At 47.1% G+C, this 144,179-nt stretch overlaps 1 protein-coding gene across 1 annotated transcript; it reads right to left on the reverse strand.

Moving 5' to 3' along the window:
- Positions 1-54,254: 54,254 nt before the first annotated feature.
- LOC147701263 (uncharacterized) lies at positions 54,255-96,418 on the reverse strand. The gene is made up of 3 exons (XM_086929329.1): positions 95,914-96,418; positions 95,204-95,638; positions 54,255-54,307 (listed from the first exon to the last, which is right to left on the reverse strand). The coding sequence occupies exons 1-3, from the start codon at positions 96,332-96,334 to the stop codon at positions 54,255-54,257; spliced, it is 909 nt and encodes a 302-aa protein (XP_086785455.1). The 5' UTR covers positions 96,335-96,418.
- Positions 96,419-144,179: the final 47,761 nt, after the last annotated feature.

The following is a 144,179-nucleotide window of genomic DNA, read 5'->3' on the forward strand; positions in this document are numbered from 1 at the left end:
CGCAAAATTCGTCCATTTGCAAATGCAAATCCCGGTTTTGGGATGCTTTTTGCTATTTTCGCAATTTAAGAAATCGCAATTTTTTTGCGATTTCTCAAATTGCGATTGCATTAAAGAAATCACATTTTTGCAATTTCTTAAATGCAATGCATGATTTTGAAAAAATTGCGAATTCGCAAATTAGAAGTGGTAAATTACCATGAAGCTCACCTTTATGGTAATTTTAGAAAACTTTCAAAAATGCACTAAAGTGCATTTTTGAAAGTTTCATTTTAAACACACACATGCCCTTTGGGCATGTGTGTGTGAAAAAAGCACTTTCAGGTACATTTCAGGGGTGCAGGGGGGGGGTCCTTTGGACCCCCCCCCTGCACCTTTGAAATTGCATTCTCATTTTGCGATTCCTTAATTGCGAATCGCAAAATGAGAATGCCTTCCAATTGATTCCTATGTGCCTCTAGGCCCATAGGAATCAATGTAAAGGGATTCCTTATTTGCGATTCGCAAAATTGGGAATCGCAAATAAGGAAAAATATGGAATCGCAAATAACAATGCAAATTTTTAATGAATAGGTATTTGCGATTTCTAAATTGCGATTCCTTAATTTTCGCAATTTAGGAATCGCAAATACCAACAATGATGCATGTGGCCGCTACTTTCTAAAAGTGTTATTTTCAAATACAGAATGTTAAAACCAATTTCACTAAAAGATGTATTTTATCATTCTGAGTTCAGGCGTACTAAACTCGAATTTCTACCATGTTCCCTGAGTCAGTTAGGATTATAAAATGTAATAATCTAACTGCCCATTCTGGCCTGTGGAGAACAGTTAGCCTTGCAATAGTGAAACACGAAAATGGCTGTAATTTACTAATAGGACATGCTACACACATCAGGGCATGTCCTACCTTATTCTTACAATGCACCCTGTCCTTGGGCCTACCATAGGGGTGTCTGATATGAAGAAAATTGAAGATTTAGGGACTGGCAAGTGGGTGCACTTGCTCAGTCTACATTACAGTACCAGACTGCACACAGGCTCTACAATGGCAGGCCTTAGACACACTTTTACAGGCTGCTTCTGTGGGTACAAAAGGGGGTGGTGATGGACTGAGCATCTGAACCAATCAAATACTGACACACAGTCAACAGATCTGGGTTTAATCCATCACCGTTCTTTAGCCCACTCCGCCACCCCATCCATCGCCACCCACCTTTTGTACCGCTTTGTTCGCCATAACTTGGCAGGGTATGCTCAGACGTGAGTCCCTTGCTCACTTTGCCACTGGATTCAAGCAAGCCTGGCTGAAGACGGCTGTAATGCCAGAAACCGGTCCTAGGAAGCTTGAGTCCGGTCAAGGGAAGACATGGCTTGGCGGTTCGGGCTGGACTGTTCCCATGAGACACAGGGTCAGACTGATTTGCATATGGCCATGTCTGAACTGGGGTGGCAGAGTGGGATAAAGAACGGTGATGGGTTAAACCCAGATCTGTTGACTGGGTGTGAGTGTTGATTGGTTCAGATGTTCCGTCCATCACCACCCCCTTTTGTACCGCTTTGCTTCTGTCGGTGGCACAACCAGTGCTGCAAGCCCACTAGCAGCATTTGGTTCACAAGCCCTGGGCACACTCAGTGCACTATACTAGGGTCTGATAAGTAAACCAAACCAGCCAATCATGGAATCACTAATCCATACAACAATTTACAATAGGGAGAGCATATGCACTTTAGCACTGATCAGCAGTGGTAAAGTGCCCAGAGTCATAACATAAATCCTACAAACACAGGTCAGACAAAATACAGGAGGAAGGCAAAAAAGTTCAGGGATGGAACTGCAAAAAGGGCCAAGTCCAACAGTCCGCTATATGGGGCAAATGGAATGGCTATTGGGGAAATATTTGTGTTGCACCTGCTCTGCCCCCCATGATAAACCAACATCACCTTAAATAATGTAACTTGCCTTGTCTCTTTGAAAGGTGCTCTGTAACAAACTGTTGTCAGCTCTTTGTTGTCATACAACTCTATTATTTGTAATACTCAATGGCAAACTCATTAATGGTTAATAAAAATGTATATTTTTTAAATGATAATATGCAGCAAAAGACTAACCAGTATTCTGCAAGATGGAAGTGAAGGATAGCGTGCTTCAGCCCAGGAAAGTGAAAGCTGATGTACATTGGGAGCAAGGAATGTTGTGCATTTAGGAGCACAGGGTGATTGATGACAGTAAGGGGCACAGACTGGTATACATTGCAGACATAGCGTGATGTGGAGAAGTGAGCACAGGCTGATGTGCATATGCTTATGCTTAATGTCCATTGGTAGATGTGCACATGGTGATATCAGAGCCTTCTGCAGAACAAAATAGTATATATGTTGGCCTCTGTACATGGAGCCTGTGTGCCTGCATGCTTGTGAGCATGAGTGTCTACATATTTGTTCAGCAGCAAGCATAAATACCTTATCTCATTGACAGAAAAGACTGCACCCCCCATCCATGACATTTATTAGATTTTAACAAAGAAGATATTTCAGCTCTAGGGGCCCGATTCACAGAACTAACTTAAGACAAAATCCTAAACTTACTACTTTTGGTATTCACAGAAGTTAGGATTTTGTCTTAAGACAAACTTAAGACAGACTTAAGTTAGGATTTTGTCTTAAGTTTGTCTTAAGTCTGTCTTAAGTCTGTCTTAAGTGTGTCTTAAGACAACATCCTAACTTCTGTGAATACCAAAAGCAGTAATTTTAGGATTTTGTCTTAAGTTAGTTCTGTGAATCGGGCCCTAGGTGTTTGTAAGATCGAAATGTATAGACGGAAAGACGGACCTCTACCTTTAAACCAACACTCCCAGTAGTGCATTCTTTCAAAACAATGGCTCCATCCTTTAGAAACAGTAACTATTGAAGGTTTTTAAATACCACTTCCAGTTCCACAAGAAATTGCTACCAGAGGCACTCTACATAGCCACATGATCACACATTTATCAGACTGTTGGGAGGTGTGCATAGGGCCTGCATCTGTTAGTCCATCTTCATGGATGGTATTTGTGACTATATATACTGCATGTTGGTCTGTGTGATCGGATACCTTTATATTTGTGGTTCTCTTCTCTCTACACAGGTGGCTTTATGTATGTATGTATGGCTGTTCATATTTTTCTGTGTAAGTGTCTATATCTGATGTCTCTAGAGAAAGTTGTACTGAGGTTCTGTGCGAGACAGGTAAGTAAATTTAAAAGATGTCAAGCGTGGCTCTTGGTCAAGCTGGTATAACAAATTGAGCTGAGGCTCAGACCCCAACCAACCAGCCTGACTGGGATCCTACTGCTGTCAAAGTTGCGTGCCTAACTGTTTTATTGCAGAGTTGGTTGAAGTATACTATTTATGTGAGATCAGCAGAGTGAGTGAGGGTTTCATAAGGCAAGTGTACAAGTACATGTACACTGTTCTTCCACTACAGTCTTGTAGTTCTGGCTGATTAATGAGCCAGTCTACAGACTGAAACACACCTTTAATAGAAATATAGTGCACATACGCAGCCCAACATGTTAACCCTTACAATGGCTTTACAACAGAGGGTCCGTGACAGAATTTTATTTTTTTCTGTTTTGTTTTAAATGTGCGTTTAAAAAAACACAGCTGTTACATAGAAAACTAATGCCATGGGTCTGTACCGACCACATATCAATTGCCCATTTTGACCATGCTTTAAAACATGATGACTCCTCTACCATCTTTGCTGGATGGATAAGGGAGGCCGCCCAGAATCAGTGTGTTCATGCTGCATGTCAACCTGCTGCCTGCATGCAGTGCCCTCACTGATGGTAGTGAAGCTTCAGGAGAGGCATTTCTTATGATTCATAAATCATATTAGTATCATTCAGTGCACCAGGGTGTGCATGACAGCCTTTACTCAGCCCCCCCTTCCCTCTGTCTGTCTCCTTACCTCACTCTTACTCTGGAGACAGCAACGGTTCTTTCAGTTTTAGTATTATTAATGCAGGCAGTATTGAGGCCGCAGATCATGTGCTCTGTCTCAAATGTCAAGCGTAACAAAACTATTATCAAATAACAGATACAGAAAGGTGTGGGTTATCAGTTGGGGGGCAAGAGCACATCATAGTCTGGCCAGGCCCTGCTCGTAATCCCATCCGTGGCTATGACTCTGAAGCGTCATTTTGGATCCTGCACACCCATGCAAAACTGACGCTGCCTGCACTGAAGCCATGCAAATGAGCCCACAGCAGTACACTTATTGCTGCTGACATCAAACCCTGCAACCTCAACCACTCATGCACTGGGGCAGAATCCAAGGCCAGCAGACAACCCAGGTCCCTCCTCAAGGTAGCCCTCCACACGGCCGGCAAAAACACCAGCCCCTTGACCATGTCCAGGTGACCCCTAATAAACACTAACTCCTGGGTGGGAACCAGATGCAACTCTTTGTGGTTGATCAGAAAGCTGTGCCTTTCCAGAATCTCACAGACACTCTGGACTTGAAGAGTCCAATTGGAAAAAGAAGAGGCAGAAATCAGCCAGTCATCAAGGTACGGGAATACCCAAATTCCCTCCCTGTGTATGAGCCCAACCAAGGGAGCAGGACTTTAATGAAGACCAGCAAGGCAGAAGACAAACCAAATGGCAATGCCTGCAATTGGAAATGCTCTGGCCCCACACAAATCCTGAGGAACTGCTGGAATGCAGGGTGAATGGGCACTTGGAGGTAGGCATCAAGCAGATCCAAGGACGATACAATGTTTTGTATCGATTTAGATTCCGTATGAATTTCCCGATTCATTCCCTTATATAGCTAAATTTCACATTGCCCTTATATAGGCATCGAAATCCAGTCCTTATTTAGGCATAGTCCATCGTACCCAAATACAGGCATGGCTACTTACATCCGTTCATCTTCGTCGCCAGACTCTTAAGCTTTAGGGACTTCCCCTTGCCTGGGTATTGATTTCTCCAAGAACTCATTTATTATGCATGAACATCTATTTCTTAGGAGTTCATTTATGACGTTCATATGCCCGACTTTCACGTCAATGGCAGCATTCCTAAAAACCTTCAAGGTATAAATATACCTTCACTTGCTATGGCAAAGCACAGTGTGGTTCGGTGCAGTTCGACTACCTACTTGCACGACGCAGCTCGCCACAGCAAGTATCGAAGGAAGCCAACTCCTTAGCTGACGCACTGACTAGACGCTGCCATCCTCCTGCCGAGAATCCAGCTCCATTGTTTTTGACTCCCCTTGCGGGGTGTTGGGAAATCGAGTCCCAGGAAAGAGATACCAACCTCTCTCATTCTAAGGTATGGAGCTGATTAGAATCAAGAGAAGCCTTTGGCAATTCTTGCCAAAACTAAACCTATGCTAAACCAGCTCCTACTTCTTCCCCCGTACTGGACCTGGGTTGGGTACAATGTTGTAGGCGTATTTTAGAAGCAGTAGTTCAGAGTTTTAGCCTGTGTTATTTATATATGCATTTTTATATATGTCATAGCAACAGACAATGCTATTATAGTATTATTTTCTATTACTGTTTACGCTGTACGCATTATACTTCGCACTTTGTCTAACGATTGTAGCAGTTCATATCTCTTGCATGAGAAATAAGACTGTTCAATAAAACCCTTTCAGTGAAACGCCTGTCTCTCTATTTCTATGCAACTCTTTAGGAACTAAGCATGCCCGATTGACTTAGTGAAATAGTCATCTATTGTTTCCACGACTCTGGAGATATTGTTCCGGCTCTAAGGGAAACAAAGTTGTCATGTTTGCCGAACTACATTGGCTCCCTTTGAAGCAGCGAATAGCTTTTAAAGCACTATGCCTTGTCTTCAAGGCACTACACGGAACGGGCCCCAGATCCCTACAAAAAATGTTTTCCTGGTACACCCCCACCAGAACTCTCCGATCCACCTCAGCCTGCCTTGTGTTGGTACCCAGATTTAACAAGGTAAGGACCGGGGGAAGATCCTTCAAAGTGGCCGCCGCCAAACTTTGGAACAGTTTGCCGGTCGACATTCGCCAAATTCCAAAACTCCTGCCTTTCAGAAAGCGAATTAAAACTTGGCTCTTCCCCAATCCCGTTCACTGCTAAACTCCCTAATTAGCCTCCTGTCTTTTTCCATCCTAAGGAGTGAGCTTCAGCGCCAGGATACCTGTCAGGTGACAGTCGCGCTCTACAAGTGTTTTAAATAAATAAAAATAAATAAATAAATTTAAATAAATAAATGTTTATGCGGTTGTCAGAGATCAATCTCTTCTTGTTCATTCAAGAAAGTTTCTAGTGACCTCTGAGTTAGCTGGCATACACAATTAAGTTGACTGTAATCGATAGAGACACACTGACCTCAGATCTATGTCAAATCTCAAGTGTATATTATTCCAATGAGCAGAGCCTATTAGGGATTTTGGAACTACACTACAACCACATCCCCCTGAACCAGTAAGGGAAGGATCTCCTGCACAGACAGCATCTTAAACTTAACATGAAGGACAAACAAGTTCATCCTTTTCAAATCCAGCACAGGACGGAAGTCCCTGGAAACCTTCCTTACCAGAAAAAGAATGGAGTGGACCCCTTGACCCCTTTTACTGGCTGGAGCAGGACGAATAGCCACTTTCTCAAGAAGATCCCCAACACCCACCAAAAGTGCCTCCCGCTTTGGTGGAGGGGATGGTGAGAGAGTGTGGACAAAGAATACTGGGGGTGGAGAGTTGAAGACAATCGAGTAACCCTCCCTGACAATACGCAGGATCCAGTGGTCAGAGACAGACCTTTCCCAAGTCTCCACAAAGTCAGCAATTGCAGGTCCCCTAGGATAGTCTGGAATTTTCTATGAAAAAATGGGGCAGGTTTTGGAGCAGTGCCACAACCACCGACTGCGGTGCATGGCCCACACACCCCAGATTTAGCCCGCTGTAGCAGGGCTTCCAACCTCCACAGTGAGCATGCTCTGCCGAGCCTTCACCGGAAACCCAGTAGAATAAGGTAAAAAAAAAGGGGCACAACAAGAGCCCGCTTCGCAGGGCCTCCACCCCAGGGCGTTAGGGCCAGCTAAGGCGTAACCTCACACCAATTGCCTGAAAATCGTGCTCAGAGAGTCTGCAGGCCAGAACAAAAAAAACAGGAAGTGCGGTAGGTCGTGCTTCCTCTTGTACTGGGTCAAGGGTGAACGTGGCCGGCTATGTTGGGGAGGGATGGGAGGACTGGTGCGTAATATTACTTTGAAAGTTCTGTTGCGGAGCTGAAGATCATTGTGTAACTCAGGTGTTGAGGAAGGCTAATGAGGAGGTAATGGCTTTTAAGCACTGCATTTTGAGTTAATCTTGAAAAATTAATATCTTGACTTGGTCTTGTTTTACCCAGATAAATATTGGCTATTCGTCTAAACTGGTGTGGAGTACTTTTGTGATGTTTTTGCTGTGTTACTGTATGTGTGCACAAATATTTTACACATTGCCTCTTTAGTTTAGCCTGACTGCTCTGTGCCAAGCTACCAGAGGGTGAGCATAGGTAAACTTTAGGTGTGTACTACCCTTACCCTGACTGGGAATGTGGTTCCTGCTTGGACAGGGTGCATACCTCTGCCAACCAGAAACCCCATTTCTAACAGTGTGGACGAAGCATATTGGCTTCAAGCTGTAATGAAGAACATATTTTAGCGTAAGAATGTGAACAGGTCATAGCCCTGCTTCTTTAGAAGTAGAGTAGAATGTCTGTTTAAAATACAGAATCATTGTCAGCATGAACCACAGAAGTCACTGAATTTACCTGTGCTTAGCCATCTGGTAGCTTAGTTCAAAAGCTTTAAAACTTAGTGTCAATGTGTAAAGTTTTTATGCAGCAAACAGTAATAAAGTGAAAACATAACACAAGGAAAATAGCAACCCAATTTTAAAAAATAAGATACATTTTAATAAATTAAATAACACCAAAACAAAATTAGATCCTATTAGGGGCGTGGCTTGGCAGGCCAGCATGGCAGATGTGAGCTGAGTGTGCTCCGTCCAGCCTCACATTGATCTTTACAATATCCTGCCTCTTCGGCTTTCAACTTGGTCCCTGGACTGCCACACTAACATCTCCCGCTGAGAACTACCTCGGAGCTGATTTTTGGAGCTGCCGTAGGTTCGCAGGCGTAGGTGGGGTGATCGGCGGCGGCATGCGTGTGCGATGCGGCCGTATCCTCAGCCGCAGCGTCGCTTGAATTTCCTTGCAGCGTTGCCCGACCGCAGCCGTGGCCAAAGTGGGGGTGCGGGGCTTGCGGTGCAGGGCTCGCCCTGCAACATTGGTGGTCCTTCGGTTCCCAGCCGATGGAGTGGATTCTGTCGGCAGCCTGCTCCGGTCGCAGTGCTGAGTGGTGGAGACATTGGGAGTGCGGGATGCGGCCGGCTGGCCGCCATCTTGGTGCCTCAGCTCCAGCCTGGGCAGCCCCTGGTGGAGAGGGGGCCTCCTGGGACAGCCGGGGTTTCTACCAATCAGGCACCCAGCACATGAGTACTGCCGCACTGCCTGGGAGGGTGCCCAGCAGCGGCAGACTTCTCCTCCCGCTCCTTCATCTCCCCCCTCCTCTCATTCCCCCCCATTTGTAATCTCTTTGGGGGTAGCACCACTAGGGGTTCGGCGGCCTTGTCGGGCTGCAGGGGTGTACCACATTTCGGGGGTGCCTCTGGGAGGTTCAGCAGGGCCGGCATGACAAAAGGCGGTTTGGGGGGCGGCCTGCCTCCACCTAGACGACACCGGAAGTGGGACCCCGACCTCCATTGGAATGGCTACATTGTCACCTCCTGAATGTTTTCCGGCCGATGTCGGTGGCAGTGATTGGGCCACTATGACCAGAGACAAACTCGGCGGTGGCTCAGCTAAACAGTACCATGGATAAATTCACGGGCCAGGGGGTCTGGCGGCGCTGCCCGGGGGGTCTGAAAATGCTATACTAGATAATGCAGCCCTCATGGCCGCCATTACGCAATCTAGAGGCGCCTTGGAAGCCAAGATCGGGGCGGTCGGCTCCGATGTAATGCTCCAACTCCAGGACCTGAGGAATGCAGTAGCCCGCATTTCAGAGACAGAGACAAGAATCTTGGGTATGAAAGATGTGGTCGCCACTCTGCAGCAGAAAGTATCGTCACTAGAGATTACCCAACGGGGCCTAGCACTGAGAGTGGAAGACATGGAGTGGAGGGCGCAACTCAACAACCTGCGCTTTGTTGGTTTTCCGCAGGACTGCGAAAAGGGGAATATGGAGCAGTTTCTTACGGACTGGCTCGTGGGCTGGCTCCCTTCTGGGGAACTATTGACTTGCTTCGTGGTGGAACATGCACACAGGGCTCTGAAGCAGAAGCCCCCCACTCCAGGTGCCCGCGGACTGTCATCGCCAAGCTCCTCAATTACCCCGACAGGGACACCATCCTGAAACAGGCCCGGGCAGAGGAGCTATTGCTGTTCACGCATCTTATTTTTTATGGACTATACTAAGTTGGTGCAGAAGCGGCGGCCGTCGTTCCTAGCCACCAAGGTTAGCGTCCGTGTACTCAAGCTCCCTTATGCTCTACTTTATCCGACCAGGCTGTAAGTAGTATACTGGTCCCGCACCCACTTCTTTGACACACCGGAGAAGGTATTTCACTGGATAGATGAAACTGTGTGGCTGCGTCCTCACTCTCCCCTGGAAAGAGAATCCCACTCCTCTTCAGGTGGGCATGCCTGGAATCAGCACGGGCCGAGGGGAAGAAGGGGTAGACGCTCCAAATCCAGGCGCCGCTCACAGTCTGCAGGTCCCATGGCCCGGGAGGGGTCCGTTTATCGGCCATGTGTCTCATCGGACTGATACCAGGATGACCATGCTACTTTCCAAATTCGAGAATTGTTTATAGGCCGAAGGGGCATGTAGGTTGGCCAGTCTCTCAATGGGGCTCCACAGAAGGAGAGAAGGCCACTAGACAATGGACTGTGATTTGGGGATCAGTTGGTGGATGTCGGGTGGGACCTCCTGTTTGGGTCAGGCTGCTCTGCCTGCCGCTAATCAACAACACCAGTCCTAGTTCTTGTGGCAATATTCACTTATTGGACTGTAAACGTCAATGGTCGACATTCGTTACCCAAGGGATCTCTTTAATCTCAAGATAATCCAAATGTTTCAATCTACTGCCTCTTTAAAACAACAACCTCTCTGATCTATACAAACAAGACAGCACAGACAAAAAAATGTGTGAAAAGCGAGATGGCACCTCACAGGCGCACCACCAATGGGACCCCTGTGAATTGCCCTGAAGAAATTGCCTGATAGAAACCAAGGCAATGAAACATGTCGGCTGTAAGTAGAGTGTGAATCGATAGGTAGTATTCACTCTCTCCTTTTTTAGTATATATGTGTTTACTGTCTGCAACAAAGAAAGGAACGAAAGTAAAGTTTATTGTCCTAGTTGCACAGTGACTTATATGTTCAATGTTACATGTTGTTAGTTGTGTCACATATAAGTTGTGTCCACTGCACCATCCACTGTCTTTTTTATTTTTGGGGTTTGAGACACGTTTTCGTTATAGCTTGATGGCACCAATGATGAGAACAGGGCCATCCTGGTGAGTACCAACCAGGGGTCCCATTGGTGGTGCGCCCGTGAGGTGCCATCTCGCTTTTCACACATTTTTTTGTCTGTGCTGTCTTGTTTGTATAGATCAGAGAGGTTGTTGTTTTAAAGAGGCAGTAGATTGAAACATTTGGATTATCTTGAGATTAAAGAGATCCCTTGGGTAACGAATGTCGACCATTGATGTTTACAGTCCAATAAGTGAATATTGCCACAAGAACTAGGACTGGTGTTGTTGATTAGCTTACAGAGTGGAGGGCGTCCTAGTTCTGGTTGTCTTTCCCTCTAGACTCCTATTTTTGTAGTGCTCTGCCTGCCGCGACAGGAACTTCATTGTTTTGGAGGTACAGGGTAGGGGGGAGTTGTGGGGTGTGTTTTTGGGGGGGGGGTTGTGGGGTTGCTGCACTGTCTACTTGTGTTCTGTTACGTATTGTGGAAGATTCTTGCTGCTGCCATGGTACTGACAGTATACAGGAGGCCCCTGGTCTTATTCAGGTTCATAGCTGGAATGTTAGAGGGGCACCAGACAAGATCAAACAGGGGCTATTCTGAAGTCAGCCAAGTGAGCCTGCACAGATGTATTATTATTGCAGGAGACCCACCTAATGGGGACCAAGGAAGTATACTTTTAGCGCCTCGGATTTACACAGGTCTTTCATTCCGGGTTTGTGAGGAGTTCCAGATGGGTTGCTATTTTAATATACCGTAGGATTGCATACACACATGTTAAGACTTGCTGAGATCTGCAGGGCAGATACTTGTTTGTACAGGGCATGGTAGGGGGTGAGATTTTGGTACTGGGAGCGTCTATGCCCCCACCTCTTTCCTTAGGGTTGGCGGAAAAGATTCTGACCCTGTGTACAGATATACCCGAGGGCCTTGCGGTGGTGGGAGGGGATTGGAATGGTGTGATGGATGTGGCCAGAGATAGATGAAGGACAATGTTTATCTGAGGCCCACCATTCTACTAAACAGTACTACTTAGTGACGAGTCTTGATTGGGTCGACCCATGGCGCAGGATGCATGGTAATACGCAGGGCTTTACATATCTTTCTGCAGTCCATGGTTCCTTTTCCCGCCTAGATTATCTGTTCATCCCATGGGTCTTTGACAGCAGAGTGGCGGCGGCGGACATTCTGCCGTGGGGACTTTCTGACCACTCTCCAGTGGCACTTACTATACGAGACGGAGGAGCCTGTGGGCCATTCCAATGGCGCCTATCAATCTGGAAACTTCAAAAGGAGGACTACAAGGAACGAATAGAAGATGCCCTTGATCAATATTTGGCCATTAACTTGGGATTGGTCTTGAGGGCTGGGACTCTTTGGGAGGCCTTGAAGCCCACAATTCAAGGGGTAGATATCTCATTTTGCGCCGCAGCCCAAAGACGGCATAAAGAGGCCCTGGTTCGAGCGGAAGCTACTATTCTTAAGTTGGAGGCACATGCCAGAGAGGAAGGTGGGTGGCTGGCTCAACATCGGTTACTTCTAGCGCAGCAGAAATATTCTCATATCCGCTTATATGAGGCTCAACAGGCCTGGCTTACTACACACAGTAGGATCTACCAATGGGGTGACAAATCTAGTAAAATGCTGCACCGATTGTGTCAGGGTTCGATTCGCCCCCAGGCCCTACCGGGCGTTGTGGGGTCGGATGGGCTACCTGTGTCAGGCACGTCGGCTATTGCATGCAGTTTTGCAGAGTATTATGCTCGGTTATGTGCCCCTATGTAATGCCTCCCAGCGGAAGTCATTGATTGGTTCTTGGAAGATCTCCCACAGAAGGCACTCTTGGATGTGGTTAGGGAAAAATTGGAAGGCCCGCTTACTGAAGAAGAACTGGGGCGGCCTTGGGTGATCCTAATTCTGGCAAGGCCCCAGGCCCTAAAGGCTTTCCCTGCAAATTTAAAAAAATATTTTTTTGCAGCTGGGACCCCACTACTGCAGGGTGGTGGAGAAGGCCAGGGACTGGGGGTATCTGCCCAGCGACTGGAAATATGCGGAGATAGTAGTTTTTCATAAGCCTGTTAGACCGCCGGAGCACCACGCCTCGTATCACCCTATCTCCCTCCTGAACGTTGAGGCCAAGATATTAGCTAAAGCTTTGGCGAACCGCCTCTGCCTTCACATAGCCTTACTGGTACACCCGGACCAAGCTAGGTTTATGTCCTAGCGTGCAACAAGCAATAATATTAGGCAGGCTCATGTGGCAGTCTTGACGATCCAGGGACTGGGGGAACGGGCTGCGCTTCTGTTGGCAGATATGGACCAGGCGTTTGACTCCTTGAGTTGGGTCTATTTATTTGTGCTACTGCGGTGACTGAAGATTGGACCGCGTTTTTGTCCTACCTCACCCTCTTGCATACTGACTTAACGGCCTTGGTGCGAGTGGCAGGCTTTGTTTCTTCTGCATTCCCTATTGGGCGGGGCACCATGCAGGGTGTCAATTAGCCCCATATCTTTTTGCTTTAGCAATAGAACCCTTGGCTGCTTGGGTTCGGATGGACGTTCAGGTGTCCTCGTTTGAATGGGTGCATGGACGGTCCGATCGCATCACCCTTTATGCAGAGGATGTTTTGTTCTTTCTTACCAACCGAGAACGAATGGGCCCTCGGCTGTTGCGTATTATGCAGATCTTTGGGGAAACATCTGCTTTATATATGAACCCTCGGAAGTCCACCCTGTGGGTGTTGGGAGGTCGGGCTAGCTTGGTTCTTGGGCGTCGTCTGTACAGGTGTTACAAGGGGGCATGAAATATTTGGGGGTGTATTTGTCTGATTCTCCCACCACGGCCTGGGAAAATAATTTGCACCTGTATGGAGCGGGTGCGTGAGGACATTAAGACCCGGTTCCACATGACCCTGTCCATCTACGGCCAGTCAGCCATCTTTAAGATAGTGTCACCCCGCGTCTACTGTATCAATTACAAAATCATCCCTATCCGATTCACCCACGGTGCTTCCGGCAGGTTAATTCAGTTCTGGAACAGTTCCTTTGGGAGGGTGGGGCGGTGATGGTGGCGGTCTGGACATGCTTCCTATCTACATATAGCGGGGGACTGGCAACCTCTGATATTTGGCCCTATTATGTTTCATTGCATCTATTTGTCTTAAACGAGTGGTGGTATGGAGACAGGGCAGACTCAACGTATGCCGTGGAGCGGCGCTGCATGGGGGACCAGTCCCTACACACTATTCTTTACTCTGCTCCGTTGAGGCGTCTCCTTCTGCCTGTCACGCAGATTGTTTTATAGATCTGGAGGCAGGCATTGCGGAAGATGGGCTGGTGGAATAGATTGACTAGGGAGACCCCATTATGGCAAAACAGAAGTTTTCAGCAGTTGCTGAGCCTCTCCGGGTTTCGCGATTGGGATAACATCGGGATATCTACTCTGGGGGACGTTATGCACGGCATGGTGTTGAAATCCTTTCAAGACATCCAGACGGCTTTCAGTTCTTTAAATATTTACAATTTCGGCATGCTTTTGGTCCCAGCCGGAGTTTATCCCGGATAAGGTTTTTATGGGGGACCTCCTAGACCATAAGATCTCCAAAATCTATCAGTCCCTTTTGTGTGGGCCTCGAGCTCCCCATTTTTGAGGCTAAATGGTTCCCTAGGAAGCACTATAAGATCTGGAGGCGCTGGGTGGATTATCGAGGCCTAGAGCCGGAGCCGCCACAAGGGGCCAGAGTCTAGATCTAGAGTAGCCAGTTGGCCTCTCCCGTTTCTTAGCACTCCCTTATGTGTGGCTCGCGATTCCTCAGTAGAAAATAGTATTGTGGATGTTGAGCTCTAGTGTAGATTAATGGCAGCCTGGGTCAGTAATATGTTGTTCCGGAATATGGAGACGGTGCGCTGGGGGGTGGGGAAGTTGGTTGTTTGCAGGAATTGATTTTATTTGTATTGCCTTTCATATTCTCCTGTCCTTAAATATGCAAAAAGGTCAAAGTCAATGTTTTGTATTTTACATGTGGCAGCTGTCTCTTTGATTCAGAGGTCTGCATTACCTGTGCTATTTTGACAAATAAAATCTGTTTACAATAAAAAAAATCCTATCAATACAACCAGATTCTTTTTAAGATTTCAGTGAAATCTAGCACCTAAAAGACCAACATGCCAACCACGTGTATCTTGTTGTGTGAGACCCGGACAAAGTCGAAAGTTAAGGTTGACCACAATTGAGCACAAGTCAGATACTCAAGGTGGATTAGGCCTGGTTTTGGCTGAACTTCAGACTGAGAATACATTTTGAAGTAAAAGTCCTGGAGAAGGTAGAGTTCACCGGGGCAAGGCAGCAGGCTGCATTCAAAGAGGAGTTGCCAACACCAGGGAGCACTGGACGAAGTCTCGGTAAAGCCATTGACAATGGCAGGAAAAAGCTCTGAGAAAAAGAAGCAGGATGTTTGTCTTTGTAGGAAAGTGCCCTCTTTTTGCATGGTTGCACACCCCCCCTTTTATTGTCAATTTTGATGTGCTTTGACGAGTGCGCTCTGGGTTCCTGCCACCAGATTAATATTATTATTATACTCATTTGTAGGGCGCAGCGAATCATCCCCAGGGGGTCTCTTGGCGCCAGAGAAGAGAACACCAATGAGCAGAATAATCCTAAAACAGCCAGGTCTTGAGCATTTTCTTAAATCGAGACAGATCGGAACAGGCTCGAATCTCCTCAGGGAGACTGTTCCAGTGACTGGGGGCTAGATGAGAAAGAGCTTGACCACTCATTTTAAAGCAGATTGTGATTACTAGAACTTAACTGACGCACGGGTCGATACAGGGCCAGTTTCCCTTTCAAATAGGCTGGGCCATTCCCCTGCAGAGACTTGAAGACCATACATAGCAGCTTAAAAATGGCTCATTTCCGAATAGGAAGCCAATGTAGTTGGCGTAGGAGAGGTAAAGACGGAGTGCACGCCGGTTTGTTGAGGGCGAAGCGGGCTGCTGTGTTTTGCACTACCTGTCGTTTTGATAATAAGTCTTCCCTTATTCCCTTATTCCAACCAGCAGAGAGTTGCAATAATCCAGTCGACTAACCAAGAGCGACTGAATGAGGGTTTTTCTTGCCGAAAGTGGGATTCAAGAAAGATCTTTCTAAGCATCCGCATTGTTCTGAAACAGGTGCCTGACAACGTCTTCACCTGTTCCTCCATTGATAACTTATACAGATACCCAGGGCCTATGTTCTTTCCCTAAAATATAATGTCACCAAACCCAATTGACAACTCTCTGACCACATGTGGGTCCCTTGTAAAAGGCACTCAAGGTACCAAGGGCACTGTGATCAGGGAAAGCCTCAGAGGGCTGCAGCACTTATTGTGCTATCTTTAGAGGCCCTGTGCCTTTACACTCTGACACTGCCATTGCAGGCTGCATGTTTTGGTGCGGAGCAAAAGTGAAGAGTTGGCATGGCCCACATCCCTGTGAGCCATGCCTACAAACCACGGCCCAGGCAAGCCACCCCTCTAGCTGGATGCACTGTGCCAGTGGTAAGCGTACGTGTTCATGAGCCCTGTACCCCTACAGTGTCCAATTCCATTCTTTGGCATTGTAAGTGCAGCAATGCCATTAAATGTATATGGTATTTGCGGTCGTCATTATGAACTCCACAGCTCCATAATGGCCTCAATTGGGAAGTTGAGTATCAAACATCTCAGCACATTAAACCCATACTGATGCCAGTGTAGGATTTAATGAGAAATGCACTCAGAAGGCATCTTAGAGTTTGTTTCTGGACCCCTGGGTCAAGAGCCTGCGACTCTCTGGGTCCTGAAACAAAGCCATCCTGGGGCGAGGTACCAAGCATCCTACCTCAAGGAACGTCTGGGTCCACAAAGGGGAATCTTCAAAGGTCAGCCTGCTTTGGTGGGCTACCCCGGGCCATTTGCTGCTTCCAGCAAATGGCCCCCATCGGTTCTGACCCCCACTCTGTGCGGGAGAGTTGGTGGGAAAACCAAGACAGGAACAGAGGTGTGACCACCTTTGCCAATGCCACCCCTCGGGGGGAGGCGAGATGAAGCACAAATTTCAGTCCCCGCCATCTTGTGATGGGGGGACCCCACCAACCAGAAAGAGGCCTGGGTCCCACTCCCACTGGTGGGTGGCACCATATCGGTTGTACCCACCCCAAGGAAGGGGCCATCGGCCCGACCTATCCCTACCAATAACACCCCAAAATGTTGTATTTAGGGGCAACCTCAAACTTTGCCTCCTCAGACCAGAGCCGAATAGGAGAAAAGAAGAAGAAGGACCGAAAAGCCATGCGACGAGGAGGACAACTACTGACTTGGCCCCAGCCCTAGTAGCCTTTCCCAACCTCAGACTCCTCCAAAAGAACTTCGGTATGTCCTGCAGTCCTCAAAAACACAGAGAACTCACCCTGCCTTCAAATCCTAAAAGGATTTTTGTCAACTGTGAGCATCGGACTTGCTCAAACCAAACCAACATTGACTCTGGCCGACTCCGTGGGTCACCTTCACTCTATACCTGACAACCCGAGCCCGAGCAGGAGTGAATCAAACTCTCAAGGAGGTCCTACCAGTGATCCAAGCCTGGATCATAGTGACGCCCGACAAGCAAGCTCCTGAAAACCAACAAGCAGTTGTCAACTGAAGATCTCCCCTCAACCGCAACCGAAGGCAAACACACCAAACGACTCTGAGTCGAAGCAGTCCAGAGGAACCAACCACAACTGTCCAACTGATTCTGTCATTGAACGAAGCAGGTCCAAAATCAGAAAATCCTAAAGATCTCATTTGCCTACAGCCACTGACCGATACAGAGGAATCCTTGACCGATGCCTGCAACCACAGCCAGGACTGTATCCTACACCCAGTCTCTGTGCCACTGGCGGTGTAGGTCTTGTCTGGGCCCTTTTGACTTTGTGTTGTCCCTAACCTCAGGAGTCCTTGTTTATCCAACTTGGTGGCCTGCTTTCCGCAGTCCACCACTACCACAGCCATGCTAGCCCATTGGCTAACATATGGGCCGGGCACTCAGCACCTGGTCGCCTCGGTCAAAGGTGGTGGAACTTGCTGCCACACTGTGAGTCTATTCTTACCCATGGACCCATAAACCCCAGTTCTGCTTTCAGAGAACTCAATATATGCTCATGAGTACATTATAAAAACTGAAACAAATTTGCAGAAACTTTGATCGTGTTCTTCCTACCCACAGGAAATGTACCAGCCTGGTATCTTGCAATACCTGACTGAGCAGGAAAAGTTATTACAAAGTAATCCAACTCTATTTTGATTCACTGCATTTGAACTGTCATTTGATTGCATATATTTCTACAAAGTATTGCTATACATACCTGTACCAGACCTGGCTTGGATCTAGAAAAATGAACTACAACTAAATAATATTTTTATACAAACAAATTGGTCTGAGTTCAGTCCTTGAGTGTGTACAATAAATGCTTAGCACTATCCTTTGATAAGGCCTTGCTGCTTGACAACACAACCACAAATAGAGAGTAAGTTACTGTCTACTTTTACCTCTGCCTACCTTTGGGGATCCACTGGACTCTGTGCACACTATACCTCACTTTGGTATAATATATACAGAGCCAGCTTCCTACTTCTGTCATCAATTGGGAGCTGGTCACCATCGAGCCCAGTGAAAATGTTTACCTTCAGACTTAGACAACATTTTGAAAGACCAAAACCTCCAGCGTGACAGAGTTACAATCTGTAGCAGAAGAGGGCTCCATGAGGCCAGAGACTATCACTGAGAGGTCCTGGTGAGCAGGATTTGCTGCTGCATAGAATAAAGTAGCAGGAGCTACTGCGCAGTCAGACCAACTGGCAATTCACATTGGGTGGATCCACTGTCAGGTAGCTCCTAGTCTTCTGTCAGTTCTTCTAGTACTTTCAGTGACAATTTTTAGAAGTCCCAGGTTTAGGGCTAGGCAGGAGCAGGACCTCTAGTACCACTTCCAAGAGTGCAAGACTTGGAAGACACCATTTGGTGGGGTGGGGATTAACACTCAGTCCAGCAGAGATGAGGTGTAGAGTTCAAGGTCTCTGGAGCGTGTTATGCCCCTGTAGCTCAAACAGAAGGCTAGCCAACTATCCCTTGCACTCGTGTTTGGTGGTCCTGTGTTCATGGAGATGGTACAGTTCTCCTTCAAGCATCAAGCTAGGCCTCTAGCAGCAGGGAAGTCCTCTTGGAAGCAAGGTCCTCAAGCAGCAGAGCAGTCCTCTAGTAGCAGCAGTGCAGACCTCTGGAACCAAGGCAGGCCTATAGCAACAGGATGGTCCACTAGGGGTCCAGGAAGTCCTTCTGTAGTCTTCCACAAGGTCTGAAATGTCCTAAAGAGGTATTCTAGGGATGCAATATTTATACCTAGTGCCAGCCTTTGAAATGGGGGAATTTCCCAAGCTACCCCAACATCTGGTTCTGTAAAGTTCTTCACTTAACCTACCAAGGCTCCCAGAAGTCTGGGGTGAAAAAAGGCCAATACTAGGTTCCTTAGTGTGTGTGTGTGTGCTGGAGACAGCCTTTTGAACTGTAGGTGGGCAGGGAATAGCTCTGGCCCCAGCCATCCTGGCAGGCTGGCCAAGTCTGCCAACACCTAATCCTCTTTTTTCTCACTGAGAGGAATACACAAAGACCAACAGCAAGTAAATCACAGTGATGTGACCAGCCCAGCCAACTACCACGCATAAGGCAGTAGATTAAGGCATTTGAGTGTGGTGGTCCACATCTCCGCACTAAAATGCATTGTCATGCATTTATAGCACCTCCTTATGTTATGTTATGTTATGTTAAATGGGTACTTATAAGCGCACAGCTACTCAATAGAGTGTCACCCCTCTGAGGCGTGAGAATAAACAGTTTGCTATGCAGTGTGACAACCATGGGTATTGCCGGAATAGCCAGGTTTTCAGTGATTTCCTAAATGCTAGGAGATCTTGCGTCAGACTTAATTCCACCAATAGATTGTTCCACAGTTGCACCGGCTGAACCTGGAAGGAGCTCCACCCCTATCCGCGCTCAGTGGTATTTAGAGGCACGTGCCAACTGAAGTGTTGAGGACCTTAATTTACGGCAAGGGCAATAGAACTGGACTCTCTTCATGATTTACCCTGCACCTATGCCGTGGAGAACCTTAAAAGCCAGGACCATGGCCTTAAAAATGGATACTCTTGCGGATTGGGAGCCAATGCAGAGATTGCAAACATGTGGACGTCCGTGCTCTTGGGCCCAGCATGAGTTTTGCCATGGCTGCCATATACTGGGCCACTTGCAGCCTTGACAATAGATACTCCGGCAACCCTAGATACAGTATGTTCACGTAGTCCAACCTAGAGACTATCATATCTCGGACTACCGTTTTTCAATGAATGATAGGCAGGAGATGCAGGAACTGCTTTAGCATCTTCAACACGCCAAAGCAAGAGCCAACCACTGCCTGAATCTGGGCTTGCATAGAGAGGTTCTAGTCCAGCTTCACACCTAGATTTTTCACTGTTATGACGGAAGTGGAAAGGGGAGACATATCAGCTGGCCACCAAATACGCCATACATTGCTGGGGGGGTGGCCGAAGAAAATGATCTCCGACTTTTCAGGATTACATTTAAGCTGATTAGCATGTAGCCAGGAGAACACTTCAGTCAGACAGGAGTTAATCATATCTATATATAAAAAAACGAATGTATGTCTGTCTGTTTGTCCTTTATGCATTACTACACCATTCATCCGATCGGCATGAAACTTTGGGAAGTTGTTGAGTACACTCCTGCGAAGGTTTCTGGCAAAAGAAAAATAATAATTGGTAAATATCGGCCCCCCACGGCCCTCCAGGGCCCTCATAATCTTTCCAATACTGAACGTTTACAGTTTCCGCTGCGACTCCCTTTTGCAATGACCATCAACAAAGCACAAGGACAATCGCTGCAAGTGTGTGGACTTGATTTGGAGAATCCGTGCTTCTCACATGGACAACTGTATGTGGCCAGCTCACGCGTCGGAAAACCTTCTGATTTATTCGTGTACGCACCAGACGGAAAAACAAAAAAATACCATGTATCCAATAGCACTCGAATAAATAAACAGAATTAAAACAACACTTTAAAATGTTTTCCATATTAAAATTAATACGTTTCAATAAAAATGACACAATGTAAATTGAATGTTATCATAACAAGTTTCCTTAAATTTCCTTTCTTCTGAGATCGCAGCAACGCGCGACGGGTAAGCTAGTCTCCTATAAAATCTGAGTCTTTATCGCAGGTGAAGAGAAGCTGTGTGTCATCCGCAAACGACACAATTTTTGCTCCATGAGCCTCGGCCAAAGATGCTAGTGGTGCCATATATATATTAAAAAGTGTGGGGTTCAACATTGATCCCTGTGGAACTCCCACCACCAAAGGGGGGATGGGGGCCCCAAAAGGCAGGGACCAAACTATTTGATTGCGGCCGTGTAGAAAGGAGGCAAACCAGTTGAGTACCGTACCCCCAAAACCGCATTCCTTTAAGTCTCGCCAGGAGTCGGTCACGGGGGACAGTATCAAACGCCGCAGATAAGTCCAATAATATCAATGCAGCCTTGCCGCCTTCCTCCAAAACTTTCTTTATGGCTTCCGACACTTCCAGCAGTGCTGTTTCAGTGCTGAAGTTCACCCTGAAACCAGATGATGGTGAAGAATTGAATATTGGCCTGTAATTAGAGGCCAATTCTGGGTCCAAAGTTGATTTTTTTTAATAGGGGATGAATTTTCGCCCTTTTCCACCTATCGGGGACCAGGCCAGACTGCAAAGACAGGTGAAGGATCTGGTTAACCGCAGGATTGATAATCTCCACTATTGATGCTATAATGATGGCCGGGCATGGGTCGGAGGGAGAGCCGGATTTAAGGCCTTTCATGATTTCTAATGATTTCTCCAAAGGAACCAATGAAAACTGATTCAAAGATGGTTCTCTCACATGAGTTTAGGAGAAGTCTGACTCACCACTGTCGCTCAGCACAGGGGACATCATCAGGAAAGTCTCCTGAATATTTTTTAACTTGCCATGGAAATAGGTGGCCAAACTGTCCGTCCATGCCTCAGTAGGGATGAAGAATGACTTGGCCACCGCTATAGGAGAGGAGAATTCACTGACAATTCTGAAAATGTCCTTATTTTTGTTCTCAGCAAAGAAAAAAGAAGTCAGACTTACATTAATGATAAAACGCCTTACAGATTATCTCAAGGCCAATATAATCCCTATCGGGCTACAAGTACGTAACATCCCTGGTGTCTTTACAGACAATCCGAAATACCTCAACGGATTTAGCTACATTAGCACTACATGTTCCCAGCACTGGATGGTGCTAGGGATTGATATCGCGACAGAGGAACTAAAAAAACTGGCCATAGAAATCAGCGACCTTGAGAAACAAATAAATGATGATAACACAAACACTGAGGCAAAAAAACTTTAAGATCAGATCCAAAAAACGGTTGATGATTTTCACAAATTTGAAACTGACAAAAAAACTACTAAAGTCAGAAAAGATATAAAAAGCTTTAGCCAAGAAAGGGCATACCCATACCTCACTAAGGATTACTATGCCAATCGCGCATATAGCGGGCCCCAAAACCAGAGACCGTGGGGCAGGTTCAATAGACGGCAACATTTTGTGGGATTCTCAGACAGTTCAGCGGAATCCTCGGGAAACTCTGATCAAAGTGACAGCCCAGGCCCCTCAAATAGGAATTTTTTATCAAGGGGCCAAGGACAACCAGAACCACCAGGGAAGGGCAGAGGCAAACAACCACAGAGATGGCTGAACCCCCCGGGCGAGCGTTTCACCCGTCGTCAACATTACGGATGGTAAATGAAAGCGACCTTCAACATGAGAATGCCCAAAGCAATAACGCCCTGCTTCCTATCTTTAATCTTACAAAACACACACTATCCAGTAGTGAAATCTCATTGCTAAGCAAGGGTCTCTCATTTGTCCCCACTGTTCGCCCCAACTTTTTAGATGCCCAGACTGAACTCTTGAGGTTCTTCAGGAAGGTAAGGCTACATAGTTACTTCCTCCTGAATCCTTGCCCTCAGAAATACGCCAATACTCCGTTTAAACCTCCATCTAAATTCTCACCTACAGGCGCTATGGTCCCGTCTGAAATTCTCACATTTGAGAAACTAGTCCTAAATGATTTGGCCACACTAGAAAACAAGAAATCCTTCATCCCCTACAATATCACTATTCAAGAGAAACATGCTCTCTCCACCCTAAAAAATAATCAAACATTAGTCATAAAACCGGCCGATAAAGGCGGAGGCATTGTGATTCAAGAAACAGAGCAGTAGATTAAGGCATTTGAGTGTGGTGGTCCACATCTCCGCACTAAAATGCATTGTCATGCATTTATAGCACCTCCTTATGTTATGTTATGTTATGTTAAATGGGTACTTATAAGCGCACAGCTACTCAATAGAGTGTCACCCCTCTGAGGCGTGAGAATAAACAGTTTGCTATGCAGTGTGACAACCATGGGTATTGCCGGAATAGCCAGGTTTTCAGTGATTTCCTAAATGCTAGGAGATCTTGCGTCAGACTTAATTCCACCAATAGATTGTTCCACAGTTGCACCGGCTGAACCTGGAAGGAGCTCCACCCCTATCCGCGCTCAGTGGTATTTAGAGGCACGTGCCAACTGAAGTGTTGAGGACCTTAATTTACGGCAAGGGCAATAGAACTGGACTCTCTTCATGATTTACCCTGCACCTATGCCGTGGAGAACCTTAAAAGCCAGGACCATGGCCTTAAAAATGGATACTCTTGCGGATTGGGAGCCAATGCAGAGATTGCAAACATGTGGACGTCCGTGCTCTTGGGCCCAGCATGAGTTTTGCCATGGCTGCCATATACTGGGCCACTTGCAGCCTTGACAATAGATACTCCGGCAACCCTAGATACAGTATGTTCACGTAGTCCAACCTAGAGACTATCATATCTCGGACTACCGTTTTTCAATGAATGATAGGCAGGAGATGCAGGAACTGCTTTAGCATCTTCAACACGCCAAAGCAAGAGCCAACCACTGCCTGAATCTGGGCTTGCATAGAGAGGTTCTAGTCCAGCTTCACACCTAGATTTTTCACTGTTATGACGGAAGTGGAAAGGGGAGACATATCAGCTGGCCACCAAATACGCCATACATTGCTGGGGGGGTGGCCGAAAAAAATGATCTCCGACTTTTCAGGATTACATTTAAGCTGATTAGCATGTAGCCAGGAGAACACTTCAGTCAGACAGGAGTTAATCATATCTATATATAAAAAAACGAATGTATGTCTGTCTGTTTGTCCTTTATGCATTACTACACCATTCATCCGATCGGCATGAAACTTTGGGAAGTTGTTGAGTACACTCCTGCGAAGGTTTCTGGCAAAAGAAAAATAATAATTGGTAAATATCGGCCCCCCACGGCCCTCCAGGGCCCTCATAATCTTTCCAATACTGAACGTTTACAGTTTCCGCTGCGACTCCCTTTTGCAATGACCATCAACAAAGCACAAGGACAATCGCTGCAAGTGTGTGGACTTGATTTGGAGAATCCGTGCTTCTCACATGGACAACTGTATGTGGCCAGCTCACGCGTCGGAAAACCTTCTGATTTATTCGTGTACGCACCAGACGGAAAAACAAAAAAATACCATGTATCCAATAGCACTCGAATAAATAAACAGAATTAAAACAACACTTTAAAATGTTTTCCATATTAAAATTAATACGTTTCAATAAAAATGACACAATGTAAATTGAATGTTATCATAACAAGTTTCCTTAAATTTCCTTTCTTCTGAGATCGCAGCAACGCGCGACGGGTAAGCTAGTCTCCTATAAAATCTGAGTCTTTATCGCAGGTGAAGAGAAGCTGTGTGTCATCCGCAAACGACACAATTTTTGCTCCATGAGCCTCGGCCAAAGATGCTAGTGGTGCCATATATATATTAAAAAGTGTGGGGTTCAACATTGATCCCTGTGGAACTCCCACCACCAAAGGGGGGATGGGGGCCCCAAAAGGCAGGGACCAAACTATTTGATTGCGGCCGTGTAGAAAGGAGGCAAACCAGTTGAGTACCGTACCCCCAAAACCGCATTCCTTTAAGTCTCGCCAGGAGTCGGTCACGGGGGACAGTATCAAACGCCGCAGATAAGTCCAATAATATCAATGCAGCCTTGCCGCCTTCCTCCAAAACTTTCTTTATGGCTTCCGACACTTCCAGCAGTGCTGTTTCAGTGCTGAAGTTCACCCTGAAACCAGATGATGGTGAAGAATTGAATATTGGCCTGTAATTAGAGGCCAATTCTGGGTCCAAAGTTGATTTTTTTTAATAGGGGATAAATTTTCGCCCTTTTCCACCTATCGGGGACCAGGCCAGACTGCAAAGACAGGTGAAGGATCTGGTTAACCGCAGGATTGATAATCTCCACTATTGATGCTATAATGATGGCCGGGCATGGGTCGGAGGGAGAGCCGGATTTAAGGCCTTTCATGATTTCTAATGATTTCTCCAAAGGAACCAATGAAAACTGATTCAAAGATGGTTCTCTCACATGAGTTTAGGAGAAGTCTGACTCACCACTGTCGCTCAGCACAGGGGACATCATCAGGAAAGTCTCCTGAATATTTTTTAACTTGCCATGGAAATAGGTGGCCAAACTGTCCGTCCATGCCTCAGTAGGGATGAAGAATGACTTGGCCACCGCTATAGGAGAGGAGAATTCACTGACAATTCTGAAAATGTCCTTATTTTTGTTCTCAGCAAAGAAAAAAGAAGTCAGACTTACATTAATGATAAAACGCCTTACAGATTATCTCAAGGCCAATATAATCCCTATCGGGCTACAAGTACGTAACATCCCTGGTGTCTTTACAGACAATCCGAAATACCTCAACGGATTTAGCTACATTAGCACTACATGTTCCCAGCACTGGATGGTGCTAGGGATTGATATCGCGACAGAGGAACTAAAAAAACTGGCCATAGAAATCAGCGACCTTGAGAAACAAATAAATGATGATAACACAAACACTGAGGCAAAAAAACTTTAAGATCAGATCCAAAAAACGGTTGATGATTTTCACAAATTTGAAACTGACAAAAAAACTACTAAAGTCAGAAAAGATATAAAAAGCTTTAGCCAAGAAAGGGCATACCCATACCTCACTAAGGATTACTATGCCAATCGCGCATATAGCGGGCCCCAAAACCAGAGACAGTGGGGCAGGTTCAATAGACGGCAACATTTTGTGGGATTCTCAGACAGTTCAGCGGAATCCTCGGGAAACTCTGATCAAAGTGACAGCCCAGGCCCCTCAAATAGGAATTTTTTATCAAGGGGCCAAGGACAACCAGAACCACCAGGGAAGGGCAGAGGCAAACAACCACAGAGATGGCTGAACCCCCCGGGCGAGCGTTTCACCCGTCGTCAACATTACGGATGGTAAATGAAAGCGACCTTCAACATGAGAATGCCCAAAGCAATAACGCCCTGCTTCCTATCTTTAATCTTACAAAACACACACTATCCAGTAGTGAAATCTCATTGCTAAGCAAGGGTCTCTCATTTGTCCCCACTGTTCGCCCCAACTTTTTAGATGCCCAGACTGAACTCTTGAGGTTCTTCAGGAAGGTAAGGCTACATAGTTACTTCATCCTGAATCCTTGCCCTCAGAAATACGCCAATACTCCGTTTAAACCTCCATCTAAATTCTCACCTACAGGCGCTATGGTCCCGTCTGAAATTCTCACATTTGAGAAACTAGTCCTAAATGATTTGGCCACACTAGAAAACAAGAAATCCTTCATCCCCTACAATATCACTATTCAAGAGAAACATGCTCTCTCCACCCTAAAAAATAATCAAACATTAGTCATAAAACCGGCCGATAAAGGCGGAGGCATTGTGATTCAAGAAACAGAGCAATACAAAAACGAAATCCTGCGCCAACTCACCAATCAAGAGCACTATTGCAAATTGCCACGCAACCCCACTTCTGAAATCCAGAAGTTAATATCTGAAGTTACCAACGAAGGTCTAGAAGCAGGTTTCCTATCTAAAAAAGAATTTGAGTTCCTCAACACAAAAGCTCCTAGGACCCCGGTCATATACTGCCTTCCAAAGATCCATAAAAACTCTGAACAACCCCCAGGACGACCTATAGTTTCTGGATGCGGTTCCATCCTGGAACCCTTAGGACACTATATTGACCACTTTATTAAGCCGTTTGTCCCTACAACCACATGCTACATTAGGGATACTATGTCGATGATCAACCTCATTGAAGAACATCCATTTGATCCCACATCCAGCACGATGTGTACGCTGGATGTGGAATCACTTTACACTAATATACCCCAATTTGAGTCCCTTCGCGTGATTGAAACCATTCTAGACACACGCCCTCGGCCTCATAATGTTCCATCCATTTTTATCCTCCAACTGCTTGAGATATGCTTAACGAAAAATTTCTTTCTCTTTGAAGGACAATTTTATGGTCAAGTCCGTGGAACATCTATGGGGGCTATTTTTGCCCCCAACCTGACCATTTTGTATATGGACCACCTTGAGAACCTTACCATCCTGGATGCATCAAACCCTTTCCGCAGTGGCATTGCCCTGTGGAAAAGGTACATTGATGACATCTTTATGATATGGACTGATTCAGAGGCCTCACTAAACCAATTCTCACACTGGCTAAACAACAACAGCGGTGGCCTAAAATACACCATGAGTACCAGCAAGGAATCTCTGCCTTTCCTAGACATCGAGATAAAACATTGCGAGGGGCAGTTAATAACAAGTCTTCACCGAAAGCCTACAGAAAGAAACACCTTACTCAATTACAGTAGTCACCATCCCCGTGCCCTTAAAGATTCTTTGCCATATTCGCAGTTTCTATGAATCCGTAGGAACTGTTATTTCAAACAAGACTACTTTGCAGAAGCAAAAACACTGAGTCTTAAATTAAGACAACGAGGTTATCCACGTAAATTGGTACGCCGCTCACTAAAGAGAGCATGGTACTGCCCCAGAGAGACATTACTAGAACCCCATATTAAGAGCAACCAAGATAGAATTACTTGTGTGACAACGTTTTCTACTGCATCTAATGCTATCAAGAAGAGCGTTCTAAAACATTGGCCAGTACTTAATGCCGGAGTCCTCAATCTGGAACGACCAATGTTTGCCTTTAAAAGAGCGAAAAATATAAAAGATCATTTGGTCTGTGCTTCACTCCCTCAACCTGACACAAGAACTACGCTTAATGATATGTGGAACTTACCTGCCCTCAAAGGTCACGCCAAATGCGGTCAGTGTATCTCCTGTGATTCAACTATTGAAGGCAAGACCTTCTCCTATGGTACAATTAATTATGATAGACACCACTTTACAAATTGCAATTCTAACAATGTAATTTATGCGATTGTATGTCCGTGTATGTCGATATATATAGGACAGACAAGCCAGAAGATTAAACTGCAAATAGGACAACACAGAAGCAGAATCCGCTGCCAAACCGCCAATGCGCCCCTTGTAGAACATTTTATGGAAAAAGGACACTCGGAAAATGACTTTACTTGGACTGTCATCACACAGATCAAAGCCCCCCCACGAGGAGCAGACATTTCTCAAATCCTGAATAAAGAAGAGTTGCACTGGATCCTGAAAACAGACAGTATACGAAAAGGGCTGAACAGATTGGACTTCTTTACTATAAAACATATTTCACAGTAGGACCTCCTTCTGAGGTCCCCTCAGATGAACTCAATCCAAATAATTGAACAACTGCCTCATAGCATAATGTTTTAAAAAAAATTACTTATGTATGTACCACCATATGTCACCTATTCTCACTGAGCACCTTCTGTCACGGACTACAAGTCCAATTCACCATTCTAAGATGGCCGCTCCCTTACGAACATCTTCCACTAAGTCCATCCTCCATTTCTAGGACTCTTATACCCTGTCCCTCCCACTTCCCCGCAGCGATCACCGCCAGAACCCCATCCGTCCTGCCATTGAGCAAGACCTCTCAAAGTAAGTACCCTATGGTGCCGGATTCTTTCCCCACCGCACCTCCGCGCCTATAACCCAACCCCGGGTTCTTTATTTATTTAATTCTCTTGTTTCCCCAGAATCCCATGTGGAAGCCCCGCACCGCCACGCTCCTGACCTAGGAACCAACATTACCTAGTAAGTCCAAGCTCGGTCTTAGACCTACCCGTTTTACCTTAACCCATTACCCTGCTGATTATCCCTCCCCTTGCCTCAATCTCTTAGTTTCCGGTAATTTTCCCGTGCTGGCCGACTAAAAGTGAGTAATTCTATCGTAGTTTCACGAGCACAGATAGCTATTGTTAGACCTGTCTGGCTTTTTGCGTAGTCCCTCCAATTTATTATTTCTTTTGTCCCCTTTTTGCCCCTCATACCCTTAATAATTTTTGTGTCCACTAACTTTTTCTAGGTGTTGGTCAAGGGGATAGGTGTTCTTTTCCCCCCTCATAGTTTTTCACCTCAGGCCTAGAGGCCTGTTCTGACAGTAAAATAGTTGGAACCACAAAATGGTGGCTACCAACTGCCCTAACTGCCAAACCCAGAACTTGCCCATAGACTAGTATAGGGCGTTCCAGAACCTTCTGGTCCCTTCTGGACCTTTGAGGGTCAGCCTATAAAAGGCGGAATGCTGGACAGCCATTTTGTCTGCCTGAGAGAGTCAGCTGGAGGACAGGCTGTAGCTTAAGGTGGGGGTAGGATAGTCAAAGGTTTGGGCCTATTGATTCACCACCCTTCCTCCCTTGGGTTATTTGTCCTATCCCTGCTGCGGTTGATGGCTGGAGACCCTGGGCGCCTGACCAACCCCTAGCTTAGGAATAGCGGGGTGTCAAAAGGAGAAGGAGACTGCAGCGCTGCGGAGCGCAGTCCTCTGCCCAGTGAGAGAGACCTTTGAAATGGTGCACTTCATCCCCAATCCCTGCCAGCACCAAGGGTGAAGAAGTCTCTGAAGGATAGAGACTGGGAGCTGACAAGTGAAGAGAGATAGCTCAGGTCCCATTGCCTTAGGTGTAGAGCAGACTTTGGCCAGTGTGTCCCTGTGGGACCCTACCTGAAACACAGACGACAGAACTCTACTTCCTCTCAGGAAACGGAGGAAGGAAAGGGGTGCCGGTTTTTATGTGGCAGCGCTGATCTCGCCGTGTACAGGACCCCGGGGGCACCGGCCGCGTCATGGTGAATGTGCCACTGTTTTGAAGATAGTTGAGCGCTACCGCGCATGCCCCAGGCGATCCCACTTCCACATTTCAGGAGGGGCCTAGGACCGAGCAGGCCCGGAAGAGAAGCGTCCCACCATTGGAGACAGCGCGAGGAAGCAGCGTCTCACCAGCGGAGCCAGCGCAGCGGAGGCGGGAGCGGAAGGAGGGTCTGGAAGCTGAGGTGAGAGGCGGTGACAGTGTGAAAGCCTCACGCATGCCTAGAAGTGTAGCGAGTCCCCTGTCCAGAGCGAGGGAGAACTGAGGAGGAGCGCCGGGAGTCCCACGGCGGCGGAGGCGAGTGGGAACTTCTCTCCCCTGCTCGAGGGCCACATAGTGAGGCTGGCGTGAGCGGGAGGGGAGGACTGTGGAGCCAAAAAGCGGCTTAGGAAATACCGCGGAGACTGCTTCCTTCATTTTGGCGCCACGCAGAGGAGAGCTGAGGGGCCCCAGAGGCTGGTGAACCTTGCCAGCGTGTGGCTCCCTTTTGTCCTGCCAAGTGTTTTTCCCCCACCCTCTGGCGCAGCAAGACTACCACCGCCCGTTCTGGTACAAGTAAGGAGGTGATTTGAAGGGGGAGAGTGGCGCTAGAGCCACAAAGGCATAACGTAGACACTGATCGCTTTCCCACCACTGTGTAACCCAAGGTGGGGAGTAGTTTGAGGAAACAACTGCATAAAGAGTGCTGGAGGCACTCGCTGGTTGAGTAAGAGCATAAGTTCCTCAAAAGAGGTTGCTAATGTCTATGTAGATTGTGGTATATTTGAAACCCTTCAGTGACTGTGTACCTGTAGAAGGGGGTTAGAGGTGCTGTGAGAGAAAAGTTTGGAGCACCTCATGATAATCAAATCTAAGTAATTCTGTATTTTGAGCAAATGTACTAGTGATGTCAATTGATGATTTAAGTTAGCATTTCTGCAGGGATTGTATCAATTTTAGGACTAAACTGTATTGAGCTGTAGACTCTAATAGGAAAACTGCTTAAGATGTTGATTTAGTAACTTTGAAAGACTAAGTATATTGACAGGATTAAATGTATAACACTGAGCTGTGATTTTAGAAGTATAAAGCAGAGTATATTATTTTTATAAACAAGCTCTTATTTTTCCATACTTTGGTGTAGTGTCCTTTTTGTGTGTTATTGCGTGGATTTACTGCTGGGTGGTTTGCAACCTTCACACTTGTGCCTTTAGTATTGTGTCTTACCCTAGGCCAGGCTACCCTAGGTGACCTGACATCCCAGGTTCCAACAGCTATCATACGTGACTAGTACACATAACGTTCTCCATTCTCCCGCCCTCACAGATGCACTGTAATTTTCTCGCGGCTCGTTGACCCTTTCACCGCAATTCGGCTCAGCTTCACCAGGTATTGTCTTGCTCATAGTGTGAAATAACCCTTTTGCTTTTAAATTCCACCACCCCTCCACCATTCCCAACAGTTCACTGCGCCGTTCAGTGATCACCGCGCCGGCAAGTCTTCCTCCTCTCACTTTTTTATCACAAAAATTATTCACGGTCTCTCCGCACTGCGCCGTTGAAAGTTCCTCTTCTCGTATTTTTAAATAATTAGTACAACTATTCTTGCGTCGAACACCAGAAACCCTCAGTCATCCTTTCCAGGTGGCACGCATGTTTTAGAAAACACGAAGAACAGCTTTCACTATTGTTTTTAATCATCACCAAGTCACTTGCAATGCTCACAGTAGCACAAATTAGTTTTTCATCGTGCAACAGTTTGATGAAACCAGAATATGAAATGCAGTCATGCCTAGTAGTGTCTAATGAAATCTTTTTGTTTATGTTTTTTTCCCAAATTTCACTCCCTTTTCGCTCGATATTATGTAAATTGCCATAGAGGCTATGTAGTAATGTAAATAGTCCCAAGACAAACATGACTTAATGGTTTTGTCCTGAAGATGATGCATGTATCTCTGAATTGCATCGAAACGTCGTCGACCTTAGAAGCACCATATGTTGTTATGAAATCAAAAAAATGCCTTTAACAATGGTTTGCTTAAAATGAATCTTAGTCTGTCATACTGAATAATAGTACAGACCGCCTTGTGCGCTTTTACATAAATTCCTGTCACTTGTTTTGTCTTGTCTCCTGTGGGTCACAGGTTGTGCCCACTTTTGTATAAGTGTTGAAATACTTGAACTATTACAAAATATTTAACTAATAAATTCCTGTCCGGCTGGACAGAGGTTATATACTATCCAGTATATGTCTATCATTCACATGATCCTAAATAACTAGGGTCCTCTGTCTTGTATAATAGATTACTGCCCAAGGACCCTAGTGCTATTCCTTTTGGGTTTTCCCTTGTCTTGTAAAAATAAAATCTTATTTTTATTCTTTGCTAGGTCTTTTTGAGGAGATAAACTGTTTTTTTCTCCGCAAGGACTTATTTATAGTGGGTCTTCAGCACCGGAGCTGGGCATTGCTAATTAAACCACACTGACAGAGTAAAGCCTGTTAGCTGGCAGCAGCATGTCTGCACTGCTTTTGGCAGCCTTGGGGTCTGAGTCAACTCGCTCAGCTGCCTGCAAAGTATAACAAAGTATAACATGATATTCACCTGACACTCCGGCGCAGCCCCTCTGATACCGAGACCTGTAGGCCGCAGATGCAGCATAGTTTAACTTTGGAAGCCTGCCAGCGCAGCGGGGAGCCTGCTGGCAGTGCTGCAAATCCTACTGCATTGTATCTCTTGGGCCGTACGAGACCCAGCAGCGCAATGATCACCTGGATTGCCTCCCAGCGTACTTGGGGCCGCTGCAACCTCGCACTCAGGTATGTGATTTTCACAGCTTCAAAGCCTGGCAGCTTTCTGTAATGTCATTCCTTTTGTAATTCATATCTGTTCCTCTGATATCAAGGTACAAGGTCCTGTGGCTTTCATAAAGATACCAATTCCTTTGGGCAATGCTCCCTGATGCAATTTTGGTCACTGTGTTGATACAATACACTGCAAAGGCCTCGGGGTGAGCCCAGAAGAAGAAGGAGCCAGTGACAGGAGATCCTTGGGAGGGGGCGCAGTGCGTTCGACCTCTGCTTCTGAATCCCCGGTGTAATGTAGCACCTCCTCATTCTGTTGGAGTAGGTACTGCGGGAGCAGAGTGCATGATCTTGCAGCCTAGTCTTGTGCCATTGGATGGTCTAGAGGAACCCTTGCTCACCTCTGAGCGGTGAGAACCGCCACTGTGGAGCAATTGATCCCCCGCGGCTGGCTCCACCTGGCCGAAGCTGTCAGCAGAACTATGGGTCAGTCCGTACGCATGTGTACGCCCCCAACAAGAGGATCCCTCTGCAACCCCCAGAAAGGTGAGAGATGCCACAGATGTTGCAAGGGTTGCAAGCAGTAGCACCTATATATAAGGGCAGTGACCTGTCTGTGATGTTATATGTGCAGGAAGGGAGAGCTGCGTACTCTAATTAATAACCGGGAGACCTAGTGGGAGGTAATAAGTGGCCATGCACAGGCAATAAAACCATGGTGAGTTAATTCTTTCTCAGAATAAAGGATATGCATGCTTTAAAGAACCAAAGATGTGGCCTCAATGCTATGGTGTCAGCAACATGTACAAATGGGCTCTCTCATGAGTACACAATATGCGGAGCATCATGTTTCAATAAAGGAATACATTCTATGTCTTCTTGTCTTTAAAACAACTTTTATTTACCATTGCGTAATCTGTCGTATCACACATATTCAGGAAGGTCTGGCTTTTTAGTCAACAGTACAAAGAAAAGTTATACTACATGTCCCATAATGCAATTTTATATTGGATAAGAAATGTCATCAATGGCTGAAAATGAAACACATTATAAGGCTACTTTTGAAAAGCAGTTCACCTGCCTTGGCACAACTTAATGTTGCTCTATAGCCATCAGCTCAGGTCTAACTCCCTGACCTTCACATGTGTGCACCCAGCTCCTGAAGGTGATCAAAATCAGCAATGCAGCTTTTGTTTGTACTTTATGCTGTAGTTCATATTTGCATTTTCCAGAAATTATTTGATGCTACTGATCTGTTCACATCACCAATCCTGCAGTCTGTTATTGTCATGATTACACATTTGTTTAACTACAATCAAGCTGCATGGTCACTAACACTCTTCCATTTCTGGTGCCTTCCAGCAGTTTACAGATCTTTTTAGAGTTCCTTGTTGCTCAAATGGGTGTCATTTATTTTTCTTTTTTTTCAAAACCTTTACTGACAAGTTCAATGCAGTCAAAATACAGTTTGCATCAGATCGGAACGACAAACACAGCACATTTTGAGTCGAATAACGAAAATGTAAAGACATTCCCAACATGCAAGAGAGAGATTCCATGAGGCACTGCCATGGTACCAAAATTAACATGATAATTCGCACCCTAGAGGAGGCGTGGCACAGCCGCAGTGATGGTGATGAGTTCAGTGAACAGGGGGGGCAAAGGGAAAGGGGGAGGCAGCTACTGACCAGCACCGGTGGCCACTGCAGGCGGGGTGCCGGCGGGGAGCGCAGGAGAGGCAGCACAGCTCAAAGGATTTCGGGAATGATGGTATGTCACTGAAGGTCCCCATATGTCAATTGGGCGAGACCTCGCAGGGAGTAAGTTCTAGAATTCCGATAGCAAGGTCTGGCATCTCGAGGCGTCCTCTAGCCAGTGAGTAAACCTGGGCACTGGTCTGCGACCCCAGCACATGGCCACCCTACGCCAAGCCAAGACAAGCAGCATTGCAATCAGGTGGTGAGAAGCATCCGGGCAGAATTTTACAAAGCCCAGCAGACACAATGGAGGTTCAGGCTGCACCGGCACGGAGGTAATCTCGGAGATAGTGGTGCATACCGTCTGGCAAATGGCAAAACTCCGACACCATGCAACTCAGCGCATGCAACTATTGCACGGCATTAGTAACGGGAAGTTGGAGAGTCGGCGTAGTCCGGACCAGGCCCAACGCAATGTCTCAACCGTGTCCACTGCGGCACGCGGACGACTCGCCGGGGCAAATAAGGCTGTGGCCAACGGCCAGGGGGACGCGATGTAAGTCTCCACAGCCACGTGCGGTTGATAAGGAGAGAGATGAATCCAGAAATGCAGAAAACTGGCCTGAGCACATAGAGCGTATAGCTTAAAATTAGGAGCACCCATACCCCCTACCGACATAGGAAGAGTGAGAATATCATACGCGGCTCTAGGTTGTTTACCGGCCCAGACGAGAGAGATGATCAAAGAACGTAGTTTGTGAAAGAAATGAGCAGTGAGGAGGATAGGGATATTCAAAAAAAGGTAAAGGAATTTTGGCAGAGCAACTATCTTAGCAATGGCTATGCAACCGGCCAGAGACAATGGAAGCCGACTTCAATGCGGAATTTTGGATTCCAACCAGTCCACCGCACGCCCGAATTTAGACCTCCAAAGGTCATCCAAGTCCCTACTCAGCCAGATACCCAGGTAGTGGGTGGGTCCGGAGGCCCAAATAAAGGGAAAGTCTGGTGTAACTGGTCTGGTGGCATCCGTAAGAGGAAACAGCATGGGCTTACTCCAATTCACCTGTATCTCAGACAATCCACAAAGCGTACTATCTCACGTACAAGAGGCCTAAGAATGTCTTGGGGGTGGCGAACATACAGAGTGATGGCGTCCGCATACATAGAGACCAGGAGGGAGCGGGCCGAGAAACCTATGACCCTCTGAGTGAGATGCTGCCGGAGTCTGGTTCCAGAGGCTCCATCGCAATGGCAAAGAGATTAGGTGATAGAGGACACCCCAGTAGTTGCTGAGAAAATTGAATTTGAGCAAATTATATATCTATATGCGCACACCGTACGCGCACCGTACGCGTACGGTACGCACACCGTACGCGTACGTGCGCGTACCTTTAGGTGAGCGAGCGAGTTTCTGATTGGCTGGCAGTCGACTGTCAACATTCCAAACTGTCCAATCCAGGAAGTGTTGGCCACCATCTTGTTTTTCAGGAGAACTGAGGCACAAGAGAGCCCAAAACAAGAGTGGAAAACACGAAAAGGGGGCAGAGTAGAGACCCCCCAACCCTCTAGCCCTTCTCAGGGGGTCCCAGAAGGACCTCCAAGGGCAAAAAAAATAAAAAAAATAAAAAAAATCGAGGGGTACGCACACCGTACGCGTATGGTACGCGTACCGTGCGCATACCCCGCGATTTAAAAAAATAATAATAACTTTTTTTTGCACTTGGTGGTCCTTCTGGGGCCCCCTGAGAAGGGATAGGGAGTCAGGGGGTCTCTACCCTGCCCCCTTTTCGCGTTTTCCACTCTTGTTTTGTGCTCTCTTGTGCCTCACTTCTCCTGAGAAACAAGTTGGCTGCTCAGGTGGTCCCAGAAGGATAATAACATATATAAACGTTATCCGCTAATAGAATTAGAATTTACAAAATCTTTGAAATTTATTGAAAAAAAATATAGGATTCACGCCTGATATAGTTAGGAATTAGCATTTAAAAAACCTTGCAAATTCACTTAAAAAACCATAGGTTTCAGGCCTTATATAGTATTATAGTTAGGAATTAGCATTTAAAAAACCTTGCAAATTCACTTAAAAAACCATAGGTTTCAGGCCTTATATAGTTAGGAATTAGCATTTTAAAAACCTTGCCAATTCATGAAAAAAAACCTTAGGTTTCAGGCCTTATATAGTTAGCAATTAGCATTTAAATAACCATTGAAATTGCTCCTATATAGTTAGTTGTACTAACTATATTTCGCGCACCAGCAATCCACTGCTGATGATGTCACATATTACATCATTCATGACATGGTCAGTGACATCACTGATGACATCACTGATGACATCTCATTTCATTTCATAAACTTTTATTCGATTAACAATAAGTTGAATCATAAAAAGTACAGTTTTAACAAGTCGAATAAATGTTATAGATACATCTGTAAGATACAAGGAGAATAAAAATGTGAGTTTAAAACATGACTAAAAGAAAAAAGACAGCAATTACAAAAAGTAAACAAAGTATGAGGAATATCAATTCATGTAGTAGAAAGCCCTATCAAACAACGTGTTCTTAAACAGGATTTCAGGAAAAGTGCCACAGATTTAGCAACGTGAGGTGTGTCCAACATTTGGAGAGCCAGAAAAGCTGGCCGACATGTTCTCAACCCCATACTTCGTAAAAGGGGAATAATCCATCTTTTACGGGATTTAACAAAAAAGTGACAGAACAAAATGGTGTGAATATTCGATTGAACAGATACGCCATCGCACGGACAACAGGCCAGTTCGTGCAACCAGTTTTGCACTTTGGGAAAGGTGACAGAACGAAAAAAAAGATTAAAGCGAAATCTTGTTAACACAAATTTTTCAAAATTAGATAGAAAAAAGGATAAGTAGGGCTGGGTTCCAGCGGTGGATTGTAAGGATAAGATGTGCACGTTACTTGGTTTCAGTACCTCAGTATAGAGACGAAGATCTCTCAGGTGATTCAAACAAAGAATTTTCAGCGCCTTTTTACTGATGTCAGACAGAGACAAAGGATCCAGAAAATAAGTATCACAGTTCATATCCTTAAAAAAATTAGAAACATAATCTAACCAAGGTATTTTTTGCCAGTTTGCTAGAGTGAGGCAATCCTGGAGAAGGGAGCGGGTAAGATGGCATTGAGGTTTTGTCCAAATACGGCGCCATAAAAGTATCGGCTGGCATCTGATGGAATCTATTATATAGTCGATGCCCAGCTCGATATGGGAACCGAATATTGGAGCGCTCGGAGGTAGAGCCAGAATGTATTTTATAAACCTGTTTTGGACTAGTTGTAGGCTGTCAACCTGGGCGTAGCCCCAAACGGGAGCGCCATACGTGGCTACGCTGTGGCATTGTGCTTGGTAGATTTTAAGCAGTTCTTTGGGAGCAGGTTTACCTAGTTTACGAGAAAAGGAAACCAGAGCTGAGGTTGCTCTTTGAAAATGCATTTTTCTGCAGGCCACGGCCTGTTTCCAGGCTAATTGTTCGTCCATTAAGATGCCTAGGTAAGGGTATTCCCTTGCTCGCTCCAGTCTAACTTGTTCTAAGTGGATAGATTTAGGATGTTTTGCTTTAGGACCAAAGTGCATGACGTAAGTCTTGCTTTTGTTCACTTTTAGTCCCAGAGAGGACATGAACTGATTATACTTGTCTAATTGTTTCTGCAGCTGTATTAGAGTCCTGGCTAAAATGACGGAGTCGTCCGCGTACAGTAAGGCAGGGATTGTACGATGATTGATAGAAGGAAGGTCCTGGCAACCCTTTAACAAAGCCTTCTCAACCCTGTTGGTATAGAGGTTGAAGAGGAATGGGGCCAGGACACAACCCTGCCTTACTCCTCTCGTAACAGGAAATGAAGATGTTAATTCTCCTGCTAGCCCGAACCTCACACACGCAGTAGCGTCTGAGTAGAGCTCACGCAGGAAGTTAACGAGAGGGGGGTCCACACCAAGGTCTCTCAAAATAGACCATAACTTTGAGTGGATCACGCAATCAAAGGCAGAACTGAGGTCAATATAAACTATGTACAAGTTGCCACGCTTCGCTCTTACGTATTTACCAATTAATAAGGTTAAATTTAATGCCTGTTCTATCGTGCCAAGGCCCTCCTGGAACCCATACTGGAGATCAGTTATGATGTTGTTTGCAGACGCCCAGTCCTGGAGTCGTAGTCGTTCCAGGAGTAGGCGCCCGGCAACTTTCTCCAGTGAGTCCAGGAGGGAAATTGGCCTGTAACAGGCAGGGTTATTACGATCCCCTTTCTTAAAGATCGGAAGTAGTATGGAGGAGGACCAGGAATCCAGGAGGCCAATAGACGAGGCTGCCATCATCACCTGGGTGACAACTGGTGCCCACAATTCCATGTTACTAATGAAGATGTCCAAAGGGACACCGTCTGGGCCGGGCGCTTTTCCAGTTTTAGAACATGTTAAGGCGTGCAGAACCTCGCCTAGGCTGAAGTGTAAGTCGATGGGGAATGTTGGAACTCCATCGAGATCAACGGGTGGGGTGCCTACTGATAAGGCGGGGTCAGAAGGCCCCCCAAATATTTTAGAAAAGTTAGACACCCAAAGCTCAGAAGGAACTGCCACATCTAAATGCTGGGGCCTGTTAGCGTCTAATAAAAATGGTGATTTAATGACGCGCCAAAACTGAGAGCTGTTTTTGGTTGAACAGCTGTCATGTAATTGGGCCCATAGATTTTTTTTTAAAGCCTTTTTGCAAGTCTGTTGGGCCACCTTGTAATCCTTTCTTAGTTTGGCTATCACAGTTGGAATTCTGTTGGTGCTGTTTGTAGCCTTTTTTAGGGCTGATAGGGCTTTACGACAAGCTTTATTGAACCATCCCAAGGAACCTTGGGTGACAGATTTATGATTTCGAAATAGCACAGAACGCATTACTGACAAAATCTCTAGGAAACTAGTTAAAATCAGCTGAGGTGAAGAATCTTCAGCGAGACAGTTGTTTATCCATAAGAGGGATTTGGATATGACTTTGGCACTGGTAACTGAAGGGTCAATTTTGGACCATTTGACCGAGAAACCGTTCACTCTGTCCATGGCCAATGACTGCTGGGTTAGATGACTGATCTTGATCGGTTGCGAGCCGCCAAATGGAATGGACAGAGTGATACTGTTTGGATAGTGATCACTTGAGATATCAGAGCCCGTGCTAAACCGTTGGAGATTACCTTTTAGCAGCGTTGAGCATAAGATAAAATCAATAGTGGTCAGCATGCCCCTACCATGAAAAGTGGGCTTAAAGGCAATTGGTGGATCTACCAAATCATTGGCAAAATCAAGTTCCATTTCGGCCAAACCATCATTCAGAGCGTTACCAACATGTGAGTGCATAAAATGAGTTAGTGGACAATCATTTTCATCCAGCAAACCACAAATGCCTTTACGAGGGTTAAGACACAATGGAGCATTAAAGTCCCCCCCCAAAATTATGTGACATACAGATGTTGGATGATTGTTACAGTATTCATTAATAAGAGAGGAAATTTCTTTCACACATTTGATACAGTCAGATGGGCTGAGGTTGTTGTAAAAATTAATTAGAAAGTATACGGTACTTTTACCAAATACAACCGAAATAATTTGAAAGTTCGGAGTAGAATGTAGAACAGATGATTTCAAAGAAGGTAATGTGTTACACAGATACACAACTAAACCCCCCTTAGATCTACCATGGGTAGTGGGACTAGCAGGTGAGTGGAACGTGATATAGCCCTGAAGATGTATCGGGTCTATAGCCCACGTTTCTTGCAAGCAGATTATTTTGGAGGAAGAAACAAGGTCCAGCCAGGATTTAATTTTCAGTTTCGAGCGGAGACCCGCTACATTCCAAAATAAGATGCAAAGTTGAAAAGATGGGGAAGATCTCTTAATAGTAGTCGATTTGGGTACAAAAACGGGTGTGGGTTGACAATATGGCAAAGAATATTGGGAAACGGATGGATTGATATTTTGATGATCGGAGGTAGAGAGTACAGAATTAGTAGAAACTAAAGATCGAGGGAGAGTGAGCGGGCAGTTAAGAAATCTGGAACTGGTAACTCTGGGTTTGTTGCCGCAGAGATAGATGTTATACTCGGCAACAAGACAGGGGTCTGCATCAAATCGCGTTGAACGGGGGGATTAGGTAATGGGGAAACTGGAGAAAGATTTACATGAAGGCTGGGGGATAGTGGTCAATCAACCATGTCCAAACATTCATATCTGTTGGACAATGGGATACCGGCCCAGCCAAAAGGGGAAACTAAATCTCCATCCCCATACCTTGGCCTGCTATTCCAGTCACGTCTAGTGTTCCAGTTTCCAACTTGGGTCCAGTTCCACTCTGGCCCAATATTGTAGTGCTGGACTGGAGGGTAGAAAAAGGAAAGTCTTCTGGTACTAATGCCATCGGATGTGTGTTGAGGGCCCCAGGAGCATATGTGCTCTACTGTTTGAGGATCTTCAAAATTGACAATAAGACAATCGCCCTGCAAAGTTTTGTGTACTTTTCCTAGCCAGGGAACTCGCCGTACTGATGTAACTCTATTGTTAGCGTAAGGGGGGAGGGGCCTGTTGCTGGATAACCAGTGAAGAACCTTGTTTCTGAGGGACCAACTCGGTTCAACCGAACTAGGGCTCAGTTCTGGAACCCCCGTCACGATCACGACAAAGGGGGCTGCTTCGGGGGGGGAGATGGATAGGGGGGGTTCCCTTCCTCCTGGTCCTATGAGTGGTTTTTTGTTGATCGCGTATATTAGTATGTTTAGTAGGTAGGACAATGGGCTGTGCTGGAAGAGGTACTGGGGTAGAAGCAGAAGTGACTACTGGGGTGAGAACATTTGATAACTTTGTTGGTGGAGGATTAGAATTGGTTGCTACTACTGTAGTAGTGCTAATAGCTGCGGTGGCAGAGCGGTTAGTTACCAAGACCCTATCACTGGGTTTTTTAAGGATAGATTTAGGGACCAGCGTTTGGGCAGTTGGGGGCCCTGGAGTTGATTTAATCGATGAGGATAACGCATCTAACTGCTTCGCTATGTTAGTAAGAATAAGTTCGAACGGTTGGAGGTATGATTTAAATAAAGCCCCTATGCTGTCAAGAAGATCGTTGTTAGGCTCGGAAGGACAGCTACTAGAGTCAACATTAGAGCTAGGACTGAGGTGAGGGCTAAATATAAGTGGTGTGTTGGAAAAATTTTGGGTATCAATGGGGATACTAATCCCTTCAGTTAGTGGGGGAACTGCTTGGTTAACAGAGTGAGTAACAGATAATAGTTGAGAATTAGATTGCGGGGTTTTTGAAGACCTAGTATAAGAGTTGTTAGTGTGCTGGGGACTCCTGATGCGACAGAGGTTCTTTTTTGTCTTTTTGTTCTTGGGGATTGCACCCTCGCTGGCTCCCCGAGTGGAGGTAGAAATAGAGTCAGCCCGGCTCGGGCTGGTAAAAAGAGCCGGCGTTTGCTCCAGGGACAAAGATAATTGGGATTGCTGAAGAGCTGAAAATTCAAGTGAGACTGATAAGTCCACTGTGGCTGGGACTGAGAGAGGGTCATCATGACCTGCTAGAAGTGTGACAGGAGCTGGAGGGTTAACAGGGGATTTAGCCGTTGCCAGTAAGCCCATTGAGGAGCGCTTAGCGGCGTTCAAATCCTGAGAGACCCTCCGTTCTAGAAGAAGTACGCCCTGATTGATGGCATCATTTGCTTTGGCGATAAACTGGTCAATTGGGCCGGTGGTTTGGGCCGTGCGAAGGGCTTTATTACTCCTAGTACCCCTCTGAGACATGTTTCTACTGAAAGGCAAGACAGAATGCAGTATCAAATGTGCACAGAACAAATGGGGTGGCCCAGTCCAGTCTTGCCCAGGCTTGAACGGGCTTAAACGGGCCCGCTCTTTGCCCGGTCTTCGCCCCGGGCTTAATCCCGTGCGCGTTCCGCTGCGTGTTAAGAGAGAGCCTGATCTACCATCCAGCCGTGGGGGCGTTGCCGCTGCGGGAAGAGGCTTCAGCTGTTACACAGCCTCGCAGTCCCGCAGCGGTGTGGGCGGGGATGGGCGGAGTCGATGTGGTCCCAGCGTCAGCCGAGGTGCGGGGCCGCGACCTCGACAGCAGTGCCCCTTCTCAATGCCCAGGTCGAAAAAGTGCTTGGTTCAAGTTCCCAGGAGAGCAAAGTGAGTAGTGAGTAGCGCCCGCAAAGCGGATGCTGCGAAGGTTAAATACTCGGCCAAATGAGGGCGTTGCCGCTGCGGGAAGAGGCTTCAGCTGTTACACAGCCTCGCAGTTCCGCAGCGGTGTGGGCGGGGATGGGCGGAGTCGATGTGGTCCCAGCGTCAGCCGAGGTGCGGGGCCGCGACCTCGACAGCAGTGCCCCTTCTCAATGCCCAGGTCGAAAAAGTGCTTGGTTCAAGTTCCCAGGAGAGCAAAGTGAGTAGTGAGTAGCGCCCGCAAAGTGGATGCTGCGAAGGTTAAATACTCGGCCAAATGAGGGCGTTGCCACTGCGGGAAGAGGCTTCAGCTGTTACACAGCCTCGCAGTCCTGCAGCGGTGTGGGCGGGGATGGGCGGAGTCGATGTGGTCCCAGCGGCAGCCGAGGAGCGGGGCCGCGACCTCGACAGCAGGGCCCCTTCTCAATGCCCAGGTCGAAAAAGTGCTTGGTTCAAGTTCCCAGGAGAGCAAAGTGAGTAGTGGGTAGCGCCCGCAAAGCGGATGCTGCGAAGGTTAAATACTCGGCCAAATGAGGGCGTTGCCGCTGCGGGAAGAGGCTTCAGCTGTTACACAGCCTCGCAGTTCCGCAGCGGTGTGGGCGGGGATGGGCGGAGTCGATGTGGTCCCAGCGTCAGCCGAGGTGCGGGGCCGCGACCTCGACAGCAGTGCCCCTTCTCAATGCCCAGGTCGAAAAAGTGCTTGGTTCAAGTTCCCAGGAGAGCAAAGTGAGTAGTGAGTAGCGCCCGCAAAGTGGATGCTGCGAAGGTTAAATACTCGGCCAAATGAGGGCGTTGCCACTGCGGGAAGAGGCTTCAGCTGTTACACAGCCTCGCAGTCCTGCAGCGGTGTGGGCGGGGATGGGCGGAGTCGATGTGGTCCCAGCGGCAGCCGAGGAGCGGGGCCGCAACCTCGACAGCAGGGCCCCTTCTCAATGCCCAGGTCGAAAAAGTGCTTGGTTCAAGTTCCCAGGAGAGCAAAGTGAGTAGTGGGTAGCGCCCGCAAAGCGGATGCTGCGAAGGTTAAATACTCGGCCAAATGAGGGCGTTGCCGCTGCGGGAAGAGGCTTCAGCTGTTACACAGCCTCGCAGTCCCGCAGCGGTGTGGGCGGGGATGGGTGGAGTCGATGTGGTCCCAGCGGCAGCCGAGGAGCGGGGCCGCGACTTCAACAGCAGTGCCCCTTCTCAATGCCCAGGTCGAAAAAGTGCTTGGTTCAAGTTCCCAGGAGAGCAAAGTGAGTAGTGAGTAGTAGACATCTCAAATGGCATCACTGATGACATCACTGATGACATCTCATTTGACATCACTGATCACATCACTGATGATATCATTTATGTGATAATACAATGCACCTCCTCACACTCTAATATAACCTTTGATACACCCAGTGTTAAATACAGACTACCATTCTTGAAACCATTGACACACCAATACCAGTTACTATATACGCACTCACTGATTCCTAGGTCTATACACACATTCACTCATTCACCCATAGAATCACTCATACATACAGTCACTCATCAATACAACACTATCATATGCACTCATACACCTATACAGACACTCACACACTGCCACTCATATATGGAGTTACTCACACATCTAGTCAGTCATACAAAGAATCAATCACACTTCCATTTCCTCAACTATACAGTTATACACACAACACCTTACTTATTCAAACATATACTAACACATACTTACTCTCTTATACAATCACTGATACAAGTACACAATGATCCATACAGCCACTCACACAATCACTGGCTCTCATGTATAGTCATTTATATATGCCAGCTCTCACATGCACTGTGTTTTTTCATATGTACTTACTTGGACACGTAGCACTGAGATATTCATTCACTCACCAACACACCCATGCACACAGTCAACCGCCCATATAGCTGTTTCCACATGCACTCTTGAACTCATACACCTAGTGAATCAACTGCTCACACATCTATGCGCAGAGTCACACACCTCCCAGCCAGCCACACACACACTCAGTCTCCCATTCAAATACTTGGGCAACCAATGAAAACCCATATAGCCACTCATATAGCTACTGATCAACACATGCAGCAGATTACACAACAACAGACATACTGATGCAGACATTCAGACAGTTTAGTTACTAACCCATGCATTTAGTAAGACACATTTAGTCACTCACTCATACAGTCAGTCACGCACCTACTAAATCCTTTATCCAGACACTTATACATCCACTCATTCTTCAATATGTAAAACATATTTAACCTTTACAGAAACACACAGTCAATCGATGATGTCATCAGTGATGTCATCAGTGATGTCAAATGAGATGTCATCAGTGATGTCATCAGTGATGTCATTTGAGATGTCATCAGTGATGTCACTGACCATGTCATGAATGATGTAATATGTGACATCATGAGCAGTGGATTGCGGGTGCGCGAAATATAGTTAGTACAACTAAATATATAGGAGCAATTTCAATGGTTTTTTAAATGCTAATTCCTAACTATATAAGTCCTGAAACCTATGGTTTTTTAAGTGAATATATATAAATTCAAACAATTAGTCCTGAACTTCCAGCTTTGGCGAACAGAGACCAAAACTAATCCCAAAGATAAGGCAAAAGGAATTTATTGAACTAAGTTCAACAGCGCAGCCGACTGACGCGTTTCGGGCGGATGCCCTTGATCACAGTAAAATATAATACAAAATGCCTTATTTTTATATGCTGTTGTGCACACCATGTGACATATAAACATAAACAACATACTTTAGAGATAAGCCAAAATCCTTAGAAAGATATTTGATCTTTCCTTTTCTCTCTAACAAGGGGTATTATGTCGTGTTCTAATCTAGGACCCCGATCAATACTGTGACCTTATGCCCCTATACGGCTATAATCCATTTATACCCCTATAATGGCATAAACGATCAAGAGCAATATTTCAGAAACTCGTCTCTGGCCTAACACGATCAGAGCCACATTTCAGAATCTCTTCCTCTGCTGCTTCCTCTGCAGATCATTAGAGCAAATGACACAGCAGAAGCCACTATCTAAGATTCCTAGATTACACTCCGAGTTCTTCAACAAGATAAAACTCAGCAACCTGGGAAAGCCCCGCTTGCTATGTTTTGATTAGTAATAGAACTCTAATGAGCACTAAGAGACGATCACTTCCTAGTGACATCTTTATTGACTTCTTATGTCCAAAAACTTACGTCAAACCAGGCACCTTTCAGGTATAAATATTACCAACGTTGCCTTAAGCAAACGCTGGTGTTACTACTGCTGCTCCTGTCTCAACGACATCGATGATAGCAATGGTGTGGTGCACATAGGAGCAGAACAGCTGTCCCCTGCAGAGCCCAGCAGATGCAAGCTGCCCATGGACGCTTCCCCTCCTCCTCCTCGACGCGCTGAGAGAGACGCTGTCTTTTCTCCTGCCGAGAAAATCCAGCTCCGGCGTTTCCAGCCTACTCTTGCGAGTGACTGGGATATCGAGTCCTGGAAGGAGATACAAGACCTCCAACATTCTATTCCAGAGGTATGGTGTTGACTAAAACCCTTAGAGAGAATTCTTGAAGCAAACCTTGGCAAAACCAACTTAACTAAAACTGCTACTTACTTACTCCCCTCCCAAATATTAGGCTTAGGTCAGGTACACTGGGGTAGGCGTAGTTAGAAGCACCAGTTGAGTATGTTAGCCTAATGTATATATGAATGTATATATGTTTTATTCATTTTAAACCATTGTATGGCTAAGAAACCATATCAATGCTTTTACAGTATTATTTCGCAATCCTCATTTTACTGTACACACTTTTTATAATAACAAGTCTTGCAATTGTGGCAATTCATTTCTCTTGCACGAGAAGAAAGACTGTTCAATAAATAATACCTTTTATTGAAAACGCCCGTCTCTCTATTCTCTGCATCTTGGTGAAAGTAATCTGCACAACTGACTGAGTAAAATAACTGTCTATTGTTTCACACGACTCTAGAGATTGACTATTATCTGAGGAGCAAAGTTGTCATGTTTATGCGGTTGTTGGAAAACTGAATCCCTTCTTGTCTGTACCAGGGAAGCTGATCACTTCCTATTTCAGTCAAGAAAGTTTCCAGTGACCTCTGAGCTAGTTGGTAACAAACCCAATTAAGTTTAGCATAGTCAATAGAGACCTGGAAGATCCGCACTTCTACGTCCATACTATTGTTTATGTTATTCCAATGCGCAGGGCCTATTGGGAAAATAGGAACTACACTACAATTATATTGCAAAATGCCACAGTCAAAGTTAGGATCAATTCATATACTGAATAAATTCATGAAAAAAACTCGGGTCTCTGCATAAATGCATATAGGAAATAATGAACATAGTCTATACAGTACTGATGAAAGACTGTATAATGTAAACTAATACACATGTGCAAAATACCACAGTTGTAAACATTAAGATTTGTGCAAAATAGTAGCATGTTAAAAGCAATAAATAATATACTTAAAACCATACTAGGAACAGAATATTTCCATAATAAAACTTTCCATTGGGATGTGCAAATCTTAGCAATGTAAACATGGTAATTGTGCAACAAATGCAAATAATTTATAATTTAAGTACTGTTATGACTATGACTATAATGTAGTAAATACAAATATTAGCTTGCAACGAGGACATCGAATAAAGATGGCAGCCCCTCTGTGTTGTAACTATATAGGCTTACCCGCAGGTTGTTGGCTAAATGTGCTTAGAAAGGAAAAAACCCCTGTAATGTGGTGCAAAATCCGGATGCAGTCTGATTTAATAAACCATGTCTGCATCCCAAATGTCATAAATTGTGACTAAATTTTTTTTTATCAACAGAATTAAAAGCAATTCAGATTAGTAAGTAACGGCACAGTACTGAGAGGGGTGGGGGCGGCCTCTGAAAGACTATCATTACATCAGATATTATATGGTGCAGGCCAACAAGGGCAAACCACGATGGGACCTTATAAAAAATTATACTAGTCCTCCGTATTCAGTCCATTTGGAACCTTACTGTCCAATTCAAGAATCATTTTGGATTCTAATTGCCGTAGCATTTTATCCCTGTCTCCTCCTCTGCGTGGTTTGGGGACAGAAGTAAGCACAAAGTAGCTGAGACACTTTAAGTCATTGTTGTGGACACTTTTAAAGTGTCTTGCTGTCATTGTTAACAATTGCGCGAAGATGCTGCAATATTCTGGCATGCACCTGCAGCCTGGTACTGCCAACATACCTCAGGCCGCAGGTGCACGCCAGAACATAAACAGCATACTCTGTTTTGCAATTGTAGCTCCCTTTGATGGGCAATGGAACAGGACTGAATGTGGTGTTGTACTTGTTGGTATTGATACCAAACTTACACGCCCTGCAACTAGAGCATTTAAAAAAACCCAGCTGCGGTTTGAACCAGGACTCACTTTTCAGTAATTCTGGGAAGGGATTAGATACATGAGTACGCATGGAGGGGCCCCTGCGGAAAGTGATGTTGGGATTACTAGGAAGTTGGGGTGCCAGGACCCCATCTGTCATTAGTATGGATCAGCTTTTGGTCAGAATGGCCCGGATCTTTCTTTCCTGACAGTTGAAAGATTTGATGAACCTGATATTCGACTTTTCAGGATCTTCCAACGTCTCAGCAGTGGGTGCCTCCGTAGTTCTTTCCTTCACCTTACTGACTTCTTTGCTGAGTATTTTCTCGCTGTACCCTCTAGCTTTAAATCTGGCAAGTGCTTCAGTGGTACATGTAATTAATTCCTCTTCATTACTGCAGATCCTTTTCAAGCGGAGCAATTTCCCATAGGGTATATTATCAATAACATGGCGTGGGTGGGCACTACTTGCGTGGAGGGTGGAATTACCCGCTGTACTTTTTCTATGTAAGGTGGTGGTTATTTTGTCTCCCTTCAAAAAGACCTTCACATCTAAAAAGTCGACAGTTTGTTTGCTAATGTTGCATGTGAACCTCAAATTTTCTTGATTGGTGTTGAGGCTTGTAACAAACTTTCTAGCACTGTCTTCATCCCCCCTCCAGATTAAAAACACATCGTCAATATAACGAACCCACAGTGCCACATGCTCCGAAAATGTCTTATGGTGTTCCCCCATGAGGACCCGCTTCTCCCACCAGCCAACGTGCAAGCATGCATAGCTGGGGGGAAAAGCAGGCCCCCATGGCAACACCCCTCTTTTGTAAATAGACTCCTTCCCAAAGACAAAATAATTATGATATAAACTCCATGTCACAAAATCCATCAACATCTTATTATGGTTATAACATTGTAAAGGTTTTGTGCTCAGAAAATGTTCTAATGCCTTCAGACCCGTAAGATGTTCAATGCTCGTATATAGAGCTTCAATGTCTAAAGTTATAAACAAGGAGTTCTCTGTCCATGGAAATTTCTTTAAGAAATCACCTGTGTCTTTTATAAAGGTAGGTAGATTTGTCACCAGGTTTTGAAAAAAGTAATCTGTATATTGTGCCAAATGTTCTGCTACGCTGTTGATGGCAGATATTATTGGTCTTCCTGGCACCGGTAGAGTTCCTTTGTGCACCTTAGATATTAGATAAAACCTGGGCATAAGCGGTTGGTCAACATTCAGAAACTTGAACTCTTGGATAGATATTAGGCCTTCCCTTCTATATTTATGAAGCAGTTTTTTCAACATGTTCCTAGCATTGTCATACTGTTTGAGACATGTTTTCTGATAACACGAAGTATCTGAGAGTTCCTGAGGTAAAATAACAATATTTCCTCCCTTATCAGAGCTGCATACAATGTTCTTATGGTCATTTTTAAGTTTTGTTACAAGTGCCCAATATTGTTTTTCTTTATCCATTTTGATTCTTGTACCATGTTTCACATGGTGGTACAGTTTTTGCAAATCAGATGTCACCACCTCATGGAAGGAGTCTATGGCATTCCTTGGCATATTCGGCATAAAGCAAGACGCTGGTTTGAATGGACGCAAACCCGCGTCTACTTGTTCAATTCCCACTTCCACTAGTTCTTGCTGTGTGGACACAGTTGGATCTGTCTCGATATTCATGTTGCCCATTTGTTGCAAAGTTAGTAATGCTCTTACATCCCGGGCCTCAACTGTTGGAGAGGATGGTTCTATGCTTTTTACCTCTGTATTGTTCAATCCATCTTTAATGTTGAAGAATTTGCGCAGTTTAAGTTTGCGTATGTAACGAAATACATCGATCCTGGTGGAGCTATAGTTGAAGTCCGTGAGGGGGCAGTATGTCAATCCTAGACTAAGTAGTTGATTTTCCGCTGTTGTTAAGGTTGTGGTAGATAAATTAACAATTGTGTTGTCTTTTACTTTAGAATTGTTTCTTTTTTTTTGTTGTTTAAGTTTATGTTTTTTCCGGCGTTCTTTGCATCGTCGGTTGATTCTGGCCCTTTTTGTTGCTGCGGCTGCCGTCAATTTAGAGGGCGCAGAGTTTGGAGGCGTGCACTCCCTAAAAAATCTACCTCCTCACCTAAGTCTAGTACCATTTGGGGCCCCCCTGAGCTTGCCCCTGCTGAGCTGCCATCATCTGAATATACGCTGCTGATTGTTGAATCCGTATCGCTAGAGCCAGGAGTGGACACTGCATGGCTGTTGTGTTCCACCGCCATTGATGTTGATGTTGAAATTGCGGGGGCTGGTATTTGACTTATTTTGATTTTCTTGGCATTATCAAATTTGCACGCAAACGTATAGATACGTCCATGTTCATAATCGTCTTTATCGCGCGCAAATTTGTAAGCTTTACGAGCCTTTATTTTTTCCTCACGTTTGCTCATGCGCTCCTGTATTTCTTTCTTGGATATTGCTATAAAGTCATTGAGTTCAAGTTTCAACAGTTCCGTGTTGATTTCATCCATTTCTTTTAGTAGCTCTAGACGGTCAATCTCTGCGTATTTTATGAGGATCTTAACTAGGTTGCTTGATGCGTCCAAGTTGCTTTGTCCCCACTCTTTTAACATATCTGGGTGGGGTTTCTCGTAACTGGGCGCTAGGAGGATTCGCAACCCACATGGAACGCGACCCTCCGCTATGTACATGGACAATAACTTATGCTCCCACCATTTAGTGATTTTGTTGCTCATGCATTTCTCCATGCACTTCATGAGGTTCTTTATCCACCCCTCGTTGGTCAGGGGACTCACTTGAGTGCCCGATAGAGTTGCTGCACCTTTGTTAATTATTTTGGGCAGGTTTTTAAATAGTTCTATTGAGGCCGCCTCCTGCCCTCGCACTGTCTCTTCCGACATTGCCGCTAGCGCTCTGTTGGACTTGCTTGGTTAACACGGTGTTGTTGGCGTAGGGGTGCCTGATATCTCTCCGACCCCTCACTATTGCCTATGTCCTCTCCACCGCCTGAAATGCAGTGTTGCCACTCACCACACAAAGGTGCCGCTGCAATGGCAACTACTCTCCGGTCCCGTCTCGTCTCACGGCTTGACTCCAAGTGTTGCTTGCAGCACGGCAAAACTGATTGTGGGTGTGTCACTGCAGGCAGGGTCCGTCGTCCAATTCTGCTCACGCAAAGAAAGGAAAAGGCTGGTTGATGACGGCAGACTGCTTTCGGAGAGTGGATTCGTAATGGAAGCAACCACCTTCCGTGGATTGAATAAATTCTAACAATTAGTCTTGAACTTTCAGCTTCGGCGAACAGAGACCAAAACGAATCCCAAAGATAAGGCAAAAGGAATTTATTGAACCAAGTTCAACAGCGCAGCGGACTGACGCGTTTCGGGCGGATGCCCTTGATCACAGTAAAATATAATACAAAATGCCTTGTTTTTATATGCTGTTGTGCACACCATGTGACATATAAACATAAACAACATACTTTAGAGATAAGCCAAAATCCTATATATATGTTCTACCAATTGGCCCCTGGGAGAGCGCACTCTTTCACAGCAGGTGCTGGTTTCGAGGACGGACCGGTCCCCGTATTCAATATTCCACCAATTTCTTCTTCTTCAACAAAGTAAATCGCACACCAAGGATCAGCGATAATTGTATTTATTCCAACAGTGCAATTATCATCACCCAACCACCACCAAAACGTTTCAACCGTGAGCAAGACCCATGGGGGTTGAAACGCGTTGGTGGTGGTTGAGTGATGATAATTGCACTGTTGGAACAAATACAATTATCGCTGATCCTTGGTGTGCCGTTTTCTCTTCGTTGAGGAAGAATAGATTGGTGGAATATATATATATATATATATATATATATATGCTCAAACCTCCGTTCTCCTGCCGCAATCACCTTTGCTCCTGATTGCGCTGGACACAGACACGGACCACAAATTAGATGCTGGTTGTTATCGTTTATTCAGCTGTCGCCATAACGTTTCGGCACAAAGCCTTGATCACATGACAGCGTAACCACATTTCTCAAGCGTATTTAAAGTGCACAGTGCTTATTAGTGATTGGTTCATTTGAATTTGTCCACCTTTGGGTTAACACAGTTGATGGACTATCACATTAAGGTAGTACGATATTTACAGCGATTTTCAATGAAAATACACAGTCATTTACATAATGTCGACCTTTTCCTTAATACCGGGATAAATCCATAAATATTGACTGAAAAAAACGTAGGTTTTAGGGGTGTTATAGTTAGCTGGACATTTCACTCGTACAAAACCATTGACATTCCTCCGATATAATTAGTTGTACTCACTATATCTTGTGCGCCCGCAATCCACTGCTGATGATGTCACATATTACATCATTCATGACATGGTCAGTGACATCACTGATGACATCTCAAATGACATCACTGATGACATCATCCAGTGAATGTGGTTTGCTTTGTTGTTTAAATGTGTATTATATATATATATATATGCAATTTGCATTGAAAAATTAGTGGATATATAAATATAAATATCTGGATGGAGGATTTAGTAGAAGTGTGATTGACTGTTTACTTAACTAATTTAAAGTGTCTCACTAAATATATTGGATAGTGACTAAACTGTGTGAACATCTGTATCACTTTGTCAGTTGTTGAATAAACTGCTTTTCCAGTTTTTTACTAGCTATTTGAAAGTCTATATTAGTTATTGATTAGTTAACTGAGTATTTGTATGGGGGAGTGAATGTGTGTGTGGTTCGGTGGGGGGTGTGTGACTGCCCAAAGATGTGTGAATAGTTGATTCAGTAGGTATATGAAGTTAAAACTACATGTTATAACAGTTGTTTGGGTGAGTGAATATCTTTATAGGTGTGGTGATGAGCAAATATCTCTCTCAATGGTACATGTCCAACAAAGTAGAAAAACAAAAGGCAGTGTATGTGTCAGTTGTTGTTTATAAGTAAGTATACATAACACTAAGTGATTGTATGCAAGACTGTATGGATAACTGTATACTTGTAATAGTGATTTTATAACACACTAAGTATAAGTTACTATGTATATGAATAGATAAAGTTATTGTTATTGTTATTGTTATAGAGGGTTTTGTACCGCGCGCAATTACTCTAGAGTATCCTGGTGCGAGCTCGTGCAGGTAAGCAGAGGACAGAGAGGTGGAAATCAGTTTGTTGTATTAAAAAGATGTGTTTTAGAGCTTTTTTTAAGCAACCAATATCTTGAGTAACGCAGAGTTGCAGGGAAAGAGCGTTCCAGGCTCTAGCTGCTATCACAGAAATGGACTGTCCACCCAGCCGAACACGCTGAAAACGGGGAAGGACTATCCGACACTGATTGGCCGATCTGAGGCAGCGGTTGAACACATACATAGAAAACCGCTTTCTCAGGTAGTGAGGCCCTTGATCGTACGTAGCTCTGAAGGAGAGAACCAGGGACTTAAACAAAATTCGTTGTGCCACGGGCAGCCAGTGTAGACTATGCAAATGATGCCGGACGCTAGACCTCCTCGAGATGTTAAAAAGAAGTCTAGCCACCGCATTCTGAATGACGTGGAGACGCTTGATCAGGTAAGCTGGAATACCACTGAACAAAGCGTTGGCGTAGTCTAACCGAGATAGAATAAGGGCACGTGACACCGTCTCTTTGGCTTCCCTCGGATAATAAAGTGGTGCCACCTCCTGGCCCTTTTTTTTATACACCTGCCAGATAAACAATTAACCCTTTCGCTGCTGATGACGAGCTCAGCTCGTCATCACCCACGGGTGTCGTGAGCTGAGCTCGTCATGGTGCCAGCCAAATGGCAATTTCCAGCACTGGGGAAAAATCACTGCAGCAGCCATGTGGTTAAAAACCCAAGCCAATCGCATAGAGGCCTCTGCTTGCTCCCTGCCCACAAATAGGACACAAAATGAATTACTCTATTAAGCTACATGAAGACATTGGTGATATTGAGATAGCATTCTTGTTCTAACTCTGGGCTCCATCTAGTAGCCATAATTAGCATCTGAAGGCTAGCCAGCTCATCCCTATCAAAGTGTTCAGATAATTCAACGGTTATTAAAACTGCGATGAACTCTACTCCAACTCAAATGCTCAAGTTAAAATTGGCACGAGCAATAAAAGAAGAAACAAATTTCCGACCAATTGCAGAGTGTTACACGGACGCCTGTTTTACATAAATTAAATGTATTCTATTATTCCAACTGCCACACCAGACGTGCCTCAAATCAAAAGATGTAAAAATACTACTCCTTTATGCCAACAACTGTCTTTCTAGCCTAGACACAAAGTGCTTTCCAATCTCAAATGATAGCCATTGAACTGTTCTGCATAAGGAACAAGCTGAAAATCAATCAGAATAAAATCAAGACCTGCGGTATGAGGGTCAAAGCATGAGAAAAAATCGAAAACGGTCTCTGCTTCTAGAAGGATAACCTATCAAGAAAACAAGCACCTAAAACCATCTCCAACACCCTTATCCATGTGTAGGAGCTATCCAGCAAAGCTGAGGGGGTGACCAAAGGTATCCCTTCGATTTGCATCTAATCAACTAATCCAACCCACACCAATTTAAACCAAATATCCCAAGCCAACGTAGGTACTGCCATATGTTATAGAATCTGAGATATGGGATTAAAGTGGAGACACCACATCATTCGGAAGGCTTTAAAACTGTTTCCGAAAGAAGTCTACTGCTACATGCACCTAACAGTGAGTACATTGTTCGTTTCACACCGGGCTAGGGGCCCGCAACGTGTTATTTCCCCTTTGCGCTCCAGTTTCTCCTGCAACAGTGAGTACATTGTTCGTTTCACACCGGGCTAGGGGCCCGCAACGTGTTATTTCCCCTTTGCGCTCCAGTCTCTTCTGCAACAGTGAGTACATTGTTCGTTTCACCCCTTGTTCACCTGACCTCCCAGATTCCTGCCCTCCTATCTATAGTACACCTGGCACCCAAGTTACCCCCCCCCCTACCTGCAGCGCACCAAGGAGGTACAGATCGTTCTGCCCAGACCCAACCATGATGATCATACTGCCCCGAAAGGCCCGGCACGCTCCTTGTACGAGTCAAACATGTGCTCATGTTAGATACGTGAGACACGGTAGGGCGTCATCACCGTAGCCTGTCGAATCAGTCAACAAAGAAGCAACGCTAGCCTTTCCACAATCTGTGGCCCAACTCGGGCACTATGACTGCTTTAAACGCTCAAACTCTGCCCTCTAACAAAGCTGGCGCCTCAGCTCCATACCTTCTAGCCCACCTCTAAACAAGGAAGTGCAGCCTGACTCACGCTATCGGAAAGCAGGGACTGTCTGCCCGATTACATGTTAACGTGATCGACGCTCCCCTGCCTTCCCGTGACCCCAGGACACCTCCAGAGCGAATCTTACAGGTACCGGAGCCACCTTCAGCCGTCAACATCGCCCTCCCCGCAATCCTCTAGTTGATGTTGGATCGTCTACAATTTGGCTGTCTTCAAGGATTCTCCGGCTCGCGGACACCAGATACAACCTTGGTGAGTTGCGTCACCCAACACAACACCGTAACTAAACTAAGGTACTCTCACGCCCTTCACTACCTTCTGGATGGCTCGAGACCGACCTTCCCCTTCCCCTCAAGTATTATCTACCCACCTGAAACCCCACAGCCGTAACTCCTTCACCATCGTCTTTCCCCCCCTCCTCTCTACTAAATCGAGACGCTCTTTCAAACAGAAACTTATCCGTCAACATAGGGAAACCCTAATCACAGACATCTACCACTCGTCTGCAAATGGTCCGACTAAGATGGACCTTATATTCCATACTGAGAGACCTGATTACTGGATCTCCGTGATCAGAACGCAACTATTTATTGCCAAAACCACATCCACTCCCCATAGTTGCAAACTTACCACTATACTCCCTTTTGGATCGGCCGGTAGAGGCTATACTACGATGACCATCTACACAAATGGCACGGTCCTTATACAGGTCAATAATGAGAACCTTGAAGCCTTCGATGCCCTTTTCCCCACATTAAGATCAACCTCCCCAACTCTACCTCACCACGCCGCAACCCCCTCTCCGCCCTCCCTCACCCCTAACAGAGAAGACTATGATCCTCTCCTCCGTGATATCTTTCCTGCCTGCTACGCCCCCCCTCGCCCCGTTGTCTCAAAACGGGCATTTACTACCAACCAGCCACAACAGGAAACTCCAACCCCTCCTTCAATCCCCTCTTCCAACAGCCACACCTCCCCCAGGTACCGCCTCCCTCATCCCCCCACTGGCAATACTTCCTCGCCTCCAGGAACCTCACACCCCACGAACTTCATCCCAACTCACAGTCACTCAAAGCCTCCCCCTGTCCCTTCCCCTCCCCGTCCTCTGTCTTCAGTAACCCCCCTCCCCTCGAGTCTCATCCCCACTCACAGTCACTCACAGCCCTCCCCTGTCCCTTCCCCTTCCCTTCCCCCGCCTTCTCCCCGGATCCCTCAACCTGATTCCATGAGCCTCATCCCAGCTCACAGTCATTCAAAGCCTTCCCCTGTCCCTTCCCCTCCCCTTCCTCCGCCTTCAGGAACCCCCCTCCCCTCGAGTCACATCCCAGCTCACAGTCATTCAAAGTCCTCCCCTGCACCTTCCCCTCCCCTTCCCCAGTCCTCTCCCCGGACCCCTCAACACCCCAACCCGAACCACAACACACCTGGCGCTACCCCAGATACCCCCATCCCCTCCCTCAACTCTGTGTCACAACGCCTCGCGGCTCTCGAAAACCAGATTGTCACAATCACCCAGGGCTTACTGGTGATCCTTTCCAACTTAGGTATAACCCGCAGACCCTCCAAATGCCCCCCGCTGACGGATCACTCCGGCAACGATAACAGCTCTCCTAGGCCCACAGAAACCTCTAGTACCCAGCTTCACTATCCCCCCCAAGATCTCGGAATCCTGCCTACAGCAGACTACAAAAACCGGAGACCCCTTCCCTAGGTCCAAGACTCATACTCCTTCCCACACTCCTCCTAACCCCCTATCAGACACCAAACACTTGACTTCAAGGCCTTTAAGATCAGCAGCACCTATGTCAGACAGCGAAGCAACCCTACTAGCCTCCACATACAACACCCCCGCCCTAGATTCTCCCAAATCCCAAATCCAAGTAATCACAGGTCACCGGAAAGTCCACCTCACCACAAAACCTCAGAGATACCCGGTCCTCACCGCCATACCAAGGGAGATCAAAGATAAATCGGCCAGCGATCAGGAGCAATTCTCCAATTGCTTGCTAATCAACTGTAGATCGGCCTCACTGCACGTAACAGAACTAGCTGAAGCCATCCTCACTCACGATATTGATATTGCGTTCCTCACATAGACCTGGCTAAATAATATATCCCCTCCCTGCCTCGACATGCTCGTACCACCTGGCTTCTCCCTCATTACCAAAGACAGGATAGAGCATAGGGGAGGAGGGGTGGCTATCATCCACAAGGACAGCCTGGACATCTCGGAAACCACCTCTTTTGACTACGATACATTTGAATGCCTATCCACCATCATCAAGACCAATGACAAAGACTCTCTACGGTGTCACCTGCTCTACCACCCCCAGATAAAAATAACCCTTTTGGAGAACAACTTTCCGACCTGATTGCACAAGGCGCACTCGGTGACTCCAATAACCTAATTCTTGGGGATCTGAACCTTCGCTGGAATGAGAAACACAATCCCCTAATCCAATCGTTATCCAGCCTCCTTCATGATAACAACCTGCAACAACATTGCACAGAGGAGACTCATTACAAAGGAGCCACACTGGATGCTATCATCTCACAAAAGAAATCAATCACGATCAACCACATCCTTCCCGTCGACTGGTCAGACCACCACATGATCCTCTTTCATATCAATCACCCCATTACCTCACATAAACCCCCCGAAGACCCTCCCAAATGGACAAGAAACCTCTCTCAAATACCCCTGGATATCCTGGATGATCAGTTAAGCTCTCTTCTTCCGGCCAATAAAGCGCACCTTTCCACCAATGAGCTCACCGACTGCTACAACTCCGAGCTAGTGTCCATACTTGACAAACTTGCGCCACTAAAGCTAAAAAGAAGCAGAGTTATCCCTTCCAGAACGTGGTTCAACACTGACCTCAACGCAGAAAGGAGAACTCTAAGAGCCACGAAAGAAAGTGGAGAAATAACCCAACGGCCATCCTTCGTGATCAACTGAAAGCAGCCCGAAGGAAATACAACAACCACATCAAAAACAAAAAATCCAGCTTCTTCCGCGAGGTTCTGGACAAAGCCAAAAATAGACCAAAGGAACTTTACAGCATCATCAGGCAACAAACGTCCAAACCACTGTCTTCTTCTGTGCTAGCGTCCAAAGATCTTTGCGACAATTTCACCCACTTCTTCAACGAAAAGATCACAAAAATTGAAATTTCACTTGACCCCAACAATTCACACCCCAAGAAGACCAGTTTGGCTGCTCCTCAGGCTCTCTCTCCCGGCTCTCTGAGCCCCCCCCTGGCTTAGCTTCCGCCCCGTCCCAGACGCAGAGATAATCTCGGTGATCTCGTCCTCCAAACCATCAGCTCATATCTCTGACCCCATTCCTCCCTCACTAATCATGAAAATGAAACACTCTCATGCACCTATATGGGGCAAAATCATAAACAGCTCCCTAAAACGGAGTGGTCCCTGACTGCCTAAAAATTGGGCAAGTTACCCCCCTGCTGAAAAAAAACAGGTCTTGACTCAACAGACCTGAACAACTTCAGACCTATATCTAATCTCCCTCTACTAGCCAAAACATTGGAACGATGTGTACTCCTGCAACTGACTCACCATCTGGACAACATCAATCTCCTAGACCCCCTCCAGTCTGGCTTCAGACAAGGATGTAGCACAGAAACAGCGATGCTGAACATCATAGACGATATCCACGGATCTCTGGATTCTGACAAATGCTGCCTCCTCATTCTCCTTGACCTTTCTGCAGCATTCGATACGGTGGATCACAAACTCCTCACCAAGGCTCTTCAAGAAAGAGCAGGCCTCGGCGAAGTAGTTCTCAAATGGTTCTCCTCATTCATACACAACCGAACACAAATAATAAAAATCAAGAATTTCACCTCCGAAATCCAACATGTCAATAAGGGCGTCCCCAAAGGTTCAGTGCTCTCGCCCCAGCTCTTTAACATCTACATGGAACCACTCTCCAAGCTGCTCAGAAAAGACAACATCCCGATACACAAATATATCTGGAAACTTCCTCTCTCACTGACATACATAGACTAAATGCTGCCCTGAAAGATGTTCAACAATGGCTGACAAACAATCACTTGAAACTGAATCCAGACAAAACTGAGACACTCCTCATCTCGAACAAGGAAGACAACCCGCAAATCACCGAGTGTCTAAAAGCTATTGATGCGCTTAAAGGAAATCTTACTCTAGCCGACTCTGTTAAATCTCTTGGCATCATCATAGACCCCAAACTAAACATGGTAAAACACATCAAGAATGCAGCCAAAGGTGCTTTCTTTAACCTCAGACTGTTGAACAAGATCAAACCCTACATTCCTAACAAGGATCTCAAACTGGCCACTCAATCTCTGGTACTGTCAAGGCTAGACTATGGGAACGCAATCCTAACAGGCATCTCGAAATCGAACTTGGCACCGATCAAAACAACACTACATGCTGCAGCTAGAATGATTACCGGCATCAAAAAATCGGATCACATCTCCCCAGCACTCAAGGAACTCAAATGGCTCCCATTAGAAATGCGTAGTAACTTCAGAACGGCCTGCCTAACACACAAAGCCCTCCATATCGGCAAACCCGAATACCTGGCAAATAAACTCAAAAAAGCCGGCCAAGCCAGGAATCTGAGAAGCTCTAACTCCTTCCTGCTCATCCTACCCAAAACCAGAAAGAAAAGAACAGCGGACTGCTCCTTCACTGGAAACGCCCCCCAAATCTGGAACTCCATCCCCCCGCATATCAGAACTATTCCTACTTTTGTGGAATTCAAAAGGTAACTCAAATCCTTGTTCCTGATCCGCTCCCTTGGCTGCGGATAACCGGGGTCAGCAAGCAACCCCTGAACTATGTGAATACAGTGAATCCCATAACCAAAGAAGCTCGGCAACTCACCCATGTTCCGCTTACAATGTCACTCTTTGAATGCTTATACCTTGCATATGTTATGTTCATGTTTATGTTTATGTTATGCATATGTTTATACAGATTTTTGTCATTCTATTACTGTAAAGCGCTCTGCTACCTCCGGGTCTTGACAGCGCTATAGAAAACTTCCTAAATAAAAAAAAATAAATAAATAAATAAGTGTATAACTAAGTAAATGTAAGTATGATCCATTGTTTGCATAAGTGAATAGGATGACTTCATGAGTGAATAGGATGTCTGCTGGTGTGTAATGTCGATATAGGTGTATAAGTATATTTGATAGTGTTCTATTGATCATTAACTGCATGTATGATTGAATCTGTAGGTAAGTGATTAGATGTGTGTATAGAACTAGGAATCACTGAATGGGTTTTTAGAAACTTGTATTGGTGTGTCAATGGATTCAAATATGGTACTCTGTATTTTACAGTGAGTGATGAAAGGTTATACTACTGTATGATGAGGTGTATCTGATTGTCACGTGGATGACGTCATCAATGATGTCATCAGTGATGTCATTTGAGATAATTTCTAAGGTTTTTGAAATGCTAATTCCTAACTATATCAGGCCTGAAACCTATGGTTTTTTCAGTGAATTTCAAAGGTTTTTTAAATGATAATTCCTAACTATATCAGGCCTGAAACCCATGTTTTTTTCAGTGTATTTCGAAAGTTTTGTAAATGACAATTTTTAAATGTATTCATTGTTATATTATTTTTTTTATACTGATTTACTACATTTTTTAAACTATTTATTTTTAGATCTTTTATTTTTTAAATTACATTAGAATTACATTATACATTACATTACAAAATATACTTTCTCAGAATGAATTATTTTAGTTTTAATACTTTGCAAATAGGCAATAGACTTATAAGCACAGTAGTTACAGTTGTTGCAACGGGCAACACAATTTCAAACACAATGCAACATTGACCTCAATGTGAATTTCTAGTTAAATGCAATTAGTTACTTTATGGATTACTTTTCTATCCACAGTACTAGATCCTATATTCATTCCTTGGACATCTCCTGTAAACGGTTGAGTAAAAGTGTTTTAGTTACAGTAGTGATTTTTAAGGAGTATTATTGTATCTTAAAAGTTGACACTTATTAAGCATGGGCGAATTTTGCGAATCTGGCGTTCGCGAATTTTGCGAATTTGCAAATTCGCAATCCGCAAAATCCGCGAATTCTTGCAAATTTGCGGATTTTTTTTTTGTGTTCGCAAGGATTTCTGCCAGTTCGCGAGGGTTTTGTACCACTTCGCAATTGCGAACTTACATGTCGGCTCGCAACGGTCGCGATTATGTTGTTTCTACGTCTGGTTCATCATAACAGGTTCCCAGCACCCTCTGTTTCACCCCTGCTACCCTCTGTTTCACCCATGCCACCCTCTGGTACATCAATGCCACCCACTGGTTCATCATCACTGTAGATTATGGGGGGAAAAAGCAAGCACACCTGCCCTGCTTCAACTGACATGAATTTATTTGGGGTTGATTTATTAATGTGTCACTGTTTTAAAATTCCAGTCTGGCACCTGCTTCCTTATCTGTAATTTGCTTTCTGTTGCAGTGCAAATTTTTTTCCCAGGACCTTTGTGGCCTACTTGTAGCTATTCTATGAGCCTGCTGTGAGGGTCAGAGCAGGGTCATACAATTGTTGCAACTAGCAACTGAACTCTGGAGGGGCCCCAGTCAGGAAGCACTACAGGGAATGGTGTTTCACCCATGCCACCCTCTGGTACATCAATGCCACCCTCTGGTTCATCATCACTGTAGATTATGGGGGGAAAAAGCAAGCACGCCTGCCCTGCTTCAACTCACATGAATTAATTTGGGGTTGATTTATTAATGTGTCACTGTTTTAAAATTCCAGTCTGGCACCTGCTTACTAATCTGTAATTTGCTTTCTGTTGCAGTGCAATTTCTTTTCCCAGGACCTTTGTGGCCTACTTGTAGCTATTCTATGAGCCTGCTGTGAGGGTCAGAGCAGGGTCATACAATTGTTGCAACTAGCAACTGAACTCTGGAGGGGCCCCAGTCAAGAAGCACTACAGGGAATGGTTACTTATGATGAGTTTGAACTTTCGCACCCGCTGAATGCTTTCACTTTTGCAAAACTCGTTTTTCTGCAGAACAGCATTACAGCAACTGTAATGCCCCAAACAAGCTTACTTGTGAAAGTTGATTTCTAATCCAAAAGTGATCCAAAGAAAGTCAAAAGGCCTCAAATCCAAAAAAGTGCAGGCAAATGTCAACCTGAGGAGTTATTCTGATAAAAATCATCATTTTCAGAAGGTCTATGCTGCTTGCTAGTGGATTTCTTGTGCAGAATTGCAATTTTTGTAATTTCGCGAGTGCGAGATTGTTGCTGCCCGCCGCACCTACATGTTCGCAATTGCGAACTTACACTGCACGCCGCAAAATTGTATCACCAAGAAAAAAAAATCCGCTGCGTGCGAATTTGCGGATTTTCGGTAAATTCGCGAGCGTTCGCGGATTGCGAATTTACCGAAAATCCGCAAAATCCGCGAGCGGAACGGATTTTCCGCCCATGCTTAACACTTATTCAATCACCAATGTTATCCTATAGCAGGAAATTCCTTTAGCAGGTAAGTAGTGCTATTGTCACTTTTTCTTACTCAATGGTTTATCCTGGATCCAGCACTGGTGCATCTCCTGTAAACAGTTAAAGAAAGCGTTTAAGTCATACAGGCGATTTTTAAGAAATATTTTTAGTTTGTGAAAATAGACACTTAGAAACTTTTCTGGTGAAAATCAGACAATAGATTCTTATGGAAGGAAATACAAGTTACTGGTAAGTACAGTTAGAATGACTTTTTAGGGTCAGTGCTGGGCTAAAAGATGCAGCACTGGGTTCTCTCCTGCTAACAGGTGAGTAAATCGGAATTCGTTGTTCGAATGATTTTAGGTGAATATTTTAAAGTTCCAAAACTCCACACTTAAAAGAATTTCCAAGTGAAAACCATCAATGTTAGCCTATGGATGGAAATTCAAGTTACTGGTAAGTATGGTTAGAAATACTTTTGAGGATCAGTACTGGGCTCAAAGATGCAGCACTGAGGTCTCTCCTGATAACAGGTGAGTAAATCAGAATTCATAGTAAATCCAGTAAGCGCCACAGAGCTGCGTAGCAGAGAGATGTAAAAAGGGGCATGACATGCACCACCTCTCTGCATGCAGCGCATTGGCACTTCCTGGAAGCACATGGTGGGCTACTTGGCCCCCATGGTCCCTCAGGTTTGAAGTTGAATTTTTGTCCTCAACTTAAAACGCACCACAGGGTGTGTTTGCACACGTCCTCTCCCTTCACCTCTGTGCAAATGCGCCCTGTCACCGTTCTAAGTTGAGAGATGAAGTTCCCTCCAATCCTAAGGATCCCTAGGGTCAAACTAGCCCACTAGGTACCTCCAGTAAGCACCGCAGAGCTGCGTTGCAGAGAGGTGTAAAAAGGGGCGTGGCCTCTGAACACCTGTCTGCAACGCTGCTCCCTGGCGCATACTGGAGATACCTGTTAGGCTATTTGGCCCTCAGGGACCCTCAGTATTGAAAGAGAATTAATTCCCCAACTTAAAACACACCATGGGGTGCGTTTGCACACTGATGAACGAAGGGGGCATGGCCTGAGGTGACATGTCTGCAAACACGCCCTGTGGTGCATTTTAAGTTAGAAAATTAATTCCTCCTCAATCCTGTGGGTCCCTGGGGGCCAACTAGCCCACCAGATACCTCCAGTATGCGGGCTGCATTGCAGAGAGGTGTTCAGAGGCCACGCCCCTTTTTAAAACACTCTGCAAGTGGTGCTTACTGAAGGTACCTGGTGGGCTAGTTGGCCCAAGGGACCCTCAGGATTGACAAGGAATTAATTTCCCCACCTTAAACTCCGCCACAGGGCGTGTTTGCACACATGTGATCTCAGGCCCTGCCCCTACCTTCATCACTGTGCAAACGCACCCGTGGCGTGTTTTAAGTTGGGGGATTAACTCCCCTTGAATCCTGAGGGTGCCTGGGGCGCAACTAGCCCACCAGCTACCTCTAGTAAGCGCCACAGAGCTGTGTTGTACAGAGGTGTAAAAAGGGGCGTGGCCTCAAAATACCACTCTGCAACGCAGCCCCCTGGTGCATACTGGAGGTTCCAGGTGAGCTAGTTAGCCCCCAGGGACCCCCAGTATTAAAGGGGAATGTGTTCCCCCTCTGTAAACGTGCCAGCAGGCGCGTTTGCAGAGTGCTGCATGAAGAGGGCGTGGCTTCTGGCGCGATGCCGGTGTTTTTCTTTTTTTAAGAAGGGGGGCTGTGTAGCCCCCCTTCTTATACTATTTTTTTTAGCCCTGAGGACCCCATCCCCCAGGGCTTGCCCCCTAATTATTGCCTGGCCCCCCTCCTGAGGCTTCTTTTAGCCCCGGGGACCCCATCCCCCGGGGCTCTGCCTCATTTTTTTTTATACATTTCTTGGGGAGGGGGGCCACGTGGCCACCTCCGGGGCCACTTCTGGGCCCTGGGACCCCATCCCCTGGGTCCGACCTGCCTCCTTTTTTAAAACTATTATTATTTTTTTATTATATGGGGAAGGGGGTCGTGTGGCCCCCCTCCCGGGCCATTTCTAGCCCCGGGGACCCCATCCCCCAGGGCTGGCACTCTTCATTTGGGGCCCTTCTGGGCCCCCCATTATAATAAATGCAAAAACAACAGTTGATTTGTCACCCCCATTATAATAAAGCACATTGCCCCGGGGACTCGGGACCCTGGGGGCTAATTAGCACTAGAGCGGGCTTCGGTTTTTTTTTTCACGGGATCCTATGCGCATTCCGCGATTTAAAAAAACAAAATGTTTTTTTGGGCCTTGGGGGTCCTTGTGGGAATTTGAATTTGAATTTAAAATATTTGTAGAGCGCAGCGTATACCAGATGGTTTCTTGGCGCTTTGAAGGCATAGTAAGCAGGAGCGAAGCAATAGATGGGTTACTGCAGGAAAGCCTGATTGAACAAAAAGGTTTTCAAACCCTTACGGAAGAGGGAGTAGTGTTTGGTCGACCGCAGATGGTCGGGGAGGGAGTTCCAAAAGGTGGGTGGCAAAAATGAAAAATTGGCCCCTCCCCACTTTTTTCGCTTGTAGCGGGGTACCTGTAGGAGGGATTGAGAAGATGAGCGAAGCTCTCTGGCCGGGACATATTCCCTTATCAGGGAGATAATAAAGGCAGGGGCTTATCCCTGGCGTGCCTGGAAAACCATGCAGCCAGTTTTGAAGAGGGAACGCTCCCTGACAGGTAACCAGTGGAGCGCCTTCAGTAACGGGGTTGGGGGTGGGAGCGGGGGAGGCCATACAGTAACCGAGCCGCCTGGTGTTGCACCAGCTGGAGCTTTCGTAGACTGTAGGCTGGAATGCCGTTGTACAGGGCATTGGCGTAATCCAGCCGAGAGATCACTAGGGCAGACATGATCAACTTGTGTGCCAAGGGGGAAAAAAACGGGAGACAGTGCGGATAGTACGAAGAGTGAGAAAGCAAGAAGAGACAACAGAGCTAATTTGCGAGTGAAGGGTGAGGTGATTATTTATTTTGATGCCTAAAGTCTTAACTGTAGGAGAGGGAGTAGGAGGGGAACCTAAGGAAGAAGGCCAAAATAAAGAGTTCCAGGGACTGGAAGAACCACCAGTGAGAACCAACTCTGTTTTATCCGGGTTCAACTTCAGGTGGTTGTGGCTCATCCAGTCCCTGATAAAAATCATAATAGTCTGAAAATTAGAGATAGAATGGGGAGAAGGAGAAAGGTTGAAGACGAGCTGGAGGTCATCCGCATAGTTGTGTACGGTGACCTCCAGCTGCTGGAGTGCGAAAATTAGAGGAGAGATATAAAGATTGAACAAAAGAGGGGAAAGAGAAGAGCCCTGGGGAACACCACAAGTGATCTAGAGTGGAGTTGCCGTGAAATCCCCCAACCGGATAGCCTGGGTGCGATCCCTCAGGAAGGACGATAGCCAAACCAGGGCTGAGCCCCCGATTCCCGCCGCTCTGATACGTGAAAGCAAGATGGAGTGGTCCACCGTATCAAAAGCGACGGAGAGATCGAGGAGCACCAGAGCCTGGTGTTTATTTTGGTCCAAGCCCTCCCTGAGGTTGTCCAGGACCGACACCACGACGGACTTAGTAGAGTGCCTAGGCCGAAAGCCCGCTTGACAAGGCGCCAGTCCCCCCGTTGCTTCCACGTGGGCACTGAGTACCGAAGTAACATGGCGCTCGAGCACCTTGCCCAAGTAGGGCAGCAGGTAGATGGGGCGGTAGTTGACTGGGGCGGACGAATCTGCACCAGGATTCTTTAGAATAGGCACTATTATAGCAGATTTGAGAGCTGGGATCACAACCCCTTGCGCAAGGGAGCTATTGAGAAAAGTGATCGGGGCTGAGTGCAAACGGAGTAAATCTGTTGAAGGATGCGGGCCGGACAGATATCGGCCGGGAAACCTGACTTTACCTTAGGAAGAGTTTCCAAAAATACTTCTTCAGTGAGAGGGGGAATCAAAGACAGACGACACTGGACTGTGGGAGGGAGGGGTTCAACAAAAGTAGGAGAGGGGGGTGGGATGTTAGTCTTAATATTGGTGATTTTATCCAGAAAATAATAATTCAGTGAATCACATAGGGACTGGGTAGGGGGGGGTTTAGGGATAGTCCTCTCAGAAAAGGCTAAATCGTGTACGATGGTAAAGATCTCCCTAGATTTATTCTCTGCCGCCAGGATTTTTGATGAGAAATAGGCAGTTTTGGCTCCTAGGATAGCTTTTTTATAATCATGTAATAGTGTGAGGTAATGGGTTTTCAGTAGGGGACAGTAGTCCCTTCTCCATTGCCTCTCAGCTCGCCGGAGGGTCAATGTTTTATCCTTTAAGTCTTCGCTGAACCACCGGTTAGACTCCTAAGGTCTTTTGGTTGAGATCCGGCGTAAGGGAGCTACTAGATCGCAACCTCCAGCGAGCCAGGTATCGATGGCGGTGGCTTGCAGTGAGGAGGATAGGCCCACCAGATTGGGTGAGGAGTTCAAGAGAGAGGAGGATAGTGAGGGGAGGTTAACACGATTCCAGTTCCGTGCCCAGGTGTTTTTTGCAAGCGGAACCTTTGTTACAGGGTTAAGGTGGAGGGAAAACGAGATAAGAGCATGGTCAGACCATGGGCATGGGGACACAGATATGGATGAAATGGAATAGTTGAGAGACTAAACTTGGTCAAGTACATGTCCGTGTGTGTGTGTCGGAGCTTGAATGTGGGGGATAAAATTCAAAGATTGGAGTGATTCAGTGAATTGCTTGGAAGATGTGCATTCAATGGGATCTGTGGGCCAATAGTTAAAATCGTCTAGCACTAGGACTGAGGCATAATTGACCGCCAGCGTGGCCAGTAAGTCCTGAAAGGCTGGCATAAACAGAGGAGTAGACTAGGGCGGACGATACATTAGCAAACAAGTGAGCGGGGGTGAAAAAGTAGATGAGCGAACCACAAGATGCTCGGTGGGGACATGCCCCTGAGCAGGCCTAGGGGGTCAGGGGGTTTCTACTCTGCCTTATTTGCGTCCTTTGCGCACTTGTTTTTCAGTTTTCTTGTGCCTCGGTTCTACCGAGATACAAGATGGCTGCCAACACTTTCTGGTTTGGAGTGTTGACAGACAGTTGACAGCCAATTAGCATGCAGCCCATGCTTGTAAGGGTGCACGCATGATCCTCGGAGGATACACGTACCCTACTCCATCCATAGATATATCTATGATTTTACATTTGATTTTCTGAGGAACTACTGCACGGATTTACACAATTTAACAAAAAGCGTGATCTGTGAACCAAACTCTATCTTTTTGCCAAATTTGGCGTAATTCAGTTCAGCAGTTCGGGCTGTAGCCGTGTCTAAAGGTCCCTATGGAAAATTGTATGGGGAAAACACGTTTTGAGACCCCCCTTTTTTCTCGGCCCCCGCGTGACGAATCACTCCACTTTCAGGATAGGAGCAGAGCAGAGCGCCCCATCATCTTGGAGAATTTTGCGAAGATTCATCGACTGGCGCCAAAATTATTCCAAATAAAATGTTGCGGATTTCCTATGGAAACTAGGTCCTAACTATATCTACCTACTGGCAACTGCCAGTAGGTAATATATATATATATATATATATATATATATATATATATATATATATATATATATATGCCAAAAAAAGGAGAGAACTCTGGGTAGTTCTCAAGTTTAGATGGAAAGCAGCTCCTGTTAGAGCACTCTCAACACCAGCGACACTCTGAAAGAGTTTTGTTTTGATGATATATATATATAGGTATGCTGTACGGAGCAGACACCGCCCACTGGAGCCAGTACTGACGCCTGATGCCTGCTCCACACGGACCTGGAATCCGAGTCCGGGCTTTCCATTGTGCCTGCAGGTTTGCTCCATCCAATCGTAGTGGGGCATGCCCTTTAAAAGTGTGGACTGGTTTTAAATTGTTTGCTTCTGACTGCATCTGAGGAAGTTCACTAAGGATGAAACGGTTCATGCACTCTGTCAGAATAAATGAGTATTTCAAAGTGTGACCCGTGTGTGCTCGACTTCTTCTATCCAGGGAAGTTTGGTCAGGATGTTAAAGGTGTGGCCACAAGCACCTACGAGTACCCACTCTAAAAGCAGTCCGGCGGTTGTAAGTGGCAACTTTTTGGACAATCTAAAAGCTCTTTGGAAAACGCTGGACCGCCGTGCACCCAAGAATGCCATGTAATCCAAGGATTTCACTGCGACTTAGCAGGGGGACGTAACTTACCTAAGTGAAGCCTGATGACACAATCTGGGATGCGCACGGAGGAGTGAGGGTCTTGCTGAACTGCTCGCCATGCATACAAAAATCTTAGCAGGTATGCTGTAAGGAGCAGACACCACCCACTGGGGCCAGTACTGACGCCTGATGCCTGCTCCGTGCGGACTTGGAATCCCAGTCCGGGCTTTCCATTGTGCCTGCAGGTTTGCTCTATCCAATCGTAGTGGGGCATGCCATTTAAAAGTGTGGACTGGTTTTAAATTGTTTGCTTCTGACTGCATCTGAGGAAGTCCATTAAGGATGAAACGTGTCATGCACTATGTCAGAATAAATTAGTATTTCAAAGTGTGACCCGCATGTGCTCGACTTCTTCTATCCAGGGAAGTTTGGTCAGGATGTTAAAGGTGTGGCCACAAGCACCTACCAGTACCCACTCTAAAAGCAGTCCAGCAGTTGTAAGTGGCAACTTTTTGGACAATCTAAAAGCTATTTGGAAAACGCCAGACCGCCGTGCACCCAAGAATGCCATCTAATCGAAGGATTTCACTGCGACTTCGCAGGGGGACTTTACTTACCAAAGTGAAGCCTGATGACACAATCTGGGATGCACACACAGGAGTGAGGGTCGCGCTGAACTGCTCGCCATGCACACAAAAATCTTAGCAGGTATGCTGTAAGGAGCAGACACCGCCCACTGGGGCCAGTACTGACGCCTGTTGCCTGCTCCACGCGGACTTGGAATCTGAGTCCGGGCTTTCCATTGTGCCTGCAGGTTTGCTCAATCCAATCGTAGTGGGGCATGCCATTTAAAAGTGTGGACTGGTTAGGTCTCGCCTATTATATCCCGCAGGGATTAATAGGCGAGTATATAGTAGGCAAAACAAAATCTCTACCAACTGCGGATTACGTCCAGTTCATGTGCTGCACTCGTGTGAGACGCGCGTCCACGTCAAACCCATCAGCCTCGCATCAGACTTCAAAGGAATGCGCTCCCAAGCTGCTTCCCTACTGCTCAGCCTCACTTCTCACTCACACCCCATATTATTATTATTATTATTATTCTTAAGAAAAAAAATTATAAAGCGCGTAGTCACCCGTGAGTATCCCAGCGCTAAGATCTGTACAACTGCAGGTCAGTGGGGGGAGGGGGCGGAGGTTAGGATTTTAAGGGAAAAGGTGGGTTTTCAGCCGCTTTCTGAATCGTAGATAGTTCGATTCTGTTCTCAGGTCGCGGGGTAAGGCGTTCCAGAGGAGTGCGGTGTGAACCAAGAAGCGCCTTCCACCTGTGCGTGCCTTTTTTGATTCTGGGAATGATGAAGAGATGTTCCTGGTCGGATCGAAGGGATCTTGGGGCTTTATATGGTTTGATGAATTTTCTTAAGATCGGGGGGCCTTTGTTTTGAAGCAGTCTGTGAGCCAGGCTCATATGGTTGTTCCGTCCCACTCGCTCGCTTACCTGCTCCACCGCCCCCAATCCGATTCGAAAGGAAGCCGCTCGCACACCACCACTACACCATTTGTGCCTCGCATCACTTCAAAGGCTCCCCCATCAGACTTCAAAGGAATGCCTCCCGCTCCCTGACCCCTGACTCACCAGATGCTTCCGAGGGTGCCTGTTCCTGTTCCTCTTGTCTTAAATCAGTCGCTAATTTGATGACCCATGCTTTGCAAACACATACGTTTATCACTGTTGCTCCTCCAACTTTACGAATCGATTGTGCTCGTTCTCGATATTATTCTATGTTGTATGACGTTATTCTCATGCAGAGACTTTTCTGATAGGTTTGATACCATAGAAGTACCGTAGGGGGCAGTAAATTGTACAGAGACTGCTACGAAACATTTTACATTCGACAGTACTCGTGCTATTTTCAGATACATACCAGTCATTCCAAGGACATTGACTTGTTAAAAGGTAGCTGTCACCCGTTCATCTGTAACTCAGGTCGACTGTGCTCCCCCCACCTATCTGCCCAGCATTTGAATCTCTAGTTAAAACAAATGTAGTCTTCTAACTAGCATATACTGGAGTGCTCACATGTTAGCAGGGCTGACGAAAGCCACTATGGTTTACCCTAATTTCACAGTTCGTGTTGCTTATATCTGTAGATCATGCATACAACCCAAACTGTACCCACCAAGGTTTGTGTGTATTTGCAGCTATAATCGTACACTTGTTGCGCCTTTAATTGATACAATTTAGCTGTAACTCTGGTACATTTAAGGGGTTTGTATCATGTGTCCATGGGAGCCTTTTAAAAATGTGGTTTACACATTTGAAACCTAAGCTGTTTACTGTAATAACTGAGCGCGAAAAACTCAGTCTTTTGCTGAGCACACCAACGTTTGTTACTATATTGGCTCGTCTTCAAAAGCCCACCCCTTCATCTGCAGTGGATTCCCGTGATGGTTCTGTCCTGCTTAAACTGTACACACACTGTACAGCTTGAAGTCGAACTTTCGTCCGCCAACTAGAACATATTCTGTAAATTTCTTGGTACTGACATCTTGCTCTGAACAAGCAGTATTGAGTATTGTGCCGTCGCTGTTGAATTATTTCCCACACAGTGGTTTAAATGGTCAGGGACTCAGTACCGCACCTCTTTAAATTGGAGGGGAGAGTACTTGCACCTAGTAGATGGGTTTCAAATCCTATAACTCGAGTACATGCTCTTCTACTTTACAGACAGGTACTCTGGTATGCTTGGTGCCTACACTTTTATATTTACATTTCAAGGACTGCTCCCATCAGAATGGAGGTGCTGAACTTGAGATGCACTCTTCGAGGTGCCGTGTGCCGACTTATTTGTACAGACGGGAGCGCTCACACTGTAGTTTCCTATCACTTCATTGTATACGTTAAGCTTTGCCTCGGGGGACGAAGTTAGAGGTCTGCCGTAGTGTAATAAGAGCGCTCTACACATTTCTTTTCCGCAGTTGCCACATGTTGCCGATGCATGGCCCTTGCTTTCTAGTAGTGCTGAAGGCCTATCACTAATTTTTTTCAATTTTCACACTTTCCTTACAATGTTTTCGAAAAGTGAATAACCTTCGATCTGCTAACTTATCTATTTGTTAGTGGTCATGTGCTAACAGTGCAGCGTATGACATCAGCCCGTGTAGGTAGCTGCGACATACAAGATGCATTTGTTGAATGAGTGTCTTTTTTCAAATACTTTCACATTGTGTGGTGTCTGTATTGCTGTTTAAAAGTTAACTTCACAAAAAAGTAATTCTTAACTGCCCCTCAATATGAAGTATTTCTTCATGGTGTGGCTCCTTTTTAAAAAAAAATGGACAACGTGGGCTTTTAACTTTCTATTCTGTGCAGTCATGCAATTTATCGAGCTTGAGGCCAGAGCTCCTTCAGATGGCCCCTGTACAGCTCCTTTGCTATGGGGATTTATTGTTAGTTTTCGAAGGAAGGGATAGTTCTGCTGATGCTATTCAAACTCTTTGCAACTCCGGGATGCCATTTGTCCATCAGTTATTGGGTATTTTTTTGTTTTGTTTTTGGTGATTCTTTGACCTATTGTAGAACTTTTTTCTACTATTTGAATTGCCTTTTGCTTAAAACAACTTAAGTTTGCAGAAATGTGATATTCTATTTCGTTTGGTGTTGGGCATTGGGAAGTCTTTGTTTATCACTGTTAGTAAGTGGAAAAAACTTTTTCAGAGGTCCAAAAAGTTGGCATGTTTAGTTAAGCCAGTGCAGAGCCTATGAAGGCTTTGCAAGATGAAGCATCCTGGTATGTAACTTGGTGCTGGCAAGCTGTAACAAGACTTTTTATATCAATGTGTAATTTTTAATGGCTCTAAGGAAAACTAGAATTCAGGGTTGGTGATGTCGAATTAATGCTATGCATTTTTGTATTTTTTGTCTCGCTTGTGTGAGCATGCACTAGTGCATGCACCCTTGCTTGTTTTTATAGATAGCTGAGTGAGTTACTGTTTATGTTGCAGAGACTCTAATCTTACACTTTTTTTTCATTTGTGTTTTTCTTCATTTCGTTTTCTTTCGAATATTCATTTGTTCTTTCTTCTTCCCAAATTTTTTGTTCCATTTCGTTCTTTGTTAGTTTGTTTATAGATTTCTTTCTTTCTTAGTTTATCTCCCACTTTCTGTTTTCAGGTCTCGCTGAAGCAATGCGTAAGTTGTTTTTTTTCCGGCGAGATTATAGTAAGCTGATTTCAAAACTCATACAGTTAATGTGAGAGCCAGGCGCGTGCACAGCAATTCGCTCCCCTACCCCTCCCACAAAGCAAGACAAGAACATCAAAGCCATTTGCCAGCAGCCACTTCACGCGCTCGGCAGGTCATAAACAGGACCATCTGCTCGTGAATCGGAATGCTGGCATGGTTGCCCAGCCCCCCTGATCTGCTGCTCTCTTCCACCCGCCCCCTTCTCTAACTCCCTGTTCTCTTCTCCTGTACTGATCTGCTCTTATCTTCCACCCCGCCTCATTCTCTAACTCCTTGTTGCCTTCTCCTGTGATGATCTTTTTGCTCTCTTCCACCCCACCTCCTACTTTAAGTCCGTGTTCTCTTATGTTCTCCTGTGCTGATCTGCTACTCTCTTCCACCTGCATCCTTCTTTATCTCCCTGTTCTGTTCTCCCGTGCTGATCTGCTGCTCTCTTCCACCCCACCCCCTTCTCCAACTCCCTGTTGACTTCTCCCTTCTCACTCTATCTATCGCCCTCACTCTATCTATCTGTTTATCTCCCTCACTCTATCTATCACCCTCACTCTATCTATCTGTTTATCTCCCTCACTGTATCTATCACCCTCACTCTATCTGTCTATCTATCTATCGCCATCATTCTATCTATCTATCAACCTCACTCTATTTATCTATCTATCTATTGCCTTCACTCTATCTATCTATCACCCTCTATCTATCTATCTATCTATCTATCTATCTATCTATCTATCTATCTATCTATCTATCTATCTATCTATCTATCTATCTATCTATCTATCTATCTATCTATCTATCTATCTATCTATCTATCTATCTATCTATCTATCTGTCTATCGCCCTCACTCTATCGCCCTCACTCTATCACCCTCACTCTATCTATCTATCGCCCTTACTCTATCTATCTATCTATCTATCTATCTATCTATCTATCTATCTATCTATCTATCTATCTATCTATCTATCTATCTATCTATCTATCTATCTATCACCTTCACTATCTATCTATCGCCCTCACTCTATCTATCTATCTATCTATCTATCTATCTATCTATCTATCTATCTATCTATCTATCTATCTATCTATCTATCGCCCTCACTCTATCTATCGCCCTCACTCTATCTATCGCCCTCACTCTATCTATCTGTTTATCTCCCTCACTCTATCTGTCGCCCTCACTCTATCTATCTGTTTATCTCCCTCACTCTATCTATCACCCTCACTCTATCTGTCTATCTATCGCCCTCACTCTATCTGTCTATCGCCCTTACTCTATCTATCTACCTATCTATCTATCGCCCTCACTATCTATCTATCGCCCTCACTCTATCTATCTATCCATCTATCTATCTATCTATCTATCTATCTATCTATCTATCTATCTATCTATCTATCTATCTATCTATCTATCTATCTATCTATCTATCTATCTATCTATCTATCTATCTATCGCCCTCACTCTATCTATCGCCCTCACTCTATCTATCTGTTTATCTCCCTCACTCTATCTATCGCCCTCACTCTATCTATCTGTTTATCTCCCTCACTCTATCTATCACCCTCACTCTATCTGTCTATCTATCGCCCTCACTCTATCTGTCTATCGCCCTTACTCTATCTATCTACCTATCTATCTATCGCCCTCACTCTATCTATCGCCCTCACTCTATCTATCGCCCTCACTCTATCTATCGCCCTCACTCTATCTATCTGTTTATCTCCCTCACTCTATCTATCACCCTCACTCTATCTATCTGTTTATCTCCCTCACTGTATCTATCACCCTCACTCTATCTGTCTATCTATCTATCGCCCTCACTCTAACTATCTATCGCCCCTCACTCTATCTATCTGTCTATCGCCCTCACTCTATCTATCTGTTTATTTCCCTCACTCTATCTATCACCCTCACTCTATCTGTCTATCTATCTATCGCCCTCACTCTAACTATCTATCGCCCCTCACTCTATCTATCTGTCTATCGCCCTCATTCTATCTATCTCCATCATTCTATCTATCTATCGTCCTCACTCTATTTATCTATCTATCTATCGCCCTCACTCTATCTATCTTTCGCCCTCCCGCTAGCTATCTATCGCCCTCAGTATATCTATCTATCGCACCATCACAGCATCACTCAGGGGCACCGCGGCATCACTCAGGGGCACCACAACATCACTATGCGCTACTACAGCATCACTGAATGCCACAGCATCACTCGTCGTCACCACAACATCACTCGTCGCCACCACAATATCACTCAGCGCCACCACAGTATCAATCTGTGCAACTATTCAACAACAAGTGGTTCAAATATGTTCTCTCAATGTTTCAAACTTTATTACAAATGTCACAAAAATATGTTAATATTTCACTTCTGTTCTTGGATTTTCGTCACAATAAAATACACTGAACATAATCTTCAAAAAAGTTATTTACTAAAGTTTAAGCTATTGCCATTATAAATTACAATAACTTTTATTTAAGTATTAATTATTTAAAAAAGATTAAAAGCCATTGTTATTTGTAATATCAATACATCTAAGTCACGTAAATACAAAACATGTTGCATTACAAATGCTATAGGTGTCACATTTGCAAAAATTAAAAGTAGTGGCATTGTAAATGACAAAGATATTAATTTCGCTATTTTCAAAACAGACACATAAATAAAAAAAATTGTAATTTTAAAGACCAATAGCTAAAACTTTCCTAATGCGAGACCTATTGCATTGCAAATGCTTGTTTTAAATTGTTTGCTTCTGACTGCATCTGAGGAAGTCCAGTAAGGATGAAACGCGTCATGCACTATGTCAGAATAAATGAGTATTTCAAAGTGTGTCCCGCGTGTGCTCGACTTCTTCTATCCAGGGAAGTTTGGTCAGGATATATATATATATATATATATATATATATATATATATATATATTCACTTAAGAAACCATAGGTTTTAGGCCTATTATAGTTAGGAATTAGCATTTTAAAAACCTAGCAAATTCACTTAAAAAACCATAGGTTTCAGGCCTTATATAGTTAGGAATTAACATTTAAAAAACCATTGAAATTGCTCCTATATAGTTAGTTGTACTAACTATATTTCGCGCACCCGCAATCCACTGCTGATGATGTCACATATTACATCATTCATGACATGGTCAGTGACATCACTGATGACATCACTGATGACATTGAGGTTCCGTGAAAATTTGAACCCGTGTTTTCAATGTTGTCGGAAATACATAATATTGGTATCAGCGAACCGCAAATGATCCATTAAGCATATCCTGGTGTTTTTGCTACGATACGAGTAAGAGTACTCCTGTTATGAACACATTTCTGATCTACCCACGGCATCCATCTTAGATCATGGCAGCCATTTTGTGTTTCTTGCCCTCACATACGCAATAACCTCTGATCACTTCATTTCGATTAAGGACACGTAGCCTTAGCCGGAGATTCACCTCTTTCATGACACGTACACCTTAAACCAGATCACGCTGTAGCTACATGACTCGACAAAGGCTGCCTCCTCTGCCCGAGGCCAGCCCAACTGAACTGGTTCTCGTGTCCATTGTCCCGATCATGATTAGGCGGCCGAAGCCGGTAGCCTTGCCCATTCACAACCTACAAACATCTCTTATCCCGCTTTTCTATCTTCCACACCTGGCTCCGTTCCTTTCTTTCTGAATCTTTATTAGGGGGAGGTAACGAAATTTACGATGAGGCGGTCCGGCTCTTGAATACAATATTGACAAGGGATTGTGATGAACTAGTGGGAACCCCTCTTCGTAGATGTTTTGTATCAGATTTTATCAACGGTTCCTGTGTACGCCAAATATTTATTGCTTATGACACAAAGGTTTTGGGAATATACCAACATGTGAAGAATTCGCCTGAAGGCCAAAATTTAGTATATAAGGAGCAACCCTCTTTGTACAAATTTGAACAGGCTCCTAGATACTGCCCATGTGTAGTTTCTGTGACTTCTGTGTCCCTGCAGTAATAAACCTTTGGTTTTTGACGCCACCATCGAGAAGCCCGTGTTTCTGTTCATTTGCGCACCAAGGCAGGTGGAACTCCGGGGTCTTTGGGTGTTGTTCCCTGACACCTCTGGACGGAACCAAAAAGTCCAGAACTCCAATTGGCGCCCAACGTGGGGCAACGTCATTCGGTACCGGTCCAAAAGCCTGAAGAGTTCGAGAAGCTTCGTGTGAAGATTCCTGAGGGAGGCGCCCCACTTCATCGATCCCGGCATATCGCAAAAGTGGCCCGAAGTTCTCTTCCACGAGGGTTCCCGTTCAGGACGGCTGCAGTGGGCCGTTGCCTTGACCGTCGTCCTGTCTTGGACCCGAGGTGCAGCCCTTAGTACAGCGAAACGTGACGGGTTTCTCCTTGGTGACGTCTTCAGTGCCTCAGTTAAGTATTTAGTGGTTGCTAGTTAGTGGGTTACTTTGAGAGGGTTGTTAAAATCCTTTTTGGTTCTTGGTTTGGTTTAGTTTCGTAAGATTATCATTGTTTGTTCTAGTTACGATAATCTATTTGGTTTAGTTTGGGTATCGATACATCAGTTCGTTTTGGTAGGCCTAAAAGTTCTTGGTTCAGGTGCACATATTTGTTTCGTGTTTTGTTTGTTTTGTGTTCCTGATTGAAAAATGGTAAGTCGGAGAAATTGTATGTTGTCGTGCTTTGGTTGCAACAGTGACTCACGATTGGAGGACTCATGTCTGGTTCCTCCGATTGGGACTCCCCTATATGACTTATATTGTAAACATGGTGTGGGTCCTATATCTTATAATGAGGTGTGGGTCCGCTACACCGAGAAAGATGGTGTCCTTAGTTGGCCAATGCATGGTAGTTTTGAACCCGAAATTCTTGATAATTTAGAAGCGAAATTGTTTAGGAAGAAAGCCCGGCCGGCAATGTTTGATTCTTTCCGTTACTGGCGAAAAGAATCCAAACAGAGAGAAATGAAGAGATTAAAGAAAGAACAGAAAGAGAAAGAAGAGTTGACTCTAGAGCAAGCAACTAAACAGTTGCAAGATAACGAGTGTGAGAAGGCCATAGAGGTGGCCATTAGAGAGCATAATTTAGCGATCGACAAGTGCTATCCTGCCTTGCCATCGAAAACAGCTAAGATACTAGAGGACCCCGAAAACGATCCTCTGTTGTCTTATCTGTTACGGTCACCTCCACCGTATGCACAAGGTGCTACGGCTCCACCTGTACCGAATGTTCAATTGCCGGTTGCTGGACAACCTGGTATTCCTGCTCCTGCCCCTCAGAATCAAGCTCCTGTACCTCCTGTAGTTAATGTGAATGTTCCTACGGCTCCTCCTCTTCCTGGGTTGCCGACTTCTATACCTGTATCTGTCTCACTTACACCTACTGTTCCACAAACTATTTTTCTCGATACTCCTACTGTTCCGCTATCTGTTCCTACTTCTACTGTGTTCTCTACGTCTGCGAGTGTGTTGACTCCACTTTCTGTTCGTCGAAGAATCACTGATTCCGTGTCTAATATGCTGTCTCCTTTCTATAAAACCTTAATTAGGACTCCTACTTCTGATTCTGTTCAGAGACGTAGTCAGCATCCAAGCACTGAGGAACGGGGAATTTTAGATTCCACGGCTCTCAGATGGATTTCGAAGAGTAGGAGATATAGTACGAGAGATGTGCTAGATACATTTATGCAGTGGAAGGAACCAACGCAACGGTATGTCTTTGATGAGATGTGTTCGTTGTTACGTGAGGAGATAGAAGAAGATGATGTTGAATCGAATTTAGAAGACTTAATTAAGGTTCAGAAAGAGTTTGCTGCTGGTATGATAGTAGGTGAAAATATAGAAGAAGCGATGGAACTGATCTTAAGTTTTAGAAATGACCCATCTCTTCGTTCACCGAGAGATTTAGACAAAGGTAAGACGAAGCTGAGTCGCCAATATCCAATGAGGGAGGTTCCTCCGATTTGGCGCGAAGCTGTGCAAGCTGATGCTCCTAATGGTATTGTAGCCGCTCCGGCGCAATTCCAGAGGGTGTGGATACACATTCCGTGGAAGCGAGCCGAAGTGCTAGCGGTGAAACAGGCCTTACCAGATCCGCGTAAGAATCCTGCTGGATACTATAAGGAATTAACACAGACAGTTGAGGCTTGTATAATGAACTTAGCAGACATTGATATGTTATTTGGAAATGTAGTTCCTCAACCAGTGTGGGCTAAAATTCGTAGAGAGGATCATCAAGTTGCCTTAGGTGGTGATTGGGCAGCTATCACTGCAGCGGATGGTCAGCAAACAGGTGGTGCAAAACCTGAACCCCTAATTGCTAATCTTCCAGGTAGGATAATCGACTTAATGAAGACTCTGATGCCCGCATTACGTGTTAATTGGGACAAGTTATCCGCATGCAGGCAAAAGAAAGACGAAAGTGTCTCCGACTTTTTCACGAGGTTCGAAAAGACTTTTGTAGATCATAGTGGTCAGGATATGAGCACGGAAGGAGGACAGAGACTGTTTGTCGATAAATTTGTGCATAATTTGTTACCTGAATTATGCAATAAATTAAAGGATTCAGAGAGTGCGTGGGCTGTTTCTACAACTGCGCAAATACTTGCAACTGCACAGTATTACGAAAATAGGGATAAAGAGGAAAAAGAGAAATCAGACAAGAAAACAAAAGATTTAAAGACTAAAGTTCTTTTGCAACAGGCGTATCCGCCTCGTACGAATCAGACTAATATGCAACAGAATTCATATCAAAGGACAGATTATAGTTCAACGAGGCCTCAATATCAGTGGAACCAGTGTGCGTATTGTAAGAAAGAGGGTCACTACAAGAATGAATGTCCGATCTTAGCGCAAAATAATGCAGCAGCAGCTCAGAGAGGTCGTGGTGGTTTTGTGCAGAATTCTAGAGGTCGAGGGCGAGGTGCTATGCCTCCACAGACGAATGATCGTCCTTCCAATCACTTTGATCAGCGAAATGGACAGTCAGTCCAGCAAAATAGATCTCAACAATATCTTGTTGAGGACTATTGTGAAGTGGATGAGGGATTTCAGCAAAATGGGTACTAGGACAGCCATGGACAGAGAGAGGGAGTAGTATCAGTTCCAGTGGATCAGAGTGGGCCTTATGTCGCAGTAGCAACATCAGGTGTAGTCGAACCGTTTCTGTTGGATACTGGTGCCGCAAAAAGTTCTATTATACATGCGAAACTCCCTGGCGCACCTTTGTCTGGCTCAACAAATGTTTCTGTAGGTTTTTCAGGCGCCCCTGTTTACAACCCCATATCTGGCCCTTTGTCTATTTCTGTTGGACCGTGTCAATTGAAAGCACCCCTGATTTTGACGACAGGTTGTAATGAAAATCTGCTTGGTTTAGACTTGTTAAAACGACTATATGCGACATTGTACTGTTCTCCGGAAGGGGTACAGCTTACATTGGGTAAAAGAATCACCTCTCCGATGTACTTGTCAATGGATGCACTCCCGCCAGAGCTGCGATCACTCCCTGATTCTCTTTGGGCGACTGGTCCTAATGATGTAGGCCTTTTAGAAATACCACCATATGTAGTAACTTTGAAAGCAAATGTGAAATTGCCAAGAATTCCGCAATACAAAATATCTAGTGAAGGTGAGCGTGCACTTTTATTGATTGTGCAAGATTTGATTAAGAAAGGTGTGGTTGAAGAAACTAGAGGAAATGTTTGTAATAGTCCGGTATTACCGATTTTGAAACGAACTGATCCTACAAAGCCTCCAGTGTATAGGTTTGTCATCGACCTCAGAGAAGTCAATAAGATTGTAGTACCGCAGTTTCCTGTGGTTCCAGACATTACTGCCTTGTTAACATTGATTCCTGCTACAGCCACTTGGTTCTCAGTCATCGACTTGAAGAATGCCTTTTTCAGCATTCCGATAGCCGAGGAAAGCAGAGATATTTTCGGCTTCTGTCTAGGAGGTCGCAGTTTCAGATTTAAACGCGCTCCACAGGGCTACTGTGAGAGCCCATCTATTTACAGTCAAGCATTAAAGAGTCAGTTAGATTCCTTTGTCCTTCCTCCAGGTTCTGCTCTAGTGCAGTATGTAGATGATCTTCTAGTGGCTGCCGATGACAAGGAAACTTGCAAAGCAGCTACGGTTTCGTTATTGCATCACTTGTCTAATTTGAATCACAAGGTATCACCTTCAAAAATGCAATACTGCTGCCAAGAAGTGACCTACCTAGGTCATCTCTTGTCAAAGGAGGGAAGGAAGTTGACCCCAGAGAGAATAAAAGCAATTACGCAGATGAGTGTTCCTCGCACACAGAGAGAAGTACGTGCCTTTCTAGGTATTACCTCTTACTGTAGGCAGTGGATCCCAAATTTTTCTCTTTTAGCAAAGCCATTGGTAGCTTTGACTGGGAAAAATGTTCCGAGTCCGGTGCCATGGTCTGATGAATGTCAAGAGAGTTTTTCTGAGTTACGAAAAGCACTGTGTTCAGCTCCTGTATTGGGTACACCCGATTACAGTAAGCCATTCACGCTCTACGTTCACGAGAGAGAAGGTTGCGCGTTGAGTGTTCTGACACAGAAGTTTGGTGATAAACAACGCCCCTGTGCGTATTTTTCATCAACATTGGATCCGGTAGCTAGAGCGTTACCTAGTTGTTTGAGAGCTACAGCGGCAGCTGCGGCTTCCATTCGACAATCTGCTGGTTTGGTGATGAACAACATGCTAGTGGTCATGGTTCCTCATGCGGTCGATACACTCATGAATCGAACGAAGACACAACACCTTACTAGTGCGAGACTATCTGGTTACGAGCTGACATTACTAGCGAGTCATATTCAGATCAAAAGATGCAATGTATTGAATCCAGCAACGTTGTTGCCGGCTAATCAAGAGTCGAGTGATTCCGAACCACATGATTGTTGCTTTAGAACGGAGGAAGAGACAAAAGGACGTATTGACTTAAAGGATACTCCATTGTCAGATCCAGATGGCACGTTGTATGTGGATGGGTCATGTTTTAAATTGGAGAATGGTGATGTGACTGCCGCTTACGCAGTAACGACTTTGAAGACGATTGTGGAGACTGCAAGAGTGAGTCAGAATTCTGCCCAAGCTGCAGAATTAATAGCTTTAACCAGAGCGTGTGTTTTAGCTAAGGGAAAGAGAGTGAATGTCTTTACAGATAGTCAGTACGCATTTGGCGTGGCCCATAGTTTTGGCCGTTTGTGGAGAGAAAGAGGTTTCATTACGTCCCATGGGACTAAGATTCAACATGGTCAGCTAGTTAACGACTTGTTGGAATCTCTAACCTTGCCGACTGAAGTTGCGATTGTGAAGTGCAGTGCTCATAAAGCAATCACGGATGATGTTGGTCGTGGAAATGCTTTTGCTGATGAGACCGCTAAACAGACAGCTAGAGACATGATGAGCAGAATGTATGTAGCTACGTCTGCAAGATGGATTGCTGAATCTGGAATGTGTGAGGATACAATGGAAAGTGTGAAAGAGATTCAGAAAGAGGCAACTGAGGAAGAGAAACGTGTATGGAGAGAGAGTACGGGCAAATTGGATTCGAATGGGTGTTGGATTGATTTGACAGAACAGCAGCGTTGGATGTTGCCTGATGCGTATGTGCTTGCAGTGGTGACGATGGCGCATGGAGTAGTGCATATAAGTTCTAAAGGAATCTGTAAGATGTTGGCTCCGGTCTGGAAGAATGATGGGATCAGTAAGTGTGCAGAGAGAGTGGTGAAAAATTGTATGGTATGCCTGATGCATAATCCTGGCAAGGGAACTCCAACTCCTGCTGGTCACTTCGCTCCTCCTACCTGCCCCTTTGAAGTGATTCAGTTAGACTTCATTCACATGGATCGCTGTAATAATTTGAAATATGTCCTGGTGGTAGTCTGTGCTTTTTCCAGGTGGATCGAAGCATACCCACTAAAGGACAACACTGCCCTATCAACTGCCAAAATTCTTCTCAAAGAATATTTCCCTAGATTCGGTATGCCACGGATTGTATGGTCAGATAACGGAAGTGAGTTTATAGGGAAAGTTATGAAGAGTGTGTGTGCCGGCCTAGGTCTGAAACAAAAGTTCCACAGTGCGAACCATCCCCAGTCTGCTGGTTTAGTGGAGGGTTACAATGGCACCCTCAAACTGAAATTAGCTAAGATACAAGCAACCACAGGTTTAGCCTGGCCAGACGCACTTCCTTTGGCTTTGTTATCCACGAGAGCAACTGTACATTCTAGAGTGGGGCTTAGCCCTTATGAGATAGTGTTTGGCCGCCCGGCAAATATTTGGGGTGTGCCAAGGCCTAAGGAGTTTTGTTCTCTAGAATATCCTATGTTAATAGACTACCTTTACGACTTGACTGCTAAATTGAGTCTTATTCACCAACAGGTTTTCGATGCTTTACCAAAGCCTCCGGAGAGTCCAGGGCATCAGCTGAAACCAGGAGATCAAGTGGTTATCAGGAATTTCGCGAGGACGAAGAACCTTCAGCCGAGATACAATGGCCCCTTCCAGGTCCTGCTTGCAACGAGGACAGCAGTTCGTGTAGCTGGACGCAAGCATTGGGTGCACGCATCCCATGTTAAGCGTGTACCTTTGCCACTTCCTTACGACGACTGGGTGAAGAAGGGAATTGGTGCCTCCGAGTCTGAACGCACGCCAAAGTTCATCCCTTTCAGCGATGCCGAATTGATTACTGACACTCCGAAATCTGACTCTCCTCCTGAAAAGACTCCTTTGAACTCTGAACATTTGTCCCCTGCATCAGAAGAAACTCTGTTATCTGCGAACTTAAACACTGCAACAGCTACCAGTGATACGCTATTTGCCGATCAAACAGTACCTGCGAAGCAAAGATATAATTTACGAAATCGTAAAATGGACAAATAAAACAGGCAACTGCATATTGTGATATTTTGAAATATTGAACTTTTGCCTTCAGCCAGGAAGTTTGTTATTGTTTTATTGTTTTTTTGAAATTGCCTTGCCGTCTGGGTAGCCGTAGGGTCGTGGCTGTGTGCCTAGTTGAATCTGCGGGGGTCTGACACAAGGTCGATCTTTCTGTTAGTTCTGGGAACTCCCAGGGCTGATAGAGGCATTTTCATCTACGTACACATCATCAGTGGTCGCGAGCGGATTGTAGAAGATGGAGCTTCATGCGCTGCAACGAGAAAATGTGATTTATGTTCGCAGAAACAGACTTTACAGAATTCTTCACAGCAAATGTTTTTTGATGCAATGTGCCATTACATTTTTGATTGTTTTGATAACGTTGGTGGGTGGAATCGTTTTCGGTATAAGTTTGATTTTTGTGCCAGTAACTACAGTACCTCCCCTTAATCCTGTTACTTCTACTGTTTCCTCTATACACTCTTTTCATTCGTTTCCTGAACATGAACAAGCTCGACGCTCAGAATTCATTAACAACACTTTTGTACAGCTCTTGCATCAACACCAACTGGTAGTTAACACTACAGACTGCTGGGTGTGTGGCTTGATACCCCACACTATGGATAAAGGCATTCCCTATCTGGTTTTGCCTTTCAGCTACAATGGATCATTTCAGGCCCTTCAAACCATCTTTGCTTATGCCCTTGAAACCTATCCTCCACGTCCACCACGTTCCACTAAATATAACTCTGCCAACAAAGCCTTAGTCCAGGGAATTATTGACATGATCAAGGACGTCAATAACACTCCTTCATACCCTAAAGACGAATTGCGAGTATATTTAAGTTGGAATTCTTCAGAGTATCGCCTTAGTTTGGGAGAAAACAAGCGTAAAAGCTCAACTCCAATCTGGGTCGTACCTCACCGAGGTCAGGTCTGTCTGCAAGGTAATGGGAGAAATCCGAGAGCTCAGCTAGGGAGGAGTGAGTGCGTTGAGACTTATGTGTTTCCGGCTAACTCTTCCCCTGCCTTTCTTACTGCTAGGGGTACCTACTTCATCTGTCGAGACAGAGCTTATACATGGTTGCCTGCCGACTTTTCAGGTTCATGTTATATTGCTCGATTGTTGCCTCCAACATACACTGCTTCATCTGAATACCACAAGACTAGAGTAGCGAGAGGTGTCTTCAGCAAGGAAGATACCGCTGGTCAGGAAGCTGGAGACTTCTTCAAAGGCTTCCTTCCGTTCTGGGGGCCTATGGCCAATAGTAGAAACATATGTCAGCTAACACAGGTAGTTGAATCTACTATTACCGAAACTGCTGGTGCCCTTAGCAATTTGACAGCTGAGCTGCAGGCGGATAGACTCATGACGTTGCAGAACCGTATGGTTCTAGACGTTATACTTGCAGATCGAGGTGGGGTATGTAGAATGATCCAATCGAGCTGCTGTGTCTTTATTCCCAATAATGCTCCAACAGTCTATGAGGCGATCTCTAAGCTACACAAGATTTCCGACTCCATACACGTAGACAAGGGAAACTGGTCCTTCATGGAGTGGTTTTGGACTCTGATCTCAGCGTGGGGATGGAAGGTTCTAATGGTCGTTGGTGTCATCTTAGCATTCCTCTTCTCATGCTGCCTGATTATCCAGTGTGGTCCAGCCCTGTGTAGTCTTTGTGCTGCAACCTGTTTTAGGAAACCACCTGCGTTTGGAGAAAAGGCACGAGAAAGGATGATGATACAACAGCATGTCACTGACCTGATGAGCATAGAATTAGATTCTGACATAGACTGAGTAATTGCCTATGTAAGGGCAAAAGGAGGGTCTGAGGTTCCGTGACGATTTGAACCCGTGTTTTCAATGTTGTCGGAAATACATAATATTGGTATCAGCGAACCGCAAATGATCCATTTAGCATATCCTGGTGTTTTCGCTACGATACGAGTAAGAGTACTCCTGTTATGAACACATTTCTGATCTACCCACGGCATCCATCTTAGATCATGGCAGCCATTTTGTGTTTCTTGCCCTCACATACGCAATAACCTCTGATCACTTCATTTCGATTAAGGACACGTAGCCTTAGCCGGAGATTCACCTCTTTCATGACACGTACACCTTAAACCAGATCACGCTGTAGCTACATGACTCGACAAAGGCTGCCTACTCTGCCCGAGGCCAGCCCAACTGAACTGGTTCTCGTGTCCATTGTCCCGATCATGATTAGGCGGCCGAAGCCGGTAGCCTTGCCCATTTACAACCTACAAACATCTCTTATCCCGCTTTTCTATCTTCCACACCTGGCTCCGTTCCTTTCTTTCTGAATCTTTATTAGGGGGAGGTAACGAAATTTACGATGAGGCGGTCCGGCTCTTGAATACAATATTGACAAGGGATTGTGATGAACTAGTGGGAACCCCTCTTCGTAGATGTTTTGTATCAGATTTTATCAACGGTTCCTGTGTACGCCAAATATTTATTGCTTATGACACAAAGGTTTTGGGAATATACCAACATGTGAAGAATTCGCCTGAAGGCCAAAATTTAGTATATAAGGAGCAACCCTCTTTGTACAAATTTGAACAGGCTCCTAGATACTGCCCATGTGTAGTTTCTGTGACTTCTGTGTCCCTGCAGTAATAAACCTTTGGTCTTTGACGCCACCATCGAGAAGCCCGTGTTTCTGTTCATTTGCGCACCAAGGCAGGTGGAACTCCGGGGTCTTTGGGTGTTGTTCCCTGACACCTCTGGACGGAACCAAAAAGTCTAGAACTCCAACATCTCACATGACATCACTGATGACATCACTGATGACATCTCATTTGACATCACTGATGACATCACTGATGACATCATCCAGTGACTGTGTGTTTCTGTAAAGTTTAAATATGTTTTACATATTGAAGAATGAGTGGATGTATAAGTGTCTGGATGAAGGATTTAGTAGGTGTGTGACTGACTGTATGAGTGAGTGATTAAATGTGTCTTACTAAATGCATGGGTTAGTGACTAAACTGTCTGAATGTGTGCATCAGTATGTCTGTTGTTGTGTAAGCTGCTGCATGTGTTGATCAGTAGCTACATGAGTGGCTATATGGGTTATTGATTGGTTGCCCAGGTATTTGAATGGGAGACTGAGTGTGTGTGTGGGTGGCTGGGAGGTGTGTGACTCTGCGCATAGATGTGTGAGCAGTTGATTCACTAGGTGTATGAGTTTAAGAGTGCATGTGGAAACAGCTATATGGGCGGTTGACTGTGTGCATGGGTGTGTTGGTGAGTGAATGGATATCTTAGTGCTACATGTCCAAGTAAGTACATATGTAAAACACAGTGCATGTGAGGGTTGGCATATATAAATGACTATACATGAGAGCCAATGAATGTGCGAGTGGCTGTATGGATCATTGTGTACTTGTATCAGTGATTGTATAAGAGACAAAGTATGTATTAGTATATGTTTGAATAAGTAAGGTGTTGTGTGTATAACTGTATAGTTGAGGAAATGGAAGTGTGATTGATTCTTTGCATGACTGACTAGGTGTGTGAGTAACTCCATGGATGAGTGGCAGTGTGTGAGTGTCTGTATAGGTGTATGAGTGCATATGATAGTGTTGTATTGATGAGTGACTGTATGTATGAGTGATTCTATGGGTGAATGAGAAAATATGTGTGAAGACCTAGGAATCAGTAAGTGCGTACGTAGTAACTGGTATTGGTGTGTCAATGGTTTCAAGAATGGTAGTCTGTATTTAACACTGGGTGTATCAAAGGTTATATTAGAGTGTGAGGAGGTGCATCGTATTATCACATGAATGATATCATCAGTGATGTGATCAGTGATGTCAAATGAGATGTCATCAGTGATGTCATCAGTGATGTCATTTGAGATGTCCTCAGTGATGTCATCAGTAATGACACTGACAATGTCATGAATGATGTAATATGTGACATCATCAGCAGTGGATTGCGGGTGCGCGAAATATAGTTAGTACAACTAACTATAGAGGAGCAATTTCAATGGTTTTTTAAATGCTAATTCCTAACTATATAAGGCCTGAAACCTATGTTTTTTTAAGTGAATTTGCAAGGTTTTTAAAATGCTAATTCCTAACTATATAAGACCTGAAATCTATGGTTTTTTAAGTGAATTTGCAAGGTTTTTTAAATGCTAATTCCTAACTATATAAGGCTTGAAACCTATGGTTTTTTCAGTGAATTTGCAAGGTTTTCCTAAATGCTAATTCCTTACCTATATCAGGCGTGAAACCTATATTTTTTTTCAATAAATTTCAAAGGTTTTGTAAATGCTAATTCTATTAGCGGATAACGTTTCTATATGTTATTATCCTTCTGGGACCACCTGAGCAGCCATCTTGTTTCTCAGGAGTAGTGAGGCACAAGAGAGCACAAAACAAGAGTGGAAAACGCAAAAAGGGGGCAGGGTTGAGACCCCCTGACCCCCTAGCCCTTCTCAGGGGGTCCCAGAAGGACCACCAAGTGCAAAAAATATTATTTTTTTTTTTTAAATCGCGGTGTACGCGCACGTTACGCGTACGGTGTGCGTACCCCTTGATTTTTTCGAATGTTTTATTTATTTTTTTTGCCCTTGGGGGTACCTTTGGGACCCCCTGAGAAGGGCTAGAGGGTCTCTACCCTGCCCCTTTTTTGTGTTTTCCACTCTTGTTATGGGCTCTCTTGTGAATCAGTTCTCCTGAAAAACAAGATGGTGGCCAACACTTCCTGGTTTGGACAGTTTGGAATGTTGACAGTCGACTGCCAGTCAATCAGAAACTCACTCGCGCACGTGAGGGTACGTGTACGGTGCGCGTACTGTGAGGGCATATAGATATATAATTTGCTCAAATTCAATTTTCTCAACAACTACTGGAGGGATTTTCACCAAATATAAAAAAGGCACTACTGCATACCAGGCCCTACCATTTTGCCAAGTTTGGTGTAATTCCATTCAGCCGTTCGGGCTGTAGCCGTGTCTAAAGGTCCCTATGGAAATTAACATGGGGAAAACACGTTTTGGGACCACCCTTTCAGCCCCTGCTTGACGAATCCCACGAAACTTTCAGGGAAGGAGCGGAGCGGAGCTGGCCAACATTCTGGAAAATTACACACAGATTCCTCAATCGGCGCCAAAGTTATTCCCAATAGAATGTTGAGCGCATATAGATATATAATTTGCTCAAATTCAATTTTCTCAACAACTACTGGAGGGATTTTCACCAAATATAGAAAAGGCACTACTGCATACCTGTCCCTACCATTTTGCCAAGTTTGGTGTAATTCCGTTCAGCCGTTCGGGCTGTAGCCGTGTCTAAATGTCCCATAGAAAATGCAGTTTGAAAAATTCCAAATTCAATTTTCTCAAGAACTACTGGAGGGATTTTCACCAAACATACAAAAGGCACTGCTGCATACCAGGCCCTACCATTTTGCCAAATCTGGTGTAATTCCGTTCAGCCGTTCGAGCTGTAGCCTTGTCAGAATGTCCCTATGGAAATTAACATGGGGAAAACACGTTTTGGGACCCCCTTTTTTCTCGGCCCCCGCTTAACGAATCCCCTCGAAACTTTCAGGGAAGGAGCGGAGCGCAGTGAGGCAACTTTAAGGAAAATTACAGGCAGATCCCTCTATCAGCGCCAAAGTTATTCCCAATAGAATGTTCGGAATTTCCTATGGTGACTAGGTCCTAACTATATATACCTACTGGCAACCGCCAGTAGGTAATATATATATATATCTATACTAATATAATAAAGAGAGAGCCCAAACGTTTGAGGCGGGTAAACTCAGGAACCACAGCACCAATCACAACACCCAATACAGCGTTGGAAAGGGCAGTTTCAGCAAAAGGACATAGGCTATGCAGACGCCCACCATATACATTTAAAAGGTAAAAGAACCGTGCCAGCAAAGTAGTCCCTTGTGGGCGTGTCTGCGTCGTGCTGTGGGCGTGTGCTGGGGCGTGACAAACGCTGGGGGCGTGTGGTACGTTCCGCCCTTCATGCCATGTCTCATATCGTGTGCTGTGGGCGTGTGCTGGGGGCGCGGGCGTGTGCGGGGCGCGGGATTATGGAAAATAAAAAGTGAGCGTTGTGCCCAATATTTCATTGTTTTTTCTTTCCAGGTTCTGTACATTCCAGCTCCGGGTGTCCACCCTGCTCCCTTTAAATACCCCTGCACCCCATAATCATAACCCACCCTTAGTCCTTAAAATACCCCAACACCCTTAAACACTAACCCAACTTAACCCTATAAATATACCCTGTACCCCAAAACCCAAACCTATCCCTAAACCCTAAAAAAAACCCTGTACCCCAAAACCCAAACCTAGCCCTGACCCCTATAAATACCCCTGTACCTCAAAACCCAAACCTACCCCTGAACCCTAAAAATACCCATGTACCCCAAAACCGAAACCTACCCCTGAACCCTAAAAATACCCCTGTACCCCAAAACCCAAACCTACCCCTAAACCCTAAAATACCCCTGTACCCCAAAACCCAAACCTAGCCCTGAACCCTAAAACTACCCCTGTACCCCAAAACCCAAACCTAGCTCTGAACCCTTAAGATACCCCTGTACCCCAAAACCCAAACCTAGCCCTGAACCCTAAAAATACACTTGTACCCCAAAACCCAAACCTACCCCTGAACCTTAAAATACTCCTGTACCCCTAAACCCAAACCTAGCCCTGAACCCTAAAAACACTAACCCAACTTAACCCTATAAATATACCCTGTACCCCAAAACCCAAACCTATCCCTAAACCCTAAAAATACCCCTGTACCCCAAAACCCAAACCTAGCCCTGAACCCTAAAAATACCCCTGTACCCCAAAACCCAAACCTACCCCTGAACCTTGAAATACCCCTGTACCCCTAAACCCAAACCAAGCCCTGAACCCTTAAAATACCCCTGTACCCCAAAACCCAAACCTACCCCTGAACCCTAAAAATACCCCTGTACCCCGAAACCCAAACCTAGCCCTGAACCATAAAAATAACCCTGTACCCCAAAACCCAAACCTACCCCTGAACCCTAAAATACCCCTGTACCCCAAAACACAAACCTAGCCCTGAACCCTAAAACTACCCCTGTACCCCAAAACCCAAACCTAGCTCTGAACCCTTAAACTACCCCTGTAACCCAAAACCCAAACCTACCCCTGAACCCTAAAAATACCCCTATACCCCAAAACCCAAACCTAGCCCCGAACCCTAAAAATACCCCTGTACCCCAAAACCCATACCTATCCCTAAAACCTAAAACTACCCATGTACCCCATAACCCAAAACTATATCTGAACCCTTAAAATACCCAAACACCCCAAAACATATACCTCAGTACCCCAAAACATATACCCCTATTCCCATACTTACCTTATCCAAACATTAAAAAAAACATGCTTTTACGATTCATGCATTGACAGCGAATTTCGTTGTAAATGTATGCGTGGTAAAAGCATATAAAATGTAATCGCATGCATTATAATGGCATTGCGGAGTCATGGTACTTTTGTAATGAAAGTATGGGGAGTGATGGTATGCGGAAAGAAAGTTGCAGAATAATGGGTGTTTACCCTCCCCTGGTAAGTACATTGGTGGCACGGCAGCCCACATCTCCAGCAACATACTCATATTTTTTCACCACCGATTTGAAAAATGCACAGGTCTCTCTCATTGATGGCCAGCACCGACATACACTTTTAGATACACCTCCCGCCACAAGTTCTAGAATTGCGAACTTTAGAGCTGAGGAGCTACGTTCGAATCTCGGCATCAGCTCAACATCCTGTGATTCCAGGCAAATCGCTTTGTCTCCCTGTGCCTACCACAAATGAATGTGTTCTTCTGTAATGTAAATTGTGCTCATGCCATGTTGTCGAGGTCACGCTATATAATATTGCAAGGAAAAATAAAGTAGGGAAAGTCGAGTTCACACACTACTGAACGCGCACTCTTAAGTGCATCAGCAGTGCACTGTGAATCGGAGCGTTTCGCAGGCCTGTCACAGATAAGAAATGCTATCAAAACAAAATCCTACAAAACAATATACTACTGGCCGGCAGCAATTCACACCCGGACAACGTCGGGACGGGCTGCTAATATATATATATATATATATATATATATATATATATATCCAAAAATGCCCAAAGCTTCAAGGACGCACACACACCAAATGATTAACCAGCCGGTTTATTAGCAAGAAAGGAAACAGCGCCGTAATCCAGTCATTTTACAACCTTAGCACAACGCGTTTCGAGGCTCCAGCCTCTTAATCATGGGCAGCTTTGAAAGTGAATGTTCGACAGAGAGCTCTAATTAATTAGTTGCATGCAGTCCCCCCGTGGGTCACGTTCAGTGCGTGATTTACCTTTCCTGCATGCTGGGACTTGTGGTCCATAGAGCCAAATCATACCCTCCAGTGGGTTCCGTTTACATATTCACATTATTTCATTTAATTTCAGCATTTCATTTTACCTTTGTAGGTCTGGAGAAAACAGCGCCGATTTATTTTGTCCACATTTGGGGCCCGATGTAGGTAGGGCTTTACCGATCGGTATCGGCCGAAAATACCGATTTTTGGCCCTTACCGATCGGTAAACAGCCATCGAGATGTAGGGACCCAAAAACAGAACGAATCGGATAGAAAACCAATTCGGAATGTGTACCGAATGTGAAAGAATCCGATACGTACATACCGAAAATCGGATATGTAACGAATCGGAAAAACACCGATTCGGTTACAAAGACCGAATCGGTCCATGTACCGATTCGTTAGTGACACCGAATCGGAAAATCACCGAATCGGTCCATGTACCGATTCGTTAGTGACACCGATTCGGAAAATCACCGATTCGGTCCTACTACCGATTCGTTAGTGACACCGATTCGGAAAATCACCGATTCGGTCCTACTACCGATTCGTTAGTGACACCGAATCGGAAAATCACCGATTCGGTCCATGTACCGAATCGGAAAAAATACCGATTCGGACATGATCCGAATCGGAAAACATGCCGATTCGTATGAATCTCCGATCGGGAAATTCCCCGATTCCGACAGTTGGGGAGATGTAGGGAGGCACAGAAACACCGAAATCGGCTCAAAATCGGTAGAATTCACTCGGTATTTACCATGGATTGCAATCAGGTGGTAACCAACTCCAACCCATATAAACAGTCCCAAAATGCATTGCAACTTGCAGGATGGCAGCTTTCTATGTCATTGCGAGGCGGCTACGGCTACAGCAGGAAGGACAGAGGGAATGGCTAAGAAATGAACAGGTCTACAGACAGAGGATAACCCTGTTCATGCTCACTGAGGCTGAGATCCTACAGAGATACAGGCTGGACTCTGACACCATACTTGAGCTCATCAGGGACCTTAAGCCATACTTGGACCACCACACCCCAAGGGCACACGCCATCCCTGCGCACGTCCAGGTGCTATGCAGCCTACACCTGGTAGCGTCTGGCAGCTATCAAAGTGGAGTAGCAGCAGCAGGAGGGATGAGCCAGAGCAGCCTGTCAAGGTTCTTCCACATATTCCTTGACGCCATGATAGACAGGATGGACCAATACATCTCATTCCCTGCAACCCACGCAGAACTGCTACAAACCAAAGCGGACTTCTACCAGATGGCACACTTTCCCCAAGTCATCGGTTGCATAGATGGCACGCATATTCCGATTTGCCCACCAGCGGACACCGAATACATATACCGCAATCGGAAATCTACACACACCATCAACGTGCAGGTGATCTGCAATGCCAAGTGCACCATCACAGACCTGGTAGCAAAATTTCCAGGAAGTACCCATGACTCATATATATTCCAACAGAGCGGCATATATGCACGGCTGATGGCTGGCGATTTTGGAGAAGGATACCTCCTAGGTGAGCCACATCATCAGACCCCCATAACACATAGTAGGTAGGTGTAATACATGTATGCATGTGTCTAATGTGACCCCTTTCTCTTCCAGGCGACAGTGCATATGCCCTCCGCTCATTCATACTCACCCCCTACCTCAACCCCTCCACACCCAGCCAAAGGAGGTATAACCGGGCCCACATACGCACCAGGAATGTTGTTGAACGGACCTTTGGCATCTGGAAAAGTAGATTCAGATGCCTGCACAAGAGTGGAGGTGCAAGGCAGTATACCCCCATCACCTGCTGCAAGATCATAGCTGTATGTGCAATGTTACACAACCTTGCGGTCAAGAAGGGCACTGAGGTGGAGTTGTCTGACTACGAGGACTATGACGACGACGAAGCTGTGCCACTGACACAGCCAGCTGGGGTGTGTACGCCATGTGATGGGAGATACAGACGTGAGGAGATCACTGAGAACTATTTCTGACTGAGTACAGATGCAAAGACAGCTAAATGTTGCTTGGAAAAAAAAAGTTTTAATAATGATGCACCACAGTTACAGCACTGATGTGCATCAAATAATGGAGATTGTTAACGAAAATAAAGTCCAGGGTTCTGGTTTGCTCATCCCCCCTTGCCAGCCTATTTTTTGGCCCGCTTTCCAGACCCACTGGGGTGTCCCTCGGCCCCCTCCGAATGGCCAGCAGCATCAGCGGATCGCCTGGTGCTCCTCCTTGGCTCTGAAGCAGCGCTGGCCGGGCTGCTGCGGCTGCTGCTGTCTCCAGCATCACCCAGGTCCAGGGCAGGATTGGAGGCGGCGTTTGATATTAACATGGCCTCCATGGCCGTGGTGATCCTGGCCATCCCCCTAGTCAGCTCAGCTGTATGCTGACTGAGTGCCGATTCCTGATTTTAGCTGCGATGGCACAGCTGTGCGGTCGCCGCTGCAAGGCGGGCCATGGCCCGGTTGAGCACCCGGGCATCCCTCCTGCGCGCAACCTCATGCTCCTCCTGCCTGGCAGAGGAGTGGGTGATGGCAGTGGTCAGCCTGCCCAACCCTGCTGCCACCTCCTTGTTGCTGTCCACAACAGCCTGGAACCCCTTCACCAACTCCCCCATCTGCAGGTTGTGCTGCAGGAGCTGGCGTTGGCAGGCCATGGTGGATTTGGCCTGTTGGCGCTGGATTTTTACCATCTGGCCCTCCAGGCCCAGGAACACACTGCCCTCCCGTGCTGGTGCAGCAGTGGTGGTGGTGGTGGCATGGCGTCTGGCACTGCTGCCTCCGGCCTGCTGAGTGGGCTGGGGTGCCACTGGTGGTGGTGTGGTGCTGGCCGGTCCCGGAGCCCCTGCTCCCACGACAGGTTGGACGGGTGGCAAGGCCACGGTTGTGGCAGGAGCTGTTGTCGGCGGAATGGTCTGCCTTGTAGGGGAGTTGTATGGTGAAAATTGCAAGGGGGGTGAGCTGGGCAGTACTGGGGAGTGCACTGCCTGGAAATCAATCACCAGGACTCCCTCCATTCCAAGCCCTGGGGTGTCTCCTTCCTCATCCTCATCCTCCTCCTCCTGGCCAGGCTGGCTGGTGCTCGGCCCTGCCACTGCAGTATTTGAAGTCGAAGCTCCCTCTGCTGCCACAGTGGTGCTGCCTGATGGTGCCCCTAGGTACAAAGAAGCATTTGTAAACTGAGTGCCGATGTATTACAGTCAGTACAATTATGGCATTCCACATGTCCTTGCATCTCCTTACACCGTGTCACACTGTTTCCTGTCTTGTGATTCTGCACTGACATATTTGGCTAACTTCTGCTGACTACATGTACCATGATGCTTGTCTCTTGTATGTTGGTGACAGTACAGTGCTGGTGTTTGCCTATGCATTGTGTCTAATGGGGAGGTGTCTGGTAGGGTGTGTCATGATGCGCATGCTTCTTACCTGTAGCTGTGGCCATCGCAGTGCTGTCCAGGGTCCCGATCCCTACGATGCTCTCCCTCTCGATGGTGCTGGAGACAATTTCCTCCAGCTCGGTGAGGGGTGGCGCCGGGTTCTTGCCTCCTCCGGTGTGTCCAGCCTGCCTTTGGAGGTCGGCCAGCTTCCTCTTCGTGAGGCTGCGGAGGTCATAAAACCTTTTCTTAAGTTCCTCAATGGACCTGGGGGTGACTCCAGCAGCATTGACCTTCTGGGCGATGTCGGCCCACAATCTCCTCTTGGTGCTGTCTGGCACGTTGAGGGACAGCTTGCCAAAGAGCTGGCGGTGCACCCTCACCACCTCCTCAACCAGCACCTGAAGTTCTGTGGTGGTGAATTTGGGCTTCCTCTTTTGGGAGGACTTCTGGCTTCCTGCCTGATCTGCCATTTTCTCCTGCTCCTGCTCAGTCTGCAACCTCCTTCTCCCACTGCTGCTAACTGTGTGTTGGGCTCAGGCAGGCTTTCCAGAAACTTCTAGAAACTTCTTAATTGGCTGCACCTGCCAGGGTTGCCACTCCCTGTTTGGGTGGGGGAGGGGGAGCCACCTCATTGGCTGAATCGCCTATTGCCGAGTCGGCTTTTACCGATTCGGTAAAATCCGAATCGGTAAAATCCGAATCGGTATTATCCGATTCGGTAAAAGCCAAATCGGTTCATGCAATGCATTCCTATGGGCTTTTTCGCCATGGGTCTATGATTGCCGATTCGGTTTTTACCGAATCGGCTTTTACCGAATCGGTATTCGCCGATTCGGAAATATCCGATTCGGTGGAAGCCGATTCGGTGTTTTCCGATTCGTTGTTGGCCGATTCGGTAATTTCCGATTCGGACCGAGCTGAATCGGAACGTACCGAATCTCATTACCGATGCCGACCGAATCGGTTTTCAATCGGTATTTTTTTCCTACATCTCGTTTTCCGATTTCAGAATACCGATTCGGCCCGCCTCGGTATTTTGAAATCGGAAAATCGCGTTTACCTACATCGGGCCCTTGGTGTGCTGCAGATTCGGTTTGGCTCAGTTCCAACCAGCAGCCTCTCTCTGTAAATTGTTCAGATGGTGCAATCCTTCACGGCAACGAAACGCGTTGGGCTAAGGGTGAAAAATGACTGGATTACGGCGCTGTTTCCTTTCTTGCTAATAAACCGGCTGGTTAATCATTTGGTGTGTGTGCGTCCTTGAAGCTTTGGGCATTTTTGGATATATATATATATATATATATATATATATATATATATATATATATATATATATATATATATATATATATATATATATATATTTATATATACAATTACCCTCCTGGTGAGATGCAGAGCAGGTTGGCGCTGCATAATTTACAAGCAGGTCAGAGCTGGACATTTGAAAACCTGGAAATATTGATTTTAAAATTATTTAGTATGGCAGCGACCCATGTGGGTAGTGAACATTTGACTACGAGACCCATGATGCATTGTGTGTTTTACTCACCTGTGTGGAATCAGTAAATAAAAAGAGGAAAAATTCTCGTGGTCTGAGTAAGCCATTCTTTGTGATAATTGCCCATGAAAAAGGGCGTCAAGTCCGAAACGCGTTGGCATAATAACATGGAAGTTGTGTCTAAAGCCTGAGGTGCTTGAGTGCAGCTTCATTGTACAGACCAGCGAGTGCATCTCACCGGAAGGGTAATTGTTTGCTTTGATATTTGGTGGCCTGCCCAGCTCATGAGTTTGCACAGCCTCGCTATCTTTGGGGTCCCGAGCTGCTCATTGGGGCAGCAACGAGCAGAGCAGGTTAGCTTACAAATAAGTCAGAGCTGAATATTTGAAAACCTGGAAATATTGATTTTAAAAATATCCAGAACGGCGGCGACACACGTGGGTATTGAAAAATGAGCGAGCCGTTCTTTGTGATACTTGACCATAAAAAGGGCATCAAGTCCGAAACGCATAGCATAATAAAGCTTGATGTACTTGAGTGGCAGCAGCATTGTACCAACCAGAGAGTGCATCTCACTGGAAGGGTATTTGTTTGCTTTGGTATTTGTTTGCCTGCCCAGTGCGGCCCCCGGGGGAAGCGAAGGTCGCAGACCAGTCTTCCCCCGGGGTTTTCGCGCAATAAACGGAAGGACAAGGTGGAGGGCGGGACCACAGGGGTTAAAGGAAGGGGTGGGATAGGGGAGGGCATATAAGGTGTCAGGAGAGGAAGACCCGGCCTCTTCCTGACACCTGAGCACCACCGGGAGGGTGTTTTAATTTTGTTGAAGCTGTAGGGTAGTTTTGCATGGGGGAGCCGATTTGTCGATCGGCTTTATAGTTGGCTTTAGCAATTTTAGCCCTGCAGCTACGTGGAGATGCCCCTGGGGAGTTTTGCGGCGTGGCTGGGGTTTTTTCCACCCCGTGGAGAGTGCGGAGCTTGAGCTGGCCGAGAGGAGAGGCCGCGTCGGGCACGGCCCCTGGCCTGGGGGTCTACCCGAGTAGTAAGTGGTGCGCGTGTGGGGGAGCGGCCGGGTGCGGCGGCGGGGGGTCTGGTCTGCCGCCTTGCTGCTACTGTGCGCTGGTGGGGGCTGGTAGTGAGGGGTTTCCCTGTCGGGGAGCGGGCGGGGGCCCCGCGCCGCGTGCGTCTGGTTCTGCTTTCACTGAGGCTTTCCCTGAGTTTTTCCTGGGTTGCGGGTGCACTGCCTTTGTTGGGGGGTGGGGGGGGGATGAGAGACACGTGGGGGCCCCGGGCGGGGGGGGGGGGTGTGCTTGCATCACCTGCGATCTCGAGGGGGGGGGTTCCTGCTGGATGCCTGGGGGGGAGGGTGGGCAGGAACGGCCCCAATTTTGGCTGGGGGTGGGGTTTTAGTACAGAGCTGCCCCTCGCCTTTGGTGGCATTCCTTCCTTCGGCAGATAGGCGGACCTGAGTTTGTGGCAGGCGTTTATCAGCAGGGGCCGGGTGGTGGGGCGGGGCGGCACATGTGGGCGACGTCGGCCTGGGCTGCCTGAGGTCTCGCTGGACCCCTACCCCTCCCCCCACCCCCCTTTTTGCTGCAGCGTGGAGGGGGTGTGGGCCCATCCCTACAGGGAGCCCACGATGTTCGGGTTGGTCTCGGAGCGATGGGGGGGGGGGGGCGTCACTGTGTAGGGTATATGGGACACGTGTAAGGGACGGCCATGACGGCATGAGGCCCGGTGGTGTTTGGGCTCACCTGGTTCTGGCGACCCGGTGGGGGAGGCACACTGAGGATGGCGATCCAGCTCGGCAGCAGGTGGGACACCAGCGGGGCGCACCACGGCCTCCTAACGCTTGTCCGAAGCAGCAGGGGGGTCCGCGGCGGCCTGCCCTCCGTCGTGGGATTCGCGCAGCGTCCAATGCAACGTTTCTTCAGACAATGTTAAATATGTATGTGTGACCTGTTCAGTTTGTGCTGTGTGAGAGTCGGCATGGTTGTTGAAGGGAAGTGCTGGGGGTCGGTGGGGTGATGGTGTAGGGAGTTGTGGGGTGTTGTGTGGTTGGGATGTTGGGTTGACAAGGAGCTATAGCTCGTAGGCAAGTCTTGTACCTTTGGTGGGATGAGCCCTCACAGGCCAGGGTTCGAATCTTGCCAATGCTGTAGAAGTATCCCAAGGTGGAAAATTTTCGAACTGTGAAATTTGGGTCAAGGGCAGTCGAGGTAGGAGCTGCGGGCGCAGCCTTGATGGGCATGGCGCCCTGGAACAATGGGGGCGTTGCGCTGGGGCAACTCTTGGGTACAAGTTAAGGCTGGGGCCTGGAGATGGGGTAAGTTGTGCGGGGATCATGGCGCTTCTGATGCGATGCGCTGAAGGTGTAAATGTAAATGTACATGTATTTATATAGCGCAAATCGCCCACATCGCAGGCATCTATGCGCTTGCTTAGGGAACCTGTCCTGGTATTCCCCTGTGAGATACCCCAGCAGGGTATCCACAAGGTGAAAGCCAGGCATCCCGCCGCGAGGGGCCGTTGTGGAGATTAAGCAAGCTATTGCCCAGAGTCGCAGAGTGTGAACCCATGAGTCGAGTAGGCACTGGAGCGAGAATTATCGAGTCCGTGGAATTATTGAGCCCAACCCCCGTCGGGTGGGGAATTGAACCCTGGTCCAGGGCCGATCTCAGCTTCCGGGTCTGCCGCCTCTAACCCCTGAGCCACACTTCTCCACAAGAAGGTGTGGGGGTGTCTCGGGTTGTCTCGGGTTAGACCGGTGCTGCTGCGGCAGGGGTAATGATGGCACCCTGTGTGGGTGGCAAGCTTCACAGTGGACATTACAGCAACGGGTTTGACAGGGTTGGCCGGTCGGCTCCCATGTGGTTATTTGGTGGTGGGGCATTGGTTTCAGGTTGATGGGGGCTCGGGGGTTGGATGTTTATACCGGGGGAGTGTTCCCGTGAGATCCGTCGCTGCCCCCACCATGACGGGCGGGCCAGCGTGACAGCGCCACGTGGGCGTGCGGTTGGAATTGAGATGGCAGAGGCGGGGCTAGATGCTCCTGGGGGTGGAGGCCAGGTTTTGGTGTACCTTGTAGGTGGAGGATTGCTTCACATCTTGATTTAACGGATGCGCAGGGGGGGCTGGTCACGCGCGGGCAGGGGGATGGTTGTGTCGGGTTATGCCCGGGGGTTCAGAGGTTTTAGTTTTCGGGATCTGGTGGCATGGAAGTTATGGGGTTTGGGGGGATAGGGTCTCATGAACTGAATGCATTAAGGAATGCTCGGCCTAAGGCAGCGTCTACAGGCCTAACAGGGGCTGCGCGGGGGTTCTCGTGGGGGTGAGCTTCGTGGGGTGACGAGCGCCTGATGCGTCCGATACGGCGGGTGTTTGGCGGGAAGGTTCTGGGAGTGGTGTGTTTGCGGTAGTGAGGAGTTTCTTGGAGGTGGGGGCGGGGAGCTGTGACTCGGTGGAAAGGTATTGGGCCGCTGTGGGCTGCGGTCTAGGTGAGTTTGGTTTGAAATTTGGCCTAGGGTTTGGTACTGCACACCAGGGGATTGGAGTGTGTGATTCACAGTTAGCTGCAGATTATGTAGGTACTGTAGGGAGCTTTGGTTGGGATTGCGACGGGGCAGTTGGTGGTGCCAAATTGGGGCTTCGGCTTTTCGGGGAGCGGCGGGGGGTGGGGTAGTTGTGGGGACGTGTGCCCGGGCAGTAGGGCAGTGGGGGCAGGGTGTAGCGGCGTATTGGTCGGTCTGTGCAGGGGCGTGTGTGGGAAGGTCGCAAGGCACTGTGAATGGCGGAGGTTTGGAGTGAAGTAGAGGTTTTTTCAGCGGGGGAGGAGACAATTTTCCTGGTCTTTGGCCTGGCGAGTACCTGGGCTGTGCTTTGGGGACAACCTGGTGGTGGAGTGTGGTTCTTGGATGCGCGGGGGGGCTGCGACGGCTGTGGTCATTGGGTGGGTCTGGGGGGGGGGACGCTGACTGGGCGGCGGGTGCACGGTGAGGTGCTTGTGACGTCGGGGGTATTGGGGGTGTGGGCTTTCGCATTGCAGCGGTGTTTTCGGCTGGCGGCCCGTAGTGTGGCATATCTTTGGAAGTTAGAATGTAAGAATTGTACGAATGTCTTGTACATGGTGCTAAGAGGGTTGACCGGTCCCGATCTCTACTTAAAGGGGGCAGCACTTTTCATACCTGTTTCATTTCTGTACGTGTAAAGCAGTAAGGGGGCTGGGGGGGACACCATGCATTTTCCTGCAGGACTTATTAGTCTTTTCTACCATGGGGTTGGGTTGTGGTGCAGGAGCCAGGGCTGTCGCCTGGAGGGGGGCGTTTTTTTTCTCCCGGCAGGTGGTCACCGCGGGAGGTGTGCTGGCAGGGGTTGGACGTGTTTGGGCAGGATCCCCGATGTTGGATGGGGGACGGTAGGACCCGGGGCGAACGACATTGGGAGGGGGTTCTTACGATTGCCGTACGGCGCGGGGAAGGGAAGGTTGCCCTGCTTTGAGGACACGTGAAGGGGAGAGGTTGCTGGGACATGTCAGGCTGGCAGTATCCTGAGGGCTGGGCAGGGGATGTGTTTTCAGGAACGGAACATGGGGCGTCCTGGTCGGGCGCAGGGTTTGTGCTGGAATGAGGATTTGGAGGTCCAGGCCACGACGCCTGGGCGAGGGGGATGGTTCGGTGTGAGATTTATGGTTGGGGCTTTTGGCAAAGGGGAGCCGCCTGTTGCGGTCCGAGAATGATGGGGGACTGTTGCTCACGTGCATTGGGGTAGTGGTACAGGCGGTGGATGGTCGTCCACGGGGGGGGTGCCTAGCATGGTCAAAATTTGGCCGAATTTTGGTACGGAATGCAGGCACGGATTGGTGAAGGATAATTCATGGCGTGTGGTGGGAGCCACAGTACTTTATCCAACGCATGGGGATATATGAGATGAGGCATGGATGACGTGCAGGATTTTGGTTCTTAAAAAGGATCGATTTTGGTTTGCTTTGTGATTCCTTTTATGGACCGCGAACGGTCCCAGAGGTTATTATTTGCCATGGGATGTGAAGGCTGGAGGTGCAAGAGGTGGATGGTCGTTCACCTCGGAAATGGTGGGGGGACACCTTGGGACTGATGTATGGCCCGGGCTGGTTGTTGGTTTTGTGAGCCAAGTTCATGTGGTGGACGGTCGTTCGCCGCGGGTGGGGGGCAAGTGTACGACACCCAGTGATATACCGGATGACACGAGGGACTCAGGCGGGGGTTTTCATGCTTAGCTAATACGAAGTTTGTTTTCCTTGGCATCTCATGAGCTGCTGAAGTTCGCGTCACACTCAAGTATGCTTCTTGTCTTCATGAACTCCTAAGGTTACTCATTCTTTACAGAAGTGATGCACTTACAGACAAGGGGGGTAACTTACATGTTACTCGGCGTTCTGGGGGGGGCCCCTTTTGGTGGGCCAGGGGCGGCCAGATGGGTTCATTGGCTGCCAGAGGGGCCAGGGATGATGGTACAAGGGGTGGATGGTCGTTCACCTCAGGAAAGGGGGTGCACATTGGATGGACAATAGAGTGGTCTGGAGCGGTTGCTTGTCCTGCTGGACATGAGTACGGATGGTGGAGGCAGGCCAGGTGGTGGATGACCGTTCACCGCGGGGGGACGACAATTTTTTTGGTTCACAGGATTGGGACCGGACATGTGGCTGGTTTAGTCGGGCTTTGGTCCAGGTGGTGGATGGTTGTTCACCACGCTGTGGGGGATGCTGTTTTTTCCGGCTGGGAAGGCCCTACGCGGTTTTCTTGCTTACCCGACTTGCGGGCGGGAGTGATGGATTATCGCTGCATTGCTAACCATTTTCATGGTGGGGTTTGTCCCGAGGACGTTCCTGACTTGTAAGGGGGCGCATGTTGGGTGGTCAGTCGTTCACCAGGTGCTGCTGTGGGAGTCTGCCTTTCGGCACGGGAAGGACGGGCGCATGGGCCCGTTCTGGACGGGCACCTTTCGCGATTCACGTTGGTAACAGGAGTGGTGCTTTGCTGCAGGATGCAGGGTTCGCTGGTGGATTGTCGTCCATTGGGAGGCTGTGGTGTTGCTGGTAGGAGGCGAAAGGTGCCCAGGACAGTGGGGGGGTTTGGGGCAGGTAACGCACTCCGGGGGTTCCCTGGGTGGCGGTACTTGGGAGGGGTGGGGAGTCACATACGGGCGGATCCACCCCTCGGGTGGGGGGAAAACGGTACACAGGTGACTGATAGTGGGGCATGGGAGGCAATGAGCAATAAAGGCAAAGTCAACAGAGTATGCTTGGAGGGCAAGTGAAGGTGAAAATGGGGAAAGGAAAGAGGTTAACGAGTGAATGGGTGAAGAGTCAAACAGGTGAGATGGTTTTAGAAAGGCAGAATGGAGAATGCGTGGGTATGGGATGAAAATGTATATTTCATGCACTGATGTACTGTTAATAAGTCTAAAATGATTATGGAAATGTATATTTCATGCATTGATGTACTGTTAATAAGTCTAAATGATTGCAACCTTGTCCTAATAAATGGCCTTTTACGCTTCAAGTAACAGCGTGGAGTGTAGTTATTGCGCGATTCACAAGTTTACACAGCCTCGCTATCATTGGGGGTCCGGTGCTGCTTATTGGGGCAGTAAGCAAGGAGTTGAGCAGGTTGGCGCTTTATAATTTACAAGCAAGTCAAGGCTAGACATTTCAAAACCTGGATTTATTAATTTTAAAATTATGCAAAAGCAGCGACCCACGTGGGTAGTGAACATTTGACTACGAGACCCATGATGCATTGTGTGTTTTACTCACCGGGGTGGAATCCGTAAATAAAAAGAGGGAACATTCTTGTGGTCTGAGCGAACCGTTCTTTGTGATAATTGCCCATAAACAAGGGCGTCAAGCCCAAAACTAGTTGGCAAAATAACATGGAGGTTGTGTCTAAAGCCTGAGGTGCTTGAGTGGCAGCAGCATTGTTCCGACCAGCATGGGCCTCTCACTGGAAAGGTAGTTGTTTGCTTTGGTAATTGGTGGCCTGCCCAGGTCACGAGTTTGCAGCGCCTCGAAATCTTTGGGGTCCAGAGCTGCTTATTGGGGCAGCAGGGAGCAGAGCTGGTTGGCACTTTATGTTTTACAAGCAAGTCAGAGCTGAACAATTTAAAACCTGTAAATATTGATTTTAAAACTATCCAGAAAGGCAGTGACCCACGTGGTTAGTGAACATTTGACCACAAGACCCATGATGCATTGTGTGTTTTACTCACCTGAGTGGAATCAGTAAATAAAAAGAGGGAACATTCTCGTGGTCTGAGCGAGCTGTTATTTGTGATAATTGTCCATGAAGAAGTGTGTCAAGCCCGAAACGGAAGTACTCATCCTTGGCTTCACCCCTTCTGCCTGGAATGACTCTTGGTGCCCATCCACCCTTGGAAATACCCTCTCTGCGACGGACCAGACTCAAAACCTCAGTATCATACTAGACTCATCTCTCACAACTCTGTATCCTCAACCTTCCATAACACCCTCTGCATGCTCCGAAAGAATTTCAGATGGATCCCAACCGTATCCAGAAAAACTGTTATGCACCAACTCATCAGCAGCAGACTGGACTACGGCAAAACTCTCTATGTCACAATGAATAAGAAACTCCTTCACAAACTCCAGACTGTCTAGAACATCACAGCCAGACTGATCCACTATATACCCCATCTCAGTCTCATTATCCAACACCTTTGTGATCTCCACTGTCTTCCAGTCGAAAGAAGAATAACCTTCAAGCTCCTCACCCATGAATAAGATACCCTTCACATTACGAGTCTGGCATGCCTGAACATCCGCCTCTCCTTCCAGCTACCCAAAAGACACCTCTAATCAATCCAGTGGTCCCTGGCCACCTTCCCTCATATCAACAAGATCAGAATGGGTGGAAAGTTCTTCTCCTATATTGAAGCCGAAGCCCGGAACACCCTCCCCATACACCTCTGTCAATCTCCCACATTGCCTGAGTTCAGGAAGGACCTCAAAACCTGGGTCTTTGGATGAGCCCAGCACTCAACTGAGCCACCCAACTACCCCCCAGCACTTTGAGACCCTCACGGCTGAGTAGTTTGCACTTTACCAACCCTGATTGTTTGATTGATTGATTGACTGGAGAGGAGGTCAGGTACTGGCTCAGTTTCCTCTGACACTCCCAAATCTGTGACCATTAACATAGCCATATCTACCCTGTCATTGTGGGGTTTCAATCTGTTCAAATGCAGGACCCAATGAGGGTTCATGGGGGTGTCAAGGTCGAACAGGTAGGTAACCTCAGCTTTCTTTTCAATGACTGTATAGGGTCCACTCCACTTATCACAAAGGGCCCTGGGAGCCACAGGCTCCAACACCCACAACAACTTCTACATGTGCTCTGCCATTCTTGATCTCAAGCCTAGCACATGGTCTTTCACTTCTTTGAGAGGCTTCTCCAAAGTCTCTCTCAGCAGGTACAATGGCCCTCTCGCAGGGTGTCCAAACAGCACAAAGAAACTGAACCCGACCCCTTTTTGTGGGATCTCCCTGTATCCAAACAGTAGGCATCGGAGGAACACATCCCAACTTCTCTTGAGTTTGTCAGACAACCCATTGATCATGCCCTTCAGGGTCTTGTTAAACCTCTCCAATAGACCACTAGTCTGGAGTGACATGGGGTGGAGAACTTGTAGTTGACAGCACATTCATCCCACATTGTTCTCAGAGAGCTGGACAGAAAGTTTGTACCCCTATCTGAAACAAATTTGTTGGGAATACCCACTCTGGTGAACACATCAAGCTGTGCCCTAGCCACTGCCAGTACAAAAGGGGGTGGCGATGGACGGAGCATCTGAACCAATCAAACACTCACACCCAGTCAACAGATCTGGGTTTAATCCATCACCGTTCTTTAGCCCACTCTGCCACCCCAGTTCAGACATGGCCATATGCAAATCAGTCTGACCCTGTGCTTCATGGAAACTGTCCAGCCCGAACTGCCAAGCCATGCCTTCCCTGGACCGGAAACAAGCTTCCGAGGACCGGTTTCTGGCAATCCCGCCATCTTCAGCCCGGCTTGCTTGAATCCAGTGGCAAAGTGAGCAAGGGACTCACGTCTGAGCATACCCTGCCAACTTATGGCAAACAAAGCAGTACAAAAGGGGGTGGTGATGGACGGAGCATCTGAACCAATCAAACACTCACACCCAGTCAACAGATCTGGGTTTAATCCATCACTGTTCTTTAGCTCACTCTGCCACCCCAGTTCAGACATGGCCATATGCAAATCAGTCTGACCCTGTGCCTCAGGGGAACAGTCCAGCCCGAACTGCCAAGCCATGCCTTTCCTGGACCGGAAACAAGCTTCAGAGGACCGGTTTCTGGCATTTCAGACGTCTTCAGCCCGGCTTGCTGGAATCCAGTGGCAAAGTGAGCATGGGACTCTAGTCTGAGCATACCCTGCCAACTTATGGAGAAGAAAGCGGTACAAGAGGGGGTGGTGATGGACGGAGCATCTGAACCAATCAAACACTCACACCCAGTCAAAAGATCTGGGTTTAATCCATCACCATTCTTTAGCCCACTCTGCCACCCCAGTTCAGACATGGCCATATGCAAATCAGTCTGACCCTGTGCCTCGTGGGAACAGTCCAGCCCGAACTGCCAAGCCATGCCTTCCCTGGACCGGAAACAAGCTTCCGAGGACCGCCTTTTGTACCGCTTTGTTCGAGGTGGAGGGACCATCCGCATGGGCAGCGGCGGTCCCTCCATGCAAATTAGGATGTGACCACCACCCTGGCGGTCACATCCCATATCTTTAACCTTGCTGCGGGTGCTGCTTGAAGCAGCACCCGCCGCAAGGTTAAAAATGCATGTATTGCATTTACATGCACAAAGTGGCAGGCAGCACACAGTGCCTGCCGCTTTGTTCGTGTAAATGCAGGGGCACCCCCCACACCCTGACACCCTGGGGGCCCGCAACGGGCCCCCAAACTGAAAAGACCACATGATTTTCCACGGCGGAAAAGCCGCCGTGGAAAAGCATGTTTCCTGCCCCATCCTAATATGGCTGGCGGTGTCTGATAGACACCACCACCATATTAGAGCTTTTCCACCACGGTCGGAAGGCGACCGTGGCAGAAAAGTGGCAGACGGTTTTCCCGTACGCCGATGACCCCCCAGCCATCCTAATCTGGCGGGGGTCTTTGGAGGCACTGCTGCGGTGATTCCGCATCCTCCGGGCCGGCGATGGCTTCCACCGGCCCGGAGGATGCGGAATCACCGCAATCCTAATCGGCCCCTTAGTTTGGGTAAGCATGTATTTGTTTGATGTAGGGCTATTCAATTTGAAGTATTAATATGTTGGGTCTGAAAAGTTTGCTAGTGAAATATGTATAGTTGCTTATATGTGTCTTAGAACTTCCCGAAGATGGAGTAGGGCAATGTTCCCATTGTGTATAATTTGAAGGTGGATGCTAAGTATGTGTTTTATGAAAAAGGTTATGCCCATAAAGTTGGTAACAAATTAAATCAACGTAATTAGTGTAATTAATATCTAAATCCTCAGTATCAAAGACAGTGTAATATTGCAAATCAGAAATCAAAGAATTTACAGCTTTAACATCCCAATCATTTGAATGCAATCCAGGTATCCTGACATCACCTAAAAACATGGAAGACATTTGGTATCTGTAGGACCATATACATCAAATGGCTCAATATTACATTCAATGCCATAAGCTATTAGGACTGCTGAAATGTTTACAAGGGCTTTTGTGGGAAGAAGTATGTGGAGCTGATACTCTGTTGACCAGTTTCACTGGAGAGTGTTCAGGTAGGAAGGGGCCATTAATCAAAAGGAAAATCACAGTCACAAATCCAATCAACAAGAAGAGGAACACAGTCGAAAAAATTTGCCAGGTATAAGTCTAAGGTGGAAGCAGATAAGTCTGCTTTAGTTTGCTTTAACCACGCAATGAAAACACAAATTCCTGCAAGAGGCAATAAGAGGCGTTGAGTTAACTGAAGACAATGAGGAAGAGTCTGAAGAAAAAATATCTTGGCTGATATAATAACTGCTGGAACTGAATTGAAACAACAGGGGCCGTTCAGGATTAGTAGTTGAATCTACATAAATGTGCATCTACAGAACGCGCAGCGGACGAGCGCAGCGGGAGCGCAGCGGGAGCGCCGTCTGCGCGCCGAAGTCGCGCATAAGTCAAGCCCGTCTGCGCCCGTCCGCGACCGGACGGGGCCAGGGGCACGACACTATGCCAAAAATCTGTCCTATTCCTCTAAGGACCTCATCGCCCTCCAGGGCCTCTGGCCACTCCCGGAGCCCGTCCGTAGACTCGTCTCCTCACTGGGCATTGCTCCCACCCTCCCCACTCCCCCTCTCTCCCCGCCACGTGTTCCCCTGTCACCCTGCTCCCCCCTCCCCGACCCTCACCCCATGACTCCACCACTCTCTGTTATCCTACTCAACACCAGGTCAGCGGTCAAGCACCACCATGAACTCTCCGTCCTACTCGACTCAGAGAAACCGGACTTACTGCTCCTGACCGAAACCTGGTACTGTGACACCTCCCTTCCTGTTCTCTTGGCTACCCTACCTTCCTCCTACGTGGCCCTACGCGCCGACCGTCCGGCGGGAAGGGCTGGTGGTGGGGTCGCCTTAATCGCCAGGTCTGATTTGCATTTTCAATCACTTCCCTTCCCCTCCATGCTCCCGGCTGACTTTTTGGTAGTCCGCTCCCTTCTATCCTCCCCTCCCATCACTTGCCTACTCACGTACCGTCCCCCCCAGCCCTCACCTTCATTCCTACCAGCTTTTCAAGACCTACTGGCCAATCTGGTGGTCAATTATGCCTCGGTTCTGGTGCTGGGGGATTTCAACTACTGGCCCTCAGACCCATACGAGTGCCCAGTTTCTAAAGAATTTACAGAATCCTTATTATCCCTCAACTTTGTGCCACATATAACTGTCCCCACTCATTCTCACGGGCACACACTCGACCAGGTCTGGTCTCTCAACCTTCCAGTGGCCTCGTTGGCGGTCTCTCCATGCCCTTGGTCCGACCATGCCCTCATCTCTTTCTCCATTCCCCATAACCTACTATCCAAAACCCCGCACGCTAAAAACACCTGGGCGCGGAATTGGAACAGGCTGGATCTCCCCTCCCTGACCTCCCTGCTCCGCAACTCCATCCCCACCCTTGCCGGCCTACCATCGGCTTCTCAAGCCAAGGCCATTAACACCTGGCTGGCGGGAGGTTGCGACTCAGTGGCTCCCCTACGCCGCATTTCCATCCGCCGTCTCAAGGACTCCAATAGATGGTTTAACGACCACCTAAAAGATCTTAAACTGAGCGCCCGACGGGCGGAGAGGCAGTGGAGGAAAGATTACAGCCCCTCATCAAAAACCCTCTTCCTCATGTCACTGGCTGAATATAAATCAGCAATCTTGGTCGCAAAAACCAATTACTTCTCTACCAAAATCACGTCTGCTGACAACAAACCCAGGGTAATCTTTGGCATTGTGAATGACCTGGCATTCTCAGATCGTACCTCGCCCCAGGTCCCTCCTTCCCAGCTTCTTTGTGACCAACTTAATAACTACTTCCTGGACAAAATTACAACTATCAAGACTAATATCCCACTTCCCTCGCCTGCTTTTGTCGATCCCTCCCCTCCTACCGTCCAAAGTCCTCTCACTCTCATCCCTCCTCTCACTCAGGAATCGTTTCTGGCGATACTTCCCAAAGTGAAGTCGGGGTCTCCGGCGGACGTCTGCCCCGCACGCATTTTGCAGCAAATCTACTCTAGCTGCCCGGATCCCCCTATTGCTTTCCTTAACAGTTCCCTGGCACAGGGTGTTGTGACCCCTGCACTAAAAGCGGCCACCATAGTGCCCCTTCTGAAGAAACCTGGCGCGGACCCCTCCATCTCGGCCAACTTTCGCCCCATCTCCCTGTTGCCCTTCCTGGGCAAGGTGATGGAACGCCATGTCACCGCGGTACTGAGCGCTCACGTCGAGGCGAATGGGGGGTTGGCCTCCCGCCAGGCAGGATTCCGCCCTAGGCACTCGACCGAATCGGTCGTAGTCTCAGTCCTAGACAACCTCAGAAAGGGTATGGATGACAACCACCACCAGGCACTGGTCCTCCTTGATCTCTCCGCCGCCTTTGACACGGTGGACCATACCATCTTACTTTCCCGTGTCAAGGCGGCCGGCATCGGGGGATCAGCTCTGATCTGGCTCTCCTCCTTTCTGAGGGACCGCACCCAGGCGGTCCGACTAGGCGATTTCACTTCCACCCCTCTCCCTGTCACCTGCGGGGTCCCCCAGGGCTCTTCTCTCTCTCCTTTACTCTTCAATCTTTATATCTTCCCTCTTATCTTTGCACTCCAGCAGCTGGAGGTCACCGTCTACAATTACGCGGATGACCTCCAGCTCATCTTTGATCTATCCCCTTCTTCTCTCTCGGTCTCTAATTTCCAGTCAACTATGACATTTATCAGGGACTGGATGAACCACAACCATCTTAAACTGAACCCGGACAAAACCGAGCTGGTTCTCACTGGTGGTTCATCCAGCCCCTGGAACTCTCTTTTCTGGCCCCCCGCTCTTGGCCCGGCACCATCCCCCTCTACCACTGTCAAAACACTGGGTGTCAAAATCAATAATCAGCTCACTCTTCACTCACAAATCAGCTCTGTGGTTTCCTCCTGTTTCCTCACTCTCCGAACCATCCGCTCTGTCTCCCGTTTCTTCTCCCCCCAGGCACTAAAGATCATCATAGCCGCCCTGGTAATTTCGCGATTGGACTACGCCAACGCCCTCTATCATGGCATTCCAGCGTACAGCTTGCGCAGACTCCAAACCATCCAGAACCAGGCGGCTTGGTTGGTATACGGTCTTCCACGCTACCACCACTCCACTCCCCTTCTAAAGGAGCTCCATTGGCTCCCCGTGAAACAACGCTCCCTCTTTAAGATCGGATGCATGGTCTTTCAGGCCCGTCAGGGCACTGCCCCCGCCTTCATCTCCTCACTAGTCAAACCTTATGTCCCCGCAAGAGATCTCCGGTCTTCCTCCAAGTCTCTTCTCCAGATCCCCCGCTTCTCACGCAAAAAGTGGGGCGGGTCTAACTTCTCATTTCTGGCCCCCACTTTCTGGAACTCACTTCCAGACCATCTCCGCTTCGCATCCCACTACCTCTCCTTCCGTAGAGATCTGAAAACCTTCCTCTTCTGCCAGGCTTTCCCCGCCTAAACTTATCTCATTCTTTTCCTGGTCTCTCTCCCTCAGTTACTCAACCCCCAGCGCCAAGAAACCGCAAGGTGTACGCCGCGCTCTACAAATGTTTTAAATTAGAATTAAATTAAATTAGAATGTAGATGAAGAGGTGGGGAAGTATAAGTACTTTCCATGGTTGAATATTTAGAAGGTAAAACTGATGATTGGTCAACTGAAGCCTCAACCTCCCCTTCTGGCAGCCAGAGTTAATCAGAAAAAACAGAAGTCATAGGATGTAAAGAAACATCCCGATGAGGGATGCTCATAAGCATACTATTGACTATCGGCCATATGGTGTAACTTGACAAGTTCAATTGAAAGAAAGTGATTGTCTTTGGATCATAGTAGTGGAGGTAAAAGTTCGGTGCCCTTCAAACAAAAGACCGGGACTGGAGCCTGGTATGCGGGACCAAATTATTTTTTGTTTGCCACTTTCACCAGATTTAGGTAGCCAGCCAGAAACAGGAATCAAACTGCTGCACCCGTTGGCGAGGGCAAATGGGTTTTTGCCAGAGTGTCTCATTCCTTTTGTAGATCCAATAGCATAGCACAGTGGTTATCTACGTCAAATGTAGCAGGAACAACATTGAGACCATCAAGGTCTGGTACAAACATCATAATACAAAAGGGCATTTTGTAGGGGTGTGGTATTGGGTTCTCCAGGCCTACATATTCAGCAAACCCCGCTACACCATAAAACAGACGTTGTCACGGAAACTGGAAAATGCAAAAGACAAGTTTATTAAGACCCCATGGGGTGGTGGTACATTCCTACAGCACCCTTCGGCAATGCAAGAAGTATCACACCGAACATCGATGTGAGACCCCTTTTATACAGTTTTATGGCAATAAAAAGAGTAGGCGGAACACTTTTACTCAACTTAGGTACATATAAGGTCATTTTTGGAACACAGCCAACTCATGGGAGGAGTTTCAACACCACTGGTCAGTTTGAAAAGACATTCCTAAGTGATGACTGTCCACTAATACAGAGGGTGTGACTACGCATGTGCAAGCTTGACCAGTACTAAAAATAGCCTGTTGCTGGGCAAGTTACGTGGTCAGTGGTACAGAGAGAGGACCAAAGGGCATGCTGACCACGAGGCAGCACGTTCATACAAAATGGACGCCAGTGTTCTCAAAATGGCTACCAAACACCATAGTCAAGTTAAGGGGAAATTCGTGTAGCAAAGCTTAACGCTAACCCGATCATCGTCAAATTACAACAGACGACCCTTTTAGCGTTTAGCTGAAGCTACCTCATAGTGGACATGATCAGGGTATTCATCATCGATATCAATAGACATAATATTTGCTACTTCTCTATGAATCATTTGTTCATTCTTGACAATAGCTCGTTTGGATGGGATACAAGCAGAAAGGCACATAGAACATAACATAGGGCCACATTGAATGCAAAGACATAGAGAGAATAATATCCCAATTATTACAGATAGAATTGTCAACAACTTCCAACCCCAAGTACTAAGCAACGTCCAAAACCACCCCGAAAGGGTCCAAGTACCATTATCAGGATGTATCTCAGCAGCTATTTTATGCAACTTAGAAATTGCATCATATACAGAGGGTGAATCATCTGGCACGTACACACAGCAACTACTTCCGATAATGCGGCATGCACCCCCGCGATCAGCTAATACTACATCTAGAACCATTCTGTTCTGGAGCGTTACAATTCTGGTAATTTGAAGTTCCTCAGTCAAATTCCCTAAAGCAAAAACTGTCTCATCAGCAACAGCTTCTACAACACGTGTCAGTCGTCTTATTTTTCGGCTGTTCAAAGCAGCCCCAACAAATGAGAAAAGTCCTAAATTAAAATCAACATACTGCTGCAAAGAAGTATCAGTCTGGTCTATCTCATCGAGAGCTAATGTCCTCTTCACTCTATTCAATATAAAATCATGATACAAAACAAAATCATTATGGTACATTGGTGGGGCAATAAACACAGGGGGTAATACAAAGGATATATAACATGTTCCTAACCATCCTATAGGGAGACGGTGATAACCTTTATTTCCACAGATAAAGTAAGTGTTTCGCGAAGCCACAAAAGTAATACCATTTTGTTAGACCTGTCTGGCCCTTTGCGTAGTCCCTCCAATTTATTATTTATTTTGTCCCCTTTTTGCCCCTCAAACCCTTTTTATCTTTTTGTGTCTACCGGATTTTTGTGGTGTTGACAAGGGGTTAGATGCTCTTTGGCACTCATAGTCCTTTTTCTGAGGCCTAGGTGCCTTTTCTGACTAGAAAGACTGGGTCACACAAAATGGAGGACAACAACTGCCATAACTGAAATTCCAAGCACTGGGCCCATAGGATAAGATAGGAATGATCTAGAACCTTCTGGTCAGTTCCAGTGGTTTTTGACCTGCCTATAAAAGGGCCAGCGGGTGAGCGGCCATTTTAGAGTGACCAGAGGAGCTGGGGGTTAAGCCTGGTGAGGAGTAAAGCAGCAGTGTAGGGAGGATGGCGCACGGTTAAGGATTCGATCGGCTCGTGGGCTGACTGCTCTACCGTGTTAGAGGGTCCCCCTAACTGATGACTGAGCCCTATCAACACTGGGTCTGACCTAGCTCCAAACATCGGGCTGTATTCCAGTGAGGAAACGGGACTGGTATTGTCTCCTACCCCTTTCGGGACTCAGCTTGAACTGTCTCCAGTCTCTCCAGAAGCGTGGGGTCGAGTAGCCTGAGCACCCCCAGCCTGCGGAATTTGTCTTACCTCACGGAGGACAGGGTGGCCGATTTCCCTGCCACGGGGTTACTGTCCCTCCTTCTTTGAGGCCGTCAGTGGGATTTATTGTGAAGGACCGCTTTGAGTCAGCTGGTGATCTTGCCTTAAGGAGCCTACGCGACGGCCATGGAGGCAGGAAAGTGTTAACCCGGAAGGAAGGGACGAAGAGCAAGGAAGGCCGGACTGCGTTCGCTCCCTCCCCTTTCTGACGCCGGAGGAGTGGGCGGGACGCAGTGCCGACTGCAGCATGGAAGGAGTCGCGGTGTGGCTTCGATCCCGTCAGCGGTGCGGAACCAACAGCGCCTCATCCGAAGACACCACCGAGCCTTGGTATCGTGGTGAGAAGTGAGAGAGAGGCTGCGTAGCCTGACCGGGGCGAGTCTGCAGAGCACCCGGTAAGACTGTGTCAGTGAGGCGCTTAGCTACAGCACCTGAGGGGAGGGGGAAGGCCTCGCTGTTATTGACCAGAGCAAGGCAAGGGAAACATGTTCCCTTTCAGGATTACAGCGAGATGTGGACTAAGTGAACCATCGGCGGTTGGCAACCATCGGAACTGGGGAATCCAGTAGACTGACTCTGTGCGTGTGGGCAGAAAAAGGAATAAGAGTCGTGGTGGAGAAAGTACCCTAGAAATCCCCCGGGAAAAACTCCCCTCCCTCTGACATTCTGAACCGGCCACATCCAATTAGTATAATATGGAAAGGTCATGTGAGAGGATCTGAACCTGGTAGTCCTATGAAGTAATTGGTACCAACAAGAGGGGGGTTGTCAAGGGAATAGATCATTTCTCAAAGAAGTCTAGTAGCCCGCTGGTTTCTAGCTCAATCCCTAGGGTTGCTAAATCTTTATATCCAAGAGAAAATACTGGGTAAACGTTGGAAGAATCCTTAAGATTCTCTAGAGAAGGAGACAAGGAGATTTTGAAGTATAAAGTGCCTTTGGTTTACTCCTGAAAGAAGTGAAGTCGATGCAGTTTATGTGACAAGTACTCAGTGCAGTTGTTACTGAGGTTTCTTGAAAACTAAAGGGGAATTATTGAATTGATGCATGTGGGGTATTGTTGAAAACTGAAATAATGCAAAGAACCTGATGGTAGAGATGTGATGTGCTTAGTGACAAAAGTAGTCTGATGTAGTAAAAGAACAAAGAAGTATTATTTTATAAAACGACCCGTATTTTTCTAAACTGGTGTATTGTCCTTATTTTTGGAGTGGATGAACGTTATGTTACTGAAGGGTGTGACGCAAATTTAACACATGTTCTTTGGAGTTAGGCCTGCCCACTTAGTGCCAATCTACCCTATGTGACTTTGGTGTTCCCTAGGTCCAACATAATTGGTGTCCAGCGGTGGGATGACAACTGTGTTTGCGTCTACTCTGAAGTAACAAAGCGTACTCCACGGGCCTACACCTGGAGTTTTCTCCTGGCGGACTTCCCAATTACTACTTTTGCTTTTTCCAAATTTATTCCTGGTGGTGGGGTGGAGGTAGCTTCAGGTTCCCTTGTAACTCTATTCTTTTTGTGTGTGTAACCTTGAATTGCCTTTTGCAAAATGGAATTTGCGCTGGAAGAACTGGACACTTACTCTGTGGCCCAACTAAAAGATTTCTGCCAACAAATGGGGGTGTTTTTTAAGCGTGGTGCCAAGAAGGGGGAACTCCAGACCAGTTTAAGGGCTTGGGTGGAAGCACACAGAGAAGGGAAGGAGGAGGATGAAGGGACAGACCGGGACACGGTCATAGAGGTAGATGGATTATTCCACTCAGAGGTGGAAAACCTACTCCCAGGACCAGTGTCCTACTCTAGGAGGTATTTACAACAAGGGGTGGTGAGGGACAGAGTCTCTGAATTAAGCAGAAAGCTCTCACCCAGTCAAGAGATCAGGGCTAGATCCAACACCGTTTTTTAGCTCACTGCACCATCCCAGTTTCAGAACCTGGCTGTATGCAAATTAGTCTGTTCCTGTCCCAGTGCATGATGGGAACAGGGCAAACCAAACTACAAAAGCCAATTCTTACACTGGGAAGGAAACAAGCTCCCGGGGACCGGTTTCTGGCATTACAGCCGTCTTCGGCCCGGTTTGCTTGAATCCTGATGGTGCAATGAGCAAGGGTCTCACATCTGAGAATACCCTTCCACGCTTAGGGTGGACAAAAATATTTACAACAAGGGGTGGTGAGGGACAGAGTCTCTGAATTAAGCAGAAAGCTCTCACCCAGTCAAGAGATCAGGGCTAGATCCAACACCGTTTTTTAGCTCACTGCACCATCCCAGTTTCAGAACCTGGCTGTATGCAAATTAGTCTGTTCCTGTCCCAGTGCATGATGGGAACAGGGCAAACCAAACTACCAAAGCCAATTCTTACACTGGGAAGGAAACAAGCTCCCGGGGACCGGTTTCTGGCATTACAGCCGTCTTCGGCCCGGTTTGCTTGAATCCTGATGGTGCAATGAGCAAGGGTCTCACATCTGAGAATACCCTTCCACGCTTAGGGTGGACAAAAATATTTACAACAAGGGGTGGTGAGGGACAGAGTCTCTGAATTAAGCAGAAAGCTCTCACCCAGTCAAGAGATCAGGGCTAGATCCAACACCGTTTTTTAGCTCACTGCACCATCCCAGTTTCAGAACCTGGCTGTATGCAAATTAGTCTGTTCCTGTCCCAGTGCATGATGGGAACAGGGCAAACCAAACTACAAAAGCCAATTCTTACACTGGGAAGGAAACAAGCTCCCGGGGACCGGTTTCTGGCATTACAGCCGTCTTCGGCCCGGTTTGCTTGAATCCTGATGGTGCAATGAGCAAGGGTCTCACATCTGAGAATACCCTTCCACGCTTAGGGTGGACAAAAATATTTACAACAAGGGGTGGTGAGGGACAGAGTCTCTGAATTAAGCAGAAAGCTCTCACCCAGTCAAGAGATCAGGGCTAGATCCAACACCGTTTTTTAGCTCACTGCACCATCCCAGTTTCAGAACCTGGCTGTATGCAAATTAGTCTGTTCCTGTCCCAGTGCATGATGGGAACAGGGCAAACCAAACTACAAAAGCCAATTCTTACACTGGGAAGGAAACAAGCTCCCGGGGACCGGTTTCTGGCATTACAGCCGTCTTCGGCCCGGTTTGCTTGAATCCTGATGGTGCAATGAGCAAGGGTCTCACATCTGAGAATACCCTTCCACGCTTAGGGTGGACAAAAATATTTACAACAAGGGGTGGTGAGGGACAGAGTCTCTGAATTAAGCAGAAAGCTCTCACCCAGTCAAGAGATCAGGGCTAGATCCAACACCGTTTTTTAGCTCACTGCACCATCCCAGTTTCAGAACCTGGCTGTATGCAAATTAGTCTGTTCCTGTCCCAGTGCATGATGGGAACAGGGCAAACCAAACTACCAAAGCCAATTCTTACACTGGGAAGGAAACAAGCTCCCGGGGACCGGTTTCTGGCATTACAGCCGTCTTCGGCCCGGTTTGCTTGAATCCTGATGGTGCAATGAGCAAGGGTCTCACATCTGAGAATACCCTTCCACGCTTAGGGTGGACAAAAATATTTACAACAAGGGGTGGTGAGGGACAGAGTCTCTGAATTAAGCAGAAAGCTCTCACCCAGTCAAGAGATCAGGGCTAGATCCAACACCGTTTTTTAGCTCACTGCACCATCCCAGTTTCAGAACCTGGCTGTATGCAAATTAGTCTGTTCCTGTCCCAGTGCATGATGGGAACAGGGCAAACCAAACTACAAAAGCCAATTCTTACACTGGGAAGGAAACAAGCTCCCGGGGACCGGTTTCTGGCATTACAGCCGTCTTCGGCCCGGTTTGCTTGAATCCTGATGGTGCAATGAGCAAGGGTCTCACATCTGAGAATACCCTTCCACGCTTAGGGTGGACAAAAATATTTACAACAAGGGGTGGTGAGGGACAGAGTCTCTGAATTAAGCAGAAAGCTCTCACCCAGTCAAGAGATCAGGGCTAGATCCAACACCGTTTTTTAGCTCACTGCACCATCCCAGTTTCAGAACCTGGCTGTATGCAAATTAGTCTGTTCCTGTCCCAGTGCATGATGGGAACAGGGCAAACCAAACTACAAAAGCCAATTCTTACACTGGGAAGGAAACAAGCTCCCGGGGACCGGTTTCTGGCATTACAGCCGTCTTCGGCCCGGTTTGCTTGAATCCTGATGGTGCAATGAGCAAGGGTCTCACATCTGAGAATACCCTTCCACGCTTAGGGTGGACAAAAATATTTACAACAAGGGGTGGTGAGGGACAGAGTCTCTGAATTAAGCAGAAAGCTCTCACCCAGTCAAGAGATCAGGGCTAGATCCAACACCGTTTTTTAGCTCACTGCACCATCCCAGTTTCAGAACCTGGCTGTATGCAAATTAGTCTGTTCCTGTCCCAGTGCATGATGGGAACAGGGCAAACCAAACTACCAAAGCCAATTCTTACACTGGGAAGGAAACAAGCTCCCGGGGACCGGTTTCTGGCATTACAGCCGTCTTCGGCCCGGTTTGCTTGAATCCTGATGGTGCAATGAGCAAGGGTCTCACATCTGAGAATACCCTTCCACGCTTAGGGTGGACAAAAATATTTACAACAAGGGGTGGTGAGGGACAGAGTCTCTGAATTAAGCAGAAAGCTCTCACCCAGTCAAGAGATCAGGGCTAGATCCAACACCGTTTTTTAGCTCACTGCACCATCCCAGTTTCAGAACCTGGCTGTATGCAAATTAGTCTGTTCCTGTCCCAGTGCATGATGGGAACAGGGCAAACCAAACTACAAAAGCCAATTCTTACACTGGGAAGGAAACAAGCTCCCGGGGACCGGTTTCTGGCATTACAGCCGTCTTCGGCCCGGTTTGCTTGAATCCTGATGGTGCAATGAGCAAGGGTCTCACATCTGAGAATACCCTTCCACGCTTAGGGTGGACAAAAATATTTACAACAAGGGGTGGTGAGGGACAGAGTCTCTGAATTAAGCAGAAAGCTCTCACCCAGTCAAGAGATCAGGGCTAGATCCAACACCGTTTTTTAGCTCACTGCACCATCCCAGTTTCAGAACCTGGCTGTATGCAAATTAGTCTGTTCCTGTCCCAGTGCATGATGGGAACAGGGCAAACCAAACTACAAAAGCCAATTCTTACACTGGGAAGGAAACAAGCTCCCGGGGACCGGTTTCTGGCATTACAGCCGTCTTCGGCCCGGTTTGCTTGAATCCTGATGGTGCAATGAGCAAGGGTCTCACATCTGAGAATACCCTTCCACGCTTAGGGTGGACAAAAATATTTACAACAAGGGGTGGTGAGGGACAGAGTCTCTGAATTAAGCAGAAAGCTCTCACCCAGTCAAGAGATCAGGGCTAGATCCAACACCGTTTTTTAGCTCACTGCACCATCCCAGTTTCAGAACCTGGCTGTATGCAAATTAGTCTGTTCCTGTCCCAGTGCATGATGGGAACAGGGCAAACCAAACTACCAAAGCCAATTCTTACACTGGGAAGGAAACAAGCTCCCGGGGACCGGTTTCTGGCATTACAGCCGTCTTCGGCCCGGTTTGCTTGAATCCTGATGGTGCAATGAGCAAGGGTCTCACATCTGAGAATACCCTTCCACGCTTAGGGTGGACAAAAATATTTACAACAAGGGGTGGTGAGGGACAGAGTCTCTGAATTAAGCAGAAAGCTCTCACCCAGTCAAGAGATCAGGGCTAGATCCAACACCGTTTTTTAGCTCACTGCACCATCCCAGTTTCAGAACCTGGCTGTATGCAAATTAGTCTGTTCCTGTCCCAGTGCATGATGGGAACAGGGCAAACCAAACTACAAAAGCCAATTCTTACACTGGGAAGGAAACAAGCTCCCGGGGACCGGTTTCTGGCATTACAGCCGTCTTCGGCCCGGTTTGCTTGAATCCTGATGGTGCAATGAGCAAGGGTCTCACATCTGAGAATACCCTTCCACGCTTAGGGTGGACAAAAATATTTACAACAAGGGGTGGTGAGGGACAGAGTCTCTGAATTAAGCAGAAAGCTCTCACCCAGTCAAGAGATCAGGGCTAGATCCAACACCGTTTTTTAGCTCACTGCACCATCCCAGTTTCAGAACCTGGCTGTATGCAAATTAGTCTGTTCCTGTCCCAGTGCATGATGGGAACAGGGCAAACCAAACTACAAAAGCCAATTCTTACACTGGGAAGGAAACAAGCTCCCGGGGACCGGTTTCTGGAATTACAGCCGTCTTCGGCCCGGTTTGCTTGAATCCTGATGGTGCAATGAGCAAGGGTCTCACATCTGAGAATACCCTTCCACGCTTAGGGTGGACAAAAATATTTACAACAAGGGGTGGTGAGGGACAGAGTCTCTGAATTAAGCAGAAAGCTCTCACCCAGTCAAGAGATCAGGGCTAGATCCAACACCGTTTTTTAGCTCACTGCACCATCCCAGTTTCAGAACCTGGTTGTATGCAAATTAGTCTGTTCCTGTCCCAGTGCATGATGGGAACTGCTTAATTCAGACACTCTGTTCATCACCACCCCCTTTTCTGAATCGTTTTTGGCCACTATAGGTGTGGCAGGGTATACTCAGACATGAGTCCCTTTCTCACTGCACCTTCAGGATTCAAGCAAGCCGGGCCGAAGACGGCTGAAATGCCAGAAACCGGTCCCCGGTAGCTTGTCTCCTTTCTGGTGAAGAATTGGCTTGGTAGTTTAGTCTGCCCTGTTCCCATGATGCACTGGGCCAGGGACAGACTGATTTGCATATAGCCAGGTTCTGAGCTGGGATGGTGCAGTGAGATAAATAACGGTGATGGATCAAGCCCTGATCTTTGGACTGGGTAAGAGTGGTCTGCTTAATTCAGACACTCTGTTCATCACCACCCCCTTTTCTGAATCGTTTTTGGCCACTATAGGTGTGGCAGGGTATACTCAGACATGAGTCCCTTTCTCACTGCACCTTCAGGATTCAAGCAAGCCGGGCCGAAGACGGCTGAAATGCCAGAAACCGGTCCCCGGTAGCTTGTCTCCTTTCTGGTGAAGAATTGGCTTGGTAGTTTAGTCTGCCCTGTTCCCATGATGCACTGGGCCAGGGACAGACTGATTTGCATATAGCCAGGTTCTGAGCTGGGATGGTGCAGTGAGATAAATAACGGTGATGGATCAAGCCCTGATCTTTGGACTGGGTAAGAGTGGTCTGCTTAATTCAGACACTCTGTTCATCACCACCCCCTTTTCTGAATCGTTTTTGGCCACTATAGGTGTGGCAGGGTATACTCAGACATGAGTCCCTTTCTCACTGCACCTTCAGGATTCAAGCAAGCCGGGCCGAAGACGGCTGAAATGCCAGAAACCGGTCCCCGGTAGCTTGTCTCCTTTCTGGTGAAGAATTGGCTTGGTAGTTTAGTCTGCCCTGTTCCCATGATGCACTGGGCCAGGGATAGACTGATTTGCATATAGCCAGGTTCTGAGCTGGGATGGTGGAGTGAGATAAATAACGGTGATGGATCAAGCCCTGATCTTTGGACTGGGTAAGAGTGGTCTGCTTAATTCAGACACTCTGTTCACACCACCCCCTTTTCTGAATCGTTTTTGGCCACTATAGGTGTGGCAGGGTATACTCAGACATGAGTCCCTTTCTCACTGCACCTTCAGGATTCAAGCAAGCCGGGCCGAAGACGGCTGAAATGCCAGAAACCGGTCCCCGGTAGCTTGTCTCCTTTCTGGTGAAGAATTGGCTTGGTAGTTTAGTCTGCCCTGTTCCCATGATGCACTGGGCCAGGGACAGACTGATTTGCATATAGCCAGGTTCTGAGCTGGGATGGTGCAGTGAGATAAATAACGGTGATGGATCAAGCCCTGATCTTTGGACTGGGTAAGAGTGGTCTGCTTAATTCAGACACTCTGTTCATCACCACCCCCTTTTCTGAATCGTTTTTGGCCACTATAGGTGTGGCAGGGTATACTCAGACATGAGTCCCTTTCTCACTGCACCTTCAGGATGCAAGCAAGCCGGGCCGAAGACGGCTGAAATGCCAGAAACCGGTCCCCGGTAGCTTGTCTCCTTTCTGGTGAAGAATTGGCTTGGTAGTTTAGTCTGCCCTGTTCCCATGATGCACTGGGCCAGGGACAGACTGATTTGCATATAGCCAGGTTCTGAGCTGGGATGGTACAGTGAGATAAATAACGGTGATGGATCAAGCCCTGATCTTTGGACTGGGTAAGAGTGGTCTGCTTAATTCAGACACTCTGTTCACACCACCCCCTTTTCTGAATCGTTTTTGGCCACTATAGGTGTGGCAGGGTATACTCAGACATGAGTCCCTTTCTCACTGCACCTTCAGGATTCAAGCAAGCCGGGCCGAAGACGGCTGAAATGCCAGAAACCGGTCCCCGGTAGCTTGTCTCCTTTCTGGTGAAGAATTGGCTTGGTAGTTTAGTCTGCCCTGTTCCCATGATGCACTGGGCCAGGGACAGACTGATTTGCATATAGCCAGGTTCTGAGCTGGGATGGTGCAGTGAGATAAATAACGGTGATGGATCAAGCCCTGATCTTTGGACTGGGTAAGAGTGGTCTGCTTAATTCAGACACTCTGTTCATCACCACCCCCTTTTCTGAATCGTTTTTGGCCACTATAGGTGTGGCAGGGTATACTCAGACATGAGTCCCTTTCTCACTGCACCTTCAGGATGCAAGCAAGCCGGGCCGAAGACGGCTGAAATGCCAGAAACCGGTCCCCGGTAGCTTGTCTCCTTTCTGGTGAAGAATTGGCTTGGTAGTTTAGTCTGCCCTGTTCCCATGATGCACTGGGCCAGGGACAGACTGATTTGCATATAGCCAGGTTCTGAGCTGGGATGGTACAGTGAGATAAATAACGGTGATGGATCAAGCCCTGATCTTTGGACTGGGTAAGAGTGGTCTGCTTAATTCAGACACTCTGTTCATCACCACCCCCTTTTCTGAATCGTCTACTCTAGGAGGGGCAGTAGTGTCTCCGGGGGAAGCTTGACCGAAGCAGAGCTCACTGACAGGAGGGAAATGAGGCAATTAAAATGGGAGTTGGCCAAGCTGGAACAGGAGAAGGAAGAGCGGAGGATGGCTCATGAATTCAAGTTGAAAGAGTTAGAACTCCAGGCCCTGCAACAGGGACCCTATCCTACTCTAAATGGTGGCAGCGAATCCAGAGAACCCGCCAGGTAGTCCAGACCCTATTTGCCTAAGGACCTAATTGCTAGCTATAGTCCAGGGGATGATATAGCCAAATGGTTGGCTGCCTATGAGGTCTCCTTAAGAGCCCATGGGGTGCAGGAGAAGCACTGGGGGGGTGGTTTGTACAAGTGCATGCCTCCTACTGGTCGGGACACCTTGCTAGCCTTAGAACCAGAGGAGCAGACCAACTACCCCACCATGAAGCTAGCATTGATCAGGAAGTTTGGGTTAACCCCAGAGAAGTATCGCCAGAAGTTCAGGGGGAGCCACAAGTTAAGCACCCAGAACTGGGTGGACTTCCTAGATTATGCAAGGAAGGCATTGGAGGGCTGGGTACAGGGCAGTGAGGTGAAGGATTATGAGGGGTTGTATGATCTATTTTTGAAAGAGCACCTACTCGAGAAATGCTTTCCCGAGCTGCGCCAACACCTGGTGGACAGCAAGCTGACCAACCCCCGGAAGCTTGCAGAGGAGGCGGACATCTGGGCCAGTACCCGGGTGTCCTCAAAGGGGACTGGAGGGGATTCCCAAAAGGCCGGACAGGGCGCCCCCCAGAAGAAGGAGGGGTGAGATAAAAAGCAGGAGTTCTCTAAAGGTCCCCAAAACAATTTTCAGGGAAAGGGAACAGGTTTCACCCCTAAGGCTAACCCGCCCAGAAACCCTCATCCTGGCCAAAGCCAGCAGCCAAGGGTTGTCCACTGTTTTGAGTGTGGTGGTGTTGGACATTATAAGGGAGATGTCAGATGCCCAAAGAGACCACCCCCTCCCACCGGAGGAAAAACCCCGGGAGTAGCTAGTGTAGCGCTCGGGGAGGAGTTGCCCTTAGATAAGGGGGGTGAGTGGGCAGGTGTCACTTTAGTGTCCCTGGGAGAACGGGAGATGGTTCCTAAGATCCAGATGCCCCCAAATACTGCTAAGTATGGGCAATGGATCACCATCAATGGCCAGAGAGGGGAGGCTCTGAGAGATACAGGAGCCAGTATGACTATGGTGAGAAGTCAACTGGTGTCTCCAGAGCAGGTGGTTCCCAATGTACTCCACCCCGCCGCAATGGCTGACGGCAGAATGGGCCACTATCCCGTGGCTGAGGTTCCCTTTGAGTGGGAAGGGGTTGCAGGTTCACTTCGAGTTGCCGTAAGCCCTGCCGTGCCAGTTGATTGTCTGCTGGGGAATGATATGGAGCACAACGCTTGGAAAGAGGTGGAATACCGGACGCACTCTGCGATGCTGGGTATACCTGACTGGGCCTGTGTGAGCACAAGGTCTGCGACTGCCCGGAGAGGGAGTTTGCATGGGTTGGAGCCTGGAACAATGGCCCAACCCGCTGCCAAAAAGGGACAGACCCGAAGACAGGAAGAACCTGCTTTGGCTTCCACACCCCATGTGACAGATCGGCCACCTGCGGTGGTGGACCAGGAGTCCGTGGAGGGGGAAGTAGTCTCCCTAGAGGACCTACCCATCCCTGCTGAGTGGCATGTGGAGGGAGGGCCTACCAGAGAGGAGTTCTGTAAGGGCCAGAAGGAGTGCCCTACCCTTGAGGGACTGAGGCGACAGGCTGAAGCCCAGGCAGCAGGGGACGTTGCAGGGCACTACCATATTTACTGGGAGGATGGACTCCTCTACAGTGAGCCCAAGGTACCCTTACCTGGTTCATCAAGGGCCTTGGTATTCCCGCAACGATACCGAGCCTTTCTGCTGGAATTGGCTCATGCAATACCCTTGGCAGGACACTTAGGTCAGGACAAGACCTTTGCTCGGCTTGTCCCCCACTTTTACTGGCCTCAGATGAAAGTGGCGTCCAACACCTACTGTCGGACATGTGTATCCTGCCAGGCCAGTGGGAAAACAGGGGTGAAGCTGAAAGCTCCCCTGGAACCACTTCCAGTCGTTAGCACCCCCTTTGAAAGGGTGGGCATCGACATTGTAGGGCCCTTGGATCCACCAACAACAGCTGGTGACAGGTTCATCCTGGTTCTGGTGGATCATGCCACACGGTACCCAGAGTCAATTCCTCTGAGGACTGTCACTGCACCTGTGGTGGCTAAGGCCCTAATGGGGATCTTTACCCGGGTGGGTTTCCCCAAGGAAGTTGTGTCTGACAGGGGGACCAACTTTATGTCAGCGTACATGCGGGCAATGTGGAAGGAGTGTGGAGTGACCTACCGGTTCACCACACCCTATCACCCCCAGTCGAATGGACTGGTCGAGAGGTTCAACAAGACCTTGAAGGGCATGATCAGAAGTCTGCCTGAAAGCCTGTGGAGGAAATGGGACGTCCTCCTACCCTGTTTGCTATTCTCCTACAGGGAAGTGCCACAGAAGGGAGTGGGCTTCAGCCCCTTTGAGCTTCTGTATGGGCACCCTGTACGTGGTCCTCTCAGCCTGGTGAAGGATGGATGGGAAAAGTCTCCCAGGAAACCCCCCCAGGATGTGGTGAGCTGCATGCTGGCCTTCAGGAGCCAAATGGCGAAGTTGTGGAAGCAAGCTTCTGACAACTTGGAGGCCAGCCAGGCAGTGATGAAGGAGTGGTATGACCACAACGCTCACCTTGGTGGAATTGGAGCCTGGCCAGAAAGTGTGGGTGATGGAGCCTGGAGAGCTTAGTGCCCTCCAGGATCGCTGGACAGGCCCCTTTGAGGTGTTGGAGAAGAAGGGTAAGGCCACATACCTGGTGGACCTTAAGACCCCACGACAGCCCCTGCGGGTGCTTCATGCCAACCGACTCAAACCCCACCATGACAGGCCCGAGGTCATCTTAATGATGGTGACTGATGGGGGAGAGGAAGCGGAAAGTGAACCTCTCCCAGACTTGTTCTGGTCTCAAGAAAAGGATGGGTCTGTGGAGGGAGTGATTCTCTCTCCCACCCTAACTCCTGAACAGCGGGAAGACTGTCGCCAGATACTGGAGCAGTACTCTACGTTGTTCTCCCTTGTCCCGGGAAGGACTCACCTGTGTACCCATGATGTGGACACAGGGGACAGCCCACCAGTGAAGTCAAAGACCTTCCGGCTGTCCGACAAGGTGAAGGCCAGCATCCATGGTGAGGCTGCCAAGATGCTGGAGCTAGGAGTTATAGAACCTTCCAGCAGCCCCTGGTCTAGTCCGGTGGTTCTAATGCCAAAAGCCGCTCCACCGGGCACCACTCCAGAACTGAGGTTCTGTGTGGATTATCGGGGACTGAACTCAGTTACAAAAACTGATGCCCATCCGATCCCTAGGGCGGATGAATTAATTGACCGGCTAGGAGCTGCCCAATACCTAAGTACCTTTGACCTCACTTCTGGGTACTGGCAGATCTCCTTGACAGATGGAGCAAAGGAAAGGTCAGCCTTCTCCACGCCTGAGGGACACTTCCAATTTTGTGTGATGCCCTTTGGGCTCAAAAATGCCCCTGCCACTTTTCAGCGGCTGGTGAATCAGGTCCTCTCCGGAATGGAGAGTTTCTCCGCTGCTTATCTGGATGACATTGCTGTCTTCAGTAGCAGCTGGGAGGACCATTTGCAACATTTGCAAGCAGTTCTCCAGGCCCTGAAACAAGCTGGATTGACAATCAAGGCCAGCAAATGTCAGATTGAGCAGGGGTCGGTTGTGTACCTTGGACACTTGGTGGGTAGGGGGACAGTGCAGCCCCTGCAGGCGCAGATTGAGGCAATCATGGCCTGGCAACCCCCCAAGACACAGACTGAGGTCCGAGCTTTTCTGGACCTCACAGGCTACTACCGTTGCTTTGTGAAGGGGTATGGCACTATTGTAGCGCCCCTCACAGAGCTCACCTCAAAGAAACAACCTCGACAGGTAGTTTGGACGGAAGCTTGTCAGCAAGCTTTTGAAAAACTGAAGCAGACAATGTGTGCAGCACCGGTCCTGAGGGCCCCAGACTTCTCCAAGGAGTTCATTGTCCAGACAGATGCATCAGAACATGGCATTGGGGCAGTGTTATCGCAACTGAATGAAGAGGGCCTGGATCAGCCTGTGGTTTTCCTATCCAGGAGACTGCTTCCCCGCGAACAGAAGTGGAGTACAATTGAGAGGGAAGCTTTCGCGGTGGTGTGGGCTCTGAAGAAGTTGCGGCCATACCTGTTTGGCTCGCACTTCCTGGTTCAGACTGACCACCGACCCCTTCGTTGGCTGATGCAGATGAAGGGGGAAAATCCCAAGTTGCTGAGATGGTCCATCTCCCTACAGGGAATGGACTTCCGGGTGGAACATCGGCCTGGAGTGGACCACGCCAATGCAGACGGTCTCTCTAGGTATTTCCGCCTTAGTGATGAGAACTCCCAAGGGGTGGGTAGTTCTCCCCACTTTCAGCCTGGGGGGGACGCGTGTTAGACCTGTCTGGCCCTTTGCGTAGTCCCTCCAATTTATTATTTATTTTGTCCCCTTTTTGTCCCTCAAACCCTTTTTATCTTTTTGTGTCTACCGGATTTTTGTGGTGTTGACAAGGGGTTAGATGCTCTTTGGCCCTCATAGTCCTTTTTCTGAGGCATAGGTGCCTTTTCTGACTAGAAAGACTGGGTCACATAAAATGGAGGACAACAACTACCATAACTGAAATTCCAAGCACTGGGCCCATAGGATAAGATAGGAATGATTTAGAACCTTCTGGTCAGTTCCAGTGGTTTTTGACCTGCCTATAAAAGGGCCAGCGGGTGAGCGGCCATTTTAGAGTGACCAGAGGAGCTGGGGGTTAAGCCTGGTGAGGAGTAAAGCAGCAGTGTAGGGAGGAAGGCGCACGGTTAAGGATTAGATCGGCTCATGGGCTGACTGCTCTACCGTGTTAGAGGGTCCCCCTAACTGATGACTGAGCCCTATCAACACTGGGTCTGACCTAGCTCCAAACATAGGGCTGAATTCTAGTGAGGAAACAGGACTGGTATTGTCTCCTACCCCTTTCGGGACTCAGCTTGAACTGTCTCCAGTCTCTCCAGAAGCGTGGGGTCGAGTAGCCTGAGCACCCCAGCCTGAGGAATTTGTCTTACCTCACGGAGGACAGGGTGGCCGATTTCCCTGCCACGGGGTTACTGTCCCTCCTTCTTTGAGGCCGTCAGTGGGATTTATTGTGAAGGACCGCTTTGAGTCAGCTGGTGATCTTGCCTTAAGGAGCCTACCCGACGGCCAGGGAGGCAGGAAAGTGTTAACCCGGAAGGAAGGGGCGAAGAGCAAGGAAGGCCGGACTGCGTTCGCTCCCTCCCATTTCTGACGCCGGAGGAGTGGGCGGGACGCAGTGCCGACTGCAACACGGAAGGAGTCACGGTGTGGCTTCGAACCCGTCAGCGGTGCGAAACCAACAGCGCCTCATCCGAAGACACCACCGAGCCTTGGTATCGTGGTGAGAAGTGAGAGAGAGGCTGCGTAGCCTGACCGGGGCGAGTCTGCAGAGCACCCGGTAAGACTGTGTCAGTGAGGCGCTTAGCTACAGCACCTGAGGGGAGGGGGAAGGCCTCGCTGTTATTGACCAGAGCAAGGCGAGGGAAACCTGTTCCCTTTCAGGATTACAGCGAGATGTGGACTAAGTGAACCATCGGCGGTTGGCAACCATCGGAACTGGGGAATCCAGTAGACTGACTCTGTGCGTGTGGGCAGAAAAAGGAATAAGAGTCGTGGTGGAGAAAGTACCCTAGAAATCCCCCGGGAAAAACTCCCCTCCCTCTGACATTCTGAACCGGCCACATCCAATTAGTATAATATGGAAAGGTCATGTGAGAGGATCTGAACCTGGTAGTCCTATGAAGTAATTGGTACCAACAAGAGGGGGGTTGTCAAGGGAATAGATCGTTTCTCACAGAAGTCTAGTAGCCTGCTGGTTTCTAGCTCAATCCCTAGGGTTGCTAAATCTTTATATCCAAGAGAAAATACTGGGTAAACGTTGGAAGGATCCTTAAGATTCTCTAGAGAAGGAGACAAGGAGATTTTGAAGTATAAAGTGCCTTTGGTTTACTCCTGAAAGAAGTGAAGTCGATGCTGTTTATGTGACAAGTACTCAGTGCAGTTGTTACTGAGGTTTCTTGAAAACTAAAGGGGAATTATTGAATTGATGCATGCGGGGTATTGTTGAAAACTGAAATAATGCAAAGAACCTGATGGTAGAGATGTGATGTGCTTAGTGACAAAAGTAGTCTGATGTAGTAAAAGAACAAAGATGTATTATTTTATAAAACGACCCGTATTTTTCTAAACTGGTGTATTGTCCTTATTTTTGGAGTGGATGAACGTTATGTTACTGAAGGGTGTGACGCAAATTTAACACATGTTCTTTGGAGTTAGGCCTGCCCACTTAGTGCCAAGCTACCCTATGTGACTTTGGTGTTCCCTAGGTCCAACACATTTGGAGTGTCAAAGGTGAGAGTAGTGTTACATTCACTTCTTCCTACTGGGATTGTACCTTTATTTCGGACACACAAATCGGCTTTCGTATCAATGACTGTGATTACATACAGACTAGACATATTTACATTTCGTTGGTTACTATAAATTCGAGGCGAGGATACATTATCAGGTCGATATTCTTCCCATTCAAATTTAGTTCCTTCAGCTTGTGGATAACCACCTCGGTCATTAAAACAGACCTTATTGAGTCGGAAAAGTAGTCCACCTTTTGTCGGCCATCGCAAAGTGAATAAAAGAGTATACCAAGCATTACAAGAACCATTGTGAGAAAATGGGAGTGGGATAAGTGGAGTGCCTCCTTTCTTTTGATGTCCAGGCAACATCCCACATACCCAACAGTTCGAAGTGTTTGTCATATTATGGGTGTGATGCAGAATCTGGATGAAGCTATTATTCAAATAAGTCTGTCTGTGTCGTTCTTCATAAGGCAAAGTAAAATGAAAATGTTCAGATGGAATTGGGGTAGTTGGCAATAAATGTTCTCTTGCCGGGACCAGTAGTTCTACCACCCAAGCTATCACTGCTATCACCACAATTGTCATAACAAAGAGTACTGCGCCAAGAATTCTCTTATTCCGCATTGTAGAAGATGCCATAGTTCAAAGTTCGAAGTGTCTCAAAAAGAAAGCAACTAAAAAAATAAAAATGTGAGTGCTGAGCTCCGAGGTAGCCGTTGGTTTCTTCTCCGAGATTCAAGACGGGTGTCGCTACACTTGGCAAAACTGATCCCCCCCCCTTGATATTCCCGGCTTCCGTTTCACAAACCTGGAGCGGTAACTCAACCAATCTCGCACAAAACAACTGCTTCCCTTGGTCGTAGATTATATCTCTCTCTACCAGAGACGGTGTGGTCCGGGAAGGCTCCCTCCGATTCAGTAGACGTAACAGCTGGGCTCTTCTCCTCGTCCAAGATGTCTCGATAATCAGACAGCACAGTTGGGCTCACCAGGTCCGGAGAGACACGACGACAATGGGACGAATGCACCCAGCGCTTCCGGTTAGTAACTCGCACAGCCGTTCGAGTCGCAAGTAACACTTGCTCGGGGCCACGCCACCTCAGCTCCAAGCTGCTTGTTCTCCCAAAGGACCTGACCATCACATGGTCGCCAGGACAAAGAGTGTGAGCCTCTCCAATGGAATTGTCGGGGAGCGCTTCTCGAACCTGTTGATGAATGGAAAGTAAATCATTTGTTAATCGTGCCAAATAATCGTTCATCATTATGCAAGGCACATCATGTAACAATCGAGGCTTAGGAACTCCCCATATATTCATAGGCCTTCCAAACACCACTTCATAAGGTGTGAGGCCAGTTCGAGAATGGGGCACTGACCTGATAGATAGCAATGCCAGAGGCAGGGCATCCGGCCATTTCAAAGACGTGGATTCCACGATCTTTGCTAGCTTCAATTTCAGAGTAGCATTATACCTTTCCACAAGACCTGCTGACTGCGGATGAAATACAGCATGAAATTTCTGCTGAATTCCCAATCCCTTCATCACGTATTCCACAATTTTCCCAACAAAATGAGGACCATTATCGCTCCACAAAAATTTACAAACACCATAGCGCGGGAAGTATTCTTTGAGCAAAACCTTAGCTGTTGTCAGCGCTGTATTATCCTTTGTGGGGAAGGCCTCAATCCATTTGCTGAAAGCACACACCACCACTAAGACATACTTAAGGTTATTGCAACGCTCAAGCTGGATGTAATCCATTTGCAGTACTTCGAATGGTGCAGTAGGTGGAACAAAACCTTCTTTCGGAGTATACGTCCCTTTAGCAGGATTGTGCTGCAAGCATATCAGACAGGTCTGTACTACTCTTTTGGCCGTATTGGCAATCTCAGGATGCTCCCAGACTCGCATAAGCAATCTAGTAATTGCGAGAGCTCCAACATGTGCCAATCCATGTGTCATTTGAACCATTGCTTGCAAGTAAGCTGCAGTCAATTTCCATCTTTCCATATCTTTGCTTCTCCAACAACCCTCATCATCCAGCACTCCCTCCGTTGCTCAGGTTGCGAGTTCTGCTTCAGACGCTGATTTCTGAATGTCTAGTATCTCTTCTCTAGCATCATGCCATCGCTCAGCCTGTGATTTCACTACATACATTGGCGAGGCATTTCGTAACATAGCAGTTTCCCTCGCCATACAATCTGCAAAGGCGTTTCCTTGTCCTACTTTGTCTGTCACCTTCTTATGTGCACTGCATTTGATTATCGCCACTTTCTTTGGGCATAGTAATGCATTCAAAAGATCACGCACTAGTTCTCCGTGCATGATATGTACTCCGTGTGAAGTCAAAAACCCTCGCTCTCTCCAGAGTAGGCCAAAATCATGCGCTACTCCAAAGGCGTACCGGCTATCAGTGTAGATGTTCACACACAAGCCAGCACTCAATTCGCATGCTCTTGTTAGTTTGCTGCTTGGGCCGATTTCTGTGGTATTCGTGCTGCTTCTACCACTGTCTTAAGTGTCGTGATCGCATATGCTGCAGAAGTTGTACCATCTGACAGCCTTAAACACGATCCATCAACCCACAGTTCCCCATCCACATCTGGAAGTGGCGTATCCTGTAAGTCGACACAACCCTTTGTTTGTTCTTCAGTTAGGAAAACACAATCATGGTGTTCTTCCTCCTGGCCCTCAACAACTGGATACGGCAATAAAGTAGCAGGGTTCAGAGCAGCACATCTCTTTAATGTGATATGCGGCGCCAACAGTGTGAGCTCATATCCTGTTAAACGTGCACTCGTAAGGTACTGAGTTTTTGTTTGGTTTAACAGAGCATCTACCGCATGGGGAGCTAACACCAATAATTTGTGTGACAAAACTATTCCCTCACTCTGTCGTATGGCCACTGCTGTTGCTGCGACTGCTCGAAAACACGCAGGTAATCCTCGTGCTAAGGGGTCGAGTACTGCCGAGAAGTACGCGCAAGGTCTCTGTTTATCCCTGTGTGTCTGCACTAGGACTGACAATGCACACCCATCTTTCTCGTGTACATATAATGTGAAAATCTTCGTATAATCGGGCGTACCTAACACTAGTGCAGAACAAAGGGCTTGTCTCAATTGTTCAAAAGCATTCTGACATTCATCCGTCCATTCAAGGGGCATTGGTGTAGTTTTGGACAATAATGCTAACAAAGGCTTTATAATATGTGAAAATCCATTATCCACTGTCTACAAAAAGACGTTAAGCCTATAAAAGCGCGCACATCTCTCTGAGTGCGGGGGACTGGTGTATCTAAAATCGCTTGGATTCGATCAGATGTTAATGCACGTCCCTCCTTAGACAAAAGATGACCGAGGTAGGTCACCTTTGGTCTACAATATTGAAGCTTTTTCCTAGAAACCTTCTGATTGTGCTGAGCAAGAAAGGAGAGCAAAGCAAGACTACTCTCCTCACATTGTTCTTGCGTGTCTGCTGCAATCAGAATGTCATCGACATATTGAATAAGAGCCACTCCAGACTGCAAATCAAAGGAATCAAGCTGTCATTGTCCTGCTGCTCCTGAGGCGAAAAGCCGGGAGTTCTTTTAAAACTGCATTTTAAAGCTTTGTCTGTGTAAATAACTTGTGCTTTTAACAAAAATCTTGCTGCTATTCTCCTGCACTTTCCCTACGAGCCGACTGAGCGCTCACCAGGGATTCTGACACACCGGCGCTGGGTGAGGGGAAGACTGCGGCCACGCCCACCCCCTCCAGCCCACGCCCCTTTTCGCGTAGTTATAAAAGAGCGCGCTGATCCACAAGCGCGGTCATTGTCCTGCTGCTCCTGAGGCGAAAAGCCGGGAGTTCTTTTAAAACTGCATTTTAGAGCTTTGTCTGTGTAAATAACTTGTGCTTTTAACAAAAATCTTGCTGCTATTCTCCTGCATTTTCCCTACGAGCCGACTGAGCGCTCACCAGGGATTCTGACACACTGGCGCTGGGTGAGGGGAAGACTGCGGCCACGCCCACCCCCTCCAGGCCACGCCCCCTTTTCACGTAGTTATAAAAGAGCGCGCTGATCCACAAGCGCGGTCATTGTCCTGCTGCTCCTGAGGCGAAAAGCCGGGAGTTCTTTTAAAACTGCATTTTAAAGCTTTGTCTGTGTAAATAACTTGTGCTTTTAACAAAAATCTTGCTGCTATTCTCCTGCACTTTCCCTACGAGCCGACTGAGCGCTCACCAGGGATTCTGACACACCGGCGCTGGGTGAGGGGAAGACTGCGGCCACGCCCACCCCTCCAGGCCACGCCCCCTTTTCACGTAGTTATAAAAGAGCGCGCTGATCCACAAGCGCGGTCATTGTCCTGCTGCTCCTGAGGCGAAAAGCCGGGAGTTCTTTTAAAACTGCATTGTAAAGCTTTGTCTGTGTAAATAACTTGTGCTTTTAACAAAAATCTTGCTGCTATTCTCCTGCACTTTCCCTACGAGCCGACTGAGCGCTCACCAGGGATTGTGACACACCGGTGCTGGGTGAGGGGAAGACTGCAGCCACGCCCACCCCCTCCAGGCCACACCCCCCCAATATATAAATATGTGCTTCCCCCGGAAGCGCAAAAACAACAAGTGATGGTCTGAATGTGGATCAATGTCACACACTCCCCCACTCAAAAGATCTGGGCCCAAATCCATCGTTTTTTTGCACTCCACACCACCCTGGGTTAGACACTGGCGATATGCAAATCAGCTCTGACCCTGTTGCCCCATGGGAACAGTCCAGTCCGAACTACAAAAGCCATGTCCTTCCCAGAACGGAATCAAGCATCCGAGGACCGGACCGGTTTCGAGGTAACACCTCTCATCAGCCCGGCTAGCTTGACTCCAAGTGGTGTGGAGTGCCTGGGACCCACGTCTGGGCATCCCCAGCGCACTTAGGGCGGCAATTGCAAAAACAACAAGTGATGGACTGAATGTGGATCAATGTCACACACTCCCCCAGTCAAAAGATCTGGGCCCAAATCCATCGTTTTTTTGCACTCCACACCACCCTGGGTTAGACAATGGCGATATGCAAATCAGCTCTGACCCTGTTGCCCCATGGGAACAGTCCAGTCCGAACTACAAAAGCCATGTCCTTCCCAGAACGGAATCAAGACTCCGAGGACCGGACCGGTTTTGAGGTAACACCTCTCATCAGCCCGGCTAGCTTGAATCCAAGGGGTGTGGAGTGCATGGGACCCACGTCTGGGCATCCCCAGCGCACTTAGGGCGGCAATTGCAAAAACTACAAGTGATGGACTGAATGTGGATCAATGTCACACACTCCCCCAGTCAAAAGATCTGGGCCCAAATCCATCGTTTTTTTGCACTCCACACCACCCTGGGTTAGACAATAGCGATATGCAAATCAGCTAAGACCCTGTTGCCCCATGGGAACAGTCCAGTCCGAACTACAAAAGCCATGTCCTTCCCAGAACGGAATCAAGCATCCGAGGACCGGACCGGTTTCGAGGTAACACCTCTCATCAGCCCAGCTAGCTTGACTTCAAGTGGTGTGGAGTGCCTGGGACCCACGTCTGGGCATCCCCAGCGCACTTAGGGCGGCAATTGCAAAAACAAGTGATGGACTGAATGTGGATCAATGTCACACACTCCCCCAGTCAAAAGATCTGGGCCCAAATCCATCGTTTTTTTGCACTCCACACCACCCTGGGTTAGACAATGGCGATATGCAAATCAGCTCTGACCCTGTTGCCCCATGGGAACAGTCCAGTCCGAACTACAAAAGCCATGTCCTTCCCAGAACGGAATCAAGCATCCGAGGACCGGAGCGGTTTCGAGGTAACACCTCTCATCAGCCCGGCTAGCTTGACTCCAAGTGGTGTGGAGGGCCTGGGACCCACGTCTGGGCATCCCCAGCGCACTTAGGGCGGCAATTGCAAAAACAACAAGTGGTGGACTGAATGTGGATCAATGTCACACACTCCCCCAGTCAAAAGATCTGGGCCCAAATCCATCGTTTTTTTGCACTCCACACCACCCTGGGTTAGACAATGGCGATATGCAAATCAGCTCTGACCCTGTTGCCCCATGGGAACAGTCCAGTCCGAACTACAAAAGCCATGTCCTTCCCAGAACGGAATCAAGCATCCGAGGACCGGACCGGTTTCGAGGTAACGCCTCTCATCAGCCCGGCTAGCTTGACTCCAAGTGGTGTGGAGTGTCTGGGACCCACGTCTGGGCATCCCCAGCGCACTTAGGGCGGCAATTGCAAAAACAACAAGTGATGGACTGAATGTGGATCAATGTCACACACACCCCCAGTCAAAAGATCTGGGCCCAAATCCATCGTTTTTTTGCACTCCACACCACCCTGGGTTAGACAATGGCGATATGCAAATCAGCTCTGACCCTGTTGCCCCATGGGAACAGTCCAGTCCGAACTACAAAAGCCATGTCCTTCCCAGAACGGAATCGAGCATCCGAGGACCGGACCGGTTGCGAGGTAACACCTCTCATCAGCCCGGCTAGCTTGACTCCAAGTGGTGTGGAGTGCCTGGGACCCACGTCTGGGCATCCCCAGCGCACTTAGGGCGGTAATTGCAAAAACAACAAGTGATGGACTGAATGTGGATCAATGTCACACACTCCCCCAGTCAAAAGATCTGGGCCCAAATCCATCGTTTTTTTTGCACTCCACACCACCCTGGGTTAGACAATGGCGATATGCAAATCAGCTCTGACCCTGTTGCCCCATGGGAACAGTCCAGTCCGAACTACAAAAGCCATGTCCTTCCCAGAACGGAATCAAGCATCCGAGGACCGGACCGGTTTCGAGGTAACACCTCTCATCAGCCCGGCTAGCTTGACTCCAAGTGGTGTGGAGTGCCTGGGACCCACGTCTGGGCATCCCCAGCGCACTTAGGGCGGCAATTGCAAAAACAACAAGTGATGGACTGAATGTGGATCAATGTCACACACTCCCCCAGTCAAAAGATCTGGGCCCAAATCCATCGGAAGCGCAGCAGACGGGCGCAGCGGGCGCGCCGTTTGCGCGCCGAAGGCACGCCTAAGGCAAGCCCGTCTGCGCCCGTCCACGACTGGATCGCGTCCAGCGCCAGCCATGCTGCCTGTGTCCACTCACACAATCTAAGGATTGTTTGGTCCAGTGCGGAGCTACGGTCACTGAACGCAGCCACTCCCTGTCAGTCGCCTGAACTTAATCTGACGACTCAGGGTCTCCCGCACCACTGCCTACGCTGCCAAAAGTCTCTTGGCTCCGTCTCTTCCCAAATAGTATCACCTTTCAAAAAAGCAAGTAAACCATCTTGCAACACCTCCTCTCTCAAACTTAGGATCGGTCTACTAAACTGCAGATCCCTTCCTAAGCATGCTGACGACTTATGCTTACTAATAGAGGACTCTAATTGGGACGCCTTGTGCCTTACGAAGACATGGCTCAATGAGGACAACTTGGCTTCCATCTCACTAGCAACCCCGCCAGGCTTTAAACTGAGCTTCTCCAATAGAAAGGAAAGCCGAAGAGGTGGAGGAGTGGCTTTCATCTACAATGAGAAATACACCTTGTTGTCTTCCACTCCTACCACATTCCCAGGCACAGAAGGGCTACACTTATGCCTTCAAATTACCCCCCAACTGTCTCTTACAGGCCTAATTATCTACAGACCCCCGGACTGCCCGACATCATCCTTGAGTGAGCTTACGGACCTTATAGTCCTAAACTCTCTTGCCCACCCGCATTATATCGTAGCCGGTGATTTTAATCTTCACGCCGACAACCCTGACTGTCCTCAGGCTACTTACCTCATCTCAACCCTGCAATCGGCCAATCTAACTCAAGCTATTGCAGGCCCCACGCATCGTGCAGGGCATATGCTGGACCTTTTCTTTTCCAATATATCGAACACAACAGCTAATTCTCCGATACCACTGCTTTGGACGGATCACTACTTAATTACGTTATCCATCTCAATCTCCTCCCAGTCTCAGATCACTGGGAAATGTTCCTATATGCGAAGAAATTGGGATAATTTAACAACGGGCACTCTCTGCCCGGCACTTCGAGCAAACCCCCCACCCCTTACCTCGGATGTTAACTCCGATGCTACATCACTGAACTCGTGGATTAGCAATGTAGTGGATTCTATCGCTCCGGCCAGAATCGCTACGTCACGCAGAGAATCGCCCTCTGCTCCGTGGTTCTCCCCTGAGCTGATGGCCGAAAAAAGTAAATGCAAAAAGCTGGAGCGCCTTTGGCGAGCAAATTATTGCGAATCAGCCAAAACCAGCTATAAAAAAGCCCTCCATGCCTTACATTTATCCATAAAAAAAGCAAAAAAAATCTTCTTTGCGACCTCAATCCAGCAGGCGGAACAACCGAGTAAAGAAGTCTTTAAGATAGTAAACACTTTCTTTAAGCCAAGAGCCATCGAGACGGATATTATTCCATCCGCAAGACTCTGTGAAACCATTTCTGATTTCTTTGACACCAAAATATTAAAAGTGTATGATACTTTCACGAACCCCGAGCCGACATCTATGGATGAGTTTAGAGTTTCTGAGCCACCCGCTTCCTCCTTATTTCAATTTCAGCCCATCACCCTCTCTGAGGCATTGAAAGAAATAAAAAAATGTAAATCTGGGGCACCTGATGATCCATGCCCACCTAAACTCTGGAAATTATTGTCTGACGCAATTGCAGTCCCCCTCTTACACATATGGAACACGTCCATCACAACAGGCATGTTCCCGGACTGTTGGAAACAGGCCAGTCTTCTCCCGCTAACAAAAAAACCCCAAGGCGCGCCGGATGACCTGAGCAATCTCCGACCCATCTCCCTTTTAGCAGCCCCTGGCAAAATGCTCGAAAAACTGATCCAACGGCAGATTAACAGCTTTATTGAAGAAAGCGGTGCCCTACATGAAACTCAATCTGGCTTTAGGGCCGGCTTTAGCACCGAGACGGCCCTCATTGAGGTTGCCGAGTCAATCAGGTGGTCCTTAGATTCAGGGGCATCAGCTATGCTGGTGCTCCTGGATCTATCCGCTGCTTTTGACACGGTAGATCATAGCAGACTGCTGATTCGACTTAAGGACATTGGCCTTGGAGATACAGCACTTAACTGGTTACACTCTTACCTCACAGAGCGGTCCCAGAAAGTGGCTCTGGGCCCCTTCTCCTCTGAACCTAAAGGCCTCTGGTGTGGTGTCCCACAGAGGTCTGCACTCAGCCCTCTGCTGTTCAATGTCTATTTGGCCCCGCTTTTCACCTTGATTGCTAAATGGGGGGTCAAGGCAATATCATACGCGGATGACACTCAAACTCAAAATGAATGCAAGCAAAACAGAGGTGTTATTTTTTGGAAATCTCAAACACCCCCCTCCGGACCTTTGGTGGCCTACGGAAATGGGCCCTGCCCCATCTCCCGGTACCCATGCAAAAAACCTAGGAGTAAGGTGGGATGAGAACTTGTCCTTCTTGCCGCATATACAACAGCTTATCGCTGGCTGCCTGCACAAACTCAGAAATTTGCGAAAATTCCTGCCCCTGCTACCAGTCGAGTGTCGAAAAACGGTTGTTCACGCAACAATCACATCCTGACTTGACTATTCCAATGGCCTTTTTCTTGGTCTGCCCAAATATGCGGTGCAACGCTTACAGATCGTGCAGAATGCTGCTGCGAGATTGATAAGACGTGTCCCTTTCAGGCAGCATATCTCTCCGCATCTGCACGAGCTGCACTGGTTGCCAGTGGCCAGCAGAATTAAGTTCAAGTTGCTTACCTTGGCTTTTAGAGCACTAAAAGGCTCATGTCCCAACTACCTAAAACTTCGACTCCCCCGTTACCTCCAAGAACGAGAGCTCCGCTCAAACTCCCTGTTCAAGCTAATTACTCCGCGTGTGAGGAAAGCTAGACTTGGAGGCAGGTCCTTTTCTGTCGGCACGGCTAAACTATGGAATACCTTGCCCCCTGCCATCCAATCGGCTACTACAGAAGCTAGCTTTAGGAAGCTCCTAAAAACTTGTCTCTTCATGCAATAATCTTGATCTTCCCCTTGACTACTCGCTCTTGGCTGTAGGACTCGCTAGCGCCGGGACACCTCACCTGAGGTAGCTGTTCGCGCTTTATAAGCATCTGTATTATTATTATTTTTAAAGCCTGGCTATAAATGCTAGGACTTTCGGTATAGCCTTGAGGAACTCGACAAAATCTATACGATTTATTATTCAATGTGAAGCCAAAGATATATCTACTATCAGGATGGATGGGAATGGAAAAGAAGGCATTTTTCAGGTCAATCACGGTAAACGTGGTTGCAGTGGGCGGAATCAAAGTGAGTAAAGTGGTAATATCAGACACCACCGGGTACTGGGGCACTACTATCTTATTAATTTCTCTCAAATCAATAATAAATCGATAGATTTTGTCAACAGTATCTTTCTTTAAAATCGGAAGAATAGGGCTATTACAGACATTATAGGGAACTTCCTCCACAATGCCTGCAATGATCAAATCATGTACAATATGAGTTAAGGCAATTTCACCCTCCCTGGATATTTTATACTGCGGTACACGAGGCAGAGGCGCTCCCTCCTTGACAGTTATTCGAATAGGGGTAATAAACATCTGTCCCACATCCGTGTCTGAAGTAGCCCATAGCGTTTGTGGGAGAGAGGCCAGCGCTTCAATTTCTTGCATAGTACACACTCTCTCTACATCTGGGTAATTGTCATTCAAAATAACTCGCACTCCTTCAGGAGCGCAGCGTATTGTTGCTCGAAAGTATTTGAGCAAATCTATTCCCATAATATTGTCTGGAGTGTTTGGTGACAATAAGAACGGGCACGGACCAAAGAATCTGTCGATGTAAAATGTAAGGGGTTGTGACAATGGGCTAAGAGAGGGTGTTCCATCGAACCCTATTGATGTAATCGTTTCCCCAGACAGGGGAGCCCTTGGAACCAAGTTTTTAGACAGAGCACTACGAGTATCTCCTGTATCAACCAGGAACTGATCAGTAGAACCCAAAACGCCCGCTGATACATATGGACCTCTTTGATCTACTGGTACTTCAACTGATTCCACACCCCATCCTACGCAATCCTATGCATGTACATAGTCCTGAGACTCCACATTCTCACCCTCCGATATCTGATACTGATTCCGTCGATCAAAAGTATTATTATCAGCCTGACCACGACCCCTCGTTTCAAACCTGCCATGATCACTTGCTCCACCCCTCACTCCTGAATAACTATTCCGTGTCCTTCCACCTCCTCGACCACGCTGATTACGTTGTTCACAAAGCACCGGACAATCTGAGGCCCAATGTCCAAACTCTTTACAATATGCACACTGATCCTCAGCAATGTCGGTACGACCAGAAGACGTACTATATGATCCACGCCTACCTCTATCTTTCCCTCTTGGCTGTGTAGCATAAACCTGAGCTAACATCACTTTCGTCTTTAATTCCTTCGCTTTCTTATCAGTACTTTCTTTAGCCTCCAATTCCTGTCGCTCATAATACTGAGCCATAGTCAATAAAGAAGCAGGGGTCGCCGTGGTCCAGGAACTTTCACTAGTCTTTAAACGTTTTGCAATCTCCGGTAGGAGATTCGCTACATACTTATCAACGAACAAATGCCTACCCGTATCGTCTGTTAGTAAATGCCCACTGTAGTCATGAAATGCTTCTTCAAAACGTGAGAAGAAGTCAGAAACCGACTCATCCGCCTTCTGTTTGCAAGAGGCTAGCATAGTCCAATCAATCTTTTTAGGGGGAACAAGCGTTTTTAACTTATTTAAAATAGCCGTCGGAAGATCTAAAATTAATTGACATGGCTTACATGCAGGCTCCCTATCTATATCAGCTTGGGCTAAAGTTTTCCAATGCGCCCCCAAAATCGTTTGATCATCAAACTTACGAATCGCCCTCCACATATCAGGAGGCAATATTAACCCAAAGAAAAGGTCAATATCAACCAGTGTCATAACACATGAAGAGATAGCCCCTTCCACTCCTTCATAGAAAGCTGCCTGATTCTTACGGGGGTCAGGCAAAGCATTTTTTAGTGCCATAACATCTGCTCTATTCCATGGCATATAAACCCAATTATATATAAAATAACCCTTTGCATCCCCAGAGGATTTATCGTCGCTTGTACCTTGCCCTTTAGGAGGGACATACAAAGGTGCAGCTTCACGCATAGGCATAACATGAACCGTGAAACTCTTATCTGCTCCAAAGATAGAACATTCTTTGGATATCTCCGTCGATCCCGGCACAGACGCCTCTGATTCTTTCCTCGCTTCCCATAATCTTGACGCCACATCCCGTAGCTGGACCAACCGTTGGAAAAACCCATCAGCATCTGCAATAACAAAAAGAACTTTACGCATGTTCTCACGACTAACTGATACATCCTTAGGCTCTAAATCATTTGAATTTTTTCTAAATCGTTCTACAACCTCGTCTCCAAACTGACCCAAAAAATACAACCGTTCTCGCTCAGACCACCTACTCATTCGGTCATTAATCTCTGACATAGTTATTTTGTTCAAATTAAGTTTACGGGCAAAACTGCGCAATTCCGCAGCCTCACTGGCATTTAACCTAACACGACTACTCCCTCGATCATCTTCGTCCGAATCCTCGTCTGGGGCCGTAGGTAGAACATACGGAGGCGGGCAACGATCTAATAATGAAAAATCATCAATTTCATTAGTAAGGACAGAATAAAGAGGACGTCGAATAGGAAATTGACCATTCGTTTGCAAATTACGTTCCCGAGCCTCCCTCTCTTTCTTTTCCTGCGACTCTTTCTCCTCCAGCTGTAAAGCCTTATCCCGAGCAGCCTTCCGCTGCTCTTTGTCCGCCAAGGCTAGTTCACGCTTCATTTGCTCACGCACCGCTTTCTCCCACATACAAACAATCAAACATATCTTGTCTAGACCTGCGCTGAAACAAACATTGCTCCACATACTGAACCTTTCATAAATCAAACGACCCATGTAGTGGCCATTGCAATTCGGGATCAGATTTGGTGTATCGGGGCCACAATGTACTGTATAGAATAGGGGGAATGCCAAATTTAACGTACATTTCGCGATTTGGAGGCCCAGAGATTCATTTAATCGATAATTGGTACCTTTTCCAAGACAGCACATTCCTCGGAGTGTGCTTAAAACGTGCATGTCAAAATATCACGAAAACGTGATATCACAAAATGGCACTTAATATACTTCACACAAGGTGTGCCGTTCAAACAAAGACAATTTTAGAGAAATATCTCCGCATGCCCGCCTATGTGGAGTGCACTGCACATATAATTCAAATCATAGAACCAAATGTTAGCTAACTCAAAACATAGTCAAAGAGCCACAGTAAGCGTCAGTAGACAATCTTACCAATCACAGGCTTACCAAATTCTCAAATATCCAGGTTCCAACTGCCAAGTTCTTTAATCGAATCATCCAAACCGGCACTGTACGACAACTCGAACAAGCTAGATCTCAGTCGAGGACCGGCGCCACCTAGAAGGTCAGATCAGAAGGAAAGGAAGAAAACACCGTGGGTGCCAAGACTCGGGTCACTCAGTGGCAGCGTACGCGTCCATGGCGAGTTTCCAATCCTTCGTCACGACCTCTCCTTCGGGCATCCGAGTCGCCGATGAGTCCCTTCGTGGTCGCCAATCTGTGGTATTGGGTTCTCCAGGCCTACATATTCCGCAAACCCCGCTACACCATAAAACAGACGTTGTCACGGAAACTGGAAAATGCAAAAGACAAGTTTATTAAGACCCCATGGGGTGGTGGTACATTCCTACAGCACCCTTCGGCAATGCAAGAAGTATCACACCGAACATCGATGTGAGACCCCTTTTATACAGTTTTATGGCAATAAAAAGAGTAGGCGGAACACTTTTACTCAATTTAGGTACATATAAGGTCATTTTTGGAACACAGCCAACTCATGGGAGGAGTTACAACACCACTGGTCAGTTTGAAAAGACATTCCTAAGTGATGACTGTCCACTAGTACAGAGGGTGTGACTACGCATGTGCAAGCTTGACCAGTACTAAAAATAGCCTGTTGCTGGGCAAGTTACGTGGTCAGTGGTACAGAGAAAGGACAAAAGGGCATGCTGACCACGAGGCAGCACGTTCATACAAAATGGACGCCAGTGTTCTCAAAATGGCTTCCAAACACCATAGTCAAGTTAA

This window comes from Lissotriton vulgaris, chromosome 7 (assembly GCF_964263255.1).
Source record: "Lissotriton vulgaris chromosome 7, aLisVul1.2, whole genome shotgun sequence".
In the NCBI taxonomy this organism is placed as follows: Eukaryota; Metazoa; Chordata; class Amphibia; order Caudata; family Salamandridae; genus Lissotriton; species Lissotriton vulgaris.

Excerpts from the sequence above, each read along its gene's own strand:
- LOC147701263 (XM_086929329.1), bottom strand. The coding sequence starts at position 96,334 with ATGGCAGATCAGGCAGGAAGCCAGAAGTCCTCCCAAAAGAGGAAGCCC. Across the intron at positions 95,639-95,913 it reads TGCGATGGCCACAGCTACAG|GGGCACCATCAGGCAGCACC; the intron begins GTAAGAAGCATG and ends CTTTGTACCTAG. Across the intron at positions 54,308-95,203 it reads TGCACCAGCACGGGAGGGCA|AACAGTTCAATGGCTATCAT; the intron begins GTGTGTTCCTGG and ends TTCCTTATGCAG.